The sequence below is a fragment of the Corvus moneduloides genome, chromosome 17 (genome assembly GCF_009650955.1).
Source record: "Corvus moneduloides isolate bCorMon1 chromosome 17, bCorMon1.pri, whole genome shotgun sequence".
NCBI lineage: Eukaryota > Metazoa > Chordata > Aves > Passeriformes > Corvidae > Corvus > Corvus moneduloides.
The window spans coordinates 13,661,597-13,776,037 of record NC_045492.1 but is presented as its reverse complement, the minus strand read 5'-3'; the positions used below and the strand labels follow the sequence as shown (position 1 = coordinate 13,776,037).

Genomic DNA, 114,441 nt, shown 5'->3' with positions numbered 1-114,441 from the left:
AGCAGTGGAAAGCAGCCTCACAGAATGGTTTGGGTTGAAGGGACATTAAAGCTCGTCTCGTTCCAATCTCATGCTTTGGGCAGAGATGGGTTCCTTCCGCCAGACCAGGTTCCTCAGTGGTCATCAGGCAGAGAAGTTGAAGGAATTGCTCCTTACTGTTCTTCATGCAAAATCACTTTTTTGTTCTCCCCTAGGACAACACTAATAACTGCACAGTTCATATTAAAGTCTTACTTTCCTGGGCAAGCAGCGTCCTTTTGACATTTCTGTTGATCCTTTTTGCCAAGACCATATAGCACAGGCATGGGATTTTCAGGGAACTGAGGTAAAGCACAAAGGTGATACTCCTGATTCCTGTCTTTGAAACCTGCTGTGTTTGATAGCGCATCAAAGTGCTAGTTACAAACATCATACCACTTCAAGACCTAAAGTATATTTTAATCCAGCTCTGGATTAAAAGTTTGATTGACACATGAAAACACTAATGAAGAAGGAAACCAAATAAACTCCACACAAGGAGTATTGAATGTGGAACATTACCAGGAGTTTAAAAATTTATTCAGAATCCTCCCTTTCCTCTAAAGTAATAAAAATTAAGGAATTTACATTGATTCTGGAAATATAGGTGGTTTTATGTTATCATGGCTACACAGCCAGTACTTATAAAGCATAGCGCAGAAATAAGAATATGGTTAGTGCTGATGAGACTGTTTTGGGAACAGATCCAAAAGGAATTAAATCTTAGAGTAAAAGTAATCGCCACAAATCTATTTTTTTTCCACAGTATAGATAGAGCCATGGAACTGAAAACTGACTTTTAACTCATTCTGTTGTTTTTTCCAGAACACTGTGACCCATTTCCAAAGCTGTCTGCCTGTCTGTCTATCCACCAAGTGTAATTGCAGCCACAGGTGTGCTTCGGAGCACAGCATGGATTATTTTTATCTGTCTCTCCCTCAGTTTAATGCCTTTTCATTAGACTACAAGCCTGCTTGAGTTGATTAGAGAAGAAAAAGCATTGCGTTTTGTTAAAAAAGTGGGATTTTCGCTTACCCAGGGCCCTGGGCTGCCAGCTGGGCAGGCTGTGTTGCCCCTGCTGGCTGCCAGAACAAATTCAGCAGGGAGAGAACCCGTGGATGTGCTTGTCCTTCCAGCTGGGTGTCAGGACAGCAATACTGAACTGATCCAGGAGTGCTCTGAGGTGGCACCACGGAGCCAGGTTTGGTGTCTGGTGCGTTATTTGCTGTGTTATTAATTGGCCACTACTAACGAGATGTGTTAAATTAACACACAGAAGATTCAGATGAGCTGTGCTGCTGCAGCTGGCATTGCAAAGAGGAATTCCCTCCAGCCCTTCCATCATTCCTTCCTGCTGTCCTGCAGAAAGTGCTGGTCAGTAGTGAAATGCTCTGCTCAGTTCGCTGTGCTGGTGAGGGCTGGAGGCCTTGGGAAGGGAAGGGCTCTGTCCTGGACTGCTCTGGCGCTGTGCTTCCCACCTCTGGGATTTCCCAGCAAATACAGCTTGGCTGGGAATTTTCAGCCTCTTCTTGTTCAGGGAGAAGATGAGTCGGGGCCAAATGAATGCTTTTCATAGGGGTTCCTGAATTTTGGTAGTGGCTGTGCTGGGAAAGGTTTTTCAGGTCCTGGCAGCTCCACGTGGTTGAAAGCAGAGGGAGAGAGGCACCTGCAGCAGAAGCAGCGGTAGCTGTGCAGGCGCTGGAGGGTCAAGTCCTTTGGTATCCCAAGGGAATTCTAACTGTCACATTCCTCTCTCTGAGCTTTGTTTTGCATGGATGGTCAGAAGAAGGAAAACCAGTCACTGGCACCGACTTCAACACAACACAGAGCTTGAAATATTAAAAAAATTACCTTATGGCTTTGGGAGAACAGCAGCTTTCAGACACACAGCTGCTTACAGGAGACATTTGGCCCTGCAAAACAGAACAATGCAAGGACCTGTACAAAAAGTTGTGCCAGGTGAGGCTCAGGCTGGACAGCAGCAGGAATTTCCCCATGGAAAGGGCGCTCAGGCCTTGGCAGGGGCTGCCCAGGGAGGTTTGGAGTGCCCATCCCTGGAGATGCCCAAGGAAAGGCTGGAGGTGGCACTCAGTGCTCTGGGCTGGGGACAAGGCAGACACAGGTTGGACTCGATTATCCTGGAGGTCTTTTCCAACCTCAGTGATTCTGGCTTTGGCATGACCACTGCAAGCACCATTATTATCTCGTGAATAACTAATAACTCTCCCAGCCCAGGACTTTGCCGATGCTCTGGAGGAGTTTTCCTCTCCCTGGCTGAGGATTGATGTCTGAGAGTGTAACACTGCAGCGAGCGCTTGAGTCATGGAGCAGAGCTGTGCTGAGATCACACTTGACACTTTTTGCAGCCTCGCAGGCATAAATCAGTGTGCATGTGTAATGTTCATCACCCTTAACCCGGCTGACATGAAAATACTGCACTGCTCCAGGCTCCCCACAAGTGCAGTGCAAGCAAACAGGGCCCAGAAAAGACAAATGTCAATCACGAGAGACAAGGGGAAAAAAATCAGAGCCATAAAAAAGTCATGGCTCATCAGAGCGTTGGAGACAGGCGTTCCCTGGCACACTTTGGACAGCTGTGGCCTCAGTGCCCGCCTGGAGACAGGACAACAAGAAATGGGTGGACTTTTGCCTCCATCCAGAGCTTCCATCCATCTCCTGTCACCCCAGACCACACAGGAGCAGCGGACCCTACTGTGAGCTCAGAGAAAACCCAGCCCAAACCTACGCAGGTGCTGGGAAGAGAGGTACCTGTTCAGGCAGCCAGGAGAACAAACCCTGACCCTTGAAATGGGACACCATTTATTGTTCCCTTTGCCTTTCACAGCAGATGGAGGAGGGTGGGTTTAAAAGAGAAAAATACATTAACTAGCGATATAAATGTATAAATGAACAGGATATAGCAATAAGATGCAGAAAAAACCCGTTCAAAACCCAACAGTATCATAGGGAAAGAATGGAAACTTGGTTACAAGCCTGAGGTCACTGAGGAGGGAGAGCTCTCTTAAAGGCCCTGGTGTAAGGTCATCACAAGTGAGGTTGGACTGTGGCCTAGGGGACAGACAAAAAAAAAGAAATGTAATTAAAAATTTCAGATGTTGAAGGTGGAGACAAACAAATGACAGATTTAGAGAAAAAACTTAAAGATTCAAACCCCAATTTTTAGCATTTTGATGGATAATGACACACACAGCAACATAAATGCTCTGAGCTCAAATTAATTATGTTAAAATAATGGGTAATTTGTCTCTGTGTTGAGAACATATAATTATGATGATTTTTTTCAAATGTTTTGAAATAATGTCATTTCAATTCATAATGTAGGGTAGGGATTTGCTGTTCAGTGTATTTGCTGTTTATACAATATTTTCAATGTCATTGCTTTCGTGTACAATAAATAAAGCCAAAACAATCAGTTAGTACCTTAAGATATTCCTTACTGCTGTAGGAACTGTAAAATAACTCAATATGAAAATATTATTCACTGCAATAGCACATTGACAACTGTGATTAAGCCTCAAACGAATACTGGAACAAAATAGAAATGTATTTTGGTGTTGAGTTGTTTAATTCTTCACTGTCAGGACGCAGACCCAAATCCACCCAGGGGAAATGTCAGGTGTTTATGGGGTTAAATGTGCCTCAGTGCCTTTTCCCCCATGGAAAATGTGCAGTTGGGATAGAAAAGTAAGGGATATAATTTCAGGATTGAATTCAGCTTCCTGCACCTCTTATCTCTTTGCATTTCTCTCTCAAATCTTTTTTTTCCTAAATGCAAATTGGCTGGTCTCATATGAGCAAAATTTTAGAACAAACTCACATGATGATGATGATGATGAATATGTCACACCTGGAAACGAACTCGTTAATTTATGGAATATATTTCAGCACTTTTTGTATAAATATAAAAGTACAGTAAAACTCCACTGGGATGAACATGATAACAAATAAATGCTGAATCTAAGGTTGTACAGCTCCAGTCTCATATTTAGTCATTTTTATTATTATATTTGGGTTAAAAATGGAAAGCAACACCAGCAGAGGGACTCCCTTGATACTCCACGGAGCTCTGCCTGCTCCCTGGCAGGGCATGGAGGTAATTTTATTCTGGAAGCTTTTGAATGCTTTACAAGTAATAGGAACCAAGTGGGAAAAGCATATTCCATATTTTAGTTCTGACATCCTCATAGAAAAGAATATATAAAAAAAATTAAAGATTCAGAATACTTTCCTGTGATTCAGTACCTAAAGACTTTGTGGTGTTTTCAGAATTCCCTTGGGATGTATAAATGTTTCGGAGCTGGGAGTACCCATCGGAGCTGGAGTCACTTATACCACTTTATCAAACTAACGAGCCATTGAGTGATGCTATTCCCAGGTTCAGCTCTACCGGGGGGAACGGAGAGAACAAAACTGAAATTTAGACAGAATGCAATTCCTAAGAGCTGGGACAACCAGGATTTATTAATCCATACACTCCCAGGCTTACAAAAAATAATCTTCTGCCTTCAGTTTTGCTCTATAAATCTTGCTGTCCTTCATGAGGTCTGTGCTTCCAGAAGGCTGCAGAATTCCAGGACAAGCAGTGCCTGTCAATGTGCCACAGAAACGACTTTTTGGGTCTGTAGACAAGGGGTGTTCACTGGCCAGTGACAGGAGGACTTCTCCTTATTTCTTGGCTGTTAGACATCAACCCTGTCCAACTTTCAGCTGACAGGATGCCCTCAGCTAAATGAACTGCTGGTAGATAAAAAGAGAATTCCTTTTGTATTGCCTAATTATCCATCAGTTATTAAACACTATGTCCCACACCGCTGGAGCTACAGGAAAGAAAGTCCTGTTCCCAGTTTAGTGGGATTATTCAGGTGAGCAGGAATTGAATCTCAATTTTTGCTACTGTAGATGGCATTTGATATTGCTAGAATGATGAACAAAGTGTTGGAAACAATTTCTTTGTGTGCAGATTTTAATTTACTCAGATGTGGCACAGAGATAGTGTGACTGCACAGAAATTAATTTGAGCTTTCTGAACACACTGCTGTTGTACAGAGCATCCTAGGATATTCCAGCTAAAAATCCCATCTACTGATCCCTAGTTAGCAGGTATTTAGCTTGGTCAGTCCTGGTGTAAAATAATAATAATAATAATAATTTTGGTTTGGCATCACAACTCAGTGCTGCTATTCATGAACTCTCTGTCACCCACTGAAAAAAAAATTATAATCCTTCTGAAGAAAAGGCTTTTGCTTTGTGTTTGTGTCACAAGATATTGGTACTTGACTTTTTCAGGCACTGAAAAGATCATGAAAAGGGTAACAAAGATGAGAGGGTTTCCTATTAGAATAATGTCTGCATGCAGAAATGACAGCCAGGGAAATACTATCTGAACTTCAACTGCTGCTCATTGTCATTTTACAATTAAATCTTTATCAGGCTAATATTCCCCGTGGTCAGATGTGTTTGCTTTCCAGGAATCCTGTAAAAATTCATTCATCTGTGAATTTCAGAGGATGTGGCAGAGTATTCATGGAGAGCAGATTTTAAATGTGCATTGAAAACTTCACCATCAAATCTATTCAGTCAAGAGTCAGAAACAGAAGAGCATCTTCCTGAAGAAGGCAGAATATCAAATACATAAAAGATATTTTCTCTTAAAGAACTACAAAATAAAATGTATTTCCACAAACTATTTTTCTGTAGTGGAAAAAAAAAATTATCATAATCTTGGAAATAGATAAAAATGAAGCATCTGTTGGATAAAAAAAATTATTAACCCCGATTTGCTGAGTGACCCACCTGAAAGATCTTCCAGTAATGATAGAAGCGTGATGAAAACGAACCTTTCATGACTAACGTATTTTAAAGCAAATTGCCTCCCTGCTTCTGGTAATTTTTCATGATTTAATACAAAACACAGAGAAAAATAAAAGCAGATGAATATTTTCTATGTTCTCCGTGGAAAATGGAATGGGAAGCGTTATCCACGGCATCTTACCTTGTCTCCTTGCTCGCTTCGGAGCGGCAGAGCTCGGGATTTGCTCCCCATGAGCGTTCGGAGGGCTCCTCGCGGGCGCTGTATCCAGGAGAGGGTGCTCTTCGGTTGGGTTTGGCCTTTTTTCCTCCTTCTCCCGAACTCCTGATACAACTGAGGATACTCTGAAATCTCCTTCCACACATTGTTTTATTTTGGGCTCATTAGGATGAAATTCCATTTTAAAGAGCACAGCCTAGCTCTGAGAGCTAGCATAAATTCTTTCTCAGCTCTATTGAGCAGAACAGCGAAGAAGTTTAAATTCCAGAGGTCCTTTGCGTCTCCTGACTGGTTGTTACCTGGGTCTTATGACAGAAAGGTAACTTCAGGTAATACAGTTCTGTTCCCTGGGGTCTTCATAAAATCCTCGGGAAAATGAGATGCACATCCTGCAGGGATATTTCTGGAAGCGCTCACGAAGGCAAAAAATATCTCAGGAAAACAAAGAAATAAGCCCACATTGCACACCAGGCTTAGCAATTGTTCAGTTTAAAATAAGCCGAGTGTTGTTATCTAATTAACAACCTCGCCCTCCTTGGAGATGAGTGCTTACCTGCATTTTGGGAAGGGAGGAGAGGGGAGCTGGCAGTGCCAGGCTGGAGCAAACCTCCTCCCTGTGATCCAGCTGCCATCCCAGGGCCTTGTCCCCGCTCCCCACCTCCAGCAGCCCGGACAGCCCTGGGAGCGTTCCCTGCTCCAGTGAATGCTTTTGTGTGGTTCCTGGTTGAGTTTGGGTGGAAGGGCTGGGAGCACCCACAGCTGGCTGGGCCATGGCAGAGCCTCTCTGCTTCCCAGGGAATCCTCACCCGGCTCCGGCTCGGATGGATAAAACAGGGATTATTAAACACATCAGCTCCTGGTATCCTGTGGTAATTAATAGATCCTCAATAAGGGCTCCTCAGGAGGGGAGGGCCCGGGCCAGGTTTGTGGTGCACATGGCAGCAGCTGGGGAAGGAGATCACTCCTCTCCTGCAGGATCACACCGAGCGCTGCAGTCCCGAGGGCTCGGGACACCTCGGGTGTTTAATGGGGAATTACCTTCTCTTTGTGGAGGGGTTTGTGTTGCCACTGCTTCATCACACTGCAACTCCAAAAGAACTCGAGACCTACAGCTATTTCACAGAACCATCCAGGCTGGAAAAGCCCTCGCAGACCACCCTGTGCCCGATCCCCGCCTTGTCACCAGCCCAGAGCACTGAGTGCCACGTCCAGGGAGAAGTGAGCAGATTTTCTGGGATTTATGGCACAAACCAGCTTTGTGTGGGGTTCCCATTGCCAGTGTCTCCGTTTCCATTCCACAGCCCTGGCCTTGTACATGTTGTGGATGCTGCAGCTGTTCTGTGTGCAGGTAAAACAAAAGGTTTTAATTAAAAGTGACGTTGCTGCACCTTGTGCTGCCAGTGACAGTCCTGTTGAAAAGTACCCTGAGAGGTGTGGAAGCCACTGTAAGGTTCTGCCCTCCTGTTTGCATCTCAGCAGCCGTTTGCTTCCCAAGCTGGCAAGTGGAAACATCCCCTGATTTTTTTGTAATGGAAAATAAATTTTCTGACTAAAATCATCCTGCAGAGCATGCAAACAAATATTTTTAATGCTAATTTTGGCCAAAAACTGAAGGAAAAAAGGGTCATTCAGAGCTCTTGAAGCTCTCAGCAAACAAGGACATTTTCCATCAGTTACCAGCTTTTCAAGGGAAAAGAAAACACGTTCACAGATGTAACTTTTCCAATTAAAAATCAATTTTTGCCAGAAAGCCGTTCTGATTAGTTTTAATGAGAGGTAAGCAATCGTAAATGACATCCTGTGTCTACAAATTATGCGTTTGGGTTCAGAGCTGCCCTGCAGCCTCCACTTAACACCACGAGGACCTGGATCAGCATCTTGTTTTGTACCACTCTGACATTTCAAGGATTCGCAGGAGCCGGATTTCTGCAGGGCACTGCCCATTAACCCCGCCTGGCAGGGCAGGGAATTCTCAATTACTGTGTGCCATGTGCCCTCTCCCCATCTGCATTTCCATTTAAAGCTTGGCTTTTCTGCTCTAAAGGAATTGAAATATTTACAGGGAACCATCTCACGGGGTGGGTTTGTGTCCTGTCGTGTGCCAGCATTTGGGGCTTTGCTGTGCAAAAGGGAATTTCGGGAGGGACCCAGCGGTCTTTCACCCGAGTGCTGCCCCATATGGACTTAATTAGCCCATAATTTCCTAATGTATGACGCAGATGAATCTTAAATGCTCCTAAATTGTGGGGAAGAAAGCACAGCTTAAGACGACATTTTCTCCCCAACTCATTTTGTGCACTCAGCCAACAAAAAAAGTTCTATTCCTGATTACATTGTTTCTAATTGTAAATAGAATAATGAATGTATAAACTGAGCCGTTGAGGAATGCATTTAATTCTGAAATATGAACTCATATTTCTACCAATGTGTTTCAGTGGAAAGTCAAGCAGCAAAGAGCTTCCCACTGATAAGAAATCGCAAAACTTCCATTATTCTGGTAGTGGTCACTTTTGTTTGCTGCTCCTCAAAAAGTGACTGCATTCAGAGTAGGAAAACCAAATCACCAATGATTTAATAAACACAAATTATTTGAAAATATTCTGGAGAGATCTGGAGTGGTTGACTTTCTTTGGTGTCCCTGATTCGCCAGTGGGAGGGGGGATGCTGGACACAGCGGTGAGCGGACAAGGGCTGGCTGGGAACAGGACAGGGCACTGGCCCATGGCCACAGCCAGTGCCAACATTTGTACATTTTTATATGTTTTGTGCTCTTCATTGTACAGGCAGAACCTGAATGATAATCCCAGCCCGGAGGAGTTTCCAGCTCCTGTAAGATCAAACTCTGGCTGATCAAATCCTGTGTGATCAAATGTGAATTTCCTTTCACAACTTTGCTTTTTTTAAAAAAAATTGAACATTCAAATGCCAAGAGTTCTCCAAGTCCACGATTCTCCCCTGACACCAAATCCCACAAGTTTGGAAAGTGCTGTAATCTGGAGGGCACACAAGGGAACATGGAAATTCCACCAATTGGTCAATTCTTAACCCTAAACCACGGCTGAGTGTGCAGCTGGGAGTGAGAGCTGTGATTCCTGTTTTGTTCAGGGAGCCCTTTGAATCTCTGGGATAAACAGCACGGGGTAAACCTCAGGGTGGGTTTTTCACATTAAGAAGCCGAAGAAAGCAGCTGCTCTTTGTAGATCAAGGAGCTGATGAAGAGAGAAAACCCCACCAGGGCTGACCATCACCTGTTCTCACTTCCTGACTTGTTTCTGTTCCAGGAGCACTCGGTGGCAGCAGGAGGATCCAGGGCAAGGTGCTGAGCACAGACAAGGCACAGTCTGTCTCCTAAAAACCCTGCAAGGCAGCTGTAGGATGGCAAACAACCCCGACCATATGGACATGCAAAGCAGGGTAGGAAGCAGGGATCAGCACAGCAGTTCAGCATGACACGAGTTCTGATCTGCTTAGGAGCTGAATGGATTCAGGCTACAGTTGATAAGCTTATCTTGAAGTAAGACAGAAGTTGGGCTGCTGGAATTCCTACTGTTGCACTGTCATTATACAGCTGAAAGTCAGGAACTGTCAAATGCCATGAATAATATCTGTCCATATTTAATACAGCGAACTGCTGGCAATTTCCTCTCATCCTTCCCCTCAGTGCACGAGCCCCACCAAAGGGTTTGGAGCGATCACACTGAATTTAGGCAAATCTGCAGCCGCACAACCACGCTCCAGATAAGAACCTCACTGTGTCTAAAATGGAGAAAAAGAGGAGATAGCAGCAAGCACAAAACACTACAGAGATAATTCTTCCTGGACCACAGCAAGGAAAAATGTTGGAGATTGTGCTGACACTCGTGACGTTACAAATGCTACGAGGCTGAGGATAATGCAGAGTAGACTTCCCCCCCTCCCCATTTCAAAACAATCACATTCTATCTTCTTATAAGATATGAGGAAGATTGTTATCTTGCATAATGAAAACCAAATGACAGGCAGATAAACTTAGGAGCTGTTTATAAAGCCTTGTACAGTATTCTCCATGGTACACAGATAAGGAAATCACATAATTGAAATGGCTACAAACAGCATTAAAAAGGCATAGCAGAGGAAAATGAGGAGATCAAATGCAGAAGGCAGACAAATTTTAGATTACTGATGGAGGCGTTTGGGCAAGGCACTCGGATTCCTCGTGGGAGTTGAGCACCTCCTGCTCCTGCAGGCACGTGCTGCCTGAACTCACAGCCCCATTTCCCTCCTTCAGGGACCCCCCCATCCTCACCCATCCCAGGAACCCCGAGGTTTGACCGTTTGGCTCCTGGAACAACCCCAGCTTTACCTTTTCTTCGAAATTCTTTGCCCTGTAGTGTCTTCAAAGATGTTTTTGCTTGTGCTTCTTCTGAAAGCACGAGTGCAAGGCACCAGCTGTTGCTTATTGTTCTCTGCAGAAATCTAAAAAATTCAAGTCCTTTCCTATCTGAGTAAACAGCAAAGTGTTTTCTGAACTTTCTCAAGTACAGAAATACCACGGAAATGTTTTCAAATGTAGGTAGAATAACAGCAGAAGAGTTTCTGCTCTGAGGCAGATTTAAATGGAAACCTCATTGTTAATGTGAGATTTTCTGGAGGTCCCAGATGCCCCAGACCTCAGCCAGAGGACCCTGTTGTGTGTTCCAGTGCAACATCTCCCAGGAACTGGAATTCGGGTCACACTGGAAGTCCTTACACTGCAATAATCTTCCCTAATTAAAGCAGGAAGAAAGAACTCAGCTGGACAAATGAGCTAAAATCAGGAGAATCTTGAACAAACATCTCAAGCATTAATCATTTATAGAGAAAGAAGAAGAAAATCATCAAAATAATTGAGCAATTGCAGACAAATGTCACAATGCCTTGTATTGCCAAAATCTCATCATTGGAAATGTATACGTCTGATTTCCAGGTTTATTAATGAAACAAAAAGGCATCTACAATGGATAAATAATACATCATATGGAATTCACACAGTCTATTTATAATAGAGATCAGTGACACCTATCAACTCGCATTAAATCACATCATGCAGATTTTGCCTCGTCTGCACATTGTCAATCTCTGCTTCCTCTTTCCCTGCCGTGGTGACAAAAAAGTAACGCATGGAGCACTTGAAAAGAGTTGTCTCAAAAATCCCTGCAAGAACATGTAAAAGAACAGCAAAATCAGCCATATTTATGGCTAGGAAGGTGCTGGCTCACCCCATAGCTTGCCCAGAATCCAGCTCTGAGGGCACAGCAGGTATTTGGCTCACAGACTGGAAAATCAGGGTCACACCAAGAATCGAGGGCACGGGATGAGTCAGTGGCAGGTCTGGGACCAGAATTGGGGTATCAACCTTCTGAGCTGAAAAGCTGAATTGTCCTCCATCTCTGACCTGTGCCCTGATGGAAAAAAAAACACAGAATGAAGTGGGTTCTTTGAAAAAAGGTTATTTTTGAGTTTTTACAAGCATCCCCATTAAAACATAACGTGGGCTTAGAAACATCCTTCAAAAACAACATAAATAAGTTATTTTGCAGAAGAATTATTTACCAGGAGAAGAGATAGAAGTTTATAAACCGGCTCAGAGATCTGTAAGGGAAACGTTCTTAGTGACATCATCAGAAATGGGGGCTAAGGAGGCTGAAACCCCTGGATTTTGCATGCAGCTTTTAAAATATAATTAGTGATCTAACATAAATAGACGTCACTGGCTGTGGTAATGTCTGTGGCAAATAAATAACAGTGGAACACAATAAAAGTCCCTGTAATGCACTCTGCTGTAATAGTGATGGCAGCATATGGCAAACATCTGACAGCTGTTAAACAGATGTGGCAATTAGCAAACCTTCTGGTCATGCTGTTCAGATTATTATGCAACACGTTCTCCAGGAAAATCCGATGGCTTCCTACTTTGTGGGGCTCTGCACGTGTGGAGTGCTGGGCTAGTGTCCCGTTGAGGCAGGATTGCTCACTAATGGCTCCTAACCCGCATTTTTTTTGAGTTGCTGCCTCGTAGAAGATTTAGAGAAATCCCGAATTTAAACAAGAACAATATCAATTCAGCTGTGGAGCAGATACTTCAATTATAATAGCTAATGGACAAATTGAGAGATAAAAAGACTTTTCTATCGTGTTGAAATTCAATGAACAGTTTTCAATTAGGCTCTAAGTATAAAAGGGGAAAAAAGGAAGATACTTTTCCTTGATGTTAACATTGCAGGAAAAGATGAGAGTAACTTCACTTTTTCATTATACAGAAGAGGTGCATATAATGATGCATATTTAAATTATAAATCAGGTCACTATCTGCCAAATGAAAGCAATATCAATTAGAGCTGGGGTGGATCAGGCTTTAAAACTCCTTATATTTAATGACAAAAGTGTGACTGTTACCCTCACCCAGCCAACAAAGGGATAATTTAAGGCAGTAAGAAATCAAAGAGTGATGTCACAAAAATAAGCCCTCACAGCTTTTTGGATGGTATTATTATAATTAATAGACTTCCAATGACTTTTTTTATTTTTTTTGTATGTTATGGGCTTTCACAAAAGCATTTATTGCAGGCATAAAGTATATAAAGCTCTAAAGAGTGGGTTTGAGTAAGGTTGACTTGAGGGTCCTTAGCCTTTCTACTACAGTAATTCCTGTAAAATCAGAGTTTCATTTATAGGCTCAATTTATAACGTTGAATTTATGCCAGTTCATCTGATATCAATCATGATAATAGCATGATCTATTGTATGTCACTTGTGCTAATGCAAATTAAATATCATTACATTACAAAAAAGCCTTATGCTAAAATAACATGGAGTGTGTAACTTGAACCAAAAAAATTAAGGATGAATTAGCAATTTGGGCTGATCACATGTACTGATAATAAATGTAAACCTGTGCATATCTTATATATAAAATGATATCCTTGCTGCAAAAAGAAAAGCTAAGCAAAAAATAAAATAGATTAAGGTTTGTGTAGCAAGATTAACACTGATTTTCCCCCTTCATTGTAGTTAAGGTCAAGTAGTAAGCAGTTTAACCACTGTGGTTTCGAACCTCTGGCTTTAACACAGGAGTCCTGGGAATCAGGTTTTAAAAATCTTCAGATCTGCAAATGTCGTGGTTTGAATCCCCCTACGTCTTTATAAATGACATCCTCACACACTCATCATGGTGTCTATGCATTTGGGCATAAAGCTCTCCAATTCAGGTCAGCTGAAATGAGAAGTGCAGCCAGGTAAGATAGTCCTGAGATTAAAGTGCACCCAAAGATTTTGTTGAAAATTGTTAAAAAATGGTTCTCTTTAGTTATTAAGCCTGAGTCTCCCTGCAGTCCATGGTCTCTCCCCTGCTTAAGTGGCAGGACACCCTGTCTAGATTAAGTAAGAGACATTTCCATGCATAATTGCAGGCAATTTTCCGCATAAAATTTGGGGATATCTGCAATATTTGTGAAGATCTTCATGCTGTAAATGTCCTGCAGTTTTAGGCAGAATGAGCATTTATCAGCTGTGTCTCCTGGGTGTTACGCACCATTTCCATAGATTAAAGCCCACTGTGGCTGCTTTGAAATGAGGAGTGAGATGTCTTTGCTTGGAAATGTTGTCTGTGAATTCTCCTGGCTTGGGAAGTTCTGCAGGTCCTGTTCCGTTCCTTGGTTATAGCTCAGCCATGGGGATTTCCTTTTTAAAGTCCCCTGCAGTGATAAAATCCTGCCTGTGCTGTTGTGGTCCGACCTGTGCTGGGGTTCCAGGACAGCTCCTGCAAACGCTGCGTTTGTTACCTGTGAGCTCTGTGCGGCCCTTCCTGGTCCTGCAGTGTCTGAGCGTTTTGCCATCGCTGCCATACCCACATGTTCAGTCATTAAACCATCAGAAAATGGGCATGCTTTCCTTCCCTGAGGGGGGAATCAAGTACAGAGGGGCACAAGGCTACTGTAAGAGGTTTTGGGGTCACCTAATTGTACCTGAAGGGATCCTAAAAGAAGATGGAGAGAGGCTCTTTACAAGGGATGGAGGGACAGGACACAGGGAATGGCCTCCCAGTGCCAGAGGGCAGGGCTAGATGGGATATTGGGAAGGAATTGTTCCCTGGGAGGGTGGGCAGGCCCTGGCACAGGGTGCCCAGAGCAGCTGGGGCTGCCCCTGGATCCCTGGCAGTGCCCAAGGCCAGGCTGGACATTGGGGCTTGGAGCAGCCTGGGACAGTGGGAGGGGTCCCTGCCGTGGCTTTCAGGTCCCTTTCAGGTCATTCTATGATTCTATGGTAGCAACTGTGGGAATAAAAACATTCCCAAACCTCCTGAATCCCCATGCAACACTGCTGTCCTGGGGTCTGGGAACCTTCATGGAAAAAAAGCAGATCATTTTTCAAGTCGTGGCTGCTCCGTGAAGCTGAGATTGGCTCATGTTGTGTTGTGATCCCTTTCTCTTCCCAACTCCTGGAAGGAAGGAAGCACACAGCACAGTCCTCGCAGTGCTCTGTGGCACTTTGTGTCAGGGTTCAGCATCTCTGGGCAATACTTTCTCCAAGTTTTACATCATTAACTGCATTCCTTAGAGGTGGAGAGAAGAAACTCAGGAGATCAAACCTGGCACGAGGCTTTGCCCATCCCCTGTTACACACAGCAGCCTGATCTGTGAAGCATATTCATTATTTCACGTTTTTCCTCCTTCAGACGGTGGCACCGCTTGTTTCAGAAGCAGAGCTGACACTCCTCACTGCTCATCGCTACAGATGTTAGAGAGATTCTTTAATGTTGGAAGGAAACACAAACCTCCTAATGGAGATCTTGGCAGCTAAGTGAAAGGAAAATAGATTGTTTTAAAATATATTTATAGGTCTTTTAACACATATATACTCTGACAGTGATCTGGAGTTTAAAAAGTCTATTATTAAATTTGTTTTACCACCTCTTTTTACAAAGATTCATGTGCTCCTTTCATTAGCTACTTCACACACTAGAATTCCAGGCTTTCCATTGCATTTGGACAAACCTCAGCTTATTTTCCCGGACCTCTTGGAAACTCTATCTCAAGTTAAAATAAACCCAGTGCTAGTGCTGAGTTTAACCCTTTGCCACAAGATGAAGCCAAGTGTTTACAGCCTCCAGAAAGGTCTTAGATCTTCATTTACATTTATATCTGATAGTTTGAAGTCTGTCTGTGGCACAGCAGTTCCTGAGGTGAGCAGTAAGTGACACACACCTGGACTCTCACACCTGGACTCTCACACCCGGTCCCACATCTGCTTAACTTTGAAGTTGATCTGCTCACATTACAAAGTTCAGACACGTGGATGTAGCTGGCAGGTTGTCCTGGTTATGTCAAAACCTTAATTCCCATTTCTGCCCACTGCTAGGAGCTTCCTATTAGGTAGGGACAGAATAAACCAGTTGTAAGGTTTTTTTATGACTTTCCCTCTAGCACCAGGTACTGGCTGGGGTCAGGGACAGGAGACTTCACCCACATGTCTGGTTCCAGGTGGAAATTCTGCTGTACTGAAATGGTGCCTTAGAAAATGCCAAGTTCTGAGGTATCTTCCCATTCCAAAGGAGCTGACAGCCCCAGTCAAAACCCTCTAAATGCGCCCTGGATTTGCCATGAATTATTCAGTCTGCAAATAATTTATTAGGTGAATTTAACCCCCTTTTTCTGTTCACAGATTGCCCTTGAGCATCTTTCAGCTTTCTCTTTGAAATTATTAAGTGGGTATTTTTAATGAATAATTTTGAGGATCAGATTCTCCATGACACTGAACTGCTCAGATCTGTCTGAGGGGCCTCTGTGCTGCTGTTCAGGTGTGACAGGGCTGGGGCTTTCCCTCAGAAACCTCAAAAAAGGGTGAGGAGACAGGTCAGAGCTTCACCATTCCTGGTTCTCAGAGCTTGGGAGATGCCCCAGCAGCAGAGCAGACACAGCCCTGACTCCTGTGCTGCTCACCTGGCTGGGAGAGCTCTGAGAATCCTGTCCTGAACCTGCACGTGGATGCAAACAGCTCGGAGGGTGCTGGACCTGGAACACAACCAGCAAACGTCCTTGGCAGCAACCTCCTCAGAGTGCTGCAAGTAAAAATCAGGGCTTGTGGCTTTGGAACTCGGCAGAACGGGGCAAGAACCTTCTGCCAGAGGTTTCCCTATATGACAAGAGGATCAGGACACATCTCTAAGCAGCTGATAGGAAACTCAGTGGTAGCAGCGACTCTCAAAACTCTCAGGGAGGTCACGGAGCAGGTTTCTTACTTGGTTGGTAGAAGCCATGAGTGCCCTCCCAACTAATTCCATTCATTGGGAAATAAGAACAGAGAGAAGATGGAATGGAAAAGAACAGCATCAAAAGTGCCAGCACCAGGAAGAGATAAAACCAAATCAGTATTCAAATTACATGCGTGTCTCAATTTTGCTTTGTTATTGTGTCACTATTTTGAAAAGCCCAAATTATGCTCATAAAAACTTAAGCTATCCATACATATGTATGAAAGTGCTCAGCTTCAGCGGGGCTGAGACAGACAAATCTGGGAGTGGGATTCTTTTCAGGCTGTGAGAAGCAAATAATAATCAAGTGTAGTTGAGTTGTGTGAGATATTGGGCCTGGAACCACCTCCTTTGTCTTGTTCTCCTCCAAGAGACAAGGAAGAGTCTGAAGGAATTTTACTGTCCCAGCTGGGGACTCATTCCAGTTCCCAGTGAGGACAGTGGCTCATTGGCACTGAATTCAGTGGGTGGGACTGGGCTTTGTTAACATCCTGCTACAGTAGCTCAGGTTTATCCTGACACAAGTTCCTCAGAGTTTGGGGATGGAGCAGTTCTTGTAGGATGGCTTTGACAAATAGGAAATTCCAAACATGTTACATTGTAAATGGATATATAAAAAATATAATAATGTTTTCTCCGTGGTTGGATTGATCTCACCTTCAAGGCTTTTTTTTTTGTCTCCTGTGTGTGTAGTTTTTTTTTTTATATTCACCTTCACATTCCATAAACCTCTGAAAAGGTTATTTACATGGAAACAGCCTCAAATATGGGCTCAAATGTGCTTGTCGAAAGCATTTCTGTGGGATAAGAAAAAACCATGAAAGCATATGCTACAGAAAATAAAAATAAAAAACAAGAGCAGATGAAGATGAGTGGAATAAGATGTCAGTGATCCCTGTGTCACCCAAAGCCAGCAGCCTGATGATCTGAGTGAGTGCAGGGAGGCATGGGGGCGGTGAGAGCAGAAAGGGGCTGTCAGCCATGCAGAGAATGTTCCAAGGACCCACGCCTCGGATCTGCAGAGCTGGGCAGGGAAGGAAATCAGTTCCAAAGGAAATTAGGAGAATTTGCATTGTCTCAAGCCAAAGTTGCACATGACGCACAGAACGGCTTGGAGTATTCACAACAGCAAGGGGAGGTGACAGGTGCCGAAGGCAACTGGGGAGCAAATACACAAATTAAGGTGAATTTCTCTTTACTTTTCCCATTCAAACCAACCAGGTGAACTCAGAATTGAGTCCACCCCCTTTAATCTGCTTTAACAGAAACAAAAAACCCCAGAAACCAAAACCCTGGGAGATGCCTGACTCTCCCAGCTCTTGTCTTACAAGAGCAAGAATGACAACAAATACCTCTGTCCTTACAACACTGGCTTTTAAAAAATCCATCCAGGGATGTGGCCGATAGCAAACATGGCCAAATGGAGTTCATCTGCTTCTAGTTTCGCACCAAAGTGTCCTGTGTGGTGAGTGTTGAACAGGTGATTTACCTGGGACTGTGCTTTGTCCCTGCATCAGCTCTCTGTGGCTTTTCTTCCTAAAACACCTCCAGGGTCCTCTCTGTGCTGTCTCTCTTCTGGGAAAGGCAGAGGATTCACAGCTTCTCCCTCCTCCTCTCCTGGCCTCCAGAAGATCCGTTTCTGTACAAACTTCCCGCTGTTGCAAAGCCAGGGCTTGGGGCAGTTTGGGAGCTCTGACTCTAAGTTAGAGAATTCAAGGAAAACCAGCAGAAATTTCTAAAACCATTAACAGCTTTGCTAAATGCACATATTTCACCACTTTCCCAAACTTTTGTGACTGAATTGTCTTGGACTGCAGCCCCAGGTTTGATTAGAGCCTTGTAAGATAAATATTCAATAATAACAACTGTAATAAAAATGGGGAACGTAGCTCCACCCCTTCCTTCAGGACAATTTTATCCCACTAAATGATTGCAAAGTAGCCCCAACTCTAAGTGCCTCTGCGTCAGTCTTCAGCATATTTCTGGGGAAGATTAGAATATTCTCCCCTGTTCTGTGATGAATTAGCTATGTTTGGTCATATTTTTTGAGGGGGGAAGGGGGAATTACCATATCACTATATGCACAAGAGATCAAATGTATGATTAAAAATATTTATAATACTGATGTGGAAAAGAATGATATGTTAAACAGATAAGCGTATAATAATGCATGTCTTACCCATAAAATTTAATTTATCCCTTGGGCAGGGCATAAACTTTGCTCAAGAACAACATGTTTTCCATCTATAGATTGCACAGCTAAACTGCTTAATTTTACAGCAAATTGATCACTGCTGTAATATTTCAGGAGCAAAATGATCCTCAACAGTCACTTCAGTTTCAAAAGCCCAAATTTATAGTTCTGCTTCTGATTTAGTGATAAGGTTTCTTAACATATTGGGCATTTCATCACTTTCTATCGGGAGTCAGAGTTGCACCAACAAAGAAATATTTTTTGAAATCAACAACAACAACAATAAAAAAAGGGCCATAAATAATATACACCTAACTGACAGAAGAGTTTAATATTCCCTTCAGACTGGGGGGAGATTACTCAGGTTCCTGTCCTTGTAAACACTTGTCCTGTACAGGGGATGGGCTGCTCTGCTCGGGGGGTGGAATTGCTCCCAAATCCCTTCCCAGCTGCTCAGGAAACTACTCCACTTATTTTCCCAAGTGGCCCAACTTCATTTCACCCAGCACAAATAAAATTTAGTGGAACTAAAGTTACTTGACACTTTTGATATGTTTAAAATAAATGTAGATAGATTTAATGATGTGAAAGTTCATGACTCAGTAAAGATTGCTCCCTAGCTGGGGTCTTAGGATAGACACATATAAAATCAAATTATTATAATCACAGGAGCCAGGAGAAAAAAGTGGGCCCTGCTGAGCTCTATTCACAGAGTTTTTGCATTCATTATGCTCCTTCTAGTTACGAAACAAAGGGACGAGGTAGGCTGAAATCTCAGAAGGTTTTCTCAAGTAATTCTTTGCAGCAGCTCTTTGTGATTACTACAGTGAATTTTTAGAAATCCGATTTGTGTGCCAGGAGAGGAGGAACAAGACACGTCTGCCTTACCTGTGCGGTTGTGAGTGCTCATTCTCGAGCAGTAACTCCCATAACTAAGGACACTGGCAAAGTAAAAGTGAAGGCATGGGTTGGATTTGTTCTCTCTAACAGAGAGTGTTACTCAGCTACCTCTGGCACGAGTTACTGGGAAAAATATCCAACCTCAAGGCACTGGGAAAAAATACCCAAGTTAGAGGCTTTGTGTGTGATGCACAGGCCAGGGTTGGAAAGGCTGAGCCCCACTGGCTGGTGCTGTGTGTGGCTGAGGAGAGGAGCAGCTTTCAAACCCTGCTCAGCCCCACACCTGTGCACATCTCTGCACACAGAGCACCGCTGTGGCACTTTCATAAGCCAGGAGATGATTTCCCAAAGCTGCTATTGCCTTTCTGCAGGATCTGCACACTGACCTGGACACGCTGAGTGCAGACACAGTAATTAGGGCATTTGCTTGGGCCTGATGTTTCTTTGGGGGCTTAAAGGGTAAAATGTCTCTGTGCACAGTGTGAAGGTCTATTTCTCATGGTCGTGCTGTATAATAAAAACAAGAGAAAGGGAAGGATCAAATGCCAGCATTTTTTTTTTTGGTGTGTGAGCAAAACAATAATTATGGGTGCATGTTTCACCTGTAATTATTTACAACTGGAGCTTAGATCAGGGAGATGTCTAAATCCCTGATGGAAGCTCCCAGTCAGCACTGCAGACGCTTTGTCTGGCCACAGTCTGCTTGGCTCGATGGGATTATGCTGGGGAGGAAGATGCCAAGCACTCTGGCTCCCTTTACAATCTGAGCAAAAGATTTCAGCTGCAGGCTCAACTGATTTAAACATTCTTCTTCAGTCAGATATATCCATTAATTGTCCGAGCACAGAATCCCTCCCACCTCTCTGCTAACAAGCACTTACACAAATAATTCAGGAACGGGGTCCGTATCCTCAACTTGTGCACTTTTACTGAGAATAGTGGATAAAAGGTGATTTATGTTAGCCAGTATTTCAAATATATTTTCTAAGGCTCAAAATGCAGCTTTGGAAATACATGTAAGATTTCTAATGGAAGAATGCACTCGAGGTTGTGAATCTTCTTTTAATTACAGGGTTAAGTGTAGGAAATCCTTTACTGATCAGTTGCAATTAAAGAAGAACTGTCTGTGCACAATTTCATGGATTTGTTTTACTTCACATCACCTTTCTCAGGTGGTTTTCACATTAAATCCCTTCTTTTAAGTTTTACAGTTGTGCTCAAAGACCTGCTCAGTTCTCCTGCAGCTGGGTGCTCTAGAAACTGCAGAGAGAGGCAGCCCAGCGAGTGGGAAATCTGGGCTGTGCTCAAATGAACTCTGCGTCCCACTCTGGGAATTGTCCTTCTACAGGGAACGTCCCAAAAAGCCAAGAGCTCCTTGGTGGGCACAAACCACATCCTGCACTGGTGTTTGTCAGTCAGTGTCAGATGTTTGTCAGTCCAGAATGTCCAGTGGGATATTTTAAGGAATGTTTGCATTTGTGATGGCTGTGTCAGCACCTGGATCCTGAGGCGAAGGTCAGGTGAAATTGCTGCGTGCCGAGCCCACAATTTGAAATACAAAATACAAGCCCAGGCTCTGAGGAAAATGGGCCCACATTTGCTTAGTAGGGTCAGGAGCTCTGCCCAGGCACTCCAGGGGAGCAGATCACAGTTTGGACAGTGCCCTTGCACACAGGATCAACCACAGAATCCTTGGAATTGGAAGGGACCTCTGGAGATCACCCAGTCCAGCCCCTGCCCAGGCAGGGTCACCTGGAGCAGGTGGCACAGGTGGGTTTGGGATGTCTCCAGAGACGGAGACTCCAGGCCCTCCCTGGAGCTGTTCCAGGGCTCTGCCACCCTCTATGGGAAGTTTTCTCTCCTGTTGAGGTGGAACTGGTTGTGGTTTTAGTTTCTGGCCATTGCTCCTCGTCCTGGCACTGGCAGCACTGACCAGAACCTGTCAGCATCCTCTGACACCTGTCAGCACAGAGAAACCATTCCTGCTGAGTGCTGGCATGGGGTTTGTGTTTGCCAGGGATAAAATTTTGGTGAGGAGCAGATGCAATTAGGAGCAAATGGAATTGAATGGATTCAAGGAGGAGCTGTTTCACACCCAGCTTTTAGAAGAGGCTGTTCTGAATCTGGACCTCCTGCGTGCGCAGAGGGAGAGAGCCCGACGTGGATATTTCCAGGAATCAGAATTAAGGGTGTAATCTGATATTGCATCCCTGCAAGTGAGCAATGCAAATAAAGCTGCCCCTGCACTTGTTACAGGGGAGACAATATGACTTTACTGTAAAACCCACATTGCTTCCTTTGGTGGGTATATATAAGTATACATTATTCAAAATTCAAATATTAATGATCACATAAATATTCCATGATCTTGGCTATTACTTTCAGAACAAACATTTTAATTTTCAGATGTCATATTTGTAAAAGCTGCATTTTGAGTAAGAAAGAGAGAGACAGACCCTTTTAAAGGTGTCTCCGTGTCTTGCCAGGGTATCTTTGCTTAGCAAATACATGGCACATTTAAATTTCTTTTAGCTCTACAACATTCACCTGCTGAAACATTTACAATGCTCCTATTGAAAAAAGAAAGCTATAGGAGGAAATAAAAAGCAAATGTGTGTGTTTGGATGAGCTGGGGGTGTCTCAAGTGCGTGCCAGTGGGTAGAAGGAGATTTATGAGGCTGAGTTTGTGTGTGTGAGCTTTAGAACAAACTTCAAGGGTCTGTCTGACCAGAGCAGGGGATTATGTGAGTGGCCTGTAAAACTACATCCTCCCAGCACTCCAGCTTCCCTAGGAGCCCTTTCCAAATGTATCCAAATGGAAGGCACAATAATAAATTATGAAATATTAAGCACAAATGAGCCTTTTGACTTGTCTAGACAATCTGGATCAGATTTTCAAGGGAAAGTTATAAGAAAATGTTATTGATGCCAAAAGTCAGCTTTTGTGTATGCAAATGGGTCGTTACTGCAAATGCTGCGAGTGGATTTCCAGATATTGTTTCAGGATCAGCTGCCAGCTCGGGGTGAGCTGGATTTTCCAGGCTCTCAGCACACGCCCCTGCAGCCAGATTCCCAGATGAGCTCAGCAGTGGTGTCCCAGTGGGGTGGGATCTGGGGGGCACCTGGAAAAAGCTGGGTCTTCCCTATTTAATCAAATAGAAGCAAAGTGCTTATGGAAATCACGGGTTCGTTGTGAGTAATAAACACAGAAAGTGGTGCTTTGGTGCTCAGGTGCTTTGAAAATTTGCTTGTGAGTCTTACCTCTGTTAATATTTGTTGATCCTGATCGGTTCCCAGGGGGTGAGAGTCCCTTCCAGATCCTGGTGGACCTTGACAAAAGTCCTGAGGGTGGAGGGCACCACCTTGTCCTGTGCCCAGGTTCCTTTAGTTGTAAAAATACCACCTCAGCCTCACTTTGCACGTGATTTGGAAATCATTCCGCTTCAAAAGCTTGTTTTGATGTGTCTCTCTTGGTCAGCATGCATTTGCTTGCACCTTTGGCATCCCCACGTCCTCGTGGTGGGATGAGGAGTGCTTGGGAGTGCTCTCCACGAGGAAGGAGCTGTTCTGAGGGGTTTAGCTGAGGCTCTGATTTCCCAAAGAGCTGGGATTTGGTTGGAGGTGTAAAATAATATCTAATTAGCACAGAAATCTGTCACAGGGATAAACAGGGGTAGTTCCAATCATTTGTACACACAGAGGCGAGAAGTCACTTCTAATACTGTTAAAAAATATTGAAAACTCAATCTCAGGATGGTTTCCAGAGGGGCCCGGGGACTGTTTAAGAAACAAAATGCCTGGAGTGAGATGTATTGGAATAAGATGATGTGACAGCCCCTGCACACAGATCCTGCTCCCACTGTGGTGGCCACGGCAGTTACTGGGAGTGTTGGGAACATTGGGCTGCCCTGGGCACGGCAGGGCTGGCACAGAGCCCGGAGCTGTGGGAGGCTCCTGCAGCTCCCCGGGGGCTCTGTGCTTTTCTTCTCTCCTTGGGGATAAAGTGGATCCCCTTCAGGGAGGGGACAGGCAGCCCCACAGGCCCCCAAACTATCCCCTGCACCCAGGTGACAAACACCTGTGACCCTGGCAGATGGTGAATCCTTCGGTTCTTGCCTGATGTCCTGGAGAAACGATGGGCCTCAGCTCAGCTTCCCATTGCCACGCTTGTGGTAATTGTGAGCTTTTCACCTTTCTGCTGTTCCTCCTGTGCCTTCCTCTCTGTCCATGCACGGGGTGCCAGTGCATTATGCCATATTTGATGTGACGGGGTAAGTTTTTGTTTCTTCACTTGCTTTCCATCATTTAGCAGCCCTTGGCATCCCTATCAGCTGCTGAGCAGAATTAGGAGCTGCTGCTGGTATTTGCTCTGCACAGAAGTGTTGGTCAGGGTCCTCTGGGGAATGAGTGACCAGCACAGTGATAGAAGGAGATTTGTAAATTTTTTAAAACCAGGCTCAGCTTACAGGAAGAATCCTTCAGCCAGTGGGGCTGACTTTGGTTCCTGCTGCTGGCATCCCAACTGCTGCTGGCCAAATGCTGCTCGGCAGGGCCACACCTCAACGATTCAATTCATTCTCCCTGCAATCACTGTGCTCTTCTCAGAGCCTGGACAGTTCTTTGCAGACAGTTTATCCACAGGTTAAATAAAACCTCTCAAGCCCAGTCAGGTCACCTTCAGCAGCTCTGCAGGGCCACAAGGATGGGGAGCTCTGGCTCTCCTGGTGGGTCCCGTCCCATTGGCAGCTCTTTGGTGAACACCAAAGATTTGTTGGGTTGGCACCAAATCTGCTCAGCAGAGGAGGATGGGGAGGGAAGGGCAGTGTTCACCAGATCTTTAGTGGATTTACAAGCTGAGGTTTGCATTAGGGTTGCTGCAATCTCTGCTTTGGGTGCCCAGACTGCCAGCTCTGTGTGCTCAGCGCTGGTGGGCGCAATGGAAAGTTCCAGAACATTTCTGACAGTGCTTCAGCCCCAGATCACAGAGCTTTGCAGGGAGTGGCTGCCCCTGGGAGCTGTCACTCACGTCCCCACCAGGAGCAAGGAATAAAGTCCTTCAGCTTGTGAGTCTCTCCCAAGATCAGAATCTTCCACAGTGGGTTTTGGCCTGCTCACTCAAACCTGACTGACAGAAAAATTCAAAGGTATTTGAGGCTAAGTATCAGGGTTTGACCTTCCAGGGGCTCCTGTAGTTCTGGCACTGTTGGTTTTCTCTGCAGCAGGCACACACAGCGCTGCCTTACACGTTACCTTTGCATTTTCATCTCCTGTAATTCCTTCTGATACATTTCACCACACGATCTTCAGACAGGATTTGTATTTGCTCTTGGGCTGTTTCTCCTGTCCTACATATGTCAGTAACTTTCTGCAGAGTCAGACTGTCTTCCCTGAAGAATTTTCTATTGTCATCACTTCTGAGCCCCAACTACAGTTGCTGCCCCTGTTAATTCCCTTACAGAGATGCTCAGTTTTGTGTCACCAGCAGGGCTGTGCTGGCTGTCCTCCGTCAGCTGCTCGGAGCTGCCTTTGGCACACAGCACAGAACCTATTTTCTGGACACAAAAATCACACAATTTCTTGGCTGATAGGTCACACACATAAATGCAAATATTAAAATCTTAATTTGTTATTATCTGGTGGTGTGTGTGCTTTTGTGGAAATACTCTTTGTTAAATATTATAAATGCCATAATACTCCCCAAAATAAATACTTTCATTGCATTCTTTATACATTTTTGTGCACCTGCTTTTTCAGCCCAGAACTGGAACCCAGGATATGACAGAGGAGAGATTTTCATAGACACAAATGGGAATTAAGTGTCCAATTCAATTGACTTTTAATTCGAGTTGAACAACTAGAAAGTCTTTGAAGAACTCTGCTACACTGAACCTCTTAATTTACCCTGAACCTGTTTGTTGATGAAATCCCAACTCCTCAGCAGCTGTAGGGACAGGTTCCTTTTTGCTCCAGTAGCCACATTATCATCCACAAATACCCGAGGAGTTGGGTCTTAGTACAGTTCATATCTGAATGAGAAATAAACTTGCTCTGATCTTTCACCTTGTGGTCAAATAACAGAGAAATGTAACTACAATGAGCAGGAAAATCAATCATTTTAAAATCATCCTTATTTTAGCAAATATATTATTCTATGTTTCATTCAAACATGATTTCCTATTACTAAAATCTCCCTGTTTTCTAGTGGAAATGGACAAGTGGGGATATTTTGAGTAAAAAAGAATATTTTTGAAGTTAGTTCTTTAAATTATAGTTGTGCTCATTAAGACAGAGCTTAACAAAATCCAATTGCTGATTAAAAGAATTACAGAAACTTTCTTAACTTTTTCCAGTTCTCTTTGAGCTTTTTGATACAAATGAAAATAAATGAAACAAATCTTTAATAGATTAGAAAGGCAAATATCCAACCCAAACCTGTTACCAGTGAGGAGTCAAAAAGAGAAGCCTATTTTGCATCTCTGAGAAGACGACCAAGATTTTAGAGATTCTGGCTCAAGCCACAGAAGATTTTCTAAAACAAGGATAACAGAAATACATTTTTTCCCTCATTCTCTCTCTTTTTTTCTCCAATCCTTCCCATTTGCTTTATTTCTGTCGCTGTGGTACCTGAGGTGGTGGTGCAGGGGCTGAGCTCAGCCCCTGGCACGGGGCAGATCCTCCTGGTGGGTGATGTCTCTGCCACCTGCACATGCACATCAAATGCAGATTTTACTTTCTTCCTTTGTATTCCACATATCCTGCAGCAGATAAGGGAGACAAATGCACTTTCATTGACAAAGCCTCACAGAAAGCTTTGGGGTGGAAAGGATATTTGGTGATGGTATCTAGAGTAGTTTGTCCCCTCTGCACCGTGGCAGGATTGATTGCTTTATCAGTAAATGATCCCTGATGGATGAGTATTGGGCCTGGGCATCAGTTAAAAGTGAGGATGATAATTCAGTTTTACTGATGCCACTGAAAGGGGAAGTTAATCTATTAAATTGTTTAGAAGTTTTACAGTTCCCCATGAAGTGTTTAAAGCAGAGCTGCTCAACTTTGCCACTGCCTGACCTACTCCTTCCTCTTACCCTCCTTCTTATCCATGCATAGAGCATGGAATTAACCTGCTGGCCTCCAGCAGAGCAAGGAGGGAGACAAGGTGATCCTTCCCCCTGTTAAGGACAGAAAGGATCTCATATACACATCAAAAGTGATGGGGACATTTGTTATAGGATTACGAATTATAGGGGCTGGAAATGGGAGGTGGTTTGGGTCACATTTAATGTCTGGGCTTGGGCAGCCCCGCTGTGGGATCAGGGCTTGGATCCCCGCCTGGGTCAGGGGGTGCTCCTACTCTGCCCTTACCTGCACCAGGCTCTGGTGGGACATTTCCTTGTGTGTGTCCACAGCCTGGCACCTTCGGGGGCTCCGGGTGCCTCCCACGGGACTCTGGCTCCAGTCTGGCTCCCCTGCTCCTGGAAATGGAATCATGGTGTAGATTGGGTTGGAAGGGACCTTAAAAATCATCTCATACCTTCTCTGCCATGGGCAGGGACACCTCCCACTGTCCCAGGCTGCTCCAACCCCCAGTGTCCAGCCTGGCCTTGGGCACTGCCAGGGATCCAGGGGCAGCCCCAGCTGCTCTGGGTACCCTGTGCCAGGGCCTGCCCACCCTCCCAGGGAACAATTCCCTCCTAATCTCTAATCTAAACCTCCTCTGTGTCCATTTGAAGCCATTCCCCCTTGTCCTGGCACTCCATCCCTCAGAAATCCTCTCTCTCTCTCCATCTTTCCTCTTGGCTCCTCCAGCCCACAGTGAGGTCACTCCAAAGCTTCTCCTCTCCAGGCTGAACAATCCCAGCTCTCCCAGCCTTTCCTCCCAGCAGAGCTGCTCCATCCCTCTGCTCATCCTGGAGCCTCCTCTGGACTCTCTCCAGCAGCTCCAGGTCCTCCCTGTGCTGGGCCCAGAGCTCCTATCCCAGTGTTCCCAGCACTGACTGGTTGGCACGGGGGTGTCAGAGCCACACCAGTGCATCCACAGCCCTGTGACAGGGGAACAGAGGAGAACTTCTCTTTTGGGGGCAGTTTCTTCCCTGGAATGATGCTCTGTGCCACCTCAAAGGCAAAGCTTGTGCAGAGCCAGCCCAGCCCCAGACTGATGAGGCACAGGGACAGATGGAAATGAGAGGAAATTAGAATAAAAGAAATTAGTATTTGACGTGTACAAGCATATGCACATAAATATAAATACATTTATATCTAAAATCAAATAGTTTTTCCCCAGAGTGAGTGAGCTGTAGCTGCTGCTTGGGCTGTGCTGTCACTCCTGGAGATGATTGTAGAGCCCCTCAAATTACAGCACAGCCTTTTACCCACCCTGGTGCCACCCATCTTCCCTCTGTGTCAAATGTTGATTAGGAAGGTCTCTGAAAGCTCAGCAGAGGAAAAAGCTGGAAGACAGAATTATGATAATGGAGACAGACAAAGGTACAGAAGAAAGGGAATGGATATTATCAGCATGTTACATTTGTGTGCAAGGAGCCAGACAGGATTAAGCTGTTTTGAATAATGCAGCTGACAACTGCAATGAAGAAAATTTGCCAGTGTTGGACTCCACCCCAAAGTACCCAGTTTAGTCCATATCTGACATCGTGGGCCAGGGGTGGGATGCATCACAAACTCAGTTATGGAACCATAAAATCCCAGAATTTTATGGGACCAGGGACACCTTCCATTATCCAGGGTGCTCCAAGCCTGGCCTTGGACACTGCCTGGGGTGGGGCAGCCACGGCTTCTGCTGAGAAAGCCAAGGCAGAGCTCCCTGACTGCCAGCAGTGAGAGCTGCCACTCAAAATCACCTCATCAACAAATCCCACGTTGCTGTGTCCCCTCTTGCCTGGGCCAGAAAGAGTTTCAGAGAAGATGAAAATTGAGTAATGGAAGGGGAAGAAGTCTTTAAAAATAAACATATAAGCCAAAGTTGGCTGTTGAGGGGATGGTGCAGTAGAGGATGGATGGCTCAGAGGGACAATGGTCACAACCAAAGCTCCTCAGGGACAGTTTGTCCTCTGAATGAGCTGAGCAGGCACTGTCCAAGTTGTGCTCAGGTATCACTGGCAGGGCAGGATTAGGTCAATTAATAGAGATATCTGGGTATTTTCTTGCCTGAACAAGCTTTCACTGGAAATTACTCGCTATTTAAACCAATTTCTTGTGTGGAAATGTGTCAGTTTTGAGTAAGCATTTGCCAGGAAGATTTTTTGAGTTTCAAGGAGATTTTCTAGACCAAAACAAAATAAACCAGAGAACCAATGGAGGGTAAGTCACTCACCAGCACTGGGGGTGTGAGTTCAAATGCCTCCATGAGGTTGGTTGCTTATTAAAATTCATCTTTTGTAGGTCCTCCTGACGCAGAGAAAATAGAGACAGAAATGAAGTAGAAATCAAAATTTTTGGAGTTTTTCTTCTGTGCATTCTCTGTACCTGCTCTGGCTATCCTGAGGTGAGAAGCACCACTGTCCATCCCTCACCCACTGCTGCTGCCCAGAGCTCGCTGCCCTCCTGGGCTCAGCACTGCCAAGCAGCCACTTCAGAAAATAAAGAGATTTGTTGCTGGCTTTGGTGCCAGGTCAAGCAGAAACGTGGTGCTGCTATTCCCCTCTCAGCAGGGTCAGAGGGGTGCTAATGGATCCGGGGGACCACAGTGCTGACCTAGCTGCAAATCCCCCTGCCCACAGCGCTCCCTCACCACTTTTATTTCAGCACCAACTGCTCCAATTCCCCTCCCCATCCTCACACCGGCCAGCACAAAGGGGAATAATTTGGAATAACAGGAAAAAAATCAATGTTTGGGGATGCATTCCTGACCTTTGCAGCGATGAGGACCCCAGACATGGAGTTCCTCTGAAGTGGAACCAGACGATCCTGGTCCCTTCCCGTGGGCATCACTGAAACTCCTGCACAGGCAGGGGAGGGCTGCCCTGGGGAAATCCTTTTCCATCTGAGCTTTCCAAGTTGATACAAGCAGGACAGGCCTTTGGAACAGCAACTCTGCCTTCTGAACTGCACTGAGGAAAAAGCAGGGCATCTTCAGGAAGCATTTTTAAGCAGCAATAACGAAGTCAGAGTGATGGTCCCTATTCAGGGGGCAAACCAACCTTTGCCTCAGAGCAAACATAGTGGGAAAAGAAATAAAAATGTCGCAAATAAACAACTCAAATTGAGCTCAAACCCTGAATTCTGCCTTTGCAGGTTTCCACATTACTCAGTGGAGAAGAGGAGAAAGAGCCAATGGAAATGACAATTAAGAAATCTATGGAATAAGAGGTGGTTCAGATAAAGTAAAATCCTGACTACAACTTTACCTCAAAATGAGCAGAACCTTTTCTAGGTTTCAGAAAAGTTAGAAGCATTTTTTCTACAAGAGAAAAAAAATTCTGGTGCTTCCCTTCTCCCCGATTCAAGAGAATTAAAAAAACCTGGTGAGCAAAATATTGTAAGTAACAGAGCATAAAGGGACAGCAGCGGCTCAGGGAGTGAAAGAAGAGCCTGGATTCAAAAGTTCTGGGTTCAGTTTAAAATACTATTCCTGAGCTGCTTAGAGACTGGGCAGAATATTCATTAGAAGCCCTTCATTTTCTTTCCAGCCCTTGTTTATTTAGAATGTAAGAGAATCTGGCTGCAGACAGGGGTGAAATGAACTCTTTCCTACTATTGTAACAAACCAAAACCAGGAATAATTGTTGGTTTTTTGTCTCTGTGTGCCAGTTCTAACTTTGCACTCTCAGTCTGAGGGGATTAGATGTTTGTATGGATTGATGGGATCCCTTCTCAGCCTTCCCTTCTCCGGACTGCCCAGGCCCAGCTGCCGCAGTCTTTCCTCATCAGAGATGCTCCAGACCCCAAAGCATCTCTGCAGCCTCTGCTGGACTCTCTCTGGTTCCTCCTTTTCTTTCTTGACCCAGAACTGAACACAACCCTCCAGATGTGAGCCGGCCTTTGCAGCTCTGTACCAACACTCACCTGCGGGTGTACAAACAGAGCGCATTGCCATTGTCCCTGGACACGGCCATTTCTCCTGCAGGGAATGCAGGATCCCGGGGCCAGGAGCGCTCCCGGCACATCCCGGCACATCCCGGAGCGCTCCCGGAGCATCCCGGCAGGATCCCGGAGCCAGGAGCGCTCCCGGCACATCCCGACACATCCCGGAGCCAGGAGCGTTCCCGGCACATCCCGGCACATCCCGGAGCCAAGAGCGCTCCCGGCACATCCCGGCAGGATCCCGGAGCCAGGAGCGCTCCCGGCACATCCCGGCAGGATCCCGGAGCCAGGAGCGTTCCCGGCACATCCCGGCAGGATCCCGGAGCCAGGAGCGCTCCCGGCACATCCCGGAGCCAGGAGTGCTCCCGGCACATCCCGGCACATCCCGGAGCCAGGAGCGCTCCCGGCACATCCCGGAAGGATCCCGGAGCCAGGAGCGCTCCCGGCACATCCCGGAGCCAGGAGTGCTCCCGGCACATCCCGGCAGGATCCCGGAGCCAGGAGCGCTCCCGGCACATCCCGGAGCCAGGAGCGCTCCCGGCACATCCCGGCAGGATCCCGGAGCCAGGAGTGCTCCCGGCACATCCCGGCAGGATCCCGGAGCCAGGAGCGCTCCCGGCACATCCCGGCACATCCCGGAGCCAGGAGCGCTCCCGGCACATCCCGGCAGGATCCCGGAGCCAGGAGCGCTCCCGGCACATCCCGGCACATCCCGGAGCCAGGAGCGCTCCCGGCACATCCCGGCAGGATCCCGGAGCCAGGAGTGCTCCCGGCACAGGTGCCATTAGAGGGCAGCCCAGGCTGCTCCGGGAGCGCTCCTGCCCCGGCTCCTCTGCCACCTTTCCTGGGCTTTGTCAGGCAGGGCAGACCCCGCGAGGCTGGAAAGGCTCAGCTCTGCGCGGGAACTTCACTGACAGCCTGGTGAATGAGTAAGATTCTGCAGGATAGCGGAATTCAGCTGCTTTGGGGAAAAAATACACACAGAGACACGTATTTGACATTTTTCCTCTCTTTTGTCAGTCCAAACAGGATCTCAGTTTGCTGAGTGCATGCTGAGCTGCTCTGCACTGCTTCTCACGGCTAAAATGCCATTTTCCCTGTGTTGGCCTGAGCACGTGGAATAACATCCCCCAGCACTGCAAAACACGGACTGTCTTCTGATACTGTGATTTTACAGAACGACACAAATAAACCTCGCCCAAAGCTGCTCTCGGGGCAGCAGCAAGCAGCCACTCCAGGGGTCAGGGGTACCTGTAGGAGCTCACCTGCCCCTGCAGGAGCTCAGAGTCCTGAGCAGCCTCACAGCTCCTGGCACCCACTCTCCGGATCTCAGATTTGGGTTGGAAGGGACCTCTGGAGAGGCTCCAGTGCAAGGCAGGGTCACCCAGGAGCACGTCCAGGAGGGGTTGGGATGTGTCCAGAGAGGGAATCACAGCCAGATCCATCCACCCTTCTCAGGCACGTTTGGTGAGAGCTGCAAGTATGAGAACAAGGCAAGAACACAGAGTTTCAGGTGTGCAGCTTCAATAATTTAAGCATCACATGCCAGCAAGGTGAATATGAGGTGGCTTTTAATTTCTTTGCAAAAAATGTTTTCATCTCTTTTCTACTTCAACTCGTGGAAAGTGGAAACAGTTTTTGCTGAGCTTTCCCAGGCAGTGACTGGATTGGGGTGTTTGTGTCTGGCCACAGCTCCCACTGGCAGTGAGAGGCTCGAGAAAAAGAGTCCTTTAAGTGCATTTCTGCTCCTCCAGATCTTGTCACTGACCCCATGTGCAGCTGCTGTAGTTAAGATTAGGGCTGCAATTATTTTTTGCTGACTCTGTGGGTCTGAGCTTTTGCAGCAGAATTTCTCTAGAGGGCAGTCAGGACTCAGAGCTGCCTCGGAATAAATAAATATATATATATATTCTGTAGGAATGACAGATCATCTTTGCACAGCAGTAAAGGTTACAAGAGTGGGTGCACATGTTGCAGTGTAGGGTAGAACAGCTAAAAGCACATAAAGCAAACTGCACACTCTTCCTTCTCGTAGCATCACCCAGGCGGAGGTTTCTTTGCACGTTTGTATTTGAAATTACTCAAAGCATTCTGCTTTCAGTTGGGAGGAGAAAGGGGCTTTTTGTTAGGGAAGATTCAGTTTGGGTTAGTGGAGGGTTTGGAAACAGGGAAACAATTTGGGAAAATAAGTCAGGGGTCCAAATGGCAACCTTTGGGCTGGACTGGACTTGCTCCTGTGACTCCGACTTGGTCCTTCCAGAAAACTGAGGTGCCAAAGCCAGAGCTTGGTCCAAACACAGCATTTGTGATCATCCTCTGGCTCCAACGTTGCATTGAACAATGGCAAATGTGAGAATGCCTCTGAAAGGCCTGCTGTGAAGGGTGTAAAGCCTGCTGGATTTTCACAGAACAGGAAGGACACGAGGTAACACTGAGATTATGAAAATTTTGGAGCTCTTTCGCACCTTCCCCATCATCTTTGCACACCCTACTTGAACATGGTGCAGTGAGGGCACCTCAGGAGATGAAATCTTCCGTCAGGACATTCCAAAAACCACACAGGAAGACAGGTGGCTGGAGAGGGGTATCAGCAATTATATCATGGCCAACACTTGATAATAATGTGCCCCTACTTAAGTCCAGAATTGGAGCCATTTATTGGGCTTGGTGGTCCCATGAATAACAAAAGGTGTTTGTGTCACTCCACGGTGCAATTACGGGATGTGATAGAGGCTGTCTCTATTGCAGTGTAATAAGCATTTACTGCTGGTTTTAAATAGGGCAGGTGTGGCTGAATCTGAGCTGTGCTGCTGTCACCAACGCAGGCAGGCTCACGTTCCTGCAGGTGCCTGTTTGTCCCTGCAGCCACACAGAGAGCTCAGGGCTGTGAGGGGTGTAATCACCACAAACCTTGGGGATCCAGCTGTTTGCAGGGCCTAACCACAAGAGCTGAGCCCTAAAACTGGAGTTCACCTTGGTGTGCAGATGTGGAGGGCTGAGTGAAAATGGGATTTACAAACAGATCAGGGGAGAGATGGATTTCTTACCTCCGGTACAACAACGAGGCTCCCCAAAAGCTCAGGATTTGGGCAGGAGTTCACAACAGCAGCTGCCTCTCTTTCCCAGTGTTTTATTGCCTTCCAAGGCATGTGTCCATGCCTTCCTTTGTCACCTTCAGCATTGTAAAACAACCTCCCTCCTTCAGCAGCACCACCAGAGCTCTCAGCTCCTTAAATCTTACCTCCTTACCCAAGTACTCCAGTCGTTGTCATCTCTCTCATGTCAGGTGTCTCCAGGGAGTGTTTTCCTCCTGGTCCCTGATTGCTCCATGCCCAGAGTGCTCCTGCCTGGAGCTGCCAAAAGCTCTGGATTGCTCCGTGTGCCCCAGGCAGGCACCTAACCCCGCCTGAGGCAAGGGATCCCTGCGGGGAACAGGAGCTGCCTCTCCCGTCGGAGCATTCCCACACCAGCCCTGCTGTGCCATCGTGTTTTGCATATGTGCAAGTGCTATGCCAAAAATTAAAGTCTGGGGCAAAAATATCAGTGGGAGGCTTTGAACAAGCGACCAGCCATGATTTTTAAAAACTGGCTGGTTCAGGCAGAGATTTGGGATGTTAGGAACAATGTGAGAGCGGGCTAGGTTTTATTGTAATATTATGTTTTTAAGGAATACTAAATTTAGGATCTAAAGATGTTCATACTTGAATATATTTAAATAATTACTCTGTGAAATATTCATCCTACAATCTGTATTCTTGCTTTTCAGGTGTCTTAGCATCTCACAAATCTGTATTCCTGCCCTTAAAAAGTGTGTTTCTTGCCTGAAACAAATTTAAACAATAATGTAAGATGCCATGAAACTTGAAACCTCCTATGTCAAGTCAAGAGGAGGCTCATCCAAGGTAATTCCTTCCACATTTGGAAGAGAGTTTGGAGGTTTTTAGCTCAGCTCCATCCATTCACCTGAGAGCTCTTCCATCTCCTCTCTGTGGCCAAGTGTCCCCTCAGGCTGTAGAGGGGCAAAGCACGTTTTAGGTCTGGGTTAACAACTGGATTTTGAGCAGCCCCCAGCTCATTTTGGGCCCTGACAGTTCTGCTGGTGCAGGTGTTTGCACAGCACTGGTGGAACCACAGAAGATGTGATCTCATGTAAAACCCACCCAGGTTAATTCACCAATCCCTCACCGCGAGAAACAGCAGTCATGGGAAAGGTGCTCGATGTAGAAATAACACCAGGAGTGGTTTCCTGCCCCATGGGCAGGTTTTGAAGGTAGAACTCTCCCCTGGTTGACACTGAGATAGAGCAGAGAATCTCCCAGGATTCTCATGAGAAATGGGTCAAAGCCCTGTGCCTTGGTTCTCACTGGGGCACCCAAAGTGACAGCTGCACAAAGAACCTGAAAAAACCCTGCCCCCTTTTCACCCACCCCATGCTGGTGATGAAGATCTTCGTGCACATTTGCACCCCAAGCACTCCCAGAACTTTCCCACCCCTCTGAGGTTATTCAGTACGAGCAGTAAGGCTCATAAATAGGATTAGAACTACCCCTTCCAGAGAGGAATATCCACCTCAAATAGATCTATTTCAAAGGCAGTGGCTCAGGAGTAATTGCTGTTTGGGGTCCTCAGTATAATTCAAGCTGCACTGTCTCCCAGAGAAAGCTTTTAGTTAAGGGGCTGTGATTTCAGGAAGGCTTTATACCCCATGTGTGCACCATGGATCACGGCCCTGGAAGAGGCAAAAGCTGAGCGCAGCCGGCACAGCAGGGCCTGACAGCGTTATGACCTTTATCAGCTGGGGGAGAAATAAGCCCAGCCTTAGCAGGACAGTTAAGCCAACCTGACCATACCCTGTGCTGCAGATTTACAGCACGTGGCCCACCCTATAAAGCAATTGTTTAGAAACCAGGGCCTTGAAACCCTGCCTTGGACAGAACAAGTCCCTGCTCTCAAGTTCCACCGAGCTCCACTTCAGCCAGAGCCGTCCCCAAAAAAATCATCAGTTTGTGAGAGACCCAGGCTGACAAGCAGCTCATTCCACACCCAGGGCTGGCCCAGCCTGCCTGCAGGAACACGTGGAGCAACCAGCCAGGCTTTAGGAATTCAGCACCTGGAGATGCAGGCAGCAGCAGAGCAGACCTGGGCTGGCTTACTCTTGGCTCTGCTGATGCCATCTCCTGCTGCTCCTGCCTCAGGTCCCCCTCTACAGAGCTGTGGAGCTGAAGGGTTTGCACAAAGCTCTTTTACATCTCTAAATGAAAAACACAGAAAGACCAAATGCTGTTGCAATGAAAAGCATTTTCCTGGGCTGCTCAAAATCAGTGGAAATCCATACTGGACACTGCTCCTGGCATGTGGCTGCAGTGGCACTGTTACAGCAAAGAGTGCTTTCCTCCAGGAATATAAAGGCTGGGGAGGCGGGAGGAGATCAGGGTTAGTGGCTGGGAGCAGCCAGTTACTCGGAGGGGAAGGGAGGGTGGGGGATTTCAGAGGTACCTACAGGGAGCTGTGTGCCAGCATCCCAGCCTGGTGATTCATAAGCTGCTCATCAGGAGCTGTTAAATATCTGCTTTTTGCCAACGCTCGCTGTTTCAGTCTGCCAAAGATACTGGAGAAACAGTCACTGTAAAAAATTTATAGTTTCTCTGGGGAAAACAAAAGCTTTTTGTGGCATAATACATCATAAATTAAAACTTTTTTTAAAATTAAGAAGTTACATCATGTTTTGATGTAATGTGATGTGGCAGGTCATGCTTTTAATTTTAATAAGCTTAAAAAAGAGAGAGTGATTGAGATTTGGGAGTTTAAATATTGTTTCTGAACCTGCATCCTCTTTTTGACGAGGCTGGCAAGGCAGGTTCACCTCTGCCATCTGGGTTCAGGTCTTGTTTCAGGAAAACAATCTGAGCTGACTTCTGGAGGCATCAGCAGCAGTTAATGAACTGAACTTCCACTGCACAGACCTTCCAGGAAATTGCCAAACAGCATTAGCCCTTCTGTGGTATTTGTCATACTCAGGTACTGCTGTGATTTAAAAAGCTCATCATCCCCAGCTTACCTTTTTGGAAATCTCCTGCAACTTCCAATTGTTAAAAGTTCCTGTCAGAGAGACCCAGGACTGTATTCCAGCAGCATTCCAGTCTGAATTCCACAGATTGCAGGAGCAACTGCAGGGCTCCCAGTGCATCTCTGAAGAGTTGGTCCTTAAACAGAGGCATCTCTGGGATTCAGAACTGAAGCCCCTCCTGCTGCAGTCACTTGAAGACTCAGGGTTTTTGGCAGTGTGAAGTTGTTCCAGAGAGCAGAATTCATGGATCTTTAATCTGATGTAAGCTCCCAGTACATGTAAGACTGTAAATAGGTACAGAAAAGTCTTCTATCTGATGATCGATGGACCTGGGCCCTCTTTTTTTTCCAGGAAAAGCAAAACTCTTTTCTTTTATTCATGATAAAGGGCACAAAAGGGATATCAGCCTTCATTTTAACCTTTGGTCACTGCCGTAAGAAATGCAAAGGGTCAGGCACACTGCAGGACCAAGCAGAGGAGAAATAATCACCTACTCAGCATTTCACATCCCAAATTTGCTTTGTTTTCCCTTCAGCTGAGTCCCTGAATGATGTTTATTCAGTCCTTTCTGACACAGCTTCCCTGGACGGCCTCGGCTCTCACCAGACCCCAGAGGGGGATTGCCCTCATCCCTCGCTGGCTCTGGCTGCAGAGGGATCCTGGGGCTCTCACTGCCTCCCTTGGCAGAAACTTGGCACTCTCTGGAGGAGCCTGGCATCAGCCTCGGGAGAGCGGGATGAGCGATGAGTGCTGTGACCCAGCCGGGTGCCGGGGATCGCTGCCGGCCGCCCCGCCAGCCGCCGAGCCCTCCGCCGAGCCCGAGCTAATTGCTGTGGGGCTCTTCAGGGCACTTGCCTTTCATTCTCCTTTCTGATTTCTCTTTCCAGTCCTCTTATTTATTTTCCTAATAGTTCATTTTCTCCCATTCTAACTCTCATTTTGATATTTTTTATCGCATTCAGAGTGGAGGGAAAAGGGTGACCCGTTGTCCTCCTAAGCGACACCCCGTCTGTGGCTTGACTGACAGGAGGTACCATTAGAATCAGCATCCCTCCTCTGACACAGACTATCCATGTTAACATCTCTGTACTCTGGCGATGGATTTGATCTCCCAGAGCTGTAAATTATGAGTGACTCCATCAAAGTCAGAGACATTCCTGCAGCGCTGACACGGGGGAGGTCGGCTGGGATTCGTGCTTTCAGGATTTCAGATGTCTGGCTGGAGTGGTGCTGGCCACTTCCACCATTCCCTCGTGTGTGTGCTGGCAGGCAGCTGGCACAAGGACCTGCTGTGAGTGAGCTTCTCGCTGCCTTGGATTTCTTGAAGATCAGGCTCACACCGGCATTTGAGCTTGGCTGTGGAGAGAGAACAGTGCAATACTCTATTGGAAATCATGTCAATATCAAAACACAATAAAAGTGAACCAAAACATCTGAAATCGTTTTCTCTGTGTACACAGAGTATGTCTCCTTGGGGTAACACTGATCTTTCAGAGTTCATGTGGAAAGTGAACTACTGCAGGCAGAGAAAGTTCAGCTGAAAACAACAGGCCAAGATTAAACATCTCCAAAGTTAAACTGTGAGGAGGAAAATGATTTTGCCTTCAGTTCTACAATTTTACACGCCGGTGGTATGACTGGTTTCTGTGCTGGTAATTTCTTTGCATTAGAGAAAGCCATGAATGTTCTGGAGGAGGCTGAACTCTTAGAAGAGGCTCCGTGGGAAGGGGGGAAGAATGCAGAGTTTTGATTCATGCCAGAAGGAATGTGCTCACTAGGAACAAAGTTTACAAAACTCGTTTCAGGAGGTACGAAACCACAACGAGATCAAAACCTGCATGATCAGACTAACTTGGAAAACAGAGTAAGTAGCTGCAGAAACTGGTACATAGGGAAAGTGGGGAGGGTCAAAGGTGGAGGAGCCTTTAAATCTCTTTGCAACTGAGAGAAAACAAAAAAAAGATTTTTAAGAACTACATACTTTGTATTCTCTTAGATAATGAGAACATAAAATGTCTGGTTTTCATCTTTTTTACACTTATGTAAAATTAGGATCAACTCACCAAGTTAATGGAGTTACATAGGTTTAAATCTGGCATAAGCGAGATAAGAACCAGGCCTGTCAGTTCATTAAGGACTTCATTAACTGTCACTGCAATATCTTGCAGGGCCTGTGTTGCTGCAAATAAAAACATGCCTTTGAGGCCACAGGAGGGGATCCTGCCTCTCCTGGAGTGTGCTCTACAGGCAGCTGCCCATTCCCAAGGCTGAAGCCAGAGGGCCCTGGATCGTTGCACTGGGAATGGTGAATCTGTGTTTGCCCAGCCCCAGGAATTGTGCCTGGAACAGGGTGGATGCACACGGGAGAGTCTGACCTGTCATCAGTGACAAACAGCACAGAAAACACGCACAGGGCTGCACACACACAGCATCTTCCACTTAATTAAACTTTGTCATGACTTCTTGGCTGGCAAAACTCTCCTGTTTATGTTTATCTCAGATGTAAGTTAAATATAAAACTTCATTCCACCATTCTGTGCTTTCTGCTGAGGGATTGCTGATGGTCTCATGATGCTACTCAACCCACTCTATGCCAATTTGACTCAAACATCAAGACAAATATGTATTAAAAACCATCCACGAGAAGGATCGGAATAACAAAGCAATGAGCAGCTCGCTCACAAACGTCATTCCCCTTCAGGACTGATGGGCTCCACCACTTCAGCTTTGCTGTTTGATCAGCTGAGAAATGCTGCAAATACCCCATGTCCCGCTGCCAGGGCAGTTGTGAACAACGGCAAATTTTTTTGTTTAAGTTATAGGTCAAGCAGCAATTTCCCAGCACAGCCCCAAACGAAAGCAAAGATTTTCTTCCTTTTAAGCACACATCAGACCAATCTAATTTACTGGGGAGAAAATTCACTTTAGTGCAGAAGGACAATCCAGACGTGTACACTACTTAGGCTCTTGTTAAGTGAAAATTGGGATAAGTGGTACTAAGTGGATGCATAGATCTTAAGCTTGTCCTCTTCAATAGGGTGAATTTTACCCTTAATAAGAAGTGTAAGTACAGCATCAGTGTTGCCTGGATCCTTCTGAGGATCATTAACACACAGCTGAGTTTCCCCATAAAGATGCAGCACGAAATGGGAATTAATTGAGCTGTTTCAGTAGTTATGTACTTCTTGCTTTTTGCTTCTTACTTGTAAACTGTGAACTCTATTATGTCTTGTCCAAATTATGCCGGAGAAAAAGGTTTTGAATTAATTTCTATCAATCCTTCCTGGGATTTCCTTATGCTTTTCTACTCCATTTCTGCTATTTGTTCTGCTGGAAATTTATCATATCACAAGGAAATCCTGCAGACATCTAATTTAGTCTTGGTGTGACTTGCTAGGTTTGTCCTTGAGAAGGTCTGCTCGGAATGCAGCGGGGGAAGCTCAGATATGCATATGAGATATGGACCCTCCAAACAAACTTCACAGCCACAGCTCCAGACACCAGGGAAGGGCTGATGGCAGCCTCAACCTGCAAAAGACTCAGACTGGGCCCGAGGGAGCACCAGAGGAGTTTGGCTGCGTTTGTCCTTCCTTTAGACAGCAGCACCACACACGTTAAAGGCCCGGTTCTCTCATTCCCAAGGAACACTGAGTGTAGAATTGAGGCTGGTGTAACTCTGGAAATGGATTTGATTTCAGACAAGCAGCTTTGCAAGGGAGGAGGATGCTGTAACTTCAGCTCCAGGCTGCCAGACCTCCATCCTGGAAAAGGGGGGACCTTCCCACTCTCCACAACTCCTGACAGGAGGGTGCAGCCGGGGGGAGCTTGGCCTCTTCTGCTGTGTCCCAAGTGAAAGGATGAGAGGAAATTGATTTAATTTGCACCAGGGGAGGTTCACATGAGATATTAGAATTTTTTTCACTGCAAGAGTGGTCAGGCACTGGAATGAGTTGCCCAGGGAAGCGGTGGAATCACCATCTCTGGAAGTGTTCAAGTGGCATCTGGACGTGGTGCCTGGGGACAGGCTGGGGTGATGATGGTGTTGCTGGGTCAGTGGTGGGACTGGATGATCTTGAAGGTCTCTTCCAACCCTGATGATTCTGTGGTTCTGTGAACACTGGGGTCTGCTCTGCTCCTCTCAGCGTGGTGGCATTTCTGGCTCCTAGGGATGGTCACTCCCATCATTGCCCAACTCCACTCCTCAGAGGGATGTGAATGGACAATCTTGCTCTGTCCTGAGCAGTCACTTGAGAGAATTTCATTAGGTGTTCCCAAGCAGGTGGCCTGAATTGCTAATAGAGCTTAGAAAATTCCCTTTTCCTGTTCTATTATTTTTTTTTCCGCTTGACCCCAAATCAATCTTCTGGCTGGTTCAAAAAGCCCCATTGTCTCAGGGAGGTGTGAATGACACCTTGGTGTGAGAGCTGGTGCTTTTGGCTCGTGGCCCTGATGTCATCTCAGTGCTCTGTACATCAAAAGAGTGTCCCCTGACCCAGACATTGCTTTACCTTCGCTGCAGTGACTCATCATTTTCCCACAATTAAATTTTTGAGCTCTAATGCAAAGCAGACTTATCTGCTTTGACAGGACAGTACAGAATAAACAGAAAAGACTAAATTTGTATTGGCAGCTACCACTGCGCTGCAGTTATGAGTAATCCAGCACAACCAGAAAGGACACCAAGAAATCAAAATAGACTCGAGTGGCTGGAGAGGCAAAAGAGAAGCCAGAGCTGTTGGTCCCCAGGAGCTCCCTGGTTAGAGTTGTACCAAGACACTGGATGGGAACAGCAGCAATAAATGTTTCCAGGATTTCTCTCCTATCTATATCTCTCTCTACTTTTTCTTTTAATCTTTTATTGTCTTTTTTATTTCTTTAAACAAAGCTATGGCACTGTGGCTAATTTCTCTGTGTGCTATGAAGACTAAGTAGAAAAAACTCCTCACGATGAGGACCAGAATTCAAACACAGCAATTTCCTCCATCCTGTGCCCTCCTTCTCTCAGACCAGCACTTCCCACAGAGTGTCCCATCTGCCCAGCTCCCTTTCCCACTAAAGCTGTGGGATGCTGGGATGGGGCTGGAGTGTGACCCAGCCCCACCAGCAGAGAAGCTGCACACTCCAGTGGCTCCAGGAGGCTCCTGGAAACCATCACTCCCTGCACTGGTGTCCAGTCAGATTTGATTTGTTCTGGCCGCATGCTAAAGACAATTACCTGGTGCCACAGATGCTTTCTTGTGGTGGGGACATCTGTCACACCTGGAAATGTTTGTGGAAGAGGAGGGAAGTCAATTTGTACACAAAAAATTGGTTGAATCTTACCTTGGAGATCCTCATTTGCAGAAGGGAACCGATTCATGAACTGGGGAATCTTCTAACTGAGGAAAGATCTGCCTCAGATCCAGCTGGGTTTAATTCCCCCAAGTCCCTGGGCCCAGTGTTGCTGGATGGCCCAGTCAGGAGCTCTGGGAATGAGGAAAAACACGGAATTTCTTATTATATTTATATTGCATGGCTCCAAATTTACATGTGCAATTACTGCATCTTCTCGTGCAGGTCAATAAACCTGTGTACAAGTGAACAGAACTTGCTGGCTCATGTTTCAGCAAATTAGGACATGATTACACACAGTCAAAAATCTGGATCCTAAAGCTTTGTACACTTCTGTTGTGATATTTTGTAATTGCTAATTGCAACAATATCTGTGCAGGGTATGTAATTCAACATGACAAGTGTTTTTAGCAGCAGGTGAATAAGATCAGTTATTGAAACAGCAAAATTATTGCCAGCATTGAGGAAATTAGATAAAAATGGTCCAAAGAGCCTCATTCATATCAGATCTAACACAAGCTGGAGTAAACACAGAGAATTGTTAACTTTACATGTCAATAAATTATTTAAATAGTTTATAAGAAAACAGAATGACTTGGCACAGTTCTGACTTTTGAGCATCATAAACAGAGCAGTAATACTACACAGCTCCACTCATACATTTACGTTTTGGACTACTCACCTCTTGTATTCTGTGTGTAAATTGGAAAGCCTCGAACATTCATACACCAGACACAAATTCCTCCCTTTAACAGCTCCCAGCCCTGGGCATAGGGAAGCAGAAGCTCTTTTTGTTACACGTGAAATCTGCTTTCACTGGCTTACATTGAGCCTGAGTTTTGGTCCTCAAGCAACAGTTGGCATCATTTATTCCAAACTACCACAAGCTCTCATCTTGCATTCCATCCTCCAAGGAAGTGATGCCTGGAGAAGGCTGTGAGCAGCTCCAGTTGCTCTCTGGGAATGCCAGTTCGACCTTTGTGTGTGCACTGGAATCTCTGGGAGCTCGGTCTGAGCAGGATCTGCCGGTGGTGCCCAGCGCCAGCAGCGTGCCAAGGGCTCTCCAGGGGAACAGGAATGGACCTGGCTCTGGGCCAGGGAGTTTTCAGACTGCCACAAAGAGGGCTTCACTTTTAATTAATTTTTAAATGCAAAGCATCAAGGGCATGATATCCTTAATGAGAAGGACAGGAGCACCTTGCCTTTCTCTTGCCTCCCAACATGAAATAAAGGCTGCTGGGCGTCCTGCAGGAGCCCCTGTGAGCACGTGTTTGCTCGGGACATAAGAGGACAGGGATGTGGCCCTGTCCTGCACCGCCTGTGGCTTCAGATTCACTTCTCAGACAGCTGCAAAGTGATCAGTTTGTCTTTCACAGCCCATGTGCCTTCTGCATCCAGTTCTACATCAGGATGATGAGTAGCACAGACTCTCAGATCCGGCTGCAAGTTCTGCTTTTCCCTGTGGCAGCTTTGGTGTTAAAAGCAAGGGAATCACAAAGCACAAGTGAAAAGGATTCATCTGAGGGGTCTCTCTCCCTTAGCTAAGTTTTACATAAGGCTGGGTACTTAAGAGCTGTTACCCTTTCCCCCTCCACGACAGTGACTGTGTCAGTCTGCTCCTCATCAGCCGCCCCAGCCAGAGCGAGCCCTGCCTGGGAGCAGCAGGATGGGGCCCTTTGATCCGAGTGCCCCTGGAACACCTGCAGCATTTGGGGCTGGCTTTCAGGAGGATTTCACACCTCATAGCTCATGCCTCCTTCCTTAACCCTCTGCCCTGTTTACCAGAAGTAGTTTTACCTGATTTCTTGGTGTTAGCTCCCTGCTCGTGTCCTGGCAATCAGTTCATAAATAAAGCTGCCATTTCCATATCTCTGGACAGGCACAGGGAAAACAAGCACGTGGGAAATATTTGTGCCCAGAGTTAGCATTTGTAAACCATCGCCACAGGCCCACAGCCTTCCCACTTTTGTTTTCACTTTAAGGTTCTTTCTTAATAAGGAATAATGAACATCAACACCCAGTTATTCAGTAAAGCAAAGCATATAAGCAATTAAATTAAATTAAATTAGCACAGCCAGGCAAACAAAGCAGTAATCATTCAAGTCCTCTATTTAGGCTGCAGCCGTAGTGATAGACTGAAGAATAACAACACATTCCAGTAAAGACAATTACTATTAAATTTTTATTTTTCAAAAATCTCAAACACTGAGTAAATACTAATTTTTGTCACAAAAGGTTCCTTTTAAATCGTCTTTCCCTCTCACTTCAAAATGTGACAAATCCCAGACAGAATTGGTCTTTTATAAGCTTCATTTTACAGGAGTATATTCAGCATTATCTTCTCCACACAGTTTGAGCTCGTATCCTCCTGGGAGTCCCCACCACTTTCCTTGAATGTACTAAAGCAAGGATTGGCCAGTCCAGAACAGTAAAGGATGAAGGTATTAGAGAATAGTCTTGGGTCAAGAATTATTATTGCTAGAGGCCTCCAAAATCTAGTTATGGGTTTCAGCAAACCCTGTGGGCTCTTATGATAATGCTTTGCTACAGTATTATTGTTATATGGCACTAAATCAGTCAGATTCATGAGCAACAAGAGGTCAATGTCTGATTGAAATTCATAAGGTCAAAAAGGAAACTAAAAATCAATTTATAAGATATGAAGATTTAGGTTCAAACTATATCCATGAGCAATAAAATTTCACATCCATAAATGTAAGAAATCAGTTATTAAACTTGAGGGGGGGAAGAAGACTTATTAAGTTTTACACACACATAAGGCAGCTAACACATAATTTTATCAGACATTACTGAAATCCTATGTGTAATATAAGAGATGATGGGCTAAAATGCTAAATGGTTTAGCACTAAATTATTAAGTGATGTATCCCTAAGGTATTAAAAAGATAAGAAATGCAGAGCAGGTGTCTCTCCCACCAACTCTTGATCACCAGTTTAAGTGCATATTGATAACAAATGCACTTTAGAGGCAAAATAGTATTAGTAATATTTTTGCTGCGTGAAAGCCTCACGTCAGAATAACTTAGAGCTTCTCCCTGACAAAGAAATGTTCATATATATTACATATATATATATATATATTTATATATAATCACATTAAGTGTTAGCTCCCTGTAGAACAGAAATGAACCTCCAGTACAGTGGAGTTGGTTTGGTACTTACACACAAGTAAATAATGGAGGGGAAACAACAACTCCACCACATTGAGAAGGAGAATTATAGCAAGCACTCTTACCTGGGCTGAAATGAAAATGCATTTTTATTAAAATTACAGATTAATGGAGATTCCTGGAAGCCAAAAGGTATAAAAATGGCATACTGCAGACAAATGTGGTTTTTCAAGCCCAGCCTGTGGATTCCACAAGAACTTTTTATCCCTTGCTATTAATTTTCCAGCTGTCCCCTCTTCGGATTGGTGATTGCTCAGAGAATGCTGCTCAAAATTGGAGCATCCCTCACATCCAGGGGGTGGACATGGGATAAAAATGGGGCACAGGACTCGTGCACACCCTGGCTCATCTCTGATGAGGCTTTTCTGCGCCCGGACAACACCTGCATCTGTCTGCTGAAGCATCTCTGAGAGGGATGCACTGCAGCAAGCACAGAAAAGTGATTTAAATCAGCTAAAAAAATACTGTAATGTCCAAAAAGAAACAGGAAGAAGAGGAATGTCAGTGGGTTTAAGGCAGATTATGAATGAAAGGGCACAGTGTCGTGTTTGGTGGTGGTTGAGGATTGTGCAGAAAGCATTTCTGTGCCTCAGCCAAGTGCAGAGCAGCAGGCTGCATTCCTTGGATTGAAGCAGGTGGAATTTCAGAGCAAAACCTGTTCAGGTTGGCCATTTCTTCAGGGATGCCATTCCCACAAAATGAAGTCTTTGCCTTTATTGCGGTGGATTTTAAAAGCCCCCCAAAGATCAGAATTCCCCCCGAGTTGGATGCTTATATTTATGTAGTGCTCCCAATCCAAGGACAAGGTGAGCCAGACCAACAACATTTGAACGTGTTTTAGAACAAGAGGAATTAAAAATAGAAGTGACCAAGGCTGGGGTTTTCCCCTCCTTGCAATATTTTGATTTTCATTTGTCTTTTTGAGGCAGAGACCAGCACTGAGATTTCCAAGCTTTGCTCTCTGGACGGGAATAAGACAAATTATTTCTGAAAGACAAAAATACAAAACTCTTGGATAATAACGTGGCTGCAGGGATTTAATGAATTCCTGGGGGACTTCCCAAATTGCAAGAGTGGCCAGCATTATGTCATTTCTGGGATCCAGGATGTGTTCAGAATAATTATGTAAAATTACAGCAAGTGGTGATTTTAGAACTTTCTCCTTTTTTTCTCTCTACATAAGCAAACTTCCATGACTTAATTACCTGTTAATGTAATAAGCAACCAAAAAAAAATCAGGTTTTACAATGAAAAAGAGAAAATTCTTACGCTTGTTTACAATGATTGTGGAGTAAAATTACCTAAAAAGGTTAAGATTGTTATATTAGCAATATTTTAATGTAGTAGAGTTTAAATTATATTACAAAAATTATAGATGATTATGGAAAATGATACATTCTGTGTCTAGCAGGATACCTAAACACTCCTGTAAAAATGAAATAAGGATCTATTAATGCCATAAACCTACTTAATAAAAGTTGCTTTCATATTCAAAACCAAAATATTAAAGCATGCTCCATATCTGAAAGTCAAAAGTGAAAGAATAAATTAACTAAGGTTAAGAACCTTGTAGCAGCTGACTAACAAAGCTCTAGGGCATTATAAAATTTCATGCTCTTGTAATAAAAAGGATAAAGAATTGGCTAGAAGACCACTAAAAGTTAAAATAAATGAACATAAAATAGATGAAAAAGCTTGACACGGCTGAGACCACAAATGTGTAAAGACCAAAGACACAGTTTTAAGCCATTAGAGGACTGAATCAAATGCAAAATGAATCCTAGTAGTAAATTAATGGAAAATTACAAAGGTAAATGAGCTCTTTTTCCCAGTTACAGAAAACTTTTTATATAATTTTTTCCAGCACTTGAAAACATTAGAAGTGTGGTGAGTTAAGTCCTGGCACATGCCCAAGCCAGAAACAATTCCTAATACTTCTGCAGATAGAAAAAATCAATTTTTATAGAACAGACAGAAACAGGATCACACAAGGTGGTTTCACTTAATATTGGGTGGGAGCAATTTGCCTTTTAAATTATTTTCTAGAGCGAGTTCAAGTTCTACCTCTGAGCTCGGCCCCACCTGCACTCGTGTAAACCTTCAAAAGCAAGGACGAGAAAAAATCAAATATTTGAGACTTGTTTTGTTGGTATTTCCTAATCAGTGGGTAAGAGTGAGAAGGAAAGAGCTTGGAAAAGGTAAAGGCACATTATAACCTAAAGAAAAAAGAGACGAGGCAAGGCAGCCAAAATCTGTAACTTTGCAAGATCAAATACAGACAAAATGTGGAAGGGAACAAACCTCTGGTCCTGACACGTTCTGTTCACCAGCATAAGAAATGTTTGCCTCTCTGGCCACTTCTGCATTTGGAAAACCTGTTGAGGATGAGAAAATTGGCAATTAGAGATCTAGCCTGGCTCCCAAGTGAAACAGCCAGAGGGATGGCAAAGCAAAAATCACCTTCTGACCTCCAAGCATCAGTGCCTAGAACCCCAGAACGGTTTCCTAGGTGAGGCTGGACCCCTCTGCTCTGGTTACAGCACCCAGAAGTCTTCCTGAGCTTTATTCTGTGCTGTATTTTGCCTTTGGAAGGTGCAGCCCGGAGCTGAACTAGGGTCTGGTTTGGTCTCTGCAGTCCAGAGTGTTCGGAGTGCGATCACTCAGTGCAGGTTTGATCCATCTGTCTGCAAAGGTCTGTGCAGAGTCTGCCTGTGTGAGCGGGGTCTCACTTTATGTTTGAGAAGTTCCAAGTGACACAGGACCAAATTCCCTCCATCATCCTAAGCCACGGGATGTTTATTGTAAAAATACATTCTCCCCCATGGGCTTCCAGATGGATGAAGTGCAAGAGTTTTTCTCAAATCAGGAACCCCAGGAGTGATTGGAAAGAAAAGATTTATGGGCAGTGCAAGTCTGGCTCTTTACTAGCACAAGTCCAGAGGGTTTTTAGGGCTCTCAGCACAGCTTCTGAACTTTGGTTTCTGCTGCTTTCAGGAACTGTTTTCCTGCAATTCTTATTTTCTGGATTTTTGGTTTAGCTTTCAGGCTCTTTGTGGGTGTTTTACCTCCAGGAGCTGCTGCAGGGTGAGGATATTGGTGTTGGAGTGTTAATGCAACTCCTTGTGTGACCTCTTTGTCATCTCCACCATGAATGTTCCCCTTTACAGGGCTGGAGAAGAGCTTTCCTGAGTGCATGGGAAGGCACATCCCAGTGGGAAGGCAAGTCCAGCCTGTTCCAGCTGTGGAATGGCAACAGAGGCACCTCCAGCTCTGAAGGACAGTGATGCACTCCAGGACAAGGAATCCCTCGGAGATGGAGGTGGGCAGGACACCAGGAAGAATTCCTGCAGCCTCCAGGTTTGAAATGATGCAGCTGAGTGGGTTTTGTGCCAGCCACCCAAATATGGGAGGGAGGATCTGATTGCTCTGCCCCTTTTAGCTGGGCAGAAAACCCAGAGCAGCTTTTGGGTGGAAGTCGTAGAAGGTTAAGTTGAAAAGGCACAAATGAAACTCTGGAAATGGAGGAGCTGGTGGGAAAAGCTGAAGTTCAGTGACATTGGTGATAACAGACAGAGGCTTTTGAGTGTTTTGCAGGAGCCCATCAGTTCTCTTCATTAACAAACTGTCCTGGCCCTGTTTCTAGAGCAGCCCCAGCACATCAATCTGACCATTTCTAATGAGATAGAGGCTGGGACTGCACGGGCCAGACTTGCTTGTCAGCCACTGCCTGATGGGTTTAAGTAAGAAATGATCCTTCATTAATTAACCTTCACTTGCTATGTAGATTCACTCATTGAGATGCAGGTAATTAAGCCAAGGTCATTTCAAGGACTGACAGAGCAAAAACGGCAATGCAAAGGTGCTGTGGTTGTTTTGATCAAGGGCTTTCACTGCAGTTGTTTCGGTGTGACAGTGACACACTCAGAAGTGGCCTTTTGGGGGAAAAGAAAACCACCCTGGTTTTCTAAATAGGTTTTGGACCCAACTGTATAGACTTGGTACATGGGATAGATTGGGAAAAGAAAATATAAGTACTCCAGAAAATTCCAGAAGAAAAAAAAAATAATATGTGGAAGAGAGGCAGGAATGAACTTATTGGGAGGTCTTGACAGTGACTGAAATATCTCTGCAAAAAAGACTCTCAATCTTGCATTTCATTTAAAGTAATAGTCCCCAATTAAAACAGAACCACTCCAGTTAGAAAACTTTCTGTAAAAAATAGAAGTGTAATTTGTCTTGGTGCTCAGATTAATCTCCCTGGCTTTTAACCCTTGCCCACGAGCTGGTGCAGCCCTGTGGGGAGCTGGGCAGTGCAGGCTCTGCTCCCTCCCTCCCTCCCAGGTGTAAAACTCCAATTATGAACCCGCTGTAGCTTGGGGACAGAACAGCATTTTCTGCAGCTCCTCCAAATTAGCTCCTACATCAGTCCAAGCCGTGTGAAGCTCCAAACTTTGATCACTGTTGAGAGCAAAGTGAATATATTGAACCTGCAAATAGCCTTTGGCTCTTTCCAAGTGGCTCCCTTATAATTTGAGTGTTAGATTAAAGTTGCATGTTATAGATTTTAATAACTCTCTTCCATTTGGGCTCTGAGTGCCACTTGCTGGGGATTATATGACCCGACTCCCCAGCATGTCCCATTATGGGCACTTAACCTTGAAAGTTGTAAAGACAGAACATTTAATCTGTTAAACACAGGCAGAATCAGAAGGTTATACAATTACAGGTAATTTAGCTTAGCACTTCTAGTGCTTTTCACTTATGAAAAGAAACTTTGCTGAAAATTTTATCCTCAAGAAATGGAAAATAAATGAAAAATGTTGAAGAAAATATTGAGTATTACAGGACAAAAATATTTGTTGAGATATATACATAAATTTGTTTCAATTAAGGCCTTCAGTAATCATTAGTAAACTTTTACAAGCAAAGAGCAAAATTCAGTGTTAACAATTGTGTAGAAAAACCTGGAGCAGATAAGAATGACTTTGAAATTCTTTTTCCACAAATATTCCTGAGAAGTGTAAATTAGAGTCTTCAGCAAATCACTATCTCCTTATGGAAATTCCACAGCTGGGCAAACAGCAAATTGTTTCCATTATGAAATAAAAAATCAATAAAATTAAAATCTTCTAAAAAAGACGAAATAATTCACTACAGCAGAAAAGACCAGATAACAACAAATTATAACAGATAATAACCAAAGCATTCAGGCTTTATGGTGATGAGGGAAGGGTGCAATTCTATAGAGATTACAGAAGATTTATTCATTCTAAGTTTAAGAAAATTGATGCTTCAATAACAGAGAGATTTTTGGGGGCCATTTTACCACCCACAGATGTTGCTGGACCTTTAAAACACTGACCTGAGTAATTAAAGGATGCAGGTGTATTATTATTATTATTATTATTATTATTATTATTATTATTGAAAATCCGCCTGGAATCAGATTTAAGGGGATGATCAAGCCTTGGAGCTCAGAGGTTTATAATCGAGAAATACCTGAGAAAGGTTTTTCACAACACCTTTGAAGTGGGGGGAGAGAGTGAGATGAGAAATAAGGTGTGAAAAGCTGAATGTCTGCTGATCTCAGCCTAAAGTTAATTTTCCACAAGGAACCAACACCATGCAATGGGAAAGATGAAGAAACCCATGGCTGGACAAACACTTGGACATGCTCCACACACAGTGGGGTTTAACATGGAGGAAAACTATTGGGATTTCCATTTGAATCCTCAAAACCTGCTTTGTAACTGATTTTTTAAAGAAAAATCCAACCATTTGCATTTCCAATCCCCCCAGGGAGCTCCTGGTGGCCCAGCACACGATGGGCACTGCCCAGTCACCCCTGCCCCGCGTGGCACATGAGTGCCACACGTGTGACACTGTCACAGGCACTTGGGGCTGCTTTTGGCACATCTCACACACATCACCAGAGCTGCAAAAATGAGCAATTAGAACTGTGTTTCATTTGGAAATCTGAATTTTCAGCACCACCAACATTTTTTTCCCAGGAAGGCAACACTGTCAAAATGTTTTGTTTATGCAAAGCTCTAAAAAGGAAAAAAAATGCCAACCAAACTAAAAATATGAAGTCAGCTGAACCTGAACGGAGCTCCAATTACACCCATTTTTTTAAAGCTTTTGCGCAAGTGTTTGAGCTTAATTAGGTTAAGCTATTTCAAAGCATGCCCAGTTGTTGTAATCTGTTTATGATACAGAGTTGCTCTTTGATCGTGAATGTTCATTTTTATAGAAACCCTGTTATCAGTCCCTGGATAAGAAACAAAATGAGCAGTGTTTGTGGTAAGAAAATTTAGAAAAGTTTAGGGAGCTCAGAAAAGAGCTGTCTTCTTAACAAAAGAAAGACTTGACTTAATTTAGCATGTGATGGCAGGAGGGTAAGTAAATGATTTTTTAGGGAAGAAATGGAAACTAAAGTGTGTTCATTTATCCACCCTGCCAAAGATACGGTGCTGGAGAATCTCAACCTGAACTTCACCACTCTTGGGGAAAGCTCCTCGAATATCTGCTCGTCATTTTTATCTTTGGAAATTCTTCCATTCTCACAGAAAAAGAACACAAATTATTCCCCAGCCTTGAAACTGCTGCTTGATAAGGATATTTTAGAGAGAGTTAATCAGAAGGGTGAAAAAGGTACAATGAAGTGTGAGTGTCCCTCTGAAAATACTCTGGCTCTTCATTTTTAAAGAGCAAGCTGCGGCTGTCGGTGGAATTGGGTAACAAGAACATCCTCAGACCATCTTTATTTCAGAGCAGGAATCTGGGTTAGAGGCTGTGGGTTGGTTTTCAGCTTCGCTCTCTGTTTTTTTTTGTGTTTTTGCTTCACTCTTTCCCGTGGTGAGATGGGTGCATTAGCTGCACGGTTTTTGAGCTGCAGATCATCCAAAATACATGAATACATCGTGGCCTTTGGGAAGGGCTGGATTCGCAGAGCATTTAAATGAGGTTTTCTCAGAGATGGCATGAAGATATTTTCGCACTCCGGGGGGAATAATGCAGATCTGTCGAAGTTCCCTGTACCAGCAGAGCTCCCTCTCTCTGGAACACGCTACAGAATGAGAAGAGCTTCATATGCAAAAATTGAGTTTTAAAGCTTTGCTCAGCTTTTTCTTTAAATTATTATTAATTTATTTTTGAAGTGCAGCTGATGATGTGAGCGGCCTGTGAGCATCCTTGCACGTCCCAGGATGCCAGGATTGGTCAGCTCGGAGCCATCTCACCTGATTTATGCACAAATTAGTCACGGATGCAAATGAGATGTGCAATATTTGTACGCTTTCTCAAACCTTGGTCTTAATGACTCACCTTCCAAAACAAAACTAATGATGTTGAAGAGCAGTATGCAAATATTTGCTCTTTGACAATGACATCTCCAAGAAGCAGCCAAGGCTCCTGTATCATTAGTAAGTCCAATCAACTTACTCAGAGTAAACAGCTTAAGTTCAGCCAGCTCAGTCTCTTCTCCTCTTCACAATTAACTTTGAATTACTTTTACATTTTTCAACTGTGTTCAGTATCCAACGTTTATTTTGAGTCATGGCCAGATTTATGAAGGTATTTTTGTCCACAGGAGCTGGACACATTCGCTGCTCAGGCACCTCTCCAAAACTCACCAAGTGCCTCCTAAGTGCATCTGACCCTCATTTTTGGTCTTTCTGGTGGACAGAGCCTCCTTTTGTTTGTGGTCTCTGCAGTTTTGGACACTGAGACGATTTCTTAGATTGAAGGGACTAAATCACCTGGCTTTATTTTTACTCCAACTAGGCTGCATTTAGATACTATATCCATATTTAAAATCTGCTTTCCATAAATGTTATGCAACATTCCCTTAAAAATTGCTGTTTCAGTTAACATTTCTGCCCATAAATCAGTCACTGGAATATTCAGAGAAAGCAAATATGAAAGGGGTGTGAACACAGCTGAAGGCTATTCAATGTTTTATTCAAGGGAGTTTGCATGGAAAATATTTTGAGGTATTTGCTTAGTTCTAATCATTACCATGGGACACCCTGGAAATCCAATAGTGACAGAAGTGCCAAAACTTGAAAGCAATTAAGGGTGTTTGAAGAAAGAAATTTTCATTTTCTGTTTGCACTGAAGTTTTGGTGCAGGAAGGAGGCAGCCCAGCCAAGCCAAATTCCACAATTCTCGCAGCATCCAGCAGTTTGGAGGGCCATGGATCTACCCTAAGCTCTTGGAGACCTTCTGTGACTATGGGGAGCTTTTTCTTTCTTTTCTGTCAATATTTTTAGCCAGGAATTTGGCCACTGCTGAGCTCCAGGCTGTTTCCATTTCCCAGGACATACCACAGGCAACAAAAGTGTGTTGGGATTGTTTTCCTGGAGGGAAAGCTCCATGTTCTGGGTTTGTCTGCAGCCAGGAGAGCAGAGCAGGGGAGCATCAAGGACGGGCTGGATGTGGCATTCAGAGCTCTGGGCTGGGGACAAGGTGGGCATCGGGCACAGGCTGGGCTCGATGGGCTGGGAGGGCTTTTCCTCAGCGATTCTGGGACGTCTGAGCTGGGGCTGAAGCAGCTCAAGTCCTAAGAACAAAACACCAGTCAATTTGTCATGATCAAATTCAGCCCAGGCACAGCCTCTGAGAGGTCAGGCATCTTTAGAACACGCAGATTTTCAGGCTGCTGATGGATTAAAAGGTATTGAACCTATGCAGGCCTTATTTCCCATTTAATGGGAGTCCAGGGAGCCGATTCCATCAGGGTCTCATTCCATAATTTGATAAATGGAGCCTTCAACAGTCGGCTCCAACCTTGCCGTGGTGCCAGGGCTGTGCCAGCCTTCCCTGACTGGATTTTAGCAGCCAGAGCTGAGATGTGAGGAGGGTTTTCGTGCTTGCAAAGTTCAGCACGGAGCCAGGGCCGAGCATTAGCCCTTCCCTTACTCTGCATTCCAAGGGTTCTTTGTCTGGGCTGCGTGTTCAGAGAGATAATGACAAGGAGACCTCGTGGAAGTGCGGTGCCCTCCTCCTCTCCTGCGATAAGGCACGAGATAATAGAGACATCGCATCTGAAACACATTCAGCCGAATTTTGGAAGGCCAAAATATGAAGGCATTTCATACATTAGGCTGGATGGATGAACTCTCGGAGCGTAAAAGAGCGCCAAGAACTCCACGGGGTGGGTTTTCCCTTCAGGACTCGGCACTTAGCAGCTATTCAATTACTGGTTCAAGATAATAAAGCACGAATGCAACAGCTACTTTACACTATACTTCATCTTTCAGTTCCTCATGAATACAGAACTGCAGTGCTGATCACAGAAGCATCACACAGCTCCGTCCTAACATCCACGGCCTCAAAAAGCTGTTTCTGTGCGGTGGTTTCAGCTGAGTTTGAACACATGGACTTGGACATGGCATGGAAGAAACCCCATTGTTTCCTTTAGGAACGGGACCCTCATCAGTCCATAAAGCATCGGAGTGGGGGTGTTGTGGGATGTGCCCTCCAGACTGTGTCAGGGTTATTATTAAAACAATAACAACCAGATGACAAAGGGTAACCCTGCATAAAAACCAGGCAGGAACGTAGGGCACAATACACAAGCAGAAAATATGAAATCAACACGAAAGCTACATCACATTTCTCACAGAAACTGCCTGGTCCCCATTCTGCCATCAGTTGTGGGGTAAAATGACTTCACACATTGTAATTGAGGGCGTAATGGAACCACACATTGTAATTGAGGGCGTAATGGAACCAATTTTCTATAATCATCTATACATCCCCAAAGCAAACCCCGAGCTACCCCAGGAACACATTCCCATTAACTGTCTCCAGGCTCCACTTCAGTCACAGAACTTTTCATTCCAATGTTTACTTTATAGTGGTGCCATTAGGAAATATTAGAAATGTTAACATTTTAATATAATGAGGCAGATGCAGCTTGGTTTTTTTCTTGCAATATCAACTCTCTGGAAGTTATGAAAACATGACATTTTGCAATAAGCAAGCAAAAAACCCCCACCAACAAACCCAAATAAATGAAAAGAGGCAATTTAGATGCAAATACACCAAATATGAGGTGCTGCTCTGCTGAGCCCCTGGACAAACTTTGATACTTCTTGAGGGAGGAGGTTGGGGACCAAGCTACACTGTGGTCCAGGGAAGGAGGAGAGCACGTCTCTTCTCATTTAAAATGTTCATTTTAGATATTTAGATGCTGAAGTCAACAAGGTGCTTCAGCACATGCCTGAATATCTGCCCAGCCAGTTCCCTCAGTGCCATAAAACAACGTTTGATAATTTGCACAATGCTTGAGAGACAACTGGTGATTTGTAATCCGTAAATCCAATGAACTTTTGACACCTCCCGTTGCCTGGGTGAGGCAAGACATCCATTCCGCTCCTGATGGGGGAAAGTTGAGGCACAGTATGATTTGTTTTCCTGATGTAAATGTGGCACAGAGCTATATTTTGTGGATGGCTGATGGATCTAATGAAAGCATTATCCCTTCACACAATACAAAGTATAATGAGATGAAACACTGGGAGGTGTTTAGGCACTCACAAACACAGGTAGGAACTCATAAAAATCCTTTTAAACAGCTACTGGCAGACTTAGGCACTAATATTTTAAATATCTTGTTGATCAGCCATGAGAGTGGCAGGAATTGGTCCTTTTCCCTCCAACACTGAGGAAAATCAGGGCTCAGAGAAATTCAGAGAATGCTGAATCATGCAAGATGCAAGGAAGCAAAACTCTGGAAATTTCTTGTAAAGGTATTTTTTTTCTCCCGTGGGGAAAATTCAGAATTTAAAATTCTGACTCCATGTGGAAATCTGGCAATTTCAGTCAGTCATTAGTTGGGAAAGTTTTTTAGGTCAGCTTGGGATTGTGGATAAGGGAGGAATGAGTAACACAGCCTCTGAGTAGCTAAAGCCCTTGTGGCTCTGGGATGTTAAGAGAGCAGACTCAGCCTTATATATCTTATTTAATCAAAGAATATATAACTTCATCAGAGCTGGCTTCAACTTTCAAGTAGAAATAAACCACTTTTATAACTAGAAATTATTAGATACATCCCAGCTTTTTTTGCCTTTCTGGATTCGCAGCTGAAGGAAGAGAACAAAAGGAAGAAAAAATCTAAAAGAGAGAAGCCACAGCAGAATCAAAAACCCAGCAATAGGTAAAAAAATTAGCTATTTATAAGTAAATCCTCTTTTTACTTCCGACAAAATGCAAACCTCATCTCAGTTTGGGAACGTTTCCCTAGGAGGGGCTGGCTCTTTTCCAGGGAAAACCTGGAATCATAAGCTCTGAAGTCATTCCTGGGCTCAGCTTGGCTGAAGGGCTGAGAGCACAAGGCAACTGTGACAGGTCAGCTCGTCCAGGGAAAAGCAAGGCTCTGTATGGCTCATTCCAGGGCCTGGGAATGGGCACTCGTTGGTGCTTGGCATTGAAGGCACCCTCAGTTTTATGCCCTGGTGTTCAGGAAAAACCAGCAGCCTGAGCCTGTATACACTGTATACAGCTAATATCTGATATATATAGCTAACATCTAGTGTATAACCTAATTTCTCTCTCTAGATAATAGCTATTGAATAGATATTGCTAATACAGCCTCAAACAGAGCTAATGCACCAGCACAACCCACACCAGTGCACGGCTGAGCTGCACAGGGGAATTTAGACTGGTTTCTCTTGTCAGCAGCACCTGTGTGTACCCAAAGGGCACCAACGTTACCAATCCTTAGCCCAAATCCTCTGGAGAGGGAGCATTATCTAATGGAGGGGTGGCAATCCCTCCCCTTGGATCTGGTTTCAAGCAAACCTTCCAATAAAGGTGAGGCTGTCCCTGCCTGCAGCCAGCTCTCCCAGCCTCTCCAGAGCAGGTTCTGGTGTATCTGAGCTCTACAAGACATCAGAATTGAAGGGCATCGTGTTCCACTCCCAGAGCTTGTGAGCCCACAGTGCCACAGCCAAGGACACCCATCAATACCTGGGGCTCATCCCCTGCACGTGCACCCCCAGATATCTGAGTAAGACAGAGATAAACAGTAAAGGTTTCCAGAGATCCAGGGGGGGATATCTGGTGGTCTAAAGTCTGGTTTCTGTCCTCAGTCCAGAGCTGGCATTATTGAAATAATCCTTGAGATGACCCCAGCTGTCAAAAATCAAATCAGATTTATAAAATGCTTTTGGTTCTAGAGGAAAGGTGCTGTAGGAATAGAAGGTGTTATTATTATTATTATTATTATTATTATTATTATTACTATAATAAGACAAGCTCCCCATGTCCCTTGGTGATAATGCAGCTCTCTGGGAGGGATAAACTATGGAGCCAACGTGATCCAGATTATTGCCTCATAAAATGGGACACCTGCCCTATTATCCCTTAAATAATAAGTACATAAAACAAATTTGACTGTAATAATAAAACATAATGGTGAAATATTTATGGGTAATTTTTCAATGCAGCACACGAGGATTAAGCCATGCAATTTCTGTTGGCTTTTACAAGAGTTGCTCGGGCGAGTCCTCCCGGTGAGGTCCCACAGAAACTGTCCTGTAACATGTCTGGAGGAGCATAAGAGGGGGTGGTAAAATGAGAGGGGGATTTTAGACCGTGATAAACAAGCACAGAACCCATGCTTGCCCTCAGCAGGCAGAGAGGGAAGGCATGCTTCAAGCCATCCATGGGTATTGGTGAGGAAAACACTGCAGTCCGGTCCCTCCTCCCTCCCAGGTGTGGGCAGATAACACAGCTGGGCAGGAATTAAGCAGAGCAAAGGGTTAATTGGGGCAGCCCAGGAGCTGGGGCCACCTCCCATCACAGCAGCCACCAGAGAAACCCCACAAAACCTCCAAATGCAAACTGGGCTTAGATCTGTTTGCAGATAAACAGCACTGACCCCTTAATACGACAAATGAACAAATAACATAGAGAATTACTTCAGGGACCCCATCAAATTACATCTTTTACATCTCAGAATTTCTCACTTACCTCTCACCTTCACTAAATTCTTGTAACTGAAAAAGCCACAGGGAGAAAGGAAAAGAAAAAAAATCACATTTTCTGACTGTTCATTTGGCAGAACAGTACAGATAAACAGGTTCCATAATTTCTTTCATACAGTTATTTCCATATTCATTTCCCTACTCTTCTGTGGGATGACTACTGATAGAGCAACAAAGAGAAAAAAAAAATTAAAATAAGGAAATGTATTTCAAAGCAAGAGAATTTATGAAAGGCATCTGAGGCAGCAGAACCTCTAACCTGCGAGTACTTTCAATGTAGTTTAGATTTTAAGTTGTCAGGGTCACATTCTCAGTTTTTGAAAAGCACTCACGTCTGGCTCCTGAGACAGAGCCTGATTTAGTCTTTTATAGGCACATAGTACATGCTCTAATTAACCCAACTTAATTTTTGAGCACAGTCCCAATGTCTAATAGCCATGATGCAATATTTAGCAGATTATATTACTTATTATTTTATAAGCCACCAGATAAAAATAAAGAGAATATCTGAACTGCATCTTTCTTCAGCACTGTCTTCCAAATAATCGGATTATTTTGATTTGCCTTTTTTTGAAGCACAGTGAAGTTATTTATTGCTGGTGCCTTTCCAAGCCAAAGGAAACACCTGGTATTTTCCATGGGTGTTCCTGGCTGTGGGGCAGCCCTGGGTGTTTGGGTGAGCGGAGCAGCCCCACCGCCCACTCCAGGGCTCTGCCCACACCCCCCCTAAAATCCCTGCCTGCAGTCCCAGGCATTTTGGCAGTGTCTCTGCAGGTACACGGCTCCAACCCAGCCAATTTTCCGCCAGCAGAGCCAGGACAGACACACCCCCCTCGCGTGTGCGTGTGAAAATCTCTCCCTGCCGCCTTTCCTGTGTGCTGCCTCCCTGCTTGAAGAGTTTCTGTGTTTTCTCTTTGTATCATTCTGGCTCCGAGTACTAAAAGCCACATCCTGTTATGTTTGGTTGCTAGGTGGAGAAATGTTATCATGGGCTTCAGCAATAATTTATCCATAGAGCTAGAGGAGCTGTCATGTACTTCTGACAGTGAGCTGCAGCACTTTATCAGCTTGCCTGTAAATCAACCGTGTGTGGGTGAAGATGCCAGCAATGTTTGATCTCTCTCAGACACTCTAATAATCTGCTTTTGTCTGATTGATTCCTTCACATCACCAAGCACATTGCAACCGAGAGTGGAGTGCCCTCTGTTTATCTCCGTTGGTCATCTGCTGGAGGGCAACAGGGCAGAAAATGCTGTTCTCGCCGAGATGTAAGAGTTTTTTGGAATTAGGGGCTTTACATCATATCCTGGAGCAGGTTTAGTCCAGTAAATCAATGATAGCAGAATTGAATGCACCATAAATACCTCAAACCGTATCTCTTACAAGAATGTAAGAGTAATTCATAGAAACAGGAAAGGTAACTTTGCTGAGAAGAATTACGACCCCTACAAGCTGGAGACATGCAGGTCTTTTATGGCCTGTGTTTACATCTCCCCTCTTGAACTTCGGGGAGAAATGCTCTGCACTGGCATTTGGTTCCAGGCACTTCAGAGAGAATGTTGAGCAGAGCAGGACGTTGTCAGAATTGATCACTGCCTCTCAATCCACAGCGCAAGTTTTGCTAAATTTCTGTCAAATTCTGTTTCAGGCAGGAGAGGCCGATGCGGCCTGGCCCGCTCGGCCCCGCGCTGGCGCTGGGCAGGGCCTGCCTGCCAAAAACACGCATGAAAGGATGCCGTGTAATGAGCAGCCAGAGCCCCTCCGGGGGCAGGGAGAAGCGTGTGCCCATTCCAATGGATAAATGGAGCTGGTTTGCTGTGTTTTGTCCATCACTCTGTTCCCCCAGCTGGAAATCAGGAGCTGTCCCTGGCAGCAGCTCCCTGTGCGCTGACCTGGGAGCAGCGGCAGCCTCGGATTCCTGACCCCTCTGAAAGCTGAGGGAGGAAGATCTCGTGGATGTGATTGACTAAATCCCATCAGGGGAAGCATTTGGTGGTGGCGTCCCCTCTGTGGGTCATGCTGGGATGGCACAGGCAGCAGGATATTTGGGGAATGCACTAATTTCAACCCAGTACACTGAGGGGAAAGGCTGGTGGTTCATAGCACCACTGAATGCTAAAAAAGGGTGAAAATTCACACTGCATAATGTATTTGTAATTGTGCTTAAGGCAATGAGAGCAGAGAAATTCATGAAACAAATCTGGCATACGGTGTAGCCCTCTGTGAATGCTGCAGGAGCAGCTAGAGCTCCTCCAGATTGATTGCATGGAGGAGTGGAGCTTCAAGAGTGGATCCACAGCCTCTTCCTTGGCCCAGCATGGGGATTTCCCCAAACTATTGTATAAATTGGGATGGAGACTGGTTTCAGGGGAAGGCAGCCCCTTCTTGCCCCCAGCTGGGTGACCACATAGGCAACACCTTCTAGATGCAGCAGAGGGGCCTGTGCTGCCTCTCCACATTTCATAACCCTTGCAGGGAAACTTAAACTTCTATTCACAAGAGATTTTTTTTCACTGCACACACCATAAAAGCAAGGGAAGTGATAAAAGCAAGGCGACCTGAAGTTACAGTGTGCAGCAGGGTGTATTCTCTGGTCTTTCACCAAAAGGCAGCATTAAATGACTCTTAGTTTCACTGAGCATTACAAAACAACCATTATTGTCTCCTCAAGGACCTTAAACTGGCCTCCTTTCAGCACTGCACTGGAATAGGGAGTGCATGTACAGACAGACCTATGGACACAGGGACGTCAGGGCTGCTGCACATCGGGATAACCGAGCCAGCTTAGGAGGATTTTAAATGCAGAGCTGTATTCCAGTTTGGATACAGCTGCTTGACCTCTCCTTTAACCATTTACCTGCAGGCAAGGGGTCAGTGATTCCCAAGGTTTGCTGGAAAACACAGCCAGAACCCTACTGGCTGAAATCAGCAGGAAAACACTGAAAGGCCCCAGTTCTGCCTTTCCCTGTGTTGATTTAGTGATGGTGAATGTCCATGGAGTCTGTGCTCAGACGGGCTCAAATAATTCTAAATCCTCAGTGGTCTTAAACTTACACACTCTAAGCTGCTCTTCAGCTTTATATCACAAATTAATTACAATAAAGCCACCGTTAAGTCTCAAATGCTACTCATTTCTAGTATTTCAACATAAGGGTTGGCCCTTTCCAAAGAGAATTAGAAAATAAAAAAAAAAAGTAGAAGAGAACATAACAAAAAAGAAGAAGAGAACTAGAAAGGAGGAAAAGGAGAAGAGTAGTCTAAGGAAACTACTCTTCCAACAACATTGAGATATCCTCAAGGGACATGTATAAGTAGGAGATATTACATGGCTGAACAGTAAATATCACATTTCTTTTTACAAGCATTTTTCTGCATTTTGTTATATCTTGATGGCAGATAAATAAATTTTGAATATCCAGTCTAAGAAAGCTTAGGATCTGCAGGCTGTGTTCTCCACGGCTCTCAGTGGTCAGTGGCATTCTGTTATTCCATGACAGATGGATTAATTGGATCTGTGTGCAGATCTAGAAATTTTAATATGTTTTCATGAGCAAGCAAAAGAAATTAATAAATGCTCCAAGTGCCATCCTGCCACCCAACTTCCAGCTGGCACTTTGTGGCACATGTGGAAATAGATGCAGCCCCAGAAGCTACAGGAAGGAACCACTTGGGCAACTCTGGTTGTTTGGCCTCCTTCTAAAGTGTTTTGCTGCTGCTGTCAGGCAGCACTGTGTTATTTCCTGCAGTATAATCCCAGAAAGGAGGATTTCTGGATCATCTACCCGAGTGTTGGCCAGTGCTGAGTGATTGATTGAGGTTATGACATGACTTTTACTGACAGTACTTGCAGGACTGATACAAACACATGGGACTTGCTTGTTATTTTGTGGTAAAGGAAAAACACTTGGAGCTGGGAAGGGGAATTTCCGGCAGCTGGGAGACTTCAATAATTTGACATTAGACTGTTTTTGTTTGATGGTGGGAGACGGGTCTGATGAAACCAGACGTGCAGTTTACAATTCTAATTAATATCATCAGGGTGTTAAAGGGAAAAGCCTCGCCAAGTCATTGATTCAATTCCTTGGGAGATACATTCCCACAGTCGTGGTTTGCCCCAGGTAAGTGTCCTTGTGCCCAAAGGAATCATTTTCTCTGTACAGGAATCACCATCAGGACTTGGAGCAGGCTGGGAGCACAGAAGGAAACATGTACAGAAATATTATTTTTAATACACTTGTTTCACTTCTCAGGGGTAAATCAGAGACCTGCCTGTGAGCAGCATTTCAGCTGTAAATTCCAGCTGAATAATTCCCCATGTATTGAGCCCACCACTGAACATTGTTAATCTCAAGGTACTTGTAAAGAAAGGATTCAATTTTGAAGCCTAAATCAAGACAATTCTGGTAAAATCATTTAAACATTCTATAAAGGATATGGGGTAAACCAGAGCCCTGAGAACAGGGCCAAAACCATGGTGGAAGAGCAGAAACCCAAGCCCAGGAAATGAGGAAATAAATAGGATAAATCCTGCCTGTAGGAATAATATTCCTATCCTTTCTTGCTCTCTCCTGCTCCGGAACCACTTCTGGTATAGGAGAGAAGGTCTTAACTTCTTTCTTTTAAAGCTGGATAACAGCATCAATGCCTGCTCAGATTCCAGAGGGGGAACACGCAGGTGGAAATGGGGGATCCAGGTTTGATTCCCTCCTGTGGAAAGTGCCTTTACTGTACTGCTGGTGCATTTCTTAAAGGAGAACCTGGCAGTTTAAGATGCAAACATGTCCTGAAATGAGTTCCTCAAAGGGGACCTGCTCACACGCCGAGATGTGAGGTGATATTGTCTGCTAACCCTGCCAAAAGGGCGTTCACTTGGATCAGCCCCAAACCACGGGGCTGGGAAGGCACTGCAGGGCAGCAGAAGTCCCCAGGATGGCTAAATTCCAATTCCATTTCTTTGGACAAGGGCTCCACGTTGCTGATTTTCAGGGCTGCAGCAGTATTTACCGCTGACATATCTCAGCCGATCAAAGGAAGCTGCTGCTGCTTAGCATTTCTGGCCTGTAATCTGCATTAATGTCTGTGCTCTTTCCAGACTTATCTGAAATGTTAATGAAAACACTGAATTTGCCCCAAAGCACCAGAAACTTGGAGAAGAAAGTGGAGTGAAATTTTTGCAGCACTATCAGTGGATCTCTTTAATGCAGAGGTGAGGCAGGCAGGTGGTGGGTTAGAAACCATCCTGAACTGACACCTTTTGCTCACAGGAGGTGTCACAAAGGTGCACCAAAGTGCTGCAGCTGAGCCTGTTTTAGCCTGAAAATGTGCAAATGAACTGGCAAACCCTTGCAGCTGGGGGGAGGCTGCAGGAGGGGGTGATTTTTTAGTGTTCAGGTACAAAGGTATTGCTGTCCTTTCTGCCACCATGAGCGAGGCACCTACTGAGAACACATAAACCACCCCAACAGGAGAACCTGCAGCCCCACCACTGGCCTCTCCCTCCCTGCCAGCTCTTCACAGAGCCACAGAACCATTTAGGTTTGGAAAAGTTCTCCAAGATCATTGAGTCCAACCTTCGGCCACTCTTGGTACAAAGTCCATCAGTGCTGGTATCAAACAGACTGATTGGTGCTTGTCCTGGTGAAAATACCAAATATTTCAGTACTGTTTTCTGAGAATAGATTAAAAAAAAAAAAACGATACAGAAAATTTAATGAGGGGCATTCTGCAGATAGAAATTAGCACCTAATGGCTCATTTCTTGTCTGGTTCACTCCCATAACATCAAGGATATCCCAGAAGTCAGGAGAGTCTGGGACCATGCTGTAATGTCCTGCCAGGCAGAATCAGGGCAGCTTTCACTGATTCTGGAGGTCTAGGTGTGCAAAATCCATCAGTGACAGACGAGACATCAAGGACTGAGAAAAGAGAATTTCATTTCAGCAGGAGGTATTCCCAGTGCAAATGAAAGCTGCTCCTCTAGGTGTGGTATTAGAGATACAGGGAAACTGCAAATTGAGTATTTCAATACCTCTCCACCCCTAATTTTGAGCTGTTTAAAAAAAAAAAAGAAATAAAGGAGAGTGAAGGGAAGCTCTTGGGTTGCATTCAGAACAATCAAACACCCGGGACTGGCTGGCTTAGGGAACTGTTAATGGGATACAGACTTTTTCAAGGTCACTGGTTCAAGTCTAGCCCAGATTAGCAGTAATTGGAAGTCATTATTACTTGATGGCTGCTCAGTAGTTTAAGTGGCATGGGTTGGTGGTCCTAATGCAGCACTGAGGGAACACCTGTCCATACCTCACCCACAAAGGAGACCTTGTTGATGTCAATTCAGTGCTTTTCATCAGGAGTAAATTTAAAGACAACACATAAAATAAATAAATCCAAGTAATTTATAAACAATCTGTGTCACCTATTTTCTCAGATATGTCGTTGGTACCTCAAAGTTGACGTGTAAGGCCCTAACAAAGAATCCCAGAATCACTGAGGTTGGAAAAGGCCTCCAGGATCATCCAGTCTAACCTGAGAGTGATCCCCATGGATCTTACCTTGGTCAATCCAGTCACAAATAACACCAACCGCTCGGGCACAGGGTAAAATTGTTTTGGGATTTACGGTAATTCACCAATAATAAGAACAGACTTTGGGCTAATCTGCATGCTTTGAATTTGGCTCACTAAATTATATCAAAAATCTTGGGTAGAGGGATGCAGTGCATAAAACTTACATAAAGGATTTCATTGATTTTTAAATTCATTCGACTCCCCCTGGAAAACTTATTGTCTTCTCTTTGGGTTTTATGATTCCACTTTTATGAATCAAATTTGCAAACTTTGAACTTATTCAGCCTTGGAATGTGCTCAACTGTATAAAAAGCCAAAATAGTTTCTCCCAAATAATCCCAATTATTCTCAATACTTACTTGCTACTAATTTATTTAATCTGAGCTATTGCTTAGGAAAATGATGGAAGTGCTTTCATTGGGATAGGGTTCTGAATGGACAAGGTATTTCACATTGTTTGCTGAAAATCCATTCCAGTGCAGAACGTTTACTATTCCTTTCACATGCAATTATTCCTCTCGGACTTAATCAGACAATTTTTCAAAGGTGTAGTCATGAAATAGGACTGGCTCCATGCCTAACCCAGTATATGCTGCTCAGTAAACACGTATCTCTGGATATATGTTTCTAGCCAAAGATATGCACTTTCTAGGCAACTGAATTTTAGCAGTGACATAGTCAGAGGCAGGAGCCCAGCAGTACAAACAGATATTTCCTTGATGGAGATCTCATTGCTATGCAAGCTATTTTTAGTTATGTGCTTAACATGTTTTGGGTAAAAACCCCCAACTCGGAGCTAGACTATTTTCCTAAGTAATTCTGTACAGCACGTGCTGTGTTTGGGATTTGTCAGTGACTCAGGGCTTTAAAGGAAAACAGAAGACATCATTTCCCTGGTTCATGCTGCATTACTTAAGCAAAAAGAAAACATCTCTACAGAGTCATAGTGATCAACCCTGAGTGCTACAGCAATGACTGCCCTGAGGAGCCCTCCCTGGGGGCTCAGGAATTAAGGGTTCATTCAGCAGCAATGCAGAAATTAGAAACTTGGCTGTCCAAGGGACAATCTGTTGTAACTCTGCTGAGACAATAACCTACACTGAAATCAAAGCTGGAGTAAATTTTGAATTCCCAGCAATGGCATTTCTGTGCTCTGCAGTATTTGAGGCTTCTCACCCTCACTCAGCTGAGGAACGCTGGAAATCCGTGAGCTTCCTTTTGCAGGGTTTCCAAGTTAAATTTGGAAGCTAAAAAGCATCAACTAATCCACAGGGTGGTACCACTAATTCGAGTTTCAGTTGTGATCACATTTCAGCCTGAGGTTTGTACCTGGAAGCTCTCTGTTGGCATCTGGCTGAGCCCATGTGTGAGCAGAACCCTGCCCAGACCCCTTGAGACCACAGCAAACACCTCAGGTCTGATCACAACAGCAAACCCTGTTTGGCCTGAGACCCCCTGCCCTGAGCACAAGCGAGGCAGCTCAGGAGGAATAGTTATCAGTTTGGGAATGGAGTGAAATCACTTCCTGCTCACTGATGAGCACGGTGTGTTCCCAGCAGGGTTCTGGGGAGAACGGTGGGACCATTCCCATGAACGAGAGCTTGCAGGAACAGCTCAAAACCCAGTCCACTGTCCAGACACAGCCCTGTATCCCACAGATATTTTAATCAAAACGTATTTCTCCTGTTTGTGCATTTATTAATGCAGGACATGCTTTTACTTAACAACCCAGCAGCCAATACAAGTGACTTCACCCCCTTGCTCTTGCTTTTGAAATATTATTTTGTTCTTAATTTTCAGCCTCCTCCACCTCCTCCTTTCCCTCTCTCTCACTTTTTTTATTTTGGTTGGTGACCACAAGTGTAGTTTCAGTAAATAAAGCTGCTGCTTGATAATGTGGAACGGCCAGGAGCTTAACTCTGCCCTTGGAGATCGCTTACATCAAACCAGCAATCAAAAAGTGGTGCAGATAAAATTTGTCATCAGGGATTTCCTACAAAAGAATTACAGTGGAGAAATAGCCTGATCGATACTATGGATTTTCACTGCAGGGGCTGATAGTCCAATTGCTGTGAAACACTCACACAGATAAAAGGGCACGGCTGCCACTTTGTTACAGACTGCTGACTCAGCCCAAAGCCTGTCAGGTATTTATAGGCCAAAGTGATACAGAATTATCACCTTGCAGTGCCCAGCTCTTGTTAGTTCTAAGATTGCCTCCCTTTATGGGATTGCTAAATGCAGGTGAATGGAAAAATGATGGCTAACAGCTGTCAAAATGCAACAGAATGAAGTACTTAAATCTTTTTTTATCCATTAAAAGGGTAACAACCGAACATAGATCATCGTGCAGACGTTGTAATGATATTTGGGGCCAGTAAACTAGGGGTTATAAACAATGTACATCTGATCAAAATGGTAAGAAAAATACAAAAGGGAAAAAAAAGCAATAATAAAAATTCTTCTTGTTACTTTACAATATGTGGCTTGCCATTTACTTTGCTGCTTTTCCAGGGGATCTCCAGGCCTCTGCTCAAGGCTGCTCTGAGCAACCTCCAACTCCACCAATACCATGATAATTTTATACCCCATATACCACAGGGAAAACTGCTTTAAGAAACCATTGGGATGGCTCCAGAAACTCTCCTTCCTTGCTCTAAGGCAGTGTTTTACACCCCCACCAAGATAAAAAGCTGATGGATGTTGATATTAACTCACTGATTCCAAGGACTGTTTCACAGACACTTTGTAGGACCAGACCATGAGAAAGGACAGGAAATACTTTAATCTTTTGGTCCAACAGGTAGCACAAAGCCTCTCTGTCCTGGTGAACACCCCAGGATTGACTCTCCCCAGCCATTATTCCATTGCTAGGACAGGCCCAAGGTAAGGAAGGGGCACAGTACACCCTGTGGTTATTTTTGGAGCTGTCTACAATGAGAGATTGGCCTTGACTGCACATGGATGATATCTGGAAGGTCACACGAGAAGCTGTAGTGAGATATAAAAAGAGACAGGAGGATCTGCACAGACTTTGCCCTAGCAGAGTGTCCAAGGTGTTCTCCTCTTCGGTGATGGAGGGTTTTGCAGCTTAAAACCAGTTCCAGAACTAGTTCAGACATATTTTTACAAGTGCTTTCTTCGCAGAGACAGAACCAAGCTGGGCTTTAATACTTACAATATTTTATAACCTCCCACTCCAGCTCCCAGAAAACTTAAGATCCAGTTAAATAATTTTTTTCTAATAGTCCCTTGAAAAATCCTGACATCCTCAGCACATCACCTGCTCTTACATAACTGAGAATATTTCTTTTACTTGTAAATCCATGGCATGTCTTGGTGTGCCAGCAACCCAAAATTCAACCTTTTAGCACTCAGAATATGGCTGGGTTTAAATACTTATAGGGAAGTGACCACCAATTTCCAAAGGGAACACCAAAGAGGGGAGGAGAACAAAGAAGAGCAAAAAAAAAGAAACAGAGGCATTTGATTTTCATAACTGGGCTGTGCTTAGGACAAGGATTGTGGAGCACTGATGGATCTGTATCTGTATCTCTTGGATCTGTATCTCTTCCCATGCTGTACCTCAAAGTTCCTGTTATTTAGAGGAGTCATCCTGGTTTTTTAGAGGAGGTTCAGAGATCCATCACGAATAATGCCTTGAAGATCTCATTTACTCGGCTCATTGTTTTTCCCCCATTAATACTGGTTTAAAAACCATCTTAATTGTCTTGGAGAAACACAAACAGGAGGATTAAAAAGCTGACATTTTTTACATGTCTCAAGAAGGTCATAGCCAGCAGGAGCTGGAATTTAGAGTCGTTTGTGCACCTTATGCTTTAGACTTCATTTAATACCAGACCTTTAAACTAAAGGAAGAAACACTGCACAAAACCTGCCAACAATATCGTTAAAAACAGCACAAAGAAACTGGACTTGGGTATCACTGGAAGAAGTTTTTGGTGACTTTAAGCACAATATTTGACTGCAGGAGCTTTGGGAAGAAAATGCACAAAGTTTTGATTAAAATACTAGAATATAAAGCAAAATATCAAATTAAATCATGATTTGATTGCCTGTAAGAAATGCTGCAGGTTTCTAAACAAACATCTTCCCTAACCAGGGAAGAAGCCACACCTTCCTCCGTGCTCCATAGGGAAAATTACTGTAGCACTTGTCTGAACTGCCTGGTGCTGGTAGAATCATAGCTGCTCTCATCAGAGTGTTGTTGGATGAAGTTTACTGTCACTAGCAATAAGCAGTAGATAAAAGGAGGGAGGGGAGGGGGATAAGAAAACAAAAGGGAAAAACAGAAGCTAAAAAATTCACCAGAGGTGAAAAAAAGGGGGGGGCAAAAAAGAAGATATACATAAACTAGCTGTTTTTGTCTTTCTAGTTGCTATGATGTGCACAAAGGAAATAGACTGAATAAAATCACATCTCAGGAACACCAACATAAATTCCCCCTTGCTTTGACAAGTACGTAATTTTGTGCAGTGATGCTCTTCACATCTGGAGAGTTATGAGGCAATTTCATTCCCATCTGACAAATTTACAAAGAAACATTAGAGAGAAGGGATTAGAAAAGCGAGAAATCTTTATAGACTTTTTCCTCAGGCTGTATTTTCCTTCCATCTTTTGGCTCTTCCTTGAGGAATATGTATGAGTGACTCATTCTGCACGAACGCCATAACTGAAACACTTAGCAGATAAGCAGAACATGAAATGTGCTTTAAATCAACTAATTGTATTTACATTATCTGGGAGGGCTGATCCCGATTGGCTAAAGTTTGGGGAAATTTGCTATTGTGCGTTTTCAAGATAACAATTTAAAACTGGGGAAAAAAAAAAAGCTAAAATATTATCTCCAGAACTTCACAGAAAAGTCCAGGCCAGAAAAATAATTTGCACTTGCAAAGCACTTCCCACCTTCCAGCTCTGACTGACCTTTTTGGCCTCATTATGGGCTCATCAAGAGCAATTTTACACCCTGGGAAACTGAGGTAGATTAAATGATCTCCTGAATTATGGAGAGATTAAATGCAACTGGAAAGCAGGACAGGGAAGGACTGGTTGGGCTGAGCTCACTCTTGTGCATCTCACAGGGCTTTTCCAAGGATGTTGAGCTCAAGAGAACATCTACGCCTTACAGGCCACCAGGTACTCGACAGAACTCATTGATACTCTTCATACCTCTAAAAAAAATAAAAACGGAAGGGTGAGATGAGCAAGGTGTTGCCAACACCTGTGAAAGGCCTGGGAATTCCTGGTTTTGTGGCTGTACCACCATGTGTTCCTGCTGCCCGTCTGGTTCAGTCTTCTCTTTGCTGACAGTGGAAAATTCTGGCGGGGATAATTCCAGGAATAAATGCTAATAAGAAATGCTGCAAAGGCTTTGCTTGCTCCTGCAAGGTTTTAAAAAACCAGGCAGACACAGCTCGTTGTAGTGACGCTGCTGAACCTGTGTAAGCTCAGCTGATATATGGCTACTACAGGAGAGCAGTATTTTATGTTCTCTGTGTAATCAGGATCAGTTTTATTAAAATTTCATTTTTTTTCTTCACTATTTTAATACCAAAACATTGTCATTGATTGCTCTTCATTGGTGTAACACCAAGGAACTTCCCCTGTGGATAGAAGCCGGGCCCTGCCATCCCCAGCCTTTGTTTCCTTTGTGGCTCTCCTTGTAAGGTCATTTCAAGTGCTGGGTGATGGGACTTCCCTCCTCCTTCTATTAATGAAAATTATATGATGGTGCTTGGAAGTTCCAAAACATATTCCTTTCTTGGCACTGAGATGAAATATAATAAAATGCAGATGCTTTCTGATAGAGAGCACAGATGAAAATGTTTTATATCCACGGCTCCTGGAGAGGGGAGAGCACGGGGGACACGGCTCCTGGGCCCCGGTGGAGAGCCCCAAAGCAATCACTGCAATCTCTGGGATGTGACAGGAGACAGTGGAGCAGGGGTATTTATTATCTCTTCCATGGGGCCCAGGTGGAGCTGCTGGCAGCCAGGTTTATGGCTCAGGGTCCGGCTGAAAACAGGGAACCGCAATAAATGGGAACTCGGATGGGGAACGAGGCTGGATTTAAACATGTTGCAGGTTTTACTGTCTCTGCATTTGCAATCAGCTCTGCACTGAGCACAGAACAACTCCTGAATGTGCTGATTCACCTTTTGTGTTTCATCTGCCATGGCCCCTTCCCCTCCTCTACATGGACTGAACAAAAAGTCCTGTTACGAGACCTTTGTTCCGCGTAAGGAGGCAAAGAGAGATCGAAAGCCACATCTCCTTTTCTAATCAATAGGCAGATGATAAAAGAAATGTTTCCTATGCTTTCCTTAAAAAGAAACTTTAACAATTTCCTTGTCTGGACAAGTTATTTTCTTTGTGTTTGGGTAGAAGTGGAAGAGTTCACACCACAAATGATTTCCACGGAAAACATTTAAACCTCCTAAATATTTTAGGCTGAGTTATCAAGAAGCTCATCTCTGTGGAGAACTTCTTTGCAACTGCTGCTGTGCTCAACAGGTTTGTACAACTCCTCTGACTGCATGGGATTAGTTGGCTGAGAGCTGAATGCACACAGGATATCTTAAGTAGAATATTAAATAAATACATGTTTTCAGGAGCACAAGTGTACATCTTGCCCCTTTGAAAACTCACTGCATTCCTAGCTCTCTTTGAAAATTACTAGATTGAAATGAAGGTGGAAAGTCTCTTTAAAAATCACTCCTGAAAAAGATAAAATAATTCTTTAGATTTTTTTTTCTTTCTGCATGTGTGAGACATCTAAACAGAACCCTTTCCACACTAAAGGTAGTGGAAATAAAAAAAAAATATTTGAATGATTTTGATCATGATAATCTCCAATTGTTTTGAAAGTAAATTACGTTTGATAGTCTCTCCAGAATGTACTTACAAATTCATAGGAACACCATTAAAATACAGCATTAATTAACATCCTCTTTTATAAAGTGCTTCTAATATTGTATAAACAAGCAAGAATTGAAAAGCTTATTTTTAACTTGGATCTGCATATGCAGTGTGATCATAGTGAGTTACAAAAATATCCAAATGGCACTGGGAAATGAATTTTCACAGTTTGTTTCTGGTTGAAGACACACCAAAGTACCTGTCTTTAATTCGAGGAGCTGTGAACAAAAGGTACTTGCCAGCTTAGCTTCGTGTTTCTGAGCTCGTGTCAGTGCAGCCATGGGTGGAATACTGATGTGTCAATATTTGTTAGCCCAAATGATAATCAGGAGCTGACTTGAAATAACTTAAAACAATCAGAAGGGATTGTGCTACGTTGTACTGGGTTAAAGCAGGCCTGTGCCATATTTTATCTCCAAAAACAAAGTCATCCCTGCAGGGTGAGGATCTGGGGTGAGGCTGATTTAACCTGCCAGACTTCCACTGAGAGCCTCCAGCAACACCAAGAACCAAAGGATGGAGAGTCCAAGGGGGCTTCTGGGCACAGACAGCCTGGAGATGCACCAGTCCAGCCTAAATTTACATTTAGAGAGGAAAGCAACACTAAACCCCCTCAAAACTCAGTTTTACTGGTTGAGATCCTGATGGTTGTGACTTCACTTGCAGCCATGGAGGCAATGGTTAAGCTCACCTTGAATTTACTTGAAACATCTGCTGAAATCTAATGCAAACTTTTAAAAAAACAAATGTTATTTGTATTAGTATCAAATTAATCTGGAGTCATAGGCAAAGTCTAAAATCTACCCTGAGGAACAGGTGGAAGTGGGGAGCTCCTGTCTCCACTGGAACACCTGGAGGAGGTCACAGAAACCTCTCTGCCAAAATTCCAGCACTGAACGTTGTTTTTTGGGTTCAGCTGAGCTCATGCGGGGTCTCTGAATATATAAATCTCTAAAGTTCTATAAATACAAAAAGGGCCTTCCTAAATTCCCCTCCCTGCCCAGATGTCGCTGCCACATCCTGAGTTTCACTGACGCAGAGAGGAAGGGACTTCTGAAGGATCAAGATCCCTGTGCAGCCAGGACAGATCTTTCATCCAGAACCACAGACCTGCCGTAAACACTGGACTGAAAAACACTGATCAGTACCAAGCATCAACAACTGACAAAGGGCAGCAAAATGTTGGTACCACAAGGGCAGAGCAGCAATTTCAGGGCAGTTCACATTTATTGAATCCTAGAACAGCTACAGGAGACTTAGTGCAGGAAATCTTTACTCTTAAGATACCAATTGCTTCATAATGAAAAGTTTATTTTTGCTCATTCTCTTCTTTGAAGAGATGAATCCTTAAATGGGTCATTTTTATCACTTTCTGGAAATATTTATTTATGCCCGGATGCACCTATTATGGTGGGAATAGTCACAACACTGCCTGTGGTGCCCCAAAGAGATGAGAAATATGCAGTTTGCAGGAGCCTTTCATTAGATCAGCTGATTAGATGACAAAAAGACAGACAAACCTCCCGAAAGACAAGCCCTTCTTCAGACTTTGCATGTGACAGACATCTTGAAGACGTTATTATAAAGCTTGATACAATGCTTTAAAGCACTGCTCGTTCCTAAGATCACTCAAGGACTCCTCCAGAAGCTGCAAGTCTTCAAAAGTGATCCAGGAAATGCCGAAGTACTCTGTGCTTTCCAAAGGCTGAAAAACCCTCATCTTCCCGTGGTGAAAGAACAATAGCAAATGATTTTGCTGCTTTTTTGGCTGAACACCTTCCAGGTTACCTGTTTGGATGATTACCCTTCTCCATTTTAAAGGGGGATGTTTACTGAGCAGTTACAGAACAGTAAGAGGCTGCTGAGAGCCAGCTTTGCTTTGGGAGACGTTCAACCAGCCAGCACCAGGAACTGTTCACATAATTCACATCACAAGGACAGGAGAAGCAGTACACGAACAGTCCTAAGAAACATCTGAGATGGAAATCAAAGGTGGAAGATGGAAGGAATCGCTCTGATTTTGTCCAAGCCAAGTCCCTACAGTGCTAGAATTACCCCCAGTTCCATGTGGTTGTCCCTGGCCCTCGAGTGCTGGCTCCTCCCGTGCAGATTCCTGCTGCTGGGGTGGTGAAGCCACTTGACAGCACTGTGTCACTGAAGAACATCCACGTGCAGACAGAAACTCCCACTTGCTACTTTAAATCAGCTTTCAGTAGCTTTTGTATCACAAAAATAGCACAAAATATATTTACCCCAGTCCTTGAAATTCATATACCCACTAAGGAATGCTAAATAAACGGAAACCTTGGAGTGCTGGGGGCAGGAAAATCCACAGACTAAATATTCTGACCTTGAATTTTACATTCTTCTCCATCTCTAATTTCTTACACCATGTTTTCTTATTTCTAATCCCAATTAGAGCATGGGCTGCTGGTTCAGCCTCAGGATTTTTGCCAGCAGTCTTGATGTGTGGACAAGTCACTCCTGAGCCCTGAGTTTATCTCTCTAACACTTGCTTACCCCACAGAGGAACCACAAAGTTAGATCCTGTATAAAGAGATCCAAAAATGGAAAATACAAAGGAAATGCAAAGTGATACCACATTTCTCATTTAAAATGAGTGGGTGACAAATTGCTCATCAGATTGTACAATTTGGGTTGCTCTTGCTTGCTTGCTAATTAACCAGTCTGACATTATGTTTCCTCCCTCTTGCATCCACCCTGCCTCTGAACTAATCAGGGTTCAATGACAGCATCACTTATCCCAGGACACATTCCAATAATTAAGGTTTGGAGGACATCTTGCAAACTCCATCACATACCGATAGGATTTTCTCTCCCTTTACTGCTGTGCCTGTGACATGTGACAAGACAAAGCCCTGCTCTCATATACATAACAGCAGGATGCTTTCCCACCTTTTAATGGCTGACTGCTTCTCTTCCCAGCACCTCTGACAGTGGGAAAGGGCTCTGCAGAAATGACTGTGCCTTGAGGAGTGAAACCCTCATGTTGCTATCAGCTGCATCTATTGCTAAATCCAAATTTTTAGTGCAGGAGCACATGATCCCATAAGCTGGTTCCCTTCCTATACTCCTTTCCTCGCTGCTCTATGGCTTCATTTGGTTTTCACGAGTCCCAGCACATCTTGGCTTTGCACAGGAAAGGCAGGACAGGTAGGGACACCTTGGATCATTTAGGGAGGGGATGCAAGCCAGGAAGGATCCTGCTACGCGAGTGCTTTTTAAACCTTCATCTGCAGAAGCAGCAACGACCTGAATGTTGGGCTTTGCAGTGCTCGTGCTCAGAGTGTCTTCATCAGCCCTGACAGAGCCACTCTGACTTGCCCCACCAGAAAGTGGCTGCCTCTGCTCTGGCTGTGGTAGCTCTGATTTCATTCAGCTGCACAAACCAACTGGGCCACCCCACTCAAGGTCTGCAGAGACCAAATCCAAGCAGAAACTGGTTGATCATTCCTTCCTTAGATGTTTTCTCCCTTCAGTTCCTCCTGGGAAAAGCTCGTGAGGAAGCGTGAGCACCTGTCTAAGCTGAAAGTCTGGACCTGACAGGAGCAAAGTTTGATCCCATGAATTTGATCTGAAATTGCAAAAAAACCCCTCCAAACCATCTGGATTCTACCTGCATTGGAAACTTCAGGGAGGTAAATTATTTTACCAAACAGATTTATACTTTCATTGTTAGGTAATCAGCATTGGCTTTCCTGAGAGTAGCCACTGGAATGTGGCTGCAATCGGTCTTCTCCAGGAAGCTGAAATGTCCTGGTGATCAGTTCTGAAAAGCAGCTGGAGACACCACTCATTTTCTCTTGGTGCTTGATTCTGAAGCACTGTTTTCATCAGCAGCAGGAACAACAGCAGGATCATACAGAGAAATCAGGAAAGGGAATATTCCCTATGGACAGAAATTCCTAATGTTGGAGAGTTCTTCAGCCAGCATGAATAAACACACTTGAACTGACTTCTGCAATACTGCACTACTTCACACACCTTTGTGCCTGCAAAGCCTCCACCAGGCACTTCAAATATGTTTTACAAAGATAAAAGAGAGTAAAAGTCAATTTTGTGCCCCTAAGATCTCCTCCTGTAACTTAGTGTGGAAGGTAGGAGACGGGAGCGGGACAGGGGCTGTAGGAGCCTGAAGGGATTTGTGCAAGGACACAGCTGAGGGGAATTTGACTGAGGCGGAGGGGAATATCCAGCCCTGCTGCTGCTGTCTCCAGGCTGAAGCTGGAGCTGTTCCTTCTCCACTGTCTTTTGCATCAGCAGGTATTTGCTTTTTTTGGTCCCAAAAAAGTGCAACAAAACCTCTATTTCATATATAACTTTCAAGGTCACTTGCATAAAACGTACAAAAAGCACATTTTTGTTGATGGAATGGCCTTTTGATAATGAGGTAATTAGTGATATTACAGCAGGAGAAAAGAGGGGGATTTCTTCCTCCTTTTCTCCCTTTTTGCAAACCCAGTGAAGTGGCAAATTTTGTCGCATTTGCTGTATGTGCACAATATTTCACCCAGCTCCACAAAGTAATGTGTTTTTTGAGTAGCTACTGTATTTGCTGAAACTAAGTTATAATAATTTGATGACTGGGAACAAGATTAATTCAAGGAACTATTATTCTCATGACAATTGCAAAATCCAGTAGGGGACAGAGTGAGTACGAATAGGAATGTTTAGGCATCTCCCTGCTTCATCAGTGAGGAGCCTGAGATGGAAAAATATCCAGCGAGGATATGAGAGGGTCACATCCCTGGAGGTGCAGCAAGGTAAGCAATTAATTTCTCCATAAGGAAACCAGGAGCTGCAATCAAAACTATCATCGGAGGAAGCATGAATATCTATACAATAGGAGGATAAAACCCAGTGAAAGATATAATTACATTAAATTATAGCAACTGCCATGTAAAAGTACCAATGAAAGTAACAAAAAGGATTGTCATTTCCTTTGGAAATGATGTTTGATAATACCGCCGTGCTCACATCCCCTCGCACATGGAGATGTGCCAGTTACCCAACATCTGAGGGGAAAACAAAGCCCCGTCCCAGCCTCGCTCACAGCACAACTGGGAACAGCACTTAGTTTGTCACTTAGGATGTGACAATCAAAACTGGAGCTCCTGGCTGAGCCATCTTCAAAAGGAATTTTACAGTTTTTCCCCCAAAAAAGCTACAACTCCTTGTACAAAGCAACACTAGCCTGTCCCATGATCTCCCACAATATGAATATCAACTGCCAACAATTCTACAAAGAATTTTGGAGAAATGGTTCACAGATTAACATTTTCAGAGTGGAAGCAGATGAGACCAAATTTAGAGCAAGTAAGTGATATGCACATATGTTATGTAAAGGCCTAATATTCACTGAAGAGAAGGAAGTATTTCTCAACTGCATGTACGAGAGAGCTGGGATTTGTAGACCTATAAATAGTTTGCTGAAATTATGGAAGTAGAGAATTACAGAATGAAAAAAGAATAAAAACTTAAAAATTACCAGAAATTGAGTTGGTAAGAAAATTTTCTGTTCTGAATCAGAAGAAACCCCAAGACTTTTCCTGCTGCCATTCTGTTACAAAAGCACTTTCCTCCAGTCAGGTGTTGGCTCAGGGTTCTCTGCATTGTGGTTTTACAGAGCTGTGTGTGAGATCACTCAGTTATTTTTGAGATATTTTTGTGCAAACAGAAGAACTGCTGTTAAAGAATTTTAGCTGTTCTGGAGTCAGTCTCTATCCTACCTTGACCAGATAACACAGAATATAAAAAAAACCCCACCAACTTTTCTCAGCAAACCATGAAAGCAACATATTTTATTAAAATCACTCTGGAGAAAGTGGCATTGCAGTCAGGCAGCACTGCAGTGTAAAATTCCCAACCAAGCAGAGAACTGACCTCTTTTAAAGGTTCCAACATCTTGCTCACTGTTGCACATTGTTTTACCAGTTTGTACTTTATTTGTGGTGTCTCTGCAGGAGTTTTAATCAGTGCAGTCTCAGTAAAAGTGGATTTTCTGAATAGAAACTGCGCCTCGGAAAATGACGCACAAGTTCCCTCAGCTTAATGTCAACACGTGTAAAAGGAGTCAGTGGATACAAAATGTTATCTCCTAATGTCAAACCCTCGTAGCAGGGCTATGCTGGCAGCAGCAAGTGCAAAGCAAGGAAACATCTGAGCTGTGAGGCTGAAGTTCTCCCCATCAAGTGATTTAAGCAGAACAAATTGAAGCTTGCAGGAGGCTGAGTAGTAAAACCCGTGGAGTTGTTAAACAGGCTTTGCTCAAAATGATGAATTAGTTGGCCCATTTCTTTTCATGGCAAGCAGTGAATTTTGGTTGTCCATCAGAGGACAAGCTGTAAATCGGGTGCTGTGGGAGCAGGAGAACAGGGCAGGAACCTCGGGCCTTGTGGTGAGACCTCACAGGAAACTGCCCGGGAACAACATGGATCCTTCGGATTAAACAAAGCCAAACACACAGATCCCAATGGCAAAATGGAGCAAACCTCTGGCCAGGTCAGACCTGCCAGTGCTGTTTGCTGAAATGGGGGCAGTGGCATCCCGTGTGCTGCACTGAGCACCTGCCCGGATTTATTCAGTGGCTCTATTTACAGAGAAACTCAGGTATTGTGTGTGAAGTATTTTACAACTTGAGGTCAAATTCAGGGTAGGATGAATTAATACAGCTCTGTTGAAGTCAGAGGAATTGTGCCCATTAATTCATGCCATGCTGCAGGGACAATACTCCAACAACAGGATGAAGAGAGATCCCATTTTTGTTCTGCTAAAGCAATAATGAACCCCCTAATTTACTGTTTCCAAACCAGCTTATTCCATTTTAGAGAAGAATGCACTGGGTTGCACCTAGCCACCAAATTTGAGCACAGCTATTATTAATTTACTTTTTATGTATTTTCATTGTAATGGCTGATAGCAAAACTTGGGAAGAGGAGATGGTCCCACACAAGCAGCTGTGAAAAGATGTCCCAGAATTCAGACAAACAGCATTGTTAATAGACTCCTCTTGGTGAGGAGAGAAAACATAGTGTCAATCACGCCTGCTGACAGGGTGCAATTAACCCAGCATCAAATTGTAGGGAGATGGATGGGACCAGATGGTCCTGTTATCCTAACAAAGGATTATACAGCAAGTGTCCTTCGGAAGGAAGAGCGTTTTTTTAACAGAGACCTTTGGAGCAACAAGAAAAAAAAGGATGACGGGAGCTAAAGAGACATTACAGAAAAGGGAAACGAGCAAGCCATGGTTTAAATATGAATTCCAATAGTTAATTATGTGCTTTAAGTACAAATATATGTTATATTTTGATCATAATGATGCCTGCTGAAATTTATCCAAAAAGGCCTCCCAAAGGATTGACGTCAAACAGAATCACTCCAAATGAAGTCAGCAGGGAATGATCAAAAAATCAGCATTCTCGCTGCTCCTGAAAAAATGATTTCATTTCTTAACCTAAAACTGCCCAAATGCTGCTCTCCTGGTCTGCTGCACCTAGGGGAAATACATATTTGGAAGCCTAAATAGCAGCAACTGTGCCTGGCTGAGCAGGGCACCCCAAAACCCTTCCCAGAGCACTGCAGTGAGCAGAGCTTGGGATCACATGCTTGGAACTAAAGCTCTCACTCTGTGAGAGAGATTATTAATTATGTGGAAGACACAACCAATTTCTGCAAAGAAATCAGGCAAAACAGGTATACAAGAGGAATTTCTAGCAAAGTAAAATATCCTGAAAATCAGTTCTCAGTTTCCCAGTGTCAGACAAACGATGCAGCAGGGGATGGCTCAGGTGTGTCCTGCAGGCACTGAAACATCCCCCAGTGACTCCAGCTCCCTTTTCCCTGTCCCCTGTCCTCACACTGTGGAGGAATTTTTCTGGCAAAGGCATGAAGCTTCTGTGATATTTCCTGTGATTTCTCAGCTTATGATTCTCCTTCTTTTCTAAATTTCACAAGATCCAGGCTGGCACAAGTGGATCAAGAATTTCCTATCCTTTCCTTTTCCTCTCCTTTTTCCTTTCCTTCTTCCTTTCTCTTTCTTTTTCCTTTCCTTTCCTGACATCACCTTGCATGAAGCCAAAGGAAATGTTTTGCAATGTGGATCAACCCAACCACAATTAGAAAAAAGGTGCCCTGCTTGACACATCATGCAGTTAGAAGAATACCAGCTCTTTTCCAACCACGGAAATTATAGAAGATCTAATCAGCAGATAGGATATAGTCATAGAAAATGCACATCAGCACACCTTAAAGAAAGTAAAATAAATCCTGAAAGTTTAATATCCCCCTTTCTTGGACCTAAATAGGCCCCTTTGGAAAACTATTTTATTGTTTCTCATTAAATTAGAATTGTGCTGAGATACCACTATCTACCATTTCCTATTATTATTAATGAAAAAAAAAAATCATTCCATATTCAGCATTTTCCCAGTTAAAACAAGTCAGAACAAAAATCTGAGCTGTGTTTTTTCTTAATTCATGCTAGTTTAAAACCAGAAAGTTCTTTACTTCTTTCCCCCCGAGTTTGCATCTGCATTTAAAGATAGCAATATTTTCTAACGATAATTAAGAACCTTTAATTTATTGGTTTATTACTTCTGTGCTACATTAGCAGCTCTTACAGAAACAGCTCAGAGATACCACATGTGAATGTGCTTAATTCCTCTCTCATTAACCTCAGAAACATGCAGCAATTTCCAGCCAACTCAGACCAGGAGTCACCGGATTTTCCCTGCTTTCCAAGCTGTTGGTGGGAGCTGCCACCACAACCACGAGTCCCAAATCTGCTGCTCACCGAAATTTCAGCTTTTGTGACCCTCTTGTGCTTAACAATTACTGCTTTAAAGAGGAGCTTGTCCTGTACCACCATTTACATATTTAGGGGATGCTGTGTTAAAGAAAAGTTCATATTTTTGTGCAGTTTGCTCCAGGCAGAGCACTTGCAATCAGGCTGGTGTTTTTATCAAGAAAACAGCAAGCAGCAGATATACATATGGATAAGAGGAAATTCAGTGTACACTGAAGACTTCACTTCATAATGCAGCAGTGGGGATCAACCTTACTAACTTGCCCAAAGACTCTTCAGTTTTCATTTGCTACCAAAACAGAATTACTGAGATTTCCCAGACATTTCTGGGTCTTGTTTAACATTCAGTGAAGTCAAGTCAGGGCATGGAAGAGAAGAGCTACAGGACAAGGATTAGATAATAGGAAGGAATTCTCCCCTGTGAGGGTGGGCAGGCCCTGGCACAGGGTGCCCAGAGCAGCTGGGGCTGCCCCTGGATCCCTGGCAGTGTCCAAGGCCAGGCTGGACATTGGGGCTTGGAGCAGCCTGGGACAGTGGGAGGTGTCCCTGCCCATGGCAGGGGTGGCACTGGATGGGCTTTAAGGTCCCTACAACCCAAACCATTCTGGAATGAGAAGGAACACAAGGATGATGGTTCACTAGACCGGGTTGCTCAAAGCCCTGTCCAGCCTGGCTTTGAAAGGCCTGGCAGAGTTCATTCAAAATCCCAGCCTGGCAAAGCTCATGCAGGTGGACAAAGAAATCTGCAACACCTCTTATTTTGACTATTAATTCCTATAAATCCCCTGCTCTGTGCTGTAGGCAGGCGGATGGACTAAGTGTGCCCCTTGCAGATCCCTTTTACAGCTGCCGTTCCCTGTCCTGGCAGAATCTGTCTCTGGGCATCTCACGGTCTTGCAAAAGGCAATGTCTCCTCCACCCCATCACTTGGAAAAGACTTTACAAAGATGCACACCCTTTCCCACCCCCTTTTTTTAAACTGCTGGAGAAGTTTGGAGCATCTGCAGCCGGAGGGATCCCAGGAGTTCATTAGTGGCCCAGTTTCCCGTGGCTCTGTGCCACAGCACTTCTGCCTGAGCGACCTCGACAGGCAGCCCTGTCCTCATATGGAGTTTTTAATAAGTGTCAGAAAACCTGAAGTCCTAACGTATCCCTAATGTTACTTTTTGGCATCGTTAACCACCAGAGATGAAAGAATGAAATTGAAATGTCTGTCTCCAGAAAAAAAAAGAAATCTCACCTGGGCTGAGTGTGAGGGAATGAAGGGCTCGGGAAAGCTGCAGGAGGATTAGGTTAAATCCCTTCCAACTCACCTGCTCCAGTCCAGCAGGGGTCAACTGGAAATTAGCACTGTTTGACATCTGCACAGGCAGATGTTTCAAAACAGGCTTCTGAGCTGCCTTTGGGATGAGCTGCCCATGGAATTGGCTGTTGGCTGGGCTGTGCTGGTGTTTATGATGTGGAGAGCTGACACCAACAGGACAGGAAGGATCAGAGACTGCTGCTCCTGGCTGAAGGCACAGAGGCACCATTGATAACAGGAATTCGGGAGCAATGAGTGGATCACCAGGAATTCAGCAGCAATGGAGAACCCCATTTTCACACCCACGCCAGGGAAGGAAAGGTGTTGATCCAGGTGACTGAGACTGGGAAGAGGGGTGGAAGCTGCTGCCCCACCAGTAAGGGCCCAGCAAAGCTCAGCATGCAGCCAATATTCCACAAGTAAGGGTTTGTATGAATATTTGAGTGGATACTCTTGGAAGAAGTGCAGTATGGAATAAATGAGTATTTAATTACCTGTTGTTATTCTAGTGTAACCAGCTTGGCTCTTTTTACTCAACATCAAATTACAGATGTATCAAGGAAGCCCCAAACCCGGCCCTGTATTAGATATCATATACATAGTTACCAATATATTCCTGATACTTAATATTTATTACTTAGATACATACAATAGATATATTATTACTTAATACTTATTAATGTGAGTTTGGTGGTGAGAAGTTTTTTAATACATATTTTCAAAGACTCTCCTAGCTCAAAGTTTTTAATTTCTTTTTAAAATGAAACTCTCTGTGTCTTTGGGCAAACTGATGTTATAATTTTAAGGAAGGAATTTTCTAGTTTTTTTTACTATTGCACTTCACTGAAAAACTTGTTTTAAGCTATGCTTTAAATCAGCATTTTCTCAAATTGAAGAACAACTGATGCTAAAGTAGATAGGAGATTATAATACTTGTAATTTGCATAAAAATAAAAAAATCAGTTTATCACGAGTGTTCTTTCTAGCAAGAATTTCTAAAACCAGTGCCTAGGAAATATTGTTGATTTTCAGACCAAATCCATCTAATTACAAAAGCAAATCCACAGAATTGCCAGGGTTCATGGAAGAGATAATCAAATCACATTTGGAATGAGGGAGAGGCTCCATGTGGAACTGCTGATACAGCAATTTAATTACAGCACTTTAGCAGCTAAAAAGTTCCTTAATAGATGTCACAGGTTTACCACTTTGAAAGGGATGCAGAAATTAAGGAAAACAAAACAAACCAGTCAAAACCAGATGATTTTGGGTCTTCAAGATGGGCAGTTTTTTACAATTATTTTAATTTTTTTTTTTGGGAAAACATTATTTCTATGTGCTTAGCCCAAAGCAAGATCTATCCAGAGTTCAGCTCAGTGGGGCTAAAGGCAAACTAATAATTTAATTCCAGCAAATATTAATGATTTCAAACGTATTTCTTGAGATATTTGTGCATTAACTTCTACATTTATTTATGTACAAGCAAAAATTATTCTCAAAATCAGATCTTTACGACCAAAGTATCATAAAGATTCTCATTGATTCAAAAGAGTTTTTGCTGATTCTCATGTTTGAAATAGAACAGATATTTTTTCACCTTTGCAATGTTCTCCTTTTGTTGTAGAGTGTTAATTAACTAATTACAGTGAAAATTAATCTATCTGCAATTTTTATAAGACCATGCAGGTGCTGCTGCCTGTTTCAGGAGACTTTTACTCAAAATTTGGCCCCAAATCTTAAAGGCTGGCAAAGAAAAGCCACGGAACTTTACCTGGAAGCTATTTGGAAGTTATATTAATGCCAATATTTAGCACTTCCGTGCTGCTTTTTCTTATGGAAAACGTGGTAAAAATCTCTGTATCAGTTTTATTTTAAGAAGAAATATTTAATTATTAAACTTCACATCTTTTAAGCAACAGCAAAACTGTCATTCAAATTTAGGTGCTAACAGGGAACAGTTTAAGGAGATCTGATTTTGAGAGTTAAATTAGCACTTCTCCAAAATCATATCCTCATCAAGGGTCTCGTGGTGGTTGTTCCAAACTGGGAACATTCCGATCCCTTTGGAAATTTGAGTCCATGGGGACCTGCACAGGAGAACATGTGGCAGAACAGGGATTTACCTTCAAATATCCTCTGGGCTTAGGATACAACCATTAACACTGGGCCATCCCATAAAATACGGGTGCCAAATCAGGAGAGCAGAACTAAGATATCAGTACAAATTCAACCAACAAGCACTGTCATGGTGAAATTGCTTTTTTTGAACTTGTGTGGGACTTTTTTAACCAAAATTCCATTGAAACAGGTTCAGCCTTCCCCTCTCCCAGCAAAGCCATGTATTTTTGTTGCTATTTCCCAAGACAGGTGAGTTGGATGCCACAATTCCCGTTTGGGATTGGGGAATGCTTATTTTATTTTTATCAGCCCTAAACTTAACGTTGCATTTCCACAGGCCCCTTACATCAATAGCATATAAATACCTCTGACCAAAAATGTGTGTCAGCAGTGCCAGCAAGACTTTTTCCTCCCATTACTTTATATTAAGCTCTGTTAAATCCTGGATCTGTCAGTTGGGCTCAGCTTACAGCCACAGGAACCTTGTTAAGCTCAGACTTGCACCTGGGCATTTTAAACGTTGATGTGCCGTGGTAAATCCCAAAGTTTGGATGCTGCAAGTGGTTGTTCATCGACTCCTCCTTTCATGAAGATGATAAGAGCACAATTTGGGCCTCAACATCTGCTTTGTACAGCTGCAAAGAAGAGCCAGAAACCAGGAAAAGCAACTCCAGCGAGTGGGGTTAAAGTGGGTTCTGTGTGGAGTGTTGTCAATAGGTTCCTTGTTGCTAAGGAAACTATTTCCTTGGTAGCTGCATGTTTGCCACATCTCACTAAATTGGTGTCAATCTCGAGCAAGGAACAACGTGGTGTGGCACTGCAAGAAATAAAACCCCAAATAGGCTGAAAGTTTATTAAGGACTGGTTTGGAAAAAAACCCAACCAAACTGGAATCACAGTTTGGTGACTCGTGGATAGGCTCTGATCGTGTCAGAGTCCTTAGGTGGCAAAGAGTTAAAAGTATTTGTATAATAAATAAAAATCTTTTGTCTTCTGAAAATTGGAAAGGCAGCCTCTTGTGAGAATGCCCTTTTTAGCTGTTGGAAACCTTGGGTGCTGCACTCAGGTGGCAGCAGAATGGAGGGGGCACTATGGCATTCTTTGTTTCTTCACATCAATGTAAACCTTAAAGGATATTTTTACCTTCTAATATTAACTACTTGGTAATTTACAACCCCAGAGTGGGTAATTCAGGTTCTAAGCACACTTAGAAAATCAGAACTATAAAAATAGACCGTGCACTTTTGTACACAATTGCCAAGAACAGTTTGTAAGGAAATGATCGAGCCGACAATTCCTGTATCCATTGCAGCTCCCTTCCCCTCTGCTTTCCAAGGATACTTATACTAGCACTGGGAAGAATTTCCTTGGGCAGACTGGTTTTGGAAGTGAGAGGTTCCAAATCCACCAGTTTAAAGGCTGCACCATTCAATGTATTCTGTTAACTGTGGTACCCCCGTGCTACAAACCAACCAAATCACGTCCACATGATTGGGAAATGAATTCAACAAAAGGGGCTGAAGAATAAGATCAACTTCACGAGATGAACCACACTGAGGAACACCTTCATTATTTCTATAGCTACTCTACAGACATATAAAATCCCCCACCCCAAAAAACCTCACAGCTTCACTGTTTGTGCTCTTTCCCAAATTCCCCAAAAAGTCATTGCTTTGTCCCCCTCAGGCTGTGAAGCCACGAGGAGAAAAGATCTGTGACTCTCGGGGTGCAGATGAGGTAAAGAGCACCCAGCTGTCCTAACTTCCCCTTGCCCAGACCACCTCTGTTCCACAGGAACTCTGAATTGCAGAGCTGGGATTAGGGAGCGCTTTGGTGGGGGAATGCAAAGCCCTAAACCAGCCCTGCTTCCTGCAGGAGCACTTCTGCCCCGTAGGAACTGCTCTGGGAGCACGCTCATGAGAAACAAGCTTGAGTGAACTTCCATCACTCAGTTCAACAGAACTAAACCACAAAAATCACAGTTCAACTCTTGCTGACTTGGGCTTTTGGTTCTTTTACTTTTCTTTTTCTAGGCATGTTCTACCATTCGAAGCTGTCCCAAAGCCACCAGCTTTTCCTGCAGCCTCAGGAAGAGGGCAGGTTCATTCCACTGAACAAAAGTAATCCTGATTTATTAATAAATGGGTGGGTTTAGGCACAGTTACTGTGTGTACCTGAATGCTGCCTGTGGTGCCTTGAGAAGAGTGAAATACATTGTGCTTAAGGTGATGGTTTTTTCAGGTGCTTCTGTTTAATTTGTATTCTTGGTGTTTTTGTGGATCGTCCCTTCAAAACTGATTTGCTCCAGAGGAGCAAACCTATCCTGGCCTCTCTTGTGCTAATTAAAGAGTCTGGTGCTTAACACTGGAGATCAGAAATGCTATGAGGTATGGGAAATAAAAAGTGTATCAGAGGACTTGAATGGGGACATCGAGGTTAATATCTGTCTACGCTCTTTCTGGAGAAACTGCAAGCGAGACAATTTATTGGATGGGACCCGAGTTTTATGTTTAATTACCAAACCATGGTTTCCTTAGCAGCACAGCTCCCCATCGCTGCCACCCAGAGAGGAGCAGCCAGAAATCCATCACTGGGACCTGCACCGGGGGGACACTGCTCAGCAGGGTCAGGCACACCATGCAGGGGGCTGCTACCACAGACCCCGACAAAAACACTTCACACCAGGCTAACACTGATAGCAAACTGCTGAATATTCATCAAGCCGCTCTGAAACAGCAATATTTTAGTTATCGTGAGATCAAGCTACACAGAAGATCAAATAAGGAGAAATTGTTTCTTGGCACAGGTTCCTCCGTCACTTTCTTCCCTCGCAGCCTGGAGCTGCAGGGACACAAGAAGTTCCCCGCAACTCCAAAATAAAAGCGTTGCAGAGAGCTGGTGGAACACGGGGAGTGTCACACTGGCATTTTGGTATCATTGGCAGCTTTCCTCGATTATTGACACCCCTGCTCCTGTACCAGCCTGCAGAGCTGCAGCCAGAGCCTCCAGAATTTGTCACTGTCACTTCCCAAGTGCTCGGCATTGTTCAGGAAATTGTATGTGTAAAGCAAAACTGCCTGCGCCCGACTCCGCCACGGCAGCGGGGCTGGGAGGCTGCTCCACACCGAAACAGAGGTTTTATGTGTCCTATTATGTGCCCCAGCAAGAGCCATAAATAATTGTGACAAGGATTTTTTTTTTGGTGTTACATGTGAAAGTCCTTGACTGTGCCTCCTGCTCCAGCCCCCCTCCCTCCCGAGCACTCCAGCTGCCAAGCTGCATGATGATAGATGGCACTGTGCAGCAAATGACAGCCCGATAGATTTTTTAGTTTGTGCTTTAGAGAGAATCAGATATGCTGTATAAAGCAATAAAAAAAGCATACTCACAAGGTGGGTTAAAAATAGCTGGCACAGCAGGAGATGAGTTTGCTGTTTATCAAAAAGTTAAAGCTTCACATGCAAAGTCCAGGTGATGTGTTAATTCTTTTAAATCTTAGCCAGGAGTCATTTTCTTGGACAAACCTATGAGGTGCAATTTTTTTACCTTTCCATCTTTTAATATGGAACACACTAAAAGCCTGGTTATAAACTTCCCTGAGTAAGGACAGCATCCAAAATATGAGGGGGAGTACACTTGATCCTTAAAATGAGATGAAGAAAGTCCTGAGTCTGTACAAGGCTCTGAATCCTACAAGGGATGTTTGAAAAATTGCCTTTCAAATCAGATCTTGAAAGGTGAGCCCAGACTCCCTGAAAACTTTCAGTCCTCGAGCCCTGAAGTCAGCAAGGGTCTTTACTATGAAATTTGATCAAGATTATTTGAGAACCAAGACAGAAAATTATTTTCATCTTCAATAGATCATATCTGACAAAAACACACATTTAGGTTTTTAGGGTATATTATGTTCTCTCATATGCTAAAATGTAATGATTTGGGGTGATAAAGCAGATGGCAATAATGAAAGGGGGAATTCAGGTGTGCCAGAGCACTCGATGTTTGTGTAACGTGCATTACAAAGGCACAGGGAGCTGTCGTGGTCAGACAGAAAAGCTACAGAAGGAAAAGGGTGAGAAAAGGGAGAGCAAACACCTCTGTTCTCTTCACTGGTCAAATCTGACAATTACAGAGTCATGAGGCAATAGCTTTTCCTCATGCTTAATATTTTTCAGTAATTGCAGATGACGTTGTGAAGAACAGGATGTTCCCCTGAAACCTACACTGAGCACAGCTGAGATGTGCAAACTTGGAAGTTGTCCTGTCCTTTCCACTGGATGTTAACTTGACTTGTTTTCCTCTGTGCTTTCTATTGATCTGGATCCTGTGTAACAAATGGCCTGGCTTCCCAGCCACCTTGGAAATGTCATGCAGGAGTCAACAAAATTACTTAGTGTATGTTTTATAAAGAATTACAGCTGGCTCTGAATTACTCTGGCTTTCATCTCTGCAAGCCCAGCCTGGTTCTCTCGGTGTCGATGGATGAGCAGGAGGACCAGGAAATGATTCAGTGAGCCAGTGAGTTTCCCAGTTCATGGACATGACAGCCCCAGACATACTTATTCACCCTGCCTCTGTCTCATACACTGCACTTGAAGCTGCTCTGTAATTTAAGAGTACTCAGTATATCAGATCTCAACTCTTTTTCCCCCCTGATTTCTGATGAATCATGTTAGGAAAGCTGTGGTTTTAACGCTGGAGGATGTGACATAATGCAAAACACCACAAGAAGTATATTAAAAAAATATGTCTGTCAGACTTTATATGGCTGGAAGGGGATAATTTGAATTATATGCCCATAATTCAAATTTGGGGATAATTCAACACCCAAGCAGATACATTTCTAGCTGTACCCAGCCATCTGATATAATACTGGCTATTGTTTATTACTTACTTGTGTGTTGTTACAGCGTCACCTCCCTCTGCTATGCTTAGGGGACAGTTTACATTTCCATAATAAAATCCATTTTCTATAGGTTTATAACTCAGTTTACATTTCACAAGGCTGCTGCCTGGCATATGAATTTCACTCCAATTCCTTTTGGTTTAACTAAAATTTCAAACCAGCTTATTCTTTAAAAAAAAAAAAAAAATAATCAATGCAATGGAGAAGTACGTAATGCCATTTCCCAGCCCAAGGAGTTTGAGTAACTCCCCACTATTCACTCAAAAAATGACCTATTAAAGTCCTTTTTACAAGAACCTGATGGATTTAGGACCAAATGGAACTACTTAAATAAGCAGATGTTCCAGCACTGCTATATTTAGAGACAAGGGAGCAGGAATAAAGCACAGTGCTTGAGAGGAGAGAGGGAGCATCTTGTGCACGGTGTGACAGCAGCAATCCACAGCCACCCTGTGCCCTGTGCCTGCCACCCTGTGCCCACCATGGAAACAGCGCCCAGGGCCTCGCTGAGGTGTTTGTGGGGCTAAATTCACCACGGACAGGGCCCAGGGAACGGCTGGAGCTGTGTCAGGAGGCATTTAGGCTGGAGATCAGGGAAAGATTCTTTCCCCAGAGGGCTCCCCAGGGAATGGTCCCGGCCCCGAGGCTGCCAGAGCTCCGGGAGCGTTTGGACAGCGCTGCCAGGGATGCCCAGGGTGGGGTTGTTGGGGTGTCTGTGCAGGGCCAGGGGCTGGCATGGATGATCCCTGTGGGTCCCTTCCAGCTCAGGATGTTCTGTGATTCTAAACTCACTGACAGATGGAATCAGTAGAGGAACAGAGGAACAAAACCACTGATTTCCACGTTGAAATCTTCTCCAGTCCCCAAACAAGAAGCCTGGGCAGAGCAGTGGGTTGTTATTTAAAGGATAAACCCACAAATACCCACAAATACCCACAAATACCCATAAATACCCATAAATACCCGTCTCACAGCCACCCCAGAGGGGCAGGGCTGAGCAGTGCCCTCTCTGCAGGCAGCTGGCTCATCCAACACATCCCTCCATCCACGCCTCTCGATTTCCCACAAACTCTTCATTTCCACCCCAATATTCTCCACTCTCACGTTACAGTACCCCCACTGCACAATTAAAAGGACCTGTATTAACTTTTTATTTCCCTATCTCTTTTCATTTTCCCAGGATTTCTGGCTGAGGAGCAGTGACAGAAACGGAAGGAATTGCTGGGGATCCCATCACAGTGCCTGATTTAATGCTTGCCCACCAGAAGCAATGAGCTCAAGATTGAATGGATGCTCCTGCTCAGCGGAAGAACTTCTCCCAATTTCCCAAAGGTGCCTCTTTCATTTGCTGAAATACCCTGAAATAACAAAATCTTCTCGGCCACATAAGCAGAAAATAACATAAGTGTCTCTTCACCCTTTCTACCTGTGCCCAGGAAGCTGTTACAGCATCAGCTGTGGAGTTATGAGCGTTAAAATGGGGGGGAAAAGGCTTTTCTATCCCACTGAGATGTGTGATCTAGTGCACACATGAGAAATTGTGAAAGCTGTCTGATACTTGGTCACCAGACCATACCATCATGCTTGCTGTTTTTCCTGATTAGTTCTGGAAAAATAGTTCCTTCTTTTAAGTCCATGAGGGAATTAAATGGGAAACAATGAGTATTGACAATGTCTCTTAAACACAGGGGTGTCTATCTCTGATGAAATGACAGCTCCAGCCATTCCCTATCCCCGTTGCCTATTTCAATCAGTGCTTTGGCAGAGCTGCCAAGAGGTTGGGAGGATCCAGGGGTTGCATAAGTAGCCAAAATCTACTGGAAGACAAAGGTGATGCAACCTTATTCCCAGTTCTGGGCCGTGCCTCTCCCTGAGCCCCCTGAGCAGGAAGAATCACGGAGAGGGGTGAGATGTGGCTCCTTCCCAGACAAACCACAGAGCTTGGCTGCCTTGTGCTCCACAGGAGCAAGGGTTACCAAGCAGACTCGTGAGTTTGGATGCAGCTTTGGAACATGTGAAGCTGGTGCTGCTCTTTTGGTTCCTGCAGGGTTGGTGATGTCAGCCCTCCCGAGCAGGGCTCCTTTCAGCCAGCCATCCCAGCTTTACACAGGTTGATACATGTGTCTCTAATCATTGGAGCCAAACTGGGGCTGCACCTCATAAACATTGTCTTTCTTGGAAGAGAATGTTTGCTTTCAGGTCAAGCTGAATCACTGGGCAGGCAGGGAGGAGGCAAAGGGGAGTTTATTATGCGTGTCTGGTCTGTCCAAGAAAAGACAGGATTAACAGCTAATTTCCTGCCATTAGATTGCAGCCCCAAAGAAAGCTTTTTCAAAGAAATGACTTGCATCTCAAAATGACTTAACATCTGCAAGGAACAAAGATGAGAATCTCACCAGGACACAGCTTGAATTCCAACTCCTCCTTTATGACTCTTTCTACTGTGGAATTATGAAGTTGTTGTAAATCTTTACAAGGAACAAACCCAGCAAACTCTGCCTCTACCTGAGGCCAGGGCCCTGTGCCCAGAGCAGAACCATGAGTCTGTGGTGCCAGTCCTGGAGGGTTACAGGGACGTGCTCCCCTGTCACAGGTTGTGAAATTTGGAGCTGGATGGTGCTCTGGTTCCACAAATCCACCTGAGTCAGGTCTGTTGTGATCACCTTTGAAAAGGCTGTGGAAGCTGATGGCAATTTGAAAATCAGCTGAAGGTGTCAGACTGCCCAACCTGCTCACTAAAACCTCCTGGTTTCCCTTCTGGAGCCCTGAGATCCCACCTGCAGACACCTGCCTGTTACCTGCCCATGCTTGTGATCCAAATGTGCAACTCTGCTCCTGGACAGGAGGGGGAAGCTGAAGATCCATCCTCAAGCACCTCAGTCCCCCGTTTTCTCTCTGCAACAGACTATTCTGGGTTCTTGAAAAGATGAATGGAAGAGAAGGAGGCCTGTAACATTTTCTCCTCTCACCTTAACAACTTCCTTTTTGCTTTTCATTCCCAGGGTTCAGAAAAAAAAGGAAAGAGAAGGAAAAACCAGCCTGGATTTAAGATTAGCTGGGACTTTCTGGGAGCCTGGGCAAGACTCTGCAGTGCTGTGTTTGCACAGAGCATCCTCAGCACCACAGGATGGGTCCCTGCTCCCCTTCATCCCGTGCAGAGCATGGGAAGGCAATGCCTGCACACCAACTCAGAGCAAATCCCACCTGTGTGGGTGCTAAACTGTCCAGTTACATCAATAGGCACAGTCTCACCCGAAATTTTACATTTACAAACCTACAGATGAGCAGAAAACTGCGTATGATGGTGAAAAAAGAGTTATTGCTGCCTGCACCAGCCACTGAGCAATTTAACCACCGTGCCCATCTCTGAAGGTTCCATCAGTTAAGCCAAGAATGGAGTGGAGGGAGGAATTACTGATGGCCAGCAGCACTGTAAAACTCACTGGAACAAGTCCTCTGCTTGTGGAACTCTGCTGAAGTCAGAGGAACAACAACACGAGGAAATTTAGTCTGTTAAATTAAAATAATATGGATTGATGCAATGTTCTGGAGGCATTTCTACCTGCATCAATAACACCATTGAATGTTGTGAAAGTGTTGTGACTCCATTGGAAAATGGAATATTAGCTGCTGGAAAGGGAACAACCTATGACTTGGCAGATCAATTAATTACACTTATAGCCTGCACTGTGTTGAGCTGCTCTTTAGCCAGGTTAATGTGGTGGGAATGGAAAACCAAGCAGCACTTCAGCTGCTTCTCTCAGTGTTTCATAGCCTGCACGAGTGGCTCATCACAGTCACTCCTCATTCCATCTCCACACTGCTCAGGTGACACTTTGGCACAGGGACAGGTTTCTGCAGTGACAGACAGGGGGCTGTGAGGATGGTGAAGGGTCTGGAGGGGCCGTAGGAGGAGTGGCTGAGGTCACTTGGCTGTTCAGCTGGAGAAGGGGAGCCTGCAAGGAGCCTCATCCCTGTCTGCAACTTCCTTGAGAGGGGCAGTGGAGGAGCAGGCTCTGATCTCTCTGTGACCAGGGACAGCACCCAGGGAGCGGCTGGAGCTGGGCCAGGGCAGGCTCAGGCTGAGAGCAGGGAAAGGTTCTTCCCCAGAGGGTGCTGGGCACTGCCCAGGCTCCTCAGGGAATGGGCACGGCCCCGAGGCTGCCAGAGCTCCAGGAGCGTTTGGGCAGCGCTGCCAGGGATGCCCAGGCTGGGGTTGTTGGGGGGTCTGTGCAGGGCCAGCATTGATGATCCCTGTGGGTCCCTTCCAGCTCAGGATATTCCATGAATCCGTGCCCACCCTCCCGGCCAGCCCTGAGCGCTCTCACCGTGGTGCAGCCGCACTGGGGGCTCCCCAGGCCATTCCCACCCAGAGCACTGGGACTGTGCTCACCATCCCACACCCTGAACTGGGCCTTGCTGGGAACATCTCTCTCAGCACCTTGTGGTCAGAGCAGCTCTGCCAGTCCCCAGCACACGTGAGCCGCACGTTTTGTCTCAGGTTTCAATAAGATAAATGAGTTTAATTCATCCTTTGTGTAAGTAGGGACAACTCCTAGAAATTGCACTGGAGTTGCGTGCCTTGGCTTAATCCCTAAATTCATTCCTCTAAACAAAAATCTGCCTTAAAATCACTGCTCCCATGGCTGTCATTAGCAGGAGGTATTTGTGACATATATACTTTAAAAATTCCCCATCTAATCACCATCAGCATAAAAGATCTCTCCAAGCACTCTGTGATACTGGGTTAGAATCTGATGGCAGCTCACCACTACCAATGTGAAAAACAGAGGCTGTGTGGAATTTGTTTCACAAATTGCATTTGTTCAGAGCCACATAACAAAAGAAGCCAGGATGTAGATTAATTATCATGATTATCCTCCAACTCAGAAGTCAGCCAGTCCTCAGGAACAGCTTTCTTCTTGAAGCCTTACACAATTGCTGACGGGAGCTCGCAGCTTATGCACACAAACCTCCAAATACACACAAAGGCCAGTAAATAAAACAAAATAACAACAAAAAAACCCTACTGCCAAAATTAGGGGGAAAAAGCAACCCTGAGCAATATGTATTTAACTCTTCCCTGCACACCCAAAGTTGCTAGGGAACGAGGCAGCCTCGCAGACTGCCACTACAATTACATTTACAAAGAGCTGACAAGGATTGACCTTTGCCTACTCCTTCCTGTCTGCCTTTTACCAGGCATGGAAAAGCCTGGTGGCTTGACAAACACGTTTGATGGGCACATTCGCAGACAGCAGCCTGTCTGCAGGGTGAGCTGGCCCTCTCCTGCCAGCCTGCTAAGAACTAAAGAAGCTTTTAAAAGAGCCACGACTGTCAGCGCTGAGCTCCTCCAGGAAAAGGTGGCCTTCTCTTCCCTAAGCTTGCCCGAGCATTGGAAGTATGAAATTTGTTTAGCACTTTAAAGCACAGCACTCTCAGCCCGATCGAGAAGTCCCGTCACCGACTCTTAACGGAACTGCAGCAAAATTCCGGGAAAAAATTTAAATCGAGGCTCATCTTGCCAAAAGCACACGTGCAAAATTTGCCAAGTGGAAGCTGTGAGTTTGTCCAAAGCTGCAGGGGCTGTGTGTGAATATTCCTATATGGAGGTCATACCCCAAATTCCCTAAAACGCCGCATTAAAAACTTGTGCGTATTTAATATCATCAGCGAAGGAATTCTGTGCCATTATGTGCATATTTTAATAATTGCAACTTTCAATGGTAGTGACATAAAAACAATTACTTTTTGAAATTCCTCCCTGTATGTGCATTTGAAACTACACAGCCATTAAAAACAGTCTGCCGAATTAAAGGTTGTGCAATTAATTAAGTGCAAATCCTGTAAAACTGGACCAAGGAGAAAATTCATCAAATGGGTGAAATATGACCTATCTTGTCCAAAAGACAAATATGTTTAAACAAAATATGAAAATTGATGACAAAATTACTGGTAGCAAAATGCACACAGAGCAAATATGAGACAGCTGTACTCAGATTCAGCACGGGAGGTTCACCCTCATGGAATTTGTGATTCATTATCTCCACTGCCTTGTAAAACTTTTGCCAGTTAATCTCCAAAGTACGGCCTTTGTACCTATGATAATAAAAATTCTCCATAAAATCACATATAAGTGTTTAGCTGTGATTTACTGTCCCTTGCCACAATCAGATGAAATCTGTTATCAGCTGGATGTGGGTACCCAGTGGCAGGGTGTCCTCTGCCACCAGGAATCTCTGCCTTTTCCAGCTGCTGCTTCCAACCCCCATCCCTAACGCTTCATCCTCTGGTGTGACCCACGTGGGGACAACCCCAGGGGCTCTGCTCTGTCCTGGGCACTGGAGTTTCCAAGGGAGACTTGGAGGTTGTGGCAAAGTGGGGATTGGTCTCTGCTCCCCGGGAACAGGGACAGGAGGAGAGGGAACGGCCTCAGGCTGGGCCAGGGGAGGCTCAGGGTGGGCAGCAGCAGGAATTTCCCCATGGAAAGGGTGCTCAGGCCTTGGCAGGGGCTGCCCAGGGAGGTTTGGAGTGCCCATCCCTGGAGGTGTCCATGGAAGGGCTGGAGGTGGCACTCAGTGCTCTGGGCTGGGGACAAAGTTGGGATTGGACACAGGTTGGATTCTGTGACCTCGGAGATTTTTTCCCACTCAATGATTCTGGGATTCTGTGTCTTCTAAGCACCCAATTTTTTTCTGCCATGAAGGAACAGAGTTCCCTCAGCTGTGCCAGCCATGAAATTGGATGTTTGGGCCTTTTGGAAGCCACATGGACTTCACACACCAAGTCCTGGTCACCATATTCTTTCGGGGTGACCACATTTTAAAGGGTTTTAGACTCAAAAAAAAACCAACGTAAAAATGAGGCTTCTTCTGTGTTACCCACAGCAAGGCATTGACAGGAAGAGCTGCACGTTCTATTCCTGACACAATTTGAAGGTACATTTTCCATATCCCAATAAATGGTTCTAGAAATAAGGCATCAGTTGCCTCCTCTTGCCAGCTTTGGGCACAATTCCCCCCACACTTATTTGCTGATGGGCTGCAGTTGGAAACCAGTGGCATACTGGGGAGCAGGATTTCCACAGTCACATTTAGTTTAGTGTTTAATATTAATTAGATCAGACAAAAATAAGATACAGAGTGAAGCATGGTTGTCGTGGTTGTCTAAGAATATTAAGATACGAAATTCAAGGAATCCATAGAATATTTATGTTCCATAAAGCAGAAAACTCACAAAGATGTGTGGGGGAGAACGCAGCCAGGGTGGACTTTGCTGTGGGGGCAGGAACATCTCAGGGGTCTGTGACTGAGGTTTTTAAGGAAGGAGAAGAGTCTTCCTTCACCAAACCAAGGAGCACAGAGTGAACCCTTTTTCCCTTTGCTTCGTTTTCCCTTGCAGCCTGGCAGGACCCAGCTGTGCCAGTGGGAAGCCAGGCACAGACAGGGAATTCTGCCAGGGAGCAGCGACTCCAGATCTCCTGTGAGAGCATCCCTCAGACACAACTAAAGGGAGCCTAACTTGTATTTCCACGTGTGTAATCTCCATGGTTCCTGGGGAATGCAGGCTGGATGTGCAAGGTGGGCACGGAGAGGGCTCCTGCACGCGGTGGAATTCGTGTGCTTGACACTGCAAGGGGTTTTAGGATGTCACAAATCAAAATCCAATTGTGAAGTGCATGGTGGAGAGGGGGCGGGCTGCGGGGAGCGCCGGGAACCCAGCCTGTTATTTTCATATTAAAATGTAATGGTGCCATTAAAGTTAAAACCACTGTTAAACTTGATTGAGTAAATTAGTTAATTAACCATAGCATCTAATGCATTCCTCCAAGGCATACCTCAGTTCCTCCAGACAGAATTCCAGTTGTACGTTATCCTAGCTGTGAATTTTACTATGGTTACACTCCTGGAGTGGCTCTCTGTTTGTCAACGAAGAATGCAAACTGTCTTTTGAATCTGAGATGATTAAAAGTTAGCAGGGAATAATGGATATATTTCCTATTTATCTATTTCCTTTTAAGAGTCTTCTCACATTTTATAAATTCTTCTCTTTCTCTGCCCTTCACTGGAAAAATTTATATCAAAACAAGTTGAAGGTGGAATGCTTTGGTCATCTCTAGTTAAGAATGAATATGCAAAAGGTATCAGAGTTTATAAAGAACACAAAAGGAAAGTTAACTAGGATAGATTTTCCCAAATATGACTTTTTTATTTAATAATGTAAAATTTTCTTCAAACACCTTTTTGCAGGAAAAATGGCCACAGAGCTGGGATCACAAATTTTGCATCTCCCTACCTAATTTACAAATAAGGTAGACTAAACCACAGATATTCGGATACAGAAATGCCATTTGAGCAAGGAGCTGCCTCATTTGGAAATGTGTGTTAGATTAAGAAATAAAATATGTCTATCAAGGTAACAGTTTGGACTGAGCATGTTTTCCTATAACTCCTCTATTTTCAAAGCTGTTGGAGGAGTTATCCTGTTGTCCTAAGCATCCCTGTAATCCATTCCTAGAACACTTCCAGAAGAAATTTAGTTTCAGCAGAAATTCTGAAAACTTAATGCTTTTCTTTTACAGAACTGCTCCAAAACTTTCAATCAAAATACAATTTTCACTGAGAAAACCCCAAACAAATTGCTTGCTCACATTCCTGCCCATGTTTTTCCACGTTTCCCAAGCAGTCCAGTAACAGCACAAGGTGTGTTGCACATCCCAACATCTTTTTGTCACAGGTCCTCTAACTTTGGCTCTCAGAGCACCACACAAGTGACAAACCCACTTTTTATATTTTTTAAAGCCCAGCACTTCCACTGAGATATTTTCCCCAGCCTTCACTGCCTTGGGAAATGCTTAATTTCAAAAACATGAGAACACAATTATGGCAATTCCCTTATGAAAATATTGCCAATTTTCTGCTTTAACCAACATAAAATTGATCTCTCAAGCTCTGTTTCACGCGATCCCTTTGTAGATCTTCCTGCCTTTCCTCCTCTGCCACACCCAACAATGAAGATTCCCTAAACGAGCTCTGCTTTCATTTTATTTTCGTTTGTCTAACAGATATTGCATCTTGGAAAAATTGCTCTCTGTGTATGGGTGACCTCAGCACAAAGTGCAAATGTGACAGATCTCAGCCTTTATCTCACAAATATCCCAGAGCTCATTTGCAGTCTGAATGACAATAACTCAGATTTCCATGTTTTCTGCCCCACTGTCTCCATTTCCCAAGCAGTGCCCAACCTTAGCACCCATGGATTCTGTATCCTACCTAGCATGAAAATGCTATTTTTCCATTTAATATGGGGTTTTTTTCCATTGTCTACTTGATGCAAACAAAGGATTTTGCTGAAGGTCAAGGTATTGATTGAATTCCACCCAAGGGGCTCGTTCCCATCCATGACAGATGCAGGGGACCTGTGGGATAATGGACTCGTGGGAATGGAAAGGACAGTGGGGTGGATGCTGCTAAAATTGCAGCATTATTGAGTTATTTCTCCTTTCTCCCTTCTTGAGCATAAAAATGAAGAACATTTTTGAAGAAAGAGAGCACACAAAGAACTTGGGGGTGTGAGATCTCACCATGAGACCCTTAATTAATGAAGAAGTGAAAATACTTGACCATTTTCTGTGACATGCACTCTGCAGTGAAATGTTAAAGTTCTGACCCGCTACCCAAATTCTTCCTAAAATTAGAAGCCATGTAATGACAGGGTTGGGCTGAGCTGAGAGAGGAATTTGCTGAAGAGGAAACTCCTTCTTGAATAATTAACTCACTTCTCTGTCTGTCTCTCTCCCTTCCCCATCAGATTTCTAGGATATGGAAGGGAGTAACATTCCCTTTCCACTCCTGATGAGATAATACTGATGATCTAAGGAATTTCTTGCTACTCTTCTGTATTTAATAAAGCATCCAAGATCAGTGGTTAAAGTCACCTAAATTTACCAAATTACAGCACGTAATTAATTTACTGATAGGTAGGCATGAACTCAACTTTTACTCAGATCTTTGACATAATCAGAAAATATTAATTTATTCTGTCATTACTGAAAAGTTGTGTTACATTTTTAACAACTTAAGTAAAAAAAAAAAATTACAATATTGGTGCTGTTACTTGTACATTTATGGTCATGACTCTTCAGAAATGTTCCTGGCTTCCTGTTTCACCAGGTTTCACTGAATATAAGGGATGTATTGGCAACCAGGAAAGATGGAGCTGTGATCAGAGGGGATGCACAGATGTGTATTGAAATAAAAAGAAATTCTACTGCTCCTAATGCTGGTGGATCAGTGATAAAATCAGGGTATATACAACAGCACAGATCCAGTGCTCCACACTTTTAAATAAATGTCTCTGTGTTACTCGATCTTAGCAATTTAGGAACGTTTTGTGCTCTGTAATTCCTCCCTCAGCTCAGTTCATCCTCTTTGTTGGACAATTTGGTTTCCTCTTTCTTGGTCCTTAGCTCTCTCAGCATCTTCACTGTAGGTCAACATAATGAGCCAGATGCCTTCAGATTTGATGTCCTCATTTGCTGTGTGAGCTTTGCCTTCTTTTAGTTCTTATTTTTAACACAGCCCCTGCCAGCTGCTCTGCTCTCTCTTCTGGAGCACCTGTAACCAACTGGCTCAAACACAGAACTTTCATGTTCTTCCCAAGGTGCTTCACCCCTCTTTTATCACTGTCAGCTCCTCCTCCTCCTCCTCGTTTTCAGAGATTTGGAGTGTTGCCCTCCTTTCTCAGTGTCTCGGTGCTGGTGCTACCCCAGTGCCGAACCCCAGTGAGGGAACTGGAAAAACCCCTGCTGCTCCAATATTCCTCTGGCTGGTGCAGAGCTCTGGGAGCTCAGTCTGCTGCATGCAAGGGTCACTGCAAAGTCAGTAGCCAGGAAAACTCTGCTAATCCATTAAAGTCTTCCGAGTTTACTACCTGAGAAATTCCACGCTCCCCAGCACCTCGGAGAGCTGCTCACCCTGCATTACAGCACCTAATAGCATCCTCAGCAGGAAACACATCTATCTGACTCCAGCTCTCAACCACGGCTGCAGAAACACATACAACTGCTGATTTTCCTGGCTCTCCCTTGTGCCAGCACTCAGGACTGGGTGCAGATTTCAGTTCTATCTATAACAGAATCCAGTTTTGTTGTAACGATGTGTCAAAGCCAACACTGCAGGGATATGAGCTCCAGAACCAAGTTTATACTAAACAAGTTTCATAGTTTTAACAGATATTTAACAATAGTCTGAAGAATGATTGTTTTCCAATTTAAATATCTACTGTAGCTCTAAGTACCAGTTAACTCTGGCTCAGTGAAATGCAAATTTTGTAAAATCCAATCCATCAAGCAGAAATTTTCCTACAAAAGGGTTTCACAGAAACAATAGCTGTCAGCTAACAATTAATGCACCCAACATGCTTAAGTACTGCACTGAACTTTAATGAAAGGTTACCGAGTCTGTTAAATTGCTTCATACCTTGTAAGACTAAAGTTAAGCAAAAATTAACATCAGTGTTCTGGGAAAAGAGCATGCAAACAAAATTCACCTTAATGATGGGGGAGTGTAATGTTTTCACGGAATATTTTGAACTATGATTCCATTAGAACACTGTCAAAAACCGAAAATTTCATGTTCAGAACAAACATGCTTTGGGATTTCATCTGCAATAACTCCACAGCAGATGGGAACATAGAGGAATATAGAGAATCACATGCAGTTCTCCTTGAAAATAAGCACAGATACATCCTGGAATTGTGCTTTTCAGGATTTACATTGCTCCTGGCCCTTGGATTCTGATACAGGCCCATTCTGGCAGCTGGAAAAGGTCATTCCAAAGCGAGGTGCTGCACCCAGAACCCCGTTTGGCCGGTGGCTGATGATGTTTCTTGCTCTCTCAGCCCTCTGAACACCAGGCACTCTCCTTTGCTGAGTTCTTGTAAACATTCCCACACTTTAAGTAATACTTGGCAGCTTTACTACTGTTGTCAGGAACTAAAAGGTGCAATAACCCCACACACAATACAAAAGATCAAACCAGCAGATCATAACTCATTCCCAAAGGGCAGCCCAGTAAAAGTGATAAAGGAAACCACACTCCAAGGACTTCCTCAGGCCACTGCCCTGGATCATTAGGGCTACTGATACTGCTCATCTCCTGCCAGGAGCACACAGCCTGCTCCTTCCCTGAGCAGCCCCAGCCCTGGCTCTCCCTGCTCCTCTCCAAGCCTTCCCCACTGTCATGTGCAGGAGCAGAAGGATCCTGCTCACATGGACAGCTGTTTAAGCACTTTGGTATCACTCTGCACCCATATTATCCATCTTTTAAATGGGAATATTTCAGTGCTGCACATGACTGTGGGGGTGCTTACTGTGACTGCAGTTTGGGAAGGGTAGACCCAGTCCTTTCCCTTCTGCTCAGTGAGGGCTTTTAGGAGCACAGGGATGAGTTTCACACACACATTTATGTTAGAGGTCGTTTGAGGGTCTAAAATGCAGACCTAGGCAAGTGTAGTCACGATTTTATCCTGTCTGATGAACACACAGTGCTCACCTTTGTTGCATCACCAACTCAGCATCTGCCCCGTGCAGGGGCAGGATGAACTCTCATCTGCACTGTGCACAAAGTTTCACACTTGTAACCATAAACTGAGCAGCCCACTGAGTTTTCCTGTGAAGACATCTATCAAAACATGTGTTCAACAGGAAAATATCATTCCCCCTTTACAACAGCCATGCTGGCGACAGTGGTGACAAGTGGCCCCAGACTGGACCCTGTGGGAAGGCAGCTGTCACCAGAGCAGCAAGGCAGAAACACTTTGGGGGGTGCCAATGCTCAGGAACACCCTAATGGACATTTTCATCTCTTTCCCTATTTATCTATCAGCAGGACAATCAGTAGCCTCTAAAAACAAACAGAAGAAGAATCACAGAGTCATTGAGGTTGGAAAAGGCCTCCAAGATCAGGTCCAGCCTTTGACCAATCACCACCTTGTCAACCAGAGCAGAGCACTAAAAAGAAACAAAGAAAAAGAGGAAAATCCCAGGCAGACCCTGTGGGTACACGTGACAGGGTCTGCACTTGTCTCCACACCAAGGTGACAGAGGTGCCCCTGATGCCACTTGGCAGTGATGTTTACTGCTACCTGTGCTGGGTCCCCCATGGATGAACAGGAGGCTTCATGCTCCAGAATGCCCAATTTGGCATCTTTCACACTCACTAAATTCACTTAATTAAGCCTCCATTTTCCAGTCCCCTTCCCAGTGCTGTGTGTGCCCTTCCACGCTTCCCTGGCACACGAAGGGTTCTCCTTAATGCAGATGTGGGAGATATAAAATGCAACTGCTGCAGCCACCCACCCCCACTTACACATTCTCCCTAGACTATATTCACGAAAAATGATTTACAAAATACAAATAGATTTTGGCATGAAGTAAGCTTAAATTGACTGCTTTCTATCAGGAATTAATATTAACCAGAGCTTGTCAGTTACTAAATATTTATTTTAGGAATACATACAGCCTCTGCTTTCATGTAGGTTAAGCTGTAATCTTTGGCTTGTCAGTTCCAGGATATAGCAGTGGATAAATCATGCACTCCTGAACTGATAGATGTCAGAGCTGTTGTATACAAATGGAGGGATATGTCAATGAACACCCCAGTTTAGGTTACATTTACTATAAACATTGACATTCCTTTGCAATGAGACCATTTGCTGGCTAAGCAGTCACAGCTTCACGGGATTTGATGCTTTTGTGCTCAATCAGGTTCTAATGATTTCAGATGTTTGCAATTAATGAACCATTAGATTAATTGGTTGAGTATGGAGGGACTGGTGTAAGAATTGGGTCAGAACCACAGACAAGCTATTACCTGAAGTGACAGCAATCACCAGAGGCAAACCAGTGAGAAATTGAATTAATGATTTTTCACCCTCTCTTTCACTTTTGGCAAAAATTAGCACTGGGGCAGTGTTTGAACAGAGAGAATACTGCAAGTGTTGGGGGCAAGGGGTGAAAAAGAAACATTGTCATCACTCCTCATCTTTCAAACTGGAGCAGCTCAATCTCCACCAAGCAGACTCAACTCCAGCTCGCTGTTGAATGTAAAGGAGGTGCCATATTTCTTTGGGATCATCCAGATCCCTCCCAAAGCTTTCTTCCCAAGTCCATGTATAATATTAATTATGGACCACACAGGGCACCTTAGTGAGATGATTAATTGTGCTTCAGAACCAGGGAAAGGAACGAGCCCAGCATCAATATATGGTCGTGGAGGCTTGGTAGAAACCCCAGGGTGCCCATCCTTTAGCCACTGTGCATAAGGATGTTTACTCTCAGTAGATCACTGGTGCTTAAATTCCAGCAGTGTGACAAGTTATCCCAACGAGGTGATGGCAGTTTAGCTGAATCTGGAATTTCACAGAGTGCAATTAACCCTGGTTGTTCAATATAGGGGTTTTTTGGACCTTTTCCTTTCTAAGAAAGGGTTTATTCTAATGAGGTTCTCTGGCTTTGTGATGCAGTACTTCAGAAATCAAGTGTGTACGTGGTGGCTGTCACTGCCTTGTGCACCTCAGGTGAGGTTATTCATGTGCTTTTAGAGAGAAAAGGAGCAGAATGCAGCAGTGCTGTGAGCCAGCTCACATAACCTCGGCTCAGAGGAGCATAAACGTGGCAGGTCAAAAATAAAGGGGTGTGTTGGGTTCTTAATCCTAGCTTGGGTGGATTCAGCATTACAGCTCATGGCTGGAATGTGAGTTACATACTGGGAGTGATCATCTTCCTTCCCTTCCACTGACTCTCCACAGACTGCTCCATGTCATTTGCAGAAAGGGTTTCTGCTATAGCCAGGGTGGTTGGGATCTGGCTTTAAATTCCCTTGGATAAGTCATGGATGCTTTTGTGGTGCAGTTTTATGCTTGATGTAATGAAGCAGTCAACAGATACTTCCTGAGATAAAATAAACAAGTTTTTAGCTTTGGCATTATTCTGCAAGGAAATGCAATTATTCTGGAGCTTCTTGTCCTTTTGTTTTGGTTTTTTTTTTTTTTTTTTTTTACATTCCAATTTTTTTGCAGCTAAACTGAAATGTTCTGTGTGGTTTTGGGTTTTTACAGCAAGTGGCTTGCTTGCTGCTGACGGAAAAAATAAATCTTACATTTAAGGCATTTTAACTGTGGATTTATATAAATTTCAAGTATTAAACACAGATCTGCTTTTGAACATGAAAGGAATCCCAGAACTTGCAATTTTTACAAATGAAACGTCCCACTGATTTCTAAATAATAGCTTGGGTTAGAGCCATAACTTTAATGTTATATATTAGCCCCAATTTTCATTTTTTTGCCTGTGCCCTATTTAGGTGATTAAAGCTGGGTGCATAAAATTTTTACATCTTTCTACCTGAATTTAGAATTGAACCTATTGTAAAAAAATCTGGCAAAACAAGGAGGCAGAAAGAGCTTTAAAGGTGTCACTGCCTTACAATGAAACTGAGCCCACTGAGGCAATGGGAGACCTTTAACTCGATGTTACAGACTTTGAGTCACCAGGAAAACAAAGATGTTGTATTTTCACATGTCTAACCCTTGTGCTCTCTAAATAAAGGCTTCTGTCCTGTAGCACCAGGGCATCTTTATTCCATAGTTCCCTCTTCCCCAAGGACTCTCCTGTACCTGTTCCCAGTAACTGCCCCAAATCTCTTCTCTTCTTCTTTTCCCCCTCCATACCAGGAGTCCTCCACTAAAATCACAGCTGAATTCACAGTTGCTTTGGTGGAAAAGTGGGTAACAGTCAGGAATGGGAGTAATAAATGTGACAATGATGTGACCAACCTTAACAACTCCCAGTTATGAGATATTTAAGGCCTGCAGAGCAGCTCTTCCCTTCCACTGTTTTCTATTAATAAATCACGTTTACGAGACAGACAAGGCCAAAGAGAGTCGATGAGACTCTCTCCATTGACTTGAGCACGGGCTGGGAGAATCACCCAGGATAAATGCACAAATAATCCTATTTACCTGAGTATTCCCAATTAATATCTGTCAGATTACTCAGGTATAAAAGAGCTTTCAGGATGGGGATCACTTGGCTGGATAAGAGCTGCTTTCTTCCCTCTGAAGTGCAACACTCATTTCAGGGGGAGGGTTGGGAAGGGAGAAATGCAGAACACCCAGAGATACAATCTCATCCCTTCCACGAAGAACAAAGGATATAAATGTGAATCATTAAAAGGCAAAAACAAAACCAAACCCTCTAAAGGCACTGTAAATAAACCCCTGTAATTACTCGTCACAAAAAAAAGTCAACTGCAAATGGTTCAGTAATCTCATTACCAGGCTTACTAATAATCATTGCAATATTCTCCATCTCCCCTAAGATAATGAGCAGCACGGTGGATGTTGGAAAAATAAATAAATAAACAGCCAAGCAACGATTTCTCATCTAAATATTTAACAAAATGGATGGGCTTGCCTAAAGGTTTGAGATTGAACCCCAGTGTAACAAATTTTTAATTTGCACTATTTTCCTACTTTTAAAGGGGGAGGGAGCTCAGCCCGTCTGAGGATGGAGTTGAAACCAAACAACGCTTTCACGACAACCCAAAAATAAAGAAATAAAACATTTTTAAATATTTCAATACTACAAAATTAGCCCAAGTTAAAGGCAACAATTAGTAAACAACTTTGTCATATTCAGAACAGTATCTTTCCCATTAACATTTCTATAGTTCCCCAATTACATTATAAATCAAAAGTAATACAAACAGACAATGTAATAATGAGAACACATAGACTGCATCAAAAATTAAGATCCCTGCTTTTCCTTTCCTCTTGGATCACTCTGTTAACTTGTCCTAGTTTACTTTCTTGGCAGCAAGAGCACAGGCAGAGAAAGGGAATTTACACCTTGGTGAATAACTCCTAAAATTGGAGCTGGAAAGAGTTGGAAAGGCAAACAAATTTCCTCCTGAAGTGCAGGGTATGGCGTTCTCCTTTCCCAAATGCTGTCTCCTGCTCTGGATAGGGAATTAACAGGGAATTAAGACAAGGTGGAGCACCCGGGCACTGCAGCTCTTCATGGATCCCCAACCCCTTCTCCGTGTGTCCCTTCCACCTCAGAGCCCTTGCCCTGCTGGCATCTCCTCCCTCTCTGCCAGGGTGGGACTCGCAGGTGAAACCATCCTGCCTCTGGACAGGACCTTTCCAAAGGGAATTGGAGCGATCCCAAATATTCCAGATGTTGTCCTGCAGAGGGACAAGACGGGAACCAAACTGTCCCTGAGCACAGAGCCCCGTGGAGGCACAAGGCAGGACAGGAGCTGCTCATCCCTTGTGCTGCACCCCTCAAATCTTGGCTCCCCAGCTCGGCTCCCTGCAAAGGCACTTGCTCAGCTCAAGTGCTCTGGGGTTTTTGAGTTTGTTTTTTCGTTTTTTTTTTGGCTTATCTGCTACATTTCTGTCATCTCCATTTACTACTCTGGTGTCCTCTGACAAGGAAGAATTTAAAGAAATGATCAGAATTGGTTCTGGCAGTTGTGAGCACAAGTGAGACTATGAAAGAGGAAAGCAACTCACTTCAGGAAGGGAGAAACAGATCAGGGGAAGAATTAGAGGTCTTGGATCAAGACTGGGGATAAAAATATGTCCTCAGAGTTTTTCAAGCACTTCAGCTCCTTCAGAAAGAGGCTGAAAGCACAAGGGGGTGGATGGAGAAGCATGAGGTTGTTAAAATAAATGCAATTAACTATCAGTGTTTATCTTAATGCACTTCTTACAATGCCATGGCTGCTAAAACAGAGGTGAGCTGGACAGGGGAGAGGAGGGGATTAAATGATGTATTGTTCCTTTAACACTTTCTACAGTTAAATAACATAATATTTTCAAGGTTACTGTTAAAATAACAGGGTTGTCCGGTGGAATTTATTCCCACTGGTGTTTGTGTACTGTATATATTTATACCACATGAGCAGCCCATAAATTCTCCTCATAAATGCTGTTATCTGCACCACCAGCAGTTTCTCATTTTTATGGGGGTATAACTTTAAGGTGTGGTTTACGTCCCGTTACACCTCATTGCTTACAGCTCCTGCTGCCCCATTAGGCTCCAATCCGGAGCTCCTTGTCCTCCCTGATGTCATCTGGTCCTGCTCTTGTCCCCATCAGCAAGGGGACCTCACACAAAACCACAGATCCAGCTCCAGCCCCACCCACAATCCTAAATCCGTCTGATCCCCACTGACCACCCTGGACATCCCAGCTCCCACCCTGGTTGGGAGCTGCCCCTTCACACCAAGAAAAGCCTTCCAAGGGAAGAGCACCATGACCCCGTTCTGTTAGAGGTGGCCAACTTGATTACCAGGAAAGCATTTTTGATGTAAAACAAAAGATAAACAGAGATTATAGAAGAGCTGTTCCAGAGGTCATCCAAACTGGGAATTGCTTGGGGTGTAGGACAAAGCTCAGATAACTTCACAGGAGAAAAAAAGCCCATTCACACACTTGCAATAAACTCTTTTTACCTCATAACAGCCTTAAAAGTAACGAAAGCCCATCTATGCATCACTGTCAGTGCCTCCCAAAATGATTGGTATCAGTGGAACACTGAATTCTCTGCCTGCTCACATCCATCTGTCCTGAAGTTCGGTGCTGCTAACTCCAGACTTTGGAATCTGAACTCAAATGTTGTTTTCTCCAATTTTCTTCCCTTTTTATGACCTTTTTCTGTTGCTATCTTGATTTATGGTCATTTGTGTGATTGCATTGCTTTGCTTTATGGCAGTTTATGTCATTCTGGTCTTGTCATAAATGACTACCATAAAGTGAGGTAAAATATCATAAAACATTAGTGAGTCACTGATATTCAAGGTTCTGGAGTACAAGCCTGACAGGTAGCAAGCACAGAAGAACTGTGCCATCCGAAGGATGGATCATTATGGATACATGTGTGTGCTGGGATCTGCAGGAACAAATGCCACTGTGACTTCGGTTGTCACTGGAAACAATTTAAAAGGGCAAGGCTGAGTTATTTTTGTGAGTTTAAAAGTCTCATGTTCCTACAGTGATTTCTTTTGCAGAAAAAAAAAAAAAAAAAAGCTTGGGAAATGGAAGTGGAGCTGTTCCCCTGTAAATGTCTCACTGCTTTTCATGTGTGTCTAAAAGGGCTGCTTAGGGGCTGGTCAGGGTAGCTGAGGACCTGTGGATAAAAATCAGATTACTTTGTAGGCTGATCATTCTTGGTTGTTTGTCCATCTCTGATTGTTAGCACAGAGCTCTGAGTGATGCTTTGGCTTTGCTGCACTTGCAGGAAGGTGAATATTCTTCAATGATGATGCTCAGAAATCCTAAACTGATTCTTTTGATGTATGCTACTCAAAGAAAATCACATTTTATCCAATAATCTAAGCACTTATTACCTTTGTAGCTCAGAGTATTCCAAAGCATTTTGTACTTTTTCTCAGTTTAGTCAAATAAGCCATTGCAGTTATAGACTTTCCAAATAAATATAAAAATAAGATGCAAAAATATTTTGCCACTGATGTTTGCATTATGGATCCTTTGTGCATTAAGATCAATAATCTCTATATTCACTATAAACTCCTCCTATCAGTTGCTGTTACTTTATAGGATAACTTAATTCTGGAGTGGAAATGGGTATTTGCTGGAGTTAGAACTGGGAATGCATTACCATTAAGAAATATGGAGATAACCACTCAGAAATTTATATTTGTTATTTGAACATAAAAAACATTGTTCAGATTTTAAATGGCCTTTTTTTATTTGCTACTATTATTGCAAAAATAAAAGCCTTATCATCTCCAAATCTATTTAGCCTGTAGTGACATTATTTACTGGGCTGGTTCTCTGGATACTTTGGGAGGAAAATATTTTTAACGCAGGGTAGGGATTTTTTTTGCTTTTTGTGAAATATTGCACTTGGATGGCATTTTCATTATGGAGATTGTTGCTTTTAACCTCCAACACCAACAACTTTATTGAGTTTGCCCTCATAGAACCATATTAAAAATAAAACCTCGATTTCCCCCATATATGCCAGCCTTGATGGTTTTTAACACCAGACCTCTCCCCTTCTGGAGGTTTGTGGTTTCTTTGCTGCTTTTTAATGCAGTGACTTCAGGTATCAATATCTTTGATCCCCAAAGATCCAATTCTGCTCTCCACCATCTGTTTTATTCCAGTTTTAATGGTCTGGGCCTTTTGCAGAAACCCTCTCAGAGCCACAGCTTCATTCAATCCCTCTGCACTGCCCAGGTGAGGGAGTCAATTTGTCCAGCTCAAAATCCCTCTGGAAAAGGAAGCCCAGGGAGGCTCCGGGTGTGGCACAGCCCCCAGCGATGGCACCGAATGTGCTGAGAGAGCTGGGACTGGATCCTGGCAGTGCCAGGGGATGCACAATCACGGCCAAATCCCCTCACCTGCCACACTGACTCAATTTGGAGCTTTTCCTAGTTTGTGTAGCAGGAGGGGAACTGACACCTTCTGCTGTTACAGCCCAGAACAGCACCAAATTCCTCACGTGAGGGAAAAGCAGCAAGGAAAATAAAGTGTCTTTGGCAGCCAGGAGCCAGGGACCTGCAGGATTAACAGATCAATCTGCTCTATTTTTAATAAGCGTGAAAAGATAAATCTTATTGGGAGTAGCCCACTGCAATCTGAAAGTCTGGCAAACGGGAACAGGGTTAGAAACTAATATTTAACCCACCAACCAACTGATGTGGGCACATCTGAGGTTACACACTGCTTTTGGAAGCATCTTCTCCAGTTTTTCGCCTCCCTGCGCTATAACTTCCATGCAAGTCAGTGCTGGAGATGTCAGAACATGAAGAAATCCTCCCCTTGGTACAAAGCAGCAGCCAGGGGATGGTTTCAAATGAGCTCCTCCAGCCAATGCTCCCAGAGGAAATCCTCTGGAAAAAGGTGCTGCATCCAATTTCCCCTGTGCTGTGTGGGGAGAGCTCTCACAGCGTTATCTCAGTGCCTGGCACGATTAATTCCAGTGACACTGCTGCTCATGGAAGGGGGTTTGTGTCCCTGCGAGTGCAAGGACAACGCTGCTCTCCCTCGTGTCCTGCCTGCCCCAGAACTGCTGCTCTCAGCTCGGGGCCAGGTTCCTCCCCCAGGACAAACCCCACCACCAGCAAACCGCAGGGAAATTCATCTGGGGAGCTGCATTTTGGGCACTGACCCCACAGATACCTGGGAAGGTCTGGGAAATAATCAATTTGTGCCTCTCTGAGCTCAGCAATCCCTGTTTCAGCTCTGCACAGCATCAGCTCCCATCAGTTCCTCTCCAAATCACACAAACTGAGGCAGAGAATCAAAATTTACACATCCAGGCTGTTACCTGGGGACAGGACAATCCTTTCCCCGGGGCAGGCAGAGTGCAGGGCCCCTTCTTTAGTATTTATTTGATTTATTAGCTTTTTAAGTACTGAAAATCCTGCCTATTCTTTAAGAAGCAAATGCACTCACCTCTGCTGATTCCAGGGGAACACGTGAACTGGTGAATCCCAGTAATTTAAGAAGGAAACCAGTTTTTGCTGTTGGTGCTACGGGCTATTTGGGTTTGGAATTAAAGGAAAAAAAGGATCTTTCCAAGCAGCACTCCCTGCACCACAGAGGCACTTTACCCACAGCTCTGTTTCTATAAAAAAGACACCCAGGCCATGTCCACTCATTCAGCAGTTTCAGAACTGTTTCTGTGATAATGGAGATTCCTGTCAAAAATGGGGCTGGCGTTTGCCCACAGAGCAACAAAACTCCCCCTTAAAATAATGTTTGAAAACCAACAAGCAGCTCCCCTCCCCTCGGCCCTCCCCAAAAGCTGACTAATTATTTGAAGAGTATTTTACTGCCATCAGCTTGCACTAATGACCATCTGAGCTGCAGTGATGTGGACGTGGGAATATCTCAAATTTTCACCAGCAGTAATTACTAATGAAAGACAGAGCGTATTGTTTCCTCTTTTTTTTTTGGGTCGCTGGTTTTGGGTGGGGTGTGTGGTTTTTTCTTTGTTTTTAATCCTGAATATACAAACAGTGGGGCAGCCAAGATTTGCTGTTAGAATTACTGGAAATATGGAGCCCCTCGACTCTCCATATTTTAAAAAAAACAGTTACAGAGATATTTTAATTTGACTTCCAGTCCTTCACTTGTGCTTCCTTATTTTTGTACAGTTACAAATCTCAGTGGAGCAAAGTTGAAGGAAAAGATGTTGATCAGAAATTCAATTTTTGTATGAATTTAGAAATGTCAGATGTCTTAACCTCCATTAAAACAAAAATGATAAAACTCACCAAAACTGTATTCACTTGAAACTTCCGGTTTAGGATTTTAAAAGACAACCACAGTTTTTCCTAAGAAGAGTAATAATGAAGTAGCTTAAAGAGAGGGTGAACCCCTCGATAAAAACTAAACACAGGGAGAGGAAAAAGGCTTTGCACGAAGAGTACAGAGCCCCATCTTTACCTGTGCAGTGATCTAGATCCAGCATGAAAAGAATAAATTAGAAAAGTCTCTGTTTCTTTGCCTTGTTGCAGTAGGAAAGCAAATCCCTGCTCAGCCAAGCACAGAGGAGTCATTGGTCTGGCATGACGAGGACACTCTGCATGATCTATTCCAGGCTTTGCCACAATTATTGTGACTAAAGGCGGAGAAATTCAGCACAACTGAGACTAAGTGATAAATAATGCTTAAGCATATCTGCTTCTTGCATTAAGGAGACAGAGTAAAGAGTTAATAATGCCTCTGATCAGCTTTTAATAGCCTCTAGATGCTTTCACACAATAAATAGATCTGTTGTGAAAATACTCGGGAACACAGTGAAATACCACATGCATTGTGCCCTTTAAAATGCTTTAAATAGCACAATTATAGATTTAAAGATCGTAATTGATTTAAATTGGTGGTGGAATGAAAAATTTTATATGATGCATGAAACCTCTTAAGGCTTTAAAACGGTAATTATCTTTGTCACTCTCACATTGCACCTCAAAGCTTTTCTTTTAATGATTTCGACGTTATAGAAAATAAATGGAACCTTCCTATGGATTGCCAAGGGAAAAACCCCACAGGGCTGCACCTCTGGGAGGAGGGGACAGTGTCAGGGCTTGGCTGAGCCCTGAATTCCCTCCAGGCTGCGTGGGGATGCCCTGGACTGATGATGTTCACACCAGTTTGAGGGCTTTGCTCCACACAAACCAGTTTGAAACCTCAGCAGATCCTCCCTGCCCACAACCACCGCCACTTGCTGCTTGTTCACATCAGAGAAGTGCAGCTGTGGGCATCCAAACACAGGAATTTCGAGAGAAATGAATTAGTTATGAATTATCCCTCTGTTGGCAAAGGCTACATGGTGAATCCCAAGCCCCTCTCCTGTTTCTCCATGAAAAACCACACACATACCATGGGAATCTCACACGTAAGACCCAAAGAACAGATCTTGGATCTCACCCCTGCTCCTTGGGGAAGCTCTGTCACAGCTGGGTGTGTCTGAGGTTGGGGTACCTGACTGCCTCACAAATCTGCCTCTCCTCTCTGAAAGCACCCCACAAAATTCCCAGCAGTTTGGGTAAATGCAAAGCTCAAAATTCAGCCGTGGAAGGAAAGAAGTTGTGGTGCGAGTAACAGCAATTCCAAGACACAGATTTAATGCACAGTGGAGTAAAAACCAAGCCCTTGTTGTAGGGTTAACCAGTGATCCCCATGATATCAGAATCTGATGCTGTTTGAGGCCTCCAGACATTATTTAATACCAAAAACCCCCTACATATAAGTAGCCTGAAAGAACAACATTAACTCAGGGAAGATTATTTCAGTTTATCTGACCCATATTTGGAAACTTAAATCCATTTAATATAGCAAAGCTCCCTTCAGTACACCAACAAGGAAAAGTCTTTCAAATCTGTTTATATTCCTCCAGATGTCAATGCTGATACCAGTACCCAAACAATGCAGTAAACAATTAAGAATTTCTTTTAACTTCTCCTGCTTTAGAAATCCAGGGAAGAATAAAAAAGCCAAACCAGTGAATCAATGAACTAAAAATGGATAGAGTCGCTTGGAAAAGAGATTGTATTCAAGCTAAGAGGATATTGGCAACAATAGGTAGTTAAAAATGGAGTTAACAACTAATAAAAGTGGTGAAGCATATCCTTTTAAAGAGCAATTTGAAAGGCTTTTCATTAAAACAACAACTTTAGTCACAAACCTCTAGGTAAGACAATTAATAATCATATTTGGGGCTTGGGGGGCCAATGAGCTTTGACTCTGTATTTATGAGTTCCCATTCCCAATGGGACAGGCTCCAGGGTTTATTTGGGTGACGCGTCTCACAGAAAGTTCTGCATCAAAGTAAAGCCTTGATATATAATCTGCCCTTTTCCCCCAAACTGACAGAGGAAATGTGCACATTTAGCACTTGTGATGACCTCAGTGAAAGGACAGACACGTTCAGGCTGTGGGCAAGCTGCATCATTCCAGCAGCAGGAGTCAGCAATTAAGGTGAGGTGGGAATGACCTGCTGGAGAAATGCTGTTTGTGGCTTTGAATTTTTCAGGTATTAGAGGAAAACACTGATATTCTTCTTCATAACACGTGGCTGGCACAAATCAGGCCCTGTGGAATATTCCAAGGGAATTTTAGAAATTATATGGAAAATAAAAAGGTTGAGTTTTCACCCATGGAGGGATGCTGTTTGTATTTTAACAGGAAGCAACCACTAACTGAGAAAGTGAAGTGATTCTGATCATTTGAGACAAAACCCAGATGAATGCCATTGACATTGACCAGATTGCAAAGTGCATTTATTGATTATTTCCATTTTCTCTCTAGATACACATTGGAACTCCTGTTGGCTGAGGTTCCAAGGTAAGCTACAGGTTCTCTCTCTTTTTCTCTTTTTCTTTTGTTTTTCCTTTTAACAGCACAATTGCAGGGTAAAAAAGGAATCCTGTAAAAGATTTCTACTACAGGATAAAAACAGGGATACTAAAGATGATAAGGGTGTGTGGGACAGTGCAAGACAACAAAGAGAGCACAAACGTGCACTCATGAGCACGTGAAACAGTAAAAGCAATCCTGTCTTTAGGGAAGAAGAGGAGCAGGCAAGGAATACAAATTAAAAGAGAAAACCACGCCATTTTCACTGATTATATGTTTGCAACTTGAGAAAAGGTTATGTTAAATTAAAAATAAAAGGAATGGAAATATAAGTTAGCAGAAAATGATGTAAAAGCTTAGGGGAAACCAATGAGATGGAAAAGGTGTGCTCTGCTGCTGACTGCTCACTGAATTAGTTTCCCTCATCCTACAGGAATCCTTGCTCTGTTTATGCACATAATGAACTGATTTTTTCCCCCTCCAGGTAAAGATCATGAGCAGGAAAGCTCTTATTCCAAACTGATTCTGGCACTTGAGCTACTGCAGCTAAAGTTGGGCCAGAGATGCATAAATGTGTGATCCACTGCAGAAAATGAAGATAATCAAGGGTAGAAATTCCACCTGAGGGCCAAACTTTGTCTCCTGTAAAGTGGGGTGGATCTGAATTGGTTTAGGCCAGGGCAGTCAGGTTAAGTGTGAGCTTGCATCCTCACACTGCTGGAATTTGGCTCAGGGGGATCATTTCTGTTGTGCCCCGTGTGCTCTGGAGGTACCCAGAGTTAGTGGAGGCTGCAAGTGGGGTCCAAAACCGATATACAGGGAGCTGAACA

The 114,441-nt window shown here is 44.1% G+C and overlaps 2 long non-coding RNA genes across 2 annotated transcripts; both read right to left on the bottom strand.

Annotated features, from left to right (window-relative positions):
• Nucleotides 1-14,232: 14,232 nt before the first annotated feature.
• Nucleotides 14,233-29,488, bottom strand: LOC116452733. The gene is made up of 5 exons (XR_004243584.1): nt 29,293-29,488; nt 28,757-28,830; nt 26,791-26,900; nt 22,690-26,183; nt 14,233-18,032 (listed from the first exon to the last, which is right to left on the bottom strand). It is a non-coding gene; the product is annotated as an uncharacterized LOC116452733 (long non-coding RNA).
• Nucleotides 29,489-36,529: 7,041 nt separating this feature from the next.
• Nucleotides 36,530-58,423, bottom strand: LOC116452522. The gene is made up of 4 exons (XR_004243524.1): nt 58,036-58,423; nt 47,356-47,429; nt 41,855-41,997; nt 36,530-37,888 (listed from the first exon to the last, which is right to left on the bottom strand). It is a non-coding gene; the product is annotated as an uncharacterized LOC116452522 (long non-coding RNA).
• Nucleotides 58,424-114,441: the final 56,018 nt, after the last annotated feature.